The sequence below is a fragment of the Necator americanus genome, chromosome II (assembly GCF_031761385.1).
Source record: "Necator americanus strain Aroian chromosome II, whole genome shotgun sequence".
NCBI lineage: Eukaryota > Metazoa > Nematoda > Chromadorea > Rhabditida > Ancylostomatidae > Necator > Necator americanus.
In genome coordinates, this window is record NC_087372.1 from 35554967 (window position 1) to 35695485 (window position 140519).

General features: G+C 41.8%; 9 protein-coding genes across 15 annotated transcripts in view; 4 read left to right on the top strand and 5 right to left on the bottom strand.

Annotated features, from left to right (window-relative positions):
* Window positions 1-4005: 4005 nt before the first annotated feature.
* RB195_020489 (uncharacterized protein) lies at window positions 4006-22152 on the top strand (the record flags this gene model as incomplete). Of its 2 annotated transcripts, XM_064188804.1 has the most annotated exons (16): window positions 4006-4104; window positions 4173-4219; window positions 14990-15112; window positions 16347-16415; window positions 17582-17737; window positions 17809-17948; window positions 18280-18359; window positions 18473-18562; window positions 18874-18971; window positions 19182-19254; window positions 19419-19532; window positions 19612-19706; window positions 20756-20882; window positions 21021-21095; window positions 21781-21876; window positions 22102-22152. In XM_064188804.1, the coding sequence occupies 16 exons, from the start codon at window positions 4006-4008 to the stop codon at window positions 22150-22152; spliced, it is 1533 nt and encodes a 510-aa protein (XP_064044685.1). The 2 variants fall into 2 exon arrangements, with proteins under 2 accessions (XP_064044685.1, XP_064044686.1); XM_064188805.1 differs by lacking the exons at window positions 4006-4104; window positions 4173-4219 and adding an exon at window positions 7904-7971.
* A 2484-nt stretch (window positions 22153-24636) lies between these two features.
* RB195_020490 (uncharacterized protein) lies at window positions 24637-65457 on the bottom strand (the record flags this gene model as incomplete). Of its 3 annotated transcripts, XM_064188808.1 has the most annotated exons (27): window positions 24637-24761; window positions 24828-24960; window positions 25557-25583; window positions 25656-25699; window positions 25801-25874; window positions 28072-28143; window positions 30749-30960; window positions 31233-34934; window positions 34988-36511; window positions 36570-39083; window positions 39181-40522; window positions 40581-43200; window positions 43278-43939; window positions 43998-44749; window positions 44944-45740; window positions 45882-47227; window positions 47424-49255; window positions 49314-51753; window positions 51816-53183; window positions 53240-54917; window positions 55156-55340; window positions 55794-55874; window positions 56074-56246; window positions 57630-57742; window positions 58613-58730; window positions 64499-64545; window positions 65346-65457. In XM_064188808.1, the coding sequence occupies 27 exons, from the start codon at window positions 65455-65457 to the stop codon at window positions 24637-24639; spliced, it is 24093 nt and encodes an 8030-aa protein (XP_064044687.1). The 3 variants fall into 3 exon arrangements, with proteins under 3 accessions (XP_064044687.1, XP_064044688.1, XP_064044689.1); XM_064188807.1 differs by lacking the exons at window positions 24637-24761; window positions 24828-24960; window positions 25557-25583; window positions 64499-64545; window positions 65346-65457 and having other exon boundaries at window positions 25584-25699; window positions 39181-40413; window positions 40484-43200; ... (1 more) ...; window positions 51861-53183; window positions 58613-58724; XM_064188806.1 differs by lacking the exons at window positions 25557-25583; window positions 25656-25699; window positions 25801-25874; ... (20 more) ...; window positions 64499-64545; window positions 65346-65457 and adding an exon at window positions 25037-25099.
* Window positions 51763-54764, top strand: RB195_020491 (uncharacterized protein; the record flags this gene model as incomplete). Its single annotated transcript, XM_064188809.1, has 4 exons — window positions 51763-51776; window positions 51854-53040; window positions 53115-54685; window positions 54735-54764. The coding sequence occupies 4 exons, from the start codon at window positions 51763-51765 to the stop codon at window positions 54762-54764; spliced, it is 2802 nt and encodes a 933-aa protein (XP_064044690.1).
* A 7238-nt stretch (window positions 65458-72695) lies between the features above and the next one.
* Window positions 72696-72973, top strand: RB195_020492 (uncharacterized protein; the record flags this gene model as incomplete). The annotated part of the gene is made up of 2 exons (XM_064188810.1): window positions 72696-72788; window positions 72860-72973. The coding sequence occupies 2 exons, from the start codon at window positions 72696-72698 to the stop codon at window positions 72971-72973; spliced, it is 207 nt and encodes a 68-aa protein (XP_064044691.1).
* Window positions 72974-74053: 1080 nt separating this feature from the next.
* On the bottom strand, window positions 74054-89439 carry RB195_020493 (uncharacterized protein; the record flags this gene model as incomplete). The annotated part of the gene is made up of 29 exons (XM_064188811.1): window positions 74054-74172; window positions 74260-74345; window positions 74423-74494; window positions 74879-75090; window positions 76151-76230; window positions 77181-77386; window positions 77814-77922; window positions 77979-78061; window positions 78238-78309; window positions 78426-78631; window positions 78796-78878; window positions 80908-81083; window positions 81199-81304; window positions 81447-81523; window positions 81620-81691; window positions 81833-82041; window positions 83675-83757; window positions 84247-84353; window positions 84641-84749; window positions 84803-84885; window positions 85058-85129; window positions 85236-85441; window positions 85599-85681; window positions 86310-86717; window positions 86822-87003; window positions 88010-88087; window positions 88189-88370; window positions 88560-88672; window positions 89331-89439. The coding sequence occupies 29 exons, from the start codon at window positions 89437-89439 to the stop codon at window positions 74054-74056; spliced, it is 3783 nt and encodes a 1260-aa protein (XP_064044692.1).
* A 6715-nt stretch (window positions 89440-96154) lies between these two features.
* RB195_020494 (uncharacterized protein) lies at window positions 96155-101841 on the bottom strand (the record flags this gene model as incomplete). Of its 2 annotated transcripts, XM_064188813.1 has the most annotated exons (13): window positions 96155-96264; window positions 96875-96951; window positions 97037-97108; window positions 97226-97434; window positions 97830-97912; window positions 98307-98410; window positions 99102-99210; window positions 99264-99346; window positions 99463-99534; window positions 99646-99847; window positions 99931-100017; window positions 100877-100980; window positions 101807-101841. In XM_064188813.1, 13 exons carry the CDS (start codon window positions 101839-101841, stop codon window positions 96155-96157), a joined length of 1347 nt encoding a protein of 448 aa, XP_064044693.1. The 2 variants fall into 2 exon arrangements, with proteins under 2 accessions (XP_064044693.1, XP_064044694.1); XM_064188812.1 differs by lacking the exon at window positions 101807-101841 and having other exon boundaries at window positions 100877-100976.
* A 6703-nt stretch (window positions 101842-108544) lies between these two features.
* Window positions 108545-129806, top strand: RB195_020495 (uncharacterized protein; the record flags this gene model as incomplete). Of its 2 annotated transcripts, XM_064188814.1 has the most annotated exons (15): window positions 108545-108592; window positions 117222-117290; window positions 119492-119569; window positions 120814-120981; window positions 121050-121382; window positions 121443-122924; window positions 123823-123888; window positions 124689-124817; window positions 124881-124979; window positions 125078-125164; window positions 125803-125895; window positions 126555-126792; window positions 126990-127112; window positions 128239-128327; window positions 129705-129806. In XM_064188814.1, 15 exons carry the CDS (start codon window positions 108545-108547, stop codon window positions 129804-129806), a joined length of 3204 nt encoding a protein of 1067 aa, XP_064044695.1. The 2 variants fall into 2 exon arrangements, with proteins under 2 accessions (XP_064044695.1, XP_064044696.1); XM_064188815.1 differs by lacking the exon at window positions 108545-108592 and adding an exon at window positions 117106-117108 and having other exon boundaries at window positions 121050-122924.
* Window positions 129807-130864: 1058 nt separating this feature from the next.
* Window positions 130865-133693, bottom strand: RB195_020496 (uncharacterized protein; the record flags this gene model as incomplete). Its single annotated transcript, XM_064188816.1, has 8 exons — window positions 130865-131026; window positions 131135-131252; window positions 131327-131399; window positions 132108-132189; window positions 132249-132377; window positions 132473-132574; window positions 133309-133429; window positions 133494-133693. The coding sequence occupies 8 exons, from the start codon at window positions 133691-133693 to the stop codon at window positions 130865-130867; spliced, it is 987 nt and encodes a 328-aa protein (XP_064044697.1).
* Window positions 133694-137759: 4066 nt separating this feature from the next.
* RB195_020497 (uncharacterized protein) overlaps window positions 137760-140519 on the bottom strand; it is a gene marked incomplete at both ends in the record, with an annotated part of 11980 nt that continues 9220 nt past the window's right edge. For both annotated transcript variants that reach the window (XM_064188818.1, XM_064188817.1), the window contains 5 exons: window positions 137760-137875; window positions 137958-138105; window positions 138188-138287; window positions 139843-139913; window positions 140396-140458. In XM_064188818.1, coding sequence (XP_064044698.1) covers window positions 137760-137875; window positions 137958-138105; window positions 138188-138287; window positions 139843-139913; window positions 140396-140458 — 498 coding nt within the window. The remainder of the gene's footprint in view (window positions 137876-137957; window positions 138106-138187; window positions 138288-139842; window positions 139914-140395; window positions 140459-140519) is intronic.

Here is a 140519-nt window from a genome sequence, read left to right on the forward strand (position 1 = left end):
GTCCAGCTCTTCTTGAATATATGTTTTCTATACGTGTTCTAAAATCCCAAGAAGCTTTATAGTCAGTGGAAAAGAAGTAAGGATAGTCATGGAAGCCGCATGCGAACCATTTCAATTTATTTAATTCGTTATCCAGAAAAAAGAAGACTGCTAATTCACGATTCACTAATTTGAGTGTTTTAGGGACAATAAGGTTAGAGTCTTGAGGCCAAAAACGCTAATATGATAACGGACCCAGAATAATTATTTTAGTTCAGAACCCGTGCCCATATATTGAGCTGGACAGAAAGTCTTCTCACCATTTGTCCTTTTTCTGCTTTATTTTTTTACTCAGCGTAAAATAAAAATTAGTCGATAATATAATCACCATTAATAACTACAACCGTGTCCCACCTAATGGGCAGGTCAGCGATCCCTTTCTCCCAGAACTGGGGAACCTGGAAGTCGAAGAATTCGCTGACCGCCCTTTCGACTTCTTCAAGTTTGAAGAAGTTGGACGGGCGGTCAGCGAATTCTTCGAAAATTTTCCTAGCTAGAAAAGCCTTAAGGGGCCGGAATAGGTGGTAGTCTGACGGGGCAAGGTGGAGAGAATAGGGGGATGGGGGGGGGCCGTATCCCAGCCGAGCTCTTTCAGTTTTTTATGGGTCTCTTTAGCTACACGGGGCCTAGCATATCGTGGAGGAGGCGCACCGAAGCTCGTCTCGGCAGTTTTTCTCGAAAGAAAGCCGATGGAAGCTTCTGGAGCTGACTAGGGTATATGGAACCAGTGACGGTGTGGCCTTGTGGGAGCAGCTCATAAAACAGCATTCCCCACGAATCCCAGAAGCAACAGAGGAAACACCATTCTTGGGGTGGAAGTCTTTTGGGTCTTCTCCTCGATGGAGCCATTCGGCAGGGTACGCGTTATAGTCGTAGAGAACCCAACCCTCTCTCCAGTAATAAGATCTTCAAGAAACTAATTTCGATGCGGGCGGAGAATGAGAGGTTGACATATGGATACCCGGGTAAACCGAGCGCCATCTGTCAAGGTGTGAAGGAGCACATTTCTGTGGCCGAGGCCTGCAGGCGACTGACAACTGTTGGATGGTTACACCAATGTGTTCGCATTTGGGAGGATAAATACGGTGCCAACGAGTACTATCAGCTATTTCATCTTCCAATGGTGTTGTCCAATACTTTTTGGTTATTTCCGCTGACGCAGCCTCGGTGCAGCGGCACTTCGCTGCGGGACCTAGCTGTTTCTTGGAGAAAAAATTCCGGTGCTAAAACGAGCGGAAACGTATTTCCGCTGCGTCATGCGCAGCAATTTATCCAACCAAGGTACACGTTTGCGCTGGAGCGCGCTTATCCACCTGAAGAGTTTCAGTGAATCTGCTGGACGGGTTAAGGACGGTTGTGAAATCCAGTGAATCAGTTGCGAAATGAATCATAGCGTGGTGGATGGCGAATTTGACCGCTTCATTCCCATTGATTGGTTCCTTTGGCTTTAGGATTCTTCCGATTTATCTTTACCTTCTTTTTTCCCGACCTCAACGTTCAGTAAGAGATTAGTAATTAGAAAGGTGCCAAATAAAAAAAAAATCGCCTTTGAGATTCCTTCAAGGTTGACCAATTTTTTAATTCATACTCGCCTGAAATCTGGGCATTTGAAAATGATCAACAATCCACCCAATCGATGGAATTGCCTAAATGGAATTGTCTTGTCCTGATGTGGAATTGTTGATGACTATCTTGATAATAACAATGTTGACTGCTGGAATATCTTTGTTTTTTGATTTAAAAATAAATTACAGCAGAAATGGTAAAAAAAAAGAGGGGGAAGAAACTTATGGGATAACTTAGTAGAACTGAATAATAACTGAACTGAAATGAGGTTGTTCGGAGAAAAAAAAGTGCGGGAAACATAACGGCTTCTTTTCCGTACAACTATCAATTCGAAATCGAAATCCTTTTCCATATGATATCATCATTTGCATTCATTATGGCAATTTAGATTTTTGTTTTGAATGTCTGAGTGAAATTAACGCTTCGATATTATTCATCAACATGGTTTTTGTGAGCAGCTGCAGCAGCTGCTTAACGCCAGTACTTTTCGAGTTTTGTCTTCAGAATTACACTTCTACACGATGTTTTCATTTCCTTTTCGCTTTCATTTCACCAAAATATCTGACTCTATAATTTAATCTGACTTTCCACAAAAATTTTCCACAAAATCAATACAATAATCAATCGAAGACGCTTCCAATCGTCCATTATTAAGGTATAGTTTAAATTAACCTATTAGTTACTAATTAATTAAGATAGCTGAGTTTCCAGGGAAAATTTTATAGACGATGGAGTAAGAATTAGAACATTTAAGCATGAAAAAAAGAAATAGAAATTGTAGCTCCTCGCCTCAAGAAAAACTCAAATTAATCGCAGTTACCATATAAGAATTCAATGTCTTCCTATTTCTTACCATTTCTTACTGCGCCTACGATTTTTGATCTACCTAATGTTAATTTCAAATGTGATCTTGTGTCAGGAATAATTTAAAACGCAGTTCTATTCAATCTTATTCGGTCCTCATATTTTTTCTATGAAAATTGTTAATCCTGTGCGATCACTTTAAACCAACCCAATCTAAATACTTCATCTTTGGAAATACTCTAGGGTTTTGTATTAGTTCCTTCTCATCCTTTTTCTTTAAAAAAAAATTAACGTCCTCTTCAGTATTTTTTGTGTAGGAATAATCTTCTTTTCTAAGTTAATAAAAATTTTATCGATTATCATATTCACATTCGCTATAGTATGCTCGGCCACGTCGGGAATGGCTAGAATGCAGCACAATCATTTCACAATCTCAACAAACTAATAATTAATCATTAAAAAAAAAACTCCGCTTCTGTTCCACCACACACATCACACTGTCTCCTTAAAGTGGATGCCGGATCCCTTTTGTTATTCCTTTGAGTGAAACGTCCGGCAGGAAGTAAACTTTCTTTTTATTTTTGTCGTTTTTAGAGGGAAGACATGATTCATCTCCAATGACGACATTCTTCAGGAATGGAGTCAGCTAATCTAATTGCAACAAATCGCTAAGAATTCAAACACGTTTAGTTTTTTGTTGAAACATTTTTAAGAACTCCTAGGGGGATCCCATACAGTCAATTTTCATACTTTCCCAAGCTTTTCGGGATGATGAACTATGGTCGAAGGTCCACATTGAATTCTTCGGCAAAAAGTGCCTGGCCGTCGAAATTCTATGATTGATCCCTCCCTTCTTCATCTGCGAGGTTTGCATCGACCGATTTGAACTTCTCGAATCATTTTTCAACTTGGCTTTTGCTGATTTTTCCTTCGCCAAAAATTTCTCTGAAATCGCGAAATGATTTTGCTGGTAGCTAACTTCTCTCAAAGTGGTATATAGCGAATGTGGATATGATTTTCCATAGAATTATCATTAATTGAGAAGAGAAGATCACTTTTTGTACAAGAGCAATAAATAAAATGCCAATATATAAAGGCATCATCCCACGAATCTGGGACGGTGCAGGTTTCAGGTGGGTTGTGTCTGTGCGGGCGAATCTCGGACGATGCGGGGTCGTGGATTATGCTGAGGGTGATTCCGTCCATTTCTTCCTAATTGCCGTAAAAAACAGTTTTGGAATATGCGGCGCGTGCTCAAGGTTGACGCGCTCCAATCGAACTCGTTGCAGAAAATAGCGCCCCGGAACGCTTAAAGCCGCATCTTCAGGGCCGTTTTTTACGGCAATTAGGAAGAAATGAACGGAATCATCTTTCACCCCATAATCTACAACCCCAAATAAGGCATAACCCACCTGAAACCTGCACCTCCCCAGATTCGTGGAGTGATGCCTTTAAGGGAAAAAATTTAGCGAAAAAAAAGCTAAACTAATTATGCGGCGACCAAATTGCAAATCAAGTCGATAACTGCAAGAGATCAAAAGTTTGAAACTGATAAAACTAAGAATTTAGTATTGAACTAGCAGATTCCAAAGTAAGATGTCAAGACAGTCGGAAAACAATTCCAAGACAGTGAAAACTGTAGCATTCGATCACTGTTCGGTTACCAAAGACTGTATATGCTGCGCTTCCGATTTAGTAAGTTGGTTGTATAACTGTTTTTTAATCTGAGGAAAACACAATCTAACAGTAACTCTTCTCTGCAGGGCCTCAGCGGTGCAAATAATGCGGATGCGACGGATGCCAGTAAGAGGTGAGCTTATTTCCGTCAATTATTTACATATGTGTCATTTTTTCTGGCTGGATTAGAGTGTATTTACAGTACAAACTCTATTTAAACCAGTATTATAATTAAACAAAAGTGACGTAATAATACAAACAAGGATTTTCTGTTGTTTTTCTTATTTTTCTTTCGCTTTTCTATCCGCTTTTGTGCAATTTATGTGAAAGAAAAAAAAAATAGAAATAAAAATATAGTATAAGATCTAGGAAGATTTTATTTCTTTAAAGAAAAGTCTTAACTGTTGGACAAAGATTGGGGGTTGATCATAGTAAATCATACATGGGACAGTCGAACCCGGTGCTCCGACCCCCTTCACTTTTGCTCGGTTGGGAAAAAGACTCTCTTCACTTTTGGACGGTTGGTGAAGGACGCGGACTGCACCTCATGAGCTAGACCCCCTTCACCTGAGGAAGGTCCGACTCCTCCCTATCGCACCTACGTAGTAAATGAAGTAGTAATCGGCGAGAAAATCACAACCATTATGAGTTCATTCCTCTCTATTACACTTATTTTTCTTAAGCTTGAGTTATACGAGCTTGATGTAACCATTGAATTTGTTCTTTCCCTAATTTTTTTCTGTTCGTTTCTACTTGATTGTGTTGCTTCTTATCTTTCTTCGAACTTTGTTCCTCTTCCGCTACTTTTTATGGTCAATTTCCAGCCTTATCTAATGAATAATGCTATTAAGCGCGCTTGAAATCGCGTATCACGCCATTTTTCAACGGAATTCCCGTGATTGTACCAGAATAATAGTGCTGACTGTTAGTCCTATCGTTTTAAATGCTTACACTAATAAAAATATGGCCGTACGGCTTCAATTTCATAAGTTCCAAAAGTAGGAATAGGAGAAGTTTCGATGACGATAATAGGTAATAGGTTGTTGATGAAAGCGATAGCGCTCTTCATTCATCCGCTCATTCATCATTCATTCACTAATTCATTCATTCATTCATTCATTCAACCAAGCATTCATCCATCTCTCCATCTATCCATTCATTGATTCATTCATCCGTCCATTCACTTGCCGATTTACTCATTCATTTACTTATTCATTCATTCACCTGCTCATTTATTCACTCATCCGTTCATTCCCACATTCACTCATTCATCCATTCCATCGTCTGTTTATTCATTTATTCATTCGTTTGTTCACTCATTCGCTCATTCACCCATTCATTCATCCGCTCATTCATTCGTTCCTTCATTCAACCATTCATGCATCTCTCCATCAATCTATTCACTGATTCAATCATCTGTTCGTTCAATAATCCATTCACTCATTTATTCACTCGCTTTTTCACCCAATCATCCATACGCTCATACAGCGTTCATCCATTAACTCATTCATTCATTCATTCATTCATTCATTTAGTTGTTCGTTCATGGTTAGAATTGTTTTTCATCCCAGTTGCTACGTTTATTACTCCATGACTTTAGATCCAGTCATCACACATCCTTTTCCATTAATCGATGTTTTCCTGAGATTTTCCATGAGAAGACAGTCGTTTAATTTCGATATTCTACGGAAGATTACTGTATTACAGTCTATAATGTGTGGATGTTTTGAACAAGAGAGAATGTGAACGGAATGAAATCCCACGAATCGTGAATAATCGTGAATTTTTAATGAATTTTATTGATTGAATTTTATCACGAGAGAATTTCCATTCTTTTCATATTTTTTTCTCACATTTTTTTCTCTTCTGTTTTGACTTGTTCAAACGAACCTTAACACGTTCTGTTAGAAACGGCTACTTCAACGGTCCATTCATTTGTAGTTGATTTTTTATTGTGCCTGGTCGAACTCCTTACTCTTATCCTCTATGCTAAAAAAAAGTAAGATCTCTTATATCTGAGTAAATATTCTTGAATACGTGGTACGTATTCTCGAGTACGTAGTAAATATTCTCGAATATTCGGTCTGATCTCAGCTGTTAAATTGAAGTGGTTTTTTTTTCCTTCGGGAAATTTTTTCCCACCTTGTCACACATTGTACGTACGATCTCTTTCATTGCGTCGTTAATGATTAACGCCGTCACCTATCATCAGACGTTTTATTCGCTGGTCGCACTGATATCGTTAAATATTCACTGTGATCTTTGCCTAGCGAAGAACATAAGCATTTACTGAAAATTATTTATTTTTTTAATTAGTATTACGCAGTAACAGCACTGAAAATTGCTACTTACTAAATTAACATATTTATTACTGCTTTTTCATATCTTTTCCTCTTGAAATGTTCCCTATAGTTCATGATGTCAAAAGTGCATACATGTTGTAGCATATTTAAGATTTCCCTGCTTTCATTCAGTGACAATGTAAATTTACTTTATTTATTTATCTATTTATTTATTCGCATACACAGATAGTGGACCAAAAAGAAAAAAAAACACATTTGTCTATGTCAGGATAGTCAAGAAAAAGTCGGCAAACTCATTGTCAGTGGGGCCTGACGCAGTCCTTTTCGTGGCGGAAATGCATCAACATGTTTACAAATTTAGTTAAAAAGTGAAAATTGAGCTGAATTGGAAGAAAAATAAAAGAAATTGAAAAAAAAACTCAGATATTTGGGGCGAATTTTGCGTTTTAGGTCGTTTTTTTTTCGTTGTTTGTCGGAGCTTTTTTGCTTGAGGGAGAAAAATAGTACAAATAATATGTATCTATATATGTAATAATAATACAAAATAGTACAGTTCTTCTACAGTATTTTAAATAGTATTTTAAACTTTTAGTATTTTAAATCAATCTTAAAATGTGTCTAGAGTATTTTTTGAAGTCCTATGATTGGATAAGTGGAGAAATGAAATAAAAATTCATTTTTTCCTCTCTCTCTCTTGCGATGAGTACTGATTATTTGCTGTTGGGACCGGGATCTGACGCAATACGTTGTATTTGTGAAGTCAGCTGCTTAGTCACGCTTGTATGTGCACACGTTTGATCTTTGTAATCTTTCATCCCTTTTTTTCGGATCTTTTTTTTATTTTCCATTATTTATTTATTTATTTATTTGAAAACACCCGTAGGTGTCCCACAAAACAGAATATAGAAACACCAGAGCTCACTAGAATTTCGCCAAAAATTTCTGTTCAATACAGAAACGTTGACGCCTTCATTGCTCATATTACATTTTTATGTAAGCTTACGAATTGTTTTGGAAGAAAATCTCCTGCATTTTGTTTTTCGTTATTATCGTTCTTCGTTATTTTCTTTAGTAGTTCAGTGATAAACAGTGTTATTCTTCGATAAGCACCTATTAAAATGCTTCTCCATGCCAAAGATCACCATAAAGGGTTGTCCCTTACTGACAACCCAAGGCAAAACAACAACGCCAGCCAAGGAACGAATTTATATTTTCACGTATTTTGAATCTGATGTAGTCTTGGTGGTTTTCCCCTTTTTATGTATGTAATCGTTTTTATTGTTATCTTATTTTTATTAATTCTTAGGTGATAGGTGATTTTTTTATTCATTATTTATTTCTATTTTCTATTTTCATTTTTACTTCCGGTCAAATCTAAACATAATTTGCTCTCCTAATCTTTTTTCTAATTAGTTAAATCAAAAAATATGGTGTATGAATGATGTGTAGTATGAACCACAAAAATATTGTTATTTTCAAATCTTTCCACCAGATCATTAGGGGTTATCCCTTCAATGCATCGGTTGTTGTATGGTCGATTTATTCGAAGATGCTTTAGTGTAAGAACTGTCAGAGAATATCGGTAACTTCACTAATTTGTCGTTGTTTTGTTTTCATATTACTGAATCGATATTGATAAACAAAGCTCCCAATTAACCCAAAGATTTTCATTTGTCAACATTTTTTCGCATTAGCATTCACTTTTCTTCTTACTAAGAATAGAAGAAATCCAAGGAGGTTTCTATTCTTTGCGGATATTTCTTCCCTGTTAATGTTCAAATGTTCCATGAGTTGATCTGTTGGATATAATGGATGAAAGGATAAATGATCGGATGGAATGTTCGTATCCTAAAATCATATGCAAACTGAAATTCTGAGATTTCGCGCTCTTTCGTTGACATCAGTCAGTCAGTTGAACGAAAACATGTTTTCCGTAGAGGATTTCGGCGAGCAAGCAGTTCACTCAACTATTTATCCCGCCCGGTTTGTTCTGCACAGCTGTTACGACAAGGTATTTAGCAAATATTCGAAGATCATAGTTCAAAAAAGTGTGTAGGAAACTCAACATTCCTTAAATTCCACTATTTCCTAGTTTTCATCATTTTCATTCTCCATATCCGATTTTCTTTACGGAATTGTCGGAGATTCCTGGGTATACAAAAAGAAGGAAAACCCCGTATTTTGTTATTTTCTATCCTTTTTTCTTGTTTTCATGATCCAATTCCACTCTTTCACTAAATTTTGCAGATCCTTAAATTCTCACATTTCAATTCTTTTCTTCCGGTGGCGTGTTTTCCCGGACTAACTGCCGTAAACAGGGTGCTAACCCAGTGCATACTACAAATTTGTAGTCAACACTACTGTAATAGTTAATTACTCTTTAGCCTTGCACAGTTCGTGTCGTAGCCCATCGCGTTGCGATTGCGATGTACAGCGTTTGAATTGAAATCCCACGTGGCAAGAAAGACGTAAGTCCAAGAAATCGAAGATCCAAACATTCAACAAGGTTATGGAGAGCGTCTTCTCTGATATTAAGAAAAGGATAAAGTGCTTGGTCCGCTTGGGACCGCGTTCATGTCAATTCAGAATCGCCCGATGTTTACGAATGCGAGTTGTTACAGTACAATTATATAGAGTACTATACCGTTACTTACGGGGGCTAGTTGACATATCAATTCACTCAGAGAATTCTGATATCATTTTATCGACCCCAGAGGGATGAAAGGTTCGGTTGGCACAAGGACGGTTTCGAACCATCGATCGATCGTGGAGTGGGAAAATTTGACATCTACATAGGTGGCTTTCTTCTTAGTTGTCCTTTCCAGAAAATTTGCGGTCTTGATCAATACTCATCTGTTTGTGTTTCTTTTTTTTTGCAACTAAACACTACAATGGTTCGTTTAGCCCATTTTCGCGTTTGTCGTTTAAAACGAGACTGTAAGAATGTGAGAATGTGTGAAAAAATCCACGAAGGGGTTCTCGGAGTTTTTTTTATTGGTTCAAAATTCACAACTTTGTGTTCCCGTCGCAAAGTTGTCCTCGCAAGTTACGACGAAGACGGCTGTTGCGTTGCGTTGCAGTGTAATTACCGAATAAAGAAGCGTTGGCTACAGTTCCGTCGATTCCCACTTGAGTCATTTCGGGGCGAGAAGCGTCCGATAGCGTGCTTATTTTTTTTAACTGTAGACTATAACACTATTTAAGTCCTCTCCTTCGTGGATTCTAGAATAGTTAGTTTAGTTTTCTAAATTTATTCACGCCATTAGCTGACGAATGTCCTCTTTGCCGAAAACCACCAATAATTCCCTCAGAGGGCAAGAACGTAGTGATTTTTGTGGCAGATGTGCCATTCATTGGGCGTGGTCAGTCGAATTTGCACTTTTTCTCACCTACGATCATGTGTTCTGCAGATGAGAAAACACGATTTTGATTTTAACGGGGGACGTAATACACAGATCCACCTACTGATGTCTTCCTGAATTATTGCCTAATTGGGAACACGTGAAAATCATAAGATAACTGCAACAATTGCAACGAAAAAACGGAAAACTGTTCTGTTCGCATTTTCCGCGATTTTTCCTTCACAGTCTATGTTGGTAATGTGACATTATTGAACCTTTAAATTGTTGACTCTATTTTTGCAATGATATCTAAGCATTCCTTAAAAAAATCCTGAACTTTGGCAGATTTTTGAAAAAAACATCAAAGATTGATTAAGTACATCATTTATCTGCTAATATTTTTATTTCAAATGTTCTGAATCAGACAAAGTGTGTTTTCCTTTTTTTCTCCTTCTTCTTCTTTTGATGCACCTTTTCTTTGAATTTTGGTGCATTGATGTATATGACGAATAAATTGATGTATAAATCATTGATGTATAAATAAATAACTAAATAATTCATTGACGTATAAATAAATAACTAGTATCTGTTAATCATCAATTCGTTTTAGAACCGGATTTCTCAGTACACAAAGCGCTGTGCACTGGAAGCTTAAAATAAATCCTAGGAATTTCTCGGCTCGATTTTTCACGCTCTATCGTTTATTGTTACATACAGAATTCGCCGTATTAGTCATTTCATGAAACATTTTAATTTTCTATTCATTTTTTTTTCTTTGTGCGCAAAATCGATGAATCAATTTCCCTCTCTATGACGTTAACTTATCCAAATTTCCTCGGAAACCTCTTTTTATGTGTTATTTCGTGGATTTATCGCAAAAGTGCATTCGTTGAAGGCTTCCAGCATTTACATGACGATGCTGCACATATTGATTTGCGCTCTACACCCGTATACATTTGTTTGTTTACTTGTTTTCTTCGTAATAATTTCTCCATACATAAACTCGTCTAAACAAACTGCTTGCCAGAAAAATATGGTTAGAATCGATTCAAGTGCTTGGATTTTCGTGGAGCTTTTTGCTAAATGGCAGTATTCGGACATATAAACATAAACTATCGATTATTTGGGGCGATACCTACAAATACTCTACTTGTATTGAGTAACTTATTTATGTACCCTGTGTTTTTTACCCTCTATCCATTTTTTTATTTGTATATTTGTATTATTATTATTATTATTATTATTATTATTATTATTATTATTATTTTATTTGTATTTGTGTCTTGTATATTCCGTTCGTATACACATAGATAAGCATGTAATGACTAAATATAAAAAAATAATAAGAAATAAAACTGTTAAATAAAACCAAAAAATAAAATGAAAAAATGGAAAAAATAGTAACAAAAATACCAATACCAAATAATGACAAATAAACACATATAGTTTCAAATTGATTCTTGAATGCATTGAGACAGCATTTTTTTCCCACGGTTAACCATGGAAACATTTTAACCACGAGACCGGTAACCGTGTAGTAGTAACACTATGATATCATCGGTTCCCACCTACCGCGCTCTGGATGCTGACCAGCACTATTCGTCAAACACTTTGCTGTGTACGTTGAGAACCAGTTCGATTAGTAGTGATTTCTCACATGTGAAAGTGATCCTAAGAAGAATATATACAGTGTATTTAGATGTTGTTGTTTTCGAGTCGAGGTCTAGGTGATAAGCTTCTCGATAAGGACTGTCTATCAACGCTTTTTTTCTCTCCTGAAAGACGTTTTTCCCCCATGAAATCAAAATTAGGGTTTTGGGTTTTGAATGTAAACTTTTAAAAAAAAAGTGAAAAAATTGTACTGCATAGCTTTGATGCAGTACTGGCGTCTTATATTAATCTTTATCTTTTTAGTTGGAAATATTGAGCCCAGATTAATCCATATCTTTATCTATATCTTTATATTAAACGTATATGTATATTGTTGTAGGGTACGATTACATTTACGTCAAGGTCATCCTTAGAATTAATTAGAATCAAAATTTCGTTCTGTATTTGTGTTGATGGATTTATTTATTGTTCTGTGTATTTATGTGTTGTATTTGTATTTGAATTATTGCATGCTGCCAAAACTTTGAGGATGGTCCACCTTCGTGTCGAGAACTCTCTTGTCTTTCTTTCCCCTCTGTCTTCATATCTCTTTTTTTCCTCCTCCTTTTTTCCTCTCTCCTTCTTCAGATTATTATATCTATCATGTCAGGGGAAATCCGACGATATGTCGAGATAACATTGTCTTTTCTATGTATTTTATGGATTATGATTTCTATGTATCTTTCTATTTATTTATTTCTATGTATTATCGGGAAAAATCCGACGATATGACAGGAAAAATTACTTTCATTGTTCACAAAAAGCTGAAACCAATTTCTGACGATTTCTCCTACACTTCTTATCGTCAATTCCTCACCATCAATTCCCTACGATCAGTAATTTCGCTTGTTTCTAATTGATAACATTCTTTACTTCTTGCCCTGCCTTTTCAACTTAGATCACGTGAATATTCTTGCCACATGACTGCTAAAACTATTCGGATCACGCCACTAGTTTTCAGCATCAAAAGAAAGTGCAGAGCTCTTCACTTCGTAAATGCAGAACGTATCAAAATCGACGACATGTGGGGACCTGATAGATAACATGAAGTTCGAGGTGTAGAATATGAGCGCATGCCCGCTTAATTTCCCTTAATCATCCTAAAAAACCTTGTGGGAGCCGTCTTAGTTCCAGCGAGGTACGAGGTGCGTTAGAACATGCCTCCAACATGTACATGTTCCGCTTCCCTCAGCATCCTATTCATTGGTTCTACTTGAGAAAGTTAGTGAGGGAACCTCATCGATTTTCGCCGCTCGCTCGTGGACGAAGCGCGTGCACAAGGGTGGCGCGTTCCAACCTACCTCGCATTAAAGATCCCCGTTCCCGCGCATTTTTTAAACACAATTTGGGGATCTGAGCGGAACCACACCTATTTTTCACCTTTCTAAACTTACTTTATGGATCTTTTATAAAACTTATGTCAAACGATTGCAACAAAAAATAGTTGAGTCAAAACGACCTGAACCTTAACGCAATTATGCCAACGGCTACGGTCGAAGCGGCGCAATAGATCGTGGGTGTTGAGATCAGGTGGGACGCCACCGGCTTCTTCCGACAAACACTGCCCTTGGAGTGGAGCTAGCTGGGGTCCCACCTCGATTGTAACCGCTGCCTCTAGCGTTTTTGTTAGATCGCAACCGTTGGATCCACCGTGGCGGTTCGAGTGCGGCCGCTTACACAACCTCAGCGATTTCAATTCGTTTTGGATCGACTAAACCGTAACGAATAATATCCAGGAACCTTTGTTTTCTATTCTGCCAGGTACAAATTTCCTACCATTCCACACCTACGTCCTTCATGTACAGGGACAAATCAAGCCTCTCTACATGAATTATGTAGATGTGCGAGTGGCAGCAAATTTTATTGCAGTCCTATGGTTTTCTGAGTGTCATTTTCTTTTTGCTTCGTGAACAAAGTCGATTGGGCTGCACTTAACAAGTGTTTGGTTTGGACTCTCAGAGTTTGGAAAATCAAATCCAATCTTGGCTACAGCTGAAGCAAATCAATCAAAATTACGTTTTCAACAATACCTTCAATCTCTTAGTGGAGCAAATTACCTGGTTTCCATTCGAAGAAATCGTCTATGCAGAGCTTCAATTCCTTCATTATTGAGCATTGAGAATTATTCATTATTGAGCAAAACCTCACGACATACACATCGCAAATTTCTGGTTGCTTGTGTGACTGTGGGACCTCGATTGAGCGCAAAAAGCGGGTGTCGAAAATGTTGTTTTTTTATCGACTTAACAGTCCATCTTAACGACAGAAAGAACATGTGAAGAACAGAAAGCAAACACATTATTGTAGAAAAAAAAACTAACCGCACTACTTTCTGGAGCATGTAATTCTCTATCGAACGATATAGAACGCTTACCAAAGAATTTTATTTTTCACGCAAAGTTTTCACTTTAGAAAAAAACGCCATGTTTTAGGGACCAACCTAATAACTCTTATTTTCTATTTTCTTCCCCGCTATTTTTGAAGATTTGTGTCATATCATAGTATTTATTATATGTTATATTTGCAAAGGTGCGAGTACATATACACTGACTACACTATATTTACTAATTTTTAATGTTTTTTAAAATTTAATTCTAATCTATTTTTTTTTATAAATTAAATTTTTAATTTTAAATTTTAATTTTTTAAAATAGTACTTTTAATGTAATTTTTTAATGTTCCATTCTTATCTTTTTTCCGAATCCTGTTGTTTGTTGCGGGGGTAGGCGAATATAGTTCAACACGTGGACTTTTTTTAGTTGTATTCACCTTATTTATCGCAATATTAGATGCACCTTCACCTTTCTCTCGTTTTTTCTTATCACAAAGGAATGAACAAGTATAATTTTCCCTACTCGCAACGATATTATTGTCACAGCGTAAATTTCTCATCAGCAATTCAGGTGGTGCTGAATTTTATTTAGAAACGACATCGGACAGCGGTCTGCATAACATTCGTTATGATTCACTGTGTATATGGATTCGTGATTCACCTCCTCACTTTTACATAGCATGAATACACTTAACATATATAACAGTTCTTTCTAGAACAATTTGAGGAAAGTATTTATTTTTAAAGGCAGCATAACACGAATCTGAGGTGGTGCGGATTTCAGGTGGAGTATCCGTATACGGGTAGTAGATTATGGAGACGAGGGTGGTTCCGCTCATCTCTCCCTGCATCACCGGAAACAGCCGCCTCCACAATGCTGTTCTGTACGACACCATCTATTGCAACGCCCCACCCCTTGCGCCGCCTCCGCCCGGCGATTCGTCGAAAATCAATTCGGACTGCCCCGATAGGCAGTAAGGGACGCTACGCGTGCAAAGGTGGCGCGCTGCAATAGAAGGCATTGTACAAAACAGCATTCTGGAGGCGGTTGTTTGCAGTGATTCAGGGAGAGATGAACGGAACCACCCGGTCTCCATAATCTACGAACCCGTATACGGATACTCCACCTGAAATCCATACCACCTCAGATTCGTCGAATGCTGCCTTTAAAAACCAGTAACAATTAATTGTTGTTCCCCATCCCATCTTTTCTGTTTATTCGCTGTTTCACCTAGTTGTGCTGCGAAGTTACTGTATATATCTCTGTACGCTTTCAGCACGATGACTGCCGATGTACGACGGGATCTATTCAAAACGTTTTGGGACAAATACTCGGATAAACCTGACACTAACTCAATGATGCTTAATCAAACTGCTAACGATCTCGAAGCAAGTGACAGGTCCGTTTTTTTTCTGATCATACATATCTCACTAGAAGACCAAAAATGTAAATAAAAATAAATAAAATAAACGGAATAAAAGCGGTGCAAAAATTGCACTTCAGGTGGTTGCGCACAAAAATCTTAAAATTCCCACAAATGTTCGTTTGGTTTGTAATTTTTTTTTTGGCTAAAGTGTGATTGGATGAGCGGGATAAATTCAATATTGCTCTAAGTGAACACCATTTTTAAGCGCAAAACGCCCATAAGGCACAAAAGGCTCGTAGAGAACAAAAACTATCCCTAAGTGGCGAATGGCTTCTTCATTTGAGAAGCGTTTGAAGAGGTGATAATTCTTCTTCGATCGTTAGATCGCCACTGAAAGTGAATAGCTGAATCAGTCGGGGTCCTAAAACCTAAGCATTAGTCTTAAAGGACGAACTTTTACCTAAAGGTAGAACAAAGAAGGGAAGATGGAGCTGGAACTACTCATCCTTTAATTTTACCAAACTCTCCAAAGTTCAGGATTACTAAAAATGAATAGCTGAGTCATATCGTATAGTACTTTTAACCAGAGCGAAGTGGACTGAGAAATGATTTCTGCGTAGTCCGCGTTTGAAGTACGACTTTTGCGCTCCAGGAATGATTCTTTGCCCTCCAGTTGCAGGTTCAGTACAGTTAGATTGGAGCAGTGTTGAGTGTCCCCTCCCCCACAACCACTTTCTACTGTGTTATCTGGTCAAAACGACCTTAACCGTAGTGCTGCGACTCGTACTGCGGAGATGAATGAAAGTAGCTAATGGTCCCACTTCGATCGCAACCGTAAGGTCAGTCGGGTTGCTTTGAGTGCAGCCGCCTACGCAACTGCACCAGGCTTCAGGTCGTTTTGATCCGACTATCTGTACTGCTCAGGAATGCACTCATTGCTAGATCTTTGATACTTCTACGATTGCATTGAAATGTAAAGAAAAAAAGATACCTGATGTTGAAGTTAGTGCGGATTTGGCGCTAGTTGCGCTAACAAAAAAGAAGGGAAGTTTATCAAACAGTCAAAGATAGGGAATTGAAGTGCTCTACTGTTGTATTTGCTTTTTCGGGATTACTCTTTGATAACTGCATCTAAACTCAACATTTGCTATTAGATAGATAGCTCATGGAAACATTATTCTTCCTGGCTTATTGGTGACGAAGCGAACACCTCAACAGCAGCTACGAGGATATTTCTTGTGATTGTTATAAGTGTGTTTTTTTTCAGAGCAGAAATACTCTCCAGCTTACCTCTTCTCACAAACAAGGATGTTGTCGATATTGGAGCAGGGATCGGGTGATTTTTTTAAGTTCTTCTTTTTCTTTTTTCTTCTTCTTTCTTTCTTTCGTTTTTTGCACATTTCGCACAAAATGCGCCAATATTCCGGATCTTCATGAATCTTGATTGCAAAGAGTTTTAGGTGGCGGTGAACCTTCTCCTTCTCTTATCACTGTCCCAGTTCCCGTTTATGTACTGACTTGATGTCCTTAAGACCTTTTTAAGCTCCATCAGCGTAATTAAAATGATAAGACTTCAAGTAAGGGGCGCCGTCGCTTTTTCCTGATGTCAGAATAACCATCTAACTTGGAAGATATCCAAGTTCAGGATCCTCAGATTCGAACGTATTCTCATGGGAGAATTCAAGTTATCTTTGATAAATGCGTAGGAGCCTTTCAATCCCTAAAATCAAACCTGCCTAGTATATAGTGTTTGCGAGTTGATAAATAATAGAGAAGCAAAGTTGTAGAGATTACCGTAACCTGATGTATTGTGAAAAATGTTTCCTTATCCCTTCCAACAAAAATGATTGCGGAATGACTGAAAATCTATGTTCCCACTTAGTAAGACCACTTTAAAATAAATTCAGAGGGAGAGATATTGCGCGAGAGTTCCGGTTTGACCTTAAGAAGGACTTTTCTTTGTTCAAAAGTTTCTACGCTTTGCTAACGAATCGAAAACTCTCATCGAAAACACGTTGAAATTCGCTGCACCACAAATTAAGTGGTAAACACCACTGTAAACACTTACAGACACTGATAAACAGGTGAAAATCATCTGACTTACGGCGCAATTGCGTAAGCGATTGCGCTGGAAGTGTTGCAATGGGATCCACCCTCAGCTCTACGGTCTGATTGGAGCTAGCGTGAGTCTCACAGTGAATACAACTGTTCTGCATAGTTGAAACACAAGTCTGGTCGTTTTGACCTGATTGTATGCAAAGCTTCCAACCAAAGTTGAAGACACATCAGTTGAGATGTTATCTGTTTCATTTCGTTGGCCTAGGACTTTGCATGATCACTTCCCACAATTTTTGCACCATGTTCGGATGTGTTTTCTAGCGGATTGATTCTTTTTAGCAAATTTTCTTCTCTAAACAAAAATCCACGATTTTTCTGTGAAGGTGTTTGTGGCGACAAAATATATAGTGAATGAATTGAAAATGATTGAATTGCTCTATTCAGGCGTTTCACAACCGTGCTAGCAGAAACCGCGCGTTGGGTGCTTTCGACAGACTTCATTGAGTCGTTCATCGCTAAGAATCAGGAACGAAACGCTCATTTGGGTAATATCAGCTACCAAATAGGTGATGCTGTTCATTTGGAAATGGAGGAAAAAAGGTGAGCCAATTACCGAATAGAAATCCTACATTGACTGAAAATTACCGTAGCTACATTGAAATATTTCTCAGTGTTGATTTGGTATTCACTAATTGGCTAATGATGTACCTCTGCGACAAAGAGGTGATTGAGTTTCTTTTCAACGCTATGAGATGGCTTCGAGCTGACGGTTACCTTCATCTTAGGGAGAGTTGCTCTGAGCCCAGTACTGGTACGCTATTTTTTTGTACAGTTCTATATATTTGATATAATCGGGTCAAAGGACATGAAGTTCGCAGTCGCGTAAAGCGGCGCAGTCGGAGTAGCGGATGGAATTGAGGAGGGACCGCAGCGATGACAGGGGCTAGGAAAGGTCCTCCGTCGATTTTAACCGCTAAGCACCGTTTTGAGCGCAACTGGACCGAACCTCGTTTTGTTTTTACCCAACAATGATAGATTGTAAATTAGTACAATAATTAATAGACAGAATTTCTCAATAGATTGGAATTCCGTGTTATTATTGTTATTAAAATTATTATTGTTATTTGTTGGTAACCTTTTAGGTCGTTCAAAACAGAGCACTATGCATTCAACTGTTGAGACAAATCCTACTCACTACCGATTCTCTTCGCTCTATATCAAGGTATGTGCTCTCCCTGCTGATTATTATATGCTTGGGAATCTGCTACAGTAATAAATAAGTAAATAAATTTACTACTGTAATTATGGAGTTGCAGACAGCTCTATTTTGTTAAGCTTCTCCGCGCCATTCGGTATCGCGACTCGGATGGGAAAGTATGGCGATTCGATGTGCAATGGAGTTGTTCCGTACCGACTTACATCAGGGTATGAATTTTTTAAACTCATTTCATAGCTTTAGTAACAACAGAATATATAGGTAAAGAACATGCTTTTCATTCAAACTTGACGTTTTTACAACAAGTCTTCAAATTTCATTACATAGCTTTAGTAACAACAGAATATATAGGTAAAGAACATGCTTTTCATTCAAACTTGACGTTTTTACAACAAGTCTTCAAATTTCATTTGTTTTCTATATGACACTGTTATTTAACAAATTATTGCTTTGCGGGAAGGATAAATAGTAATTAGGTATCAGGTATTGCAAGTAGGAAAAGGCCTCACTTCTTTTTCAGCGATCCAATAATTGGCGTCAAGTTCATTGGTTGACAAAGAAAGTGCCAGCTGACGGAGACGAAGAAACTACTGTTAACGATTTGCTCAAGTTGTTCAGGTTTGTTAGAAAGTTTTAGTTTCCCCAGCTTATCTTTTCCGGCTTCTATGGATACTGTATAAGCGGAAAATAGAGTTATTGCATCGTAAGGAACGTAACCCTTCTGATAACCTGAACATTAGAGTTTCTTTAACTTTGTGAAAATTCGACCATTGAAACAGTTCTTCGTTCTTGAATTGTTTATTGTTCTTTGAAGTATAATTAATTTAGCGAAGCCTGGCATGCCGAACAACTGGCGTGGGACGCGAAACTCGATAGTGAGAAATACGTATGGACTGACAAGGTGGGTTCTAATTTGTGAATTCCCTGCACAGTTCACCTGAGAGAGGCACGGTACTGCATCAGCCAATAAACAATTGTACAGTAGTTAAAATTTCTTCTGCTTCATGATTTATGACAAAAATCAAAGTAAACAATCAAAGTGTTAACACAATTATAAATGTTCAGATTTTTTCAAACGCCATTGACGATGAAATAGTGCCGAAAAATGGTACTGCTTATGTGTTCACACCTAGACAGATCTCACCTTATCTGCACATTAACTCACACCTTTTGGCTGAGGTTTGTGTTTTTTTTTTTTTTTTTTTTTTTTAGAACTTACCATTCTCTGACATTCTCTTAAATAATGACAGTTTTCCAGAAGTTCACATGTAACGTTTGGAATGTTGAAACGAAAGAGTATTTATACAGGACCTCGCTAACGAGGGCGAACAATCAGAAAGATCAGCGAGTAAGGTATGAAAGTTCCTTTATCGTTTGAAATATCGAGGAAATATTTACTGTCAATACAGGAAAATCGAGAGAAATGGAGTGAATAAGAAGGTTAGCAGAGAGCCACTTCGACCCTAACTTCTTAGAATAAAGTTCCTGTAATTGTTAATCAGCAGAGATAGGTGGAAGTTAGAATTGTTGTTTGTTGCTGTGCACCTCTGGCGTAAACCGCTTTCGTACGGGAGGCTATCCACGAAACTCCATAGGTAAATCTCAAAATACGTCTTACACTTCGGAAGAGAAACGTTGAATAACCCCATCTAACAATAATAAACATCGACAGCTGCATCGCGTCTCTTAGGAACTTTGCTCTATTTGAAACATCCTGTCTTATCTCCTTTCGCTAGTGTATCCATGGAAAACTGCAAACAACTCCTCTTTCAATTACTACCAAGATACCCTCGTCCGTAACCCCGCTCGGTTTGGTTGATATTCTTGAGCTATAGTTGGGTCAAAACGAGCTGACGCTCTGCACAGTTGCGTAAGCGGCTGCGCTCGAAGAAGCGCGGTTGATCTAGCTGCTGGGACCGAGGCGAGACCATCGCTAACTTCAATCGAGCTGCATCGATGAGTGATGCCAGCGAGAGTCCCCGCTCGATCCCAACCGCTGAGCTCCACTGTACTGCTTCGAGCACAACCGCGTACGCAACTACACCGAAGTTCAGGTCGTTTTGACCGGACTACAAGTGCGTGCGCGTTTTAAATGCATCGGTCTATCTTTGCGCTCATCCTGAAGTCTTTTTCGTTGTTCCTTTTCGATCAAGATTGAAGCGTCTTGCAAAACTGTTTTAACTCGAAATGATCTATTGGATTATTATGTCAAATTCTGAGGGAGCAGATGTGCACCGTGTACAACATCCTTTATTTCTTTGTTTTCACTCAAATATTAACACAGACTTAATACTTTGCCTAGATAGGCTGTAGATGAAGTTAACAAGTTCTTAAATTTTGAGTTGTGCCACTTATTTGTTGGTGCGGAATGTATGAGGGTGGTATAAAAAAATTTGATTCAGGTTCGGCTGGAACGAAACGTTAGCGTCATCAATTGATTACTGGACCCAACGCGATGCCTCATTTGACTGTCTCATTGCCACCGAGCTTCTCTCAACCAGTGACGATGAGGGTGTGAAGAGGATAGCAGTAGGTTTCACTATTATAGTTCGTTTACAAAGTGTAATTGGCTGTGCTATGTTAAGGTAGGACTGAGCCCGTTTTTTTTGTTAGCTCTGATCCTTATATAATGTTCTCACTATTTCGTCTATGATGCACTTCTTTTAGAATATTATGAAGCCTGAAGCTAAACTGGTCTTGCTCGAACCTGTGCACGATGTGGATGAGGAATCTATTAGGAAGGTAGGATTATGGCATTTTGTCGCTCTTAGATCAACTACAACATATTATTAAATCTGTTGATGATGTTTACATAAAAAGTACTTGTGGAAGATCCTTTGAAAGAGGAACAGTTATGCTAAGAAGTTGTGTTCTTCTTGTTCCACGAGAAAAAAAAAACTTATTGAGCTGGCTAAAACACCTGTATCGGCTGTGCTCCCGTTGTTCATTGATTTGCTGGAGCGGGTTCCACTAATACTTCCATTTGTCCGTATTTTTCTTCGAAGGATTTTATAAAGAGGTCTGACCATCGGATCGACAGTGCCTTTGATGTCGCATGGAGCCCATTCGCTCACCGTTCTGGTCCAACGATTGAAGCGCATCACGCATCCGCTCCACTTAATTTTACTTCCCTAGGCAACGTTTCTGATCCACGTAGAATAGACTAGGATTTTACGAAATCCGAAATTCTGTAAACGTCATGGGCTGCTCCCTTTGATAGCTTTTAAAAACTTTGACCACTATAATTTAAGGTTAGAAAGCTTCAAAGTGTCTAACATTACTTCTTTGAGATAACTCCGTTTTGAATCCTTCATTCGACGAACTATAAACAACTCGTTGTTTAGTACAATTCTGTCAAGTTTTTTTTCTGTCCCTTTCTTCATCCAATCTCATCCACTTGCACACTTTAAGAGCTCACTGATTGCAGCGAATGACTTCTTGTGGCTTTAAAAATATCTCAATCTTGGACGTCACGGATGAATGCAAAGCTGCCGAAACCACCTATGCCAGCGATCATAAATTGGTACGCTTCCTATTTTTAGGCTTAGTTTTTTCAGATAGAAAATATAATATCAACAGTATAGTGTCAGAATGAACTTTTCAAAAACGTTGGAGCATTCTCGGCGTTTTTGAAGCATTCTCTCACTAGAGTAGGAGTTGAACAAAGCCTTTGTTCTGTTCTGTTTTTCTCGAAGTGATTTCTCCAATCTTTTGTTTCCATGTGGTCCGAAACACCCAATAATTTCAGCAAGTCGAATCTTGCGACTGTAATTACCTTCTCATCAAAGCCTCACTCTGACCGTATGCATGGAGGTAAAGTGCTGTTTTGTTCGATCTATATTCATTTACATTCTACTCACTATGAAGGGCCTTTGTAAAATTACAGTAATTGAGAATTCTGTGTTCACTTCTATCTTTTTGAACTTCAATGTTTGTCTAGATTTCTTACAATTGTATAAATTACAACGACATTTTGACAATGATTATTTTTCCTGTTCAGTTGTATGTTATACCGGTGACTTAATAAAGCAGGGCGGTTCAAGTACGGGAGAATTAGTTGAATTACCAACGAGATACTTGTTGTTTCTCTTGTAATGTAGTTAATGGAATTGGAATTGATTAATGCTTGATGATCGGCATTTGTATTGGATTTGGCAACAGCGCAACTTGCGGTGATACCCCGTGGAGAAGAGGTACAGAAGAATACTGGCGATTTACACTCCGAATTGTTTGATAGGGAGAGTTTCCAGAAAAGAGGAACAATAACTGGTTTGAAGAGTTTTTTTTTGTTTTGGATATAGTTAGGTTTTTTAACCCGATATTCAGTTGCAATCCCTTCAAAACTTCACTGAGGACTCAACTAACTAACTTCGTTGTTCGTTAACCTGTACGTGACACTAATTGCTGCATCTGCTTTGCTTAGTGTCCTGAAAAAAGGTTAAAGAGGGGTCTTACATAAACTTCTTTGCGAATTTGAATATGATGGTCGAATTGAAAGTGGAAATAAATGTAAGTTCGTAAATATCACCGCAAACAGTCAAGCCTACTTTTACATTTTAAGATTTTGGATTTATCTTCTGCTTCATCTGTTTCTGTCCTTTCTGGATAATTCTATTGTAACGCGCGTGAAGATATTGCAATTATTATGATTAAGTATCTTATTTTCTCATCCGAATTCCATTTAACGATTTGATAATTGTGTCATGGTCATGGCTGATTAATCGCAAATACACAATCGTCGTAAGGTTATACTGCTAGTTTTTCACTAACATTTCGTTTATTGGAATCACGATGTTTTTCTTATCCTGAAAAAATGGGGAGGTTTACCACAATTTTTCCTTCTGCAGATTGCACATTTTCCGTAGAAGTACTAGCAAGAATACATTCGTTTTGCCATTATCCAGTAATCTGTGATTTCGGAAGCTTTTGATGCTTCTTAATTCCTGTATTGCAAAGTAGATCATATTTGTTCCTGACACAGGAACATTCTTTGAAGCTAATTCCAAGCTTACGTTCTGTGATGATTTTTTTTTCAAACAGAAACGCGTGATTGGTGTAAAACTGCTAAAACTGCTCGAGTTGTGGTCAACCTTCATTTCAGCATTTACCCTAAAGTCAAAGTTAGCTGTCTTAATCATTTCACTCTACATCCTTGAAATCTTAAAAAATTTTAATGCTGTTTGTCGGATGCAGTTTGCCGTAGGAAGGAGAGTTTTTCTTCCCAATCCTATCCTGGAGGATCATGACAGAAGTGTCACAAATAGGGCATAATCGTTACAGATCACTCTTATTGAAATTGTTCAACGTGGAGATTTTGAGCATAGCGCCGTTTTGCTCGCCAACGAAACTTTAGTGGCATTCAAAGTAAACAGTGGAACTTAAACGGTACAACTGCTATTACATTACAAATATGTATGGTATTAAGAATCAGAGACGCGAACAACTTCAAATTCAGTCCTACTAACTAGTTCACAACTTTGAAATAAATCTTAGTAAAAGTAACTTCAAGAAATTTATGTTCCAACTAGGAATTTTCCCAATGTTAGCGCACACTTGTATTGTATAATGCCGTGTTTTTTGAAAACATACAGGCTGGCCAAAAGAACCTGAAATCTGGCGCAATTGCGTACATTGCTTTTGTCAAGTCATCACTGGAGTCTTATTCATAGTAGCAAGGTCCCACCCCGGGCATAACGGATTATGGTTATTGATCTTGATTGTACTCACATCAGTAAGCTCTTGCAACAGCTTATTGATGTGAATACAAAATCTTGTTTGCGTAAAGAAGGTGAAAACAGATTGAAAGAACGTGTTGATATAAGAATGTGTGGGAACAGGCTTTAAGCAATATTGGGATCGTCAGAATTTTATGTGGTGTTTTATTTTACCGACAGATTTGTGTTTTGTCAGAAACTTTCTTAACTATGTTAACCTTCAATGTGAAGGTAAAAATATAAGAATGAAAAGAAAAGTGATTTAGTTGTTTTCTCTATCGCACCCTTTGGGTCCCATATTCTTATTTTCTCCAATCGTGATGCAAATCGCTGTCAAGTGACCAATGCCGATCGCAAAGTCTTTCTACAACATGTAAATAGTCTTTATTCTCAGTGAAAATACGTGCAATGCAAGTACGAATAATATTCTCAAAAAATATGTTCCCAGAAAAGAAACAAATCACGAGAAGCATACCACATCAGAGGACCTGTTGCAAATATTCACATATACCACATTCAAATAATTCCTTAACGTTATGAGAAGTTCCTACAAATATTTTGTAGGCTTTTTATGATTCTTTTAAGATAAATCGCTTGTCGAATCCGACAATTACTGATACGACTATGCAGAAAGTGCTTGTGGACATTGTGATTCGTGGAGAACACTGTCCAAATTCATGGGAAGAGTAGAATTCTGAAAACCGTTTCCAATATCATTCTGCTTTTTTTCACTTGATCATGATTTAAAGTCGGTTCTCACCACATGTGTATTTATAAATGCAAGGACTGTAATACATATGTATAAATGCATACAACACATTTGGATAGCACTGTACAATTGAAGATCGGTTAGGCAGGAAAGCAAACGTCGTCGTTGAACGACACTTCGTAATCTGAAATATTACTTGGTAGATATTACGATAACAAAATGACAAATATTGTAGGGTCGAAGCGACATGATGCACGTACGCAATTGCGTATGCGACTTCTCTCGATGGGTTCCGGTGAAGCGTAGCGACTACATAGGAGCATGGTGAAACCCTTGCTGGTACTATCCATCGCTGCAGTTTGTGACAGTCCCACCTCGGTCCCAACTGCTGCCTCCACCGTGCAGTTTCGAACGCGTACGCAAATGCACCGCAACTACGCTAGTGGTTCACGTCGTTTTGACCCGACTATAGCTGTATCAGTACTGTAAGGAAGTAGGATGTCTTCTTTTCCAGAATTTTGACGGTAATTCTTGCAGCAGAGCAGGAAATAGATCTCATTCGAATTGTAAAACGACTTGAAGCTCTGTGCAGTTGCGTAAACGGCTGCACTCGAAACGGTAGGTGGACGTGGCGGTCGTGCTCAGGGTTGGATCATCGTGAACTGAAGCGCAGGGTGATGCTAGCACCGAGCTTCATGTCGCTCTCACCCGACTATTCCCTTTTGGAAGAAAGGAATCATAATAGAGTAAGAATAAAAGTTCTTAAAGGACTCCTCATACCTTTAAAGAGTCTGCTTTGCAAACAGACTAAAATGCTTCTAAAACGGCTTCAACAACTTCTTCAACATTTTCCTTTTTGAACCAATATGGAACGCTAACTGCAACTCCACGTGGCGGTTCGACCACATTTGTTAGATTGGTGTCTGAAGAAGAAGAAAAAACGCTTAGAATAAATCAGAGATGCTCAGCTGTCTCTTAATTCCAAAAAGTCACTACGAATTTAACTCCGGAAATAATATCGCACCATCAAATCCAACCGCAACAATTCTCTTCCAGTCCTTCGGTGGTTTCAGAGGAGGCAAATCTTTTGTATTGTTTCTGAAATTTATTCCTGATTAGATCAGTCTATGCTTGTCGAAGAAGAATTGAAGACTTATTCAATATTAAATGGAAAACAATGAATTGTTCCTCGCAGCCAAGCTTTTATGTTCTTTTATGTTTTGCACATCCATATTATTTTTCAAAGTTTTCATGTTAATTGTACTTATAAGTGAATCAAGCATATCCTTGTTAGCTCGATCAAATGTCTATTCCGGAACTGTTAGAACAAATGTCGTAGCTGTGAGGTTGATGACGGGTTCATTCTGCAAACAACTGCAGAGAGCTGCATTTGAAAGTCCCCAGCTACTAGCTAGCAGATACTAAGAGATTCCAGAGAATTGTGAGTGCTTAGATTTCGTTCTTACATACTTAAAAGTAAAAAAAAGATAAAGTCACTGGCGTATCATTCCACTTGGGATGCGTCAACGCGTTGGCGCATCTTACATAATTATCCTAACATAATTGGCCAAACAATTAACACGGCAATAGTAATCAGCGATGCTCAAACGATAACACTTGCTCGACGATCGAGATCGAAACGCAACGATCGACCGCGGCTGGAGATCGTCGGTTTTACCGGCGTATTGCTTTCTTCATATCTTATGGTCATGCAGTTTGGATAATCTACACACCTCTAAATATACAGGTTAGTTAGTTTCCGTTCCTACTCCTTCTAATTCATAGCTGCAGATCGTTTTTGTTTACGGTAGTTGCATCGCACGTAGTGCTTTCTATGACAGATGTTTGGTAACTGTTCGATGTTCGCATGTTTTATACAGAGGTCTAACTTAATGAGTCCAAAAAACATCTAGTCGTTTTGTTTGGTAACTGTTTTCTTTCTGTTTTGCTTGTTTTCGTTTGGATCGTTGTCTTCTTCTATGGTCATCTACTTGTTTTTTTTATGTCAGGACTTCTGTGTGTATTTTTCCCTCGGCATATTCGGCGTCAGTCTCTTGCGGTGAAATCTAACGACCATCTAACAGTCTAGGAAAATTCCACAGATGCAAGAATCCGCCAATCCTATAATTGTTCGCATTAATTTAAGTCATAAGCGTGCTGGTGTCGCAACGCGCATTCATCAAACTATAGGTTCATAGTTTCTTACAGTTTCTGTAATGGCAGTAATCCTGAATGTTTGCGATAAAGTGCTCCTCTGTGGTAATTGAGAGGGGCCACTCCACCGCGCTATCTCTTTGGTTTGTACTTCGGGGCGCCAAAAACGTCCCGTACCGCACAAAGATCGTTCTTAAAGGATCACCCCACGAGTCTCTAATTGCCATAAAAACGGCCCGGAAGGAACGGCGCCTACACAATGCTGGCCCCCTCCAATCGAACTCGTAGAAAATAGAGCCCCGGAACGCTCGAAGCCGCATCTTCCGTGCCGTTTTTCACGGCAATTAGGAAAAATGAACGGAATCACCTTCTTCCAAATAATCTACGATCCCGTATAGGCATAACCCAACTGAAACCCGCACCACCCCAAATTTGTGGGGTGATGCCTTTAAGTGACTAACGCCCTTATTTCTCGAAGTAAGTGATTGAATGAATCGGGCTCTAAGGCATATGCATTGGTCTTTGAGGATCTATGTCATGTAAGATAAAGTTGCTAAGAGAAAAAAGTAAGTTAGAGCGTCGAGAAGCAAGAGCACCACTGAGTGGCCCCCAACTACATTTTCCCTGGAGGCTAAGGCTGTGTACTAACAAGAAAAAGAAAGGTAGAACTGGAACTATTAATGTTTTAGCCTTACCAACCCTTCAGAAAGGCTTACTAGAAGTTAAAAGCTAAGTGAAGGTCTAAGTTTAAGTATTCATGTAGTGTTTTCAACGAAAGAAAGAACAGAAAAACCTTTATGAAGGCTGTTGTGTTAAAAAAAAATTCCAGAAAAAAGATAAATGGTGTTGTTAGAGGCTCTATCTACCTTTTTTCTCTCAGTAGCTTTAACCTACATGTCGTGAATCCTCGAGGACTAATCCTTGGCCTTGGGGCCCCGAGTGACTTAGCTATTCACTTCCAGTGATGAACTGTTGATTGATGAAGTATCACCTTCTCAAAAGCTTCTCGAACGAGGAATATAGAAAGACATTTGAGAGTTAAGAATGATCTCTATTGGCTATCGACATTATTTTGCGCGCCGAAGTACTAGCTAAAGAGAACACAGTTGATTGGCTTTGCTAAAGGAATCTTTTGACTTACTGTGCTGAGAAGAAGATCAAGCAGTTGGCACGTCCTCGAACATGCTTGAAGTCGTTGATTTCATTGATGGCCCTGTAGAAATTTTATGTAGTTCAACTACAAGTCCTTTTGTTGCAAAGAAAAAAAAACAGTTTAAAGTAATATGTTCTAAGGACTCGAAACGTTACAAGATTTTCTGGGAGAATGGTATGAAAGTGACTTTCTACATCTGTAATTACTGTATCATTGCACCATACATGATCACTTCAGGGAGTGATGACGTTCGTATGCCTCAAGTAGTCGCTTTTCTTCGTTTGTTTGCTGTGGAGTCAAAGGCATCACGCCACGAATCTGCGGTGGTACGGATTTCAGGTGGAGTATTCGTATACGGGATGGTAGATTATGGAGAGAAGGGTGATTCTATCCATTTCTTTCTAAGCGCCGTTAAAAAAAAACGGCTCGGAAGATACTGCTGCGAGCGATTTTCCACAACGAGTTAGATTGGAGCGCGCCAGCCGTGTGCATACGCCGCATCTTTCGTGCCGTTTTTTACGCTAATTAGCAAGAAATAGACGGAATCACCCAACTCTCTATAATCTACGATCCCGTATACCAATACTCTACCTGATATCTTCACCATTACAGTAGTCTTTCATCACCTCAGATTCATGGGGTGATGCCTTTAACTGCGACCTGTTGATTATTGAATTTCCCTGTCTGAGATAGTTTTGGTACGTCTCAAGTTTTTCTCTAACTGGAGATCGGATGCTTCGACATCGAAAAGTAAGATAAAGAACTAGTTCAAAAAATTCAACGAGGATGTATAAGCCCAATCCTTTTTTGAATACCCATCTTCGTATTTGTAGTAGATTTTATTTTCTGACTGTTACTCTCACTGGAAAACGTTACGTTTTCACCATTACGGTAGTCTTTCTCGACGAAAATGGAGATTCAGAAAAGATAGTTTTTTTTTTCAGACTTCTCTATAGAAGAAGTGCGCATTTGCCAACATGTTAACCTTATTCGTCAAGCATGTAGAGGGTAAGAATTTACCACTGTCTTTATAACATTTTATCTGACTGCGTAGATAGCAAATACATTCGGCGTAAAGCGTTCTTTGTGGGAGTAATGAACTGCGTCCTTCAAGAACGCTCCGTTAAGTATTTGCAGAGCGCAATAAGCCCTTAGGAACATTATTCTTTTTGTTTTTCGAAGTTCTTTTTCTTCTTGTTTAACATTCCATGAACCATTAGATTTATCGTTTGATTTCTGTTAAAGAGCCTTTAAGACTTAAGCGTTTAGGTATTGAATTTTGTCTCCATTTTTTCGTGTAATTATGCAGAATTACCAATTTTTTGTAGTCGTGGTAATGAAAGAACATCATTCAGCCTTTAACATCATTCACTATGCATAATTACACGAAACGTAGACCCTAGAATCCGTACAGATGGAAATCTCTGGCGAGCTGCTACGGCACCAGAAAAAAAATCTTCTAAACCAGCGGAAAAGAATTTTTCCTAGTAAAACTTTCATGAATGTGTCTAATCGTGCACATATATACAAGAAATAGCACATAGCCTAATTCCTCACAAACTATTGTAGTAGGGTCGACAACGACATGACGCATGGTGTAATCGCGTAAGGTGCAACTTGAAGAGGCGAGGTGGAGTTAGCGGTTGAGTTCCCATTGCGAACTACAGCGATGAATGGTGTCACCAAAATTCCTCCCTCGATCCTTACCGCACCAATCGAGCGCACTGCATCGAGCGCAGTCGCTTACTCAACTGCACCCTGCTCCATGTCGTTTCGAACCGACTATATCTTACATGCGTTCAAGAAGCAAAACAAATGTAGAAATTAATGGAGGTCTGTGCTAAGGCTACGTAATCGTCCTTACGGTAGAAAATTATTACACAATAAAATTGAACTTTCAAAACAAGAAGAAGAGGAATTGAGATTATTTTCGTTCCCTCTGGGGCTGAACAAGAGCGACCCTTCAAAATAAGACCCAACGGTACCTCGATGCTACTTGTATTATGGCGGCGGTACGCGTCCCATTTTTTCCTCACACATCACGAGTTTCCTTCCTGCATCCAAAAATTTGCGCTGAAGAATTGAAGCGGAAGAAAGATTGAGAAGTTCATTGGTTGAATCACAATAAGACTTGACCCTTCTCGGGGTTGTACACGTCATTGTGACGCCGAGGTGACTTAGGCATAGGGCTACAGCAGCTTAATGTGTTTTTTTTTTCTGCCCTTTTAGTAAATTCTCGACATATTGTAAGAAAGCATTAATGGTAACCCCATGCTGCTGTAAAGATCGTGAGCAAGGAAAATCTGCTCTCAAAAAAGGAACGCGCCTGTCCCACGGGCAATGAAATTAGAAAAGCGATTTGTCGTCAATGTGTTAAGCTACACTAGAATATTGCTTATGATAGCCACCAAAATCGAATGTTCTTTGGAGACTAGTTTTGAGGATTTTATTTTAAACTAACAAATACCATGGGAAAGCGCCTACATGTTTGGTGCAACTGTCTGATCGAAAGAAAACTGGAGTAAGAAAAAACCTGCCTGAATTTTTGCCCTCTGGTTTGCTTTCAACACCTACCTACTTTATACGTATCTGTGCTCATCTTTTTGAGAAGCCCATAAGATGTCACCGTATTTGATATCTTTGGAATAATGATTTTCACACTTACTCTCTAGTGGTAGAAGCCGTTTCAGCATCGCGAAGGCGGGTTTGTAATTTCACATGTTTCGCAAAGTCTTCGTTGTCCTGTTTCATCCCATTTAATGCAGGTATAAGATTCAAAGGCTGGACAGGTACAAATCCGTATGTGGTTATCCCAACAGTGGAGTTTTCTGTCTTCCTGTACAAATCCGCACCAACCTCTTTGATGAACACCTTCTCCTTAAAACAGACTCGATTTTATTTACGAGACATCAAGCTGCTAGAGCTTCCGATTGTGAGCAGCAAATAGCAGTAAAGTAAGATTAACTGCTGGTTACGAAACAAAATGTACGCAGAAAATCCTTTGAATTTGAAAATCAGCATTACTTTGAGTTGAACCGAGCTCGGTGTTTTGATAAAATAAAAGCATCAATTTTAAAGTCAAAAAATGGCATAGACAGATGAACGAGAACGTTGCTAAAAGAACGAGAGTAAGTGCGAAAATTGCTCACCCGGTCGTATCTATAGGCATCCTTTCCGAAACTGAAGAGATCCCCCACAAACAAACATCGAATATTCCTTTTCAACGTCTCCACTGATGTTCCGGTTTTAAGATATTTAGGGTGGGACGTGTTAGCGTCGGTTGACGCCGGGCCAACTGTCGTTTTCGTGAAGTTGTAGTTGCCTCGGTCGTGATACTCCACTATCCGCTTGGCTGTTTTCGACGCTGCACTTAGTTTTGGAGAGGTAGTCGCCGATTCCATTGCGGATAGAAGGAATGCTGTCAGTTCTGCTGATGACGTGTTATTAGGCTCTGCTGTGGTAGTCGTCGGTTCCACGGTCGAGGTTGTTGTAGGCTCTGCCGTGGTAGTCGTCGGCTCTATAGTGGACGTTGTTGTAGGCTCTGCCGTGGTAGTCGTCGGTTCCACGGTCGAGGTTGTTGTAGGCTCTGCCGTGGTTGTCGTCGGCTCTATAGTGGACGTTGTTGTAGGCTCTGCCGTCGTAGTTGTCGGTTCCACGGTTGATGTTGTTGTAGGCTCTGCCGTGGTTGTCGTCGGCTCTATAGTGGACGTTGTTGTAGGTTCTGCCGTGGTAGTCGTCGGCTCTATAGTGGACGTTGTTGTAGGTTCTGCCGTGGTTGTCGTCGGCTCAAGAGTGGACGTTGTTGTAGGTTCTGCCGTGGTAGTCGTCGGCTCAAGAGTGGACGTTGTTGTAGGCTCTGCCGTCGTAGTCGTCGGTTCCACTGTCGAGGTTGTTGTAGGCTCTGCCGTGGTAGTCGTCGGCTCTATAGTGGACGTTGTTGTAGGTTCTGCCGTGGTTGTCGTCGGCTCAAGAGTGGACGTTGTTGTAGGTTCTGCCGTGGTAGTCGTCGGTTGCACGGTCGAGGTTGTTGTAGGCTCTGCCGTGGTTGTCGTCGGCTCTATAGTGGACGTTGTTGTAGGTTCTGCCGTGGTAGTCGTCGGCTCTATAGTGGACGTTGTTGTAGGTTCTGCCGTGGTTGTCGTCGGCTCAAGAGAGGACGTTGTTGTAGGTTCTGCCGTGGTAGTCGTCGGTTGCACGGTCGAGGTTGTTGTAGGTTCTGCCGTGGTAGTCGTCGGTTGCACGGTCGAGGTTGTTGTAGGCTCTGCCGTGGTTGTCGTCGGTTGCACGGTCGAGGTTGTTGTAGGTTCTGCCGTGGTAGTCGTCGGCTCTATAGTGGACGTTGTTGTAGGTTCTGCCGTGGTTGTCGTCGGCTCAAGAGTGGACGTTGTTGTAGGTTCTGCCGTGGTAGTCGTCGGTTCCACGGTCGAGGTTGTTGTAGGCTCTGCCGTGGTCGTCGTCGGCTCAAGAGTGGACGTTGTTGTAGGTTCTGCCGTGGTAGTCGTCGGTTGCACGGTCGAGGTTGTTGTAGGCTCTGCCGTGGTTGTCGTCGGCTCTATAGTGGACGTTGTTGTAGGCTCTGCCGTGGTTGTCGTCGGCTCAAGAGTGGACGTTGTTGTAGGTTCTGCCGTGGTTGTCGTCGGCTCAAGAGTGGACGTTGTTGTAGGTTCTGCCGTGGTAGTCGTAGGCTCTATAGTGGACGTTGTTGTAGGTTCTGCCGTGGTTGTCGTCGGCTCAAGAGAGGACGTTGTTGTAGGTTCTGCCGTGGTTGTCGTCGGCTCAAGAGAGGACGTTGTTGTAGGTTCAGCCGTGGTAGTCGTCGGTTGCACGGTCGAGGTTGTTGTAGGCTCTGCCGTGGTTGTCGTCGGCTCAAGAGTGGACGTTGTTGTAGGCTCTGCCGTGGTTGTCGTCGGTTGCACGGTCGAGGTTGTTGTAGGCTCTGCCGTGGTTGTCGTCGGCTCAAGAGTGGACGTTGTTGTAGGTTCTGCCGTGGTAGTCGTCGGTTGCACGGTCGAGGTTGTTGTAGGTTCTGCCGTGGTAGTCGTCGGCTCTATAGTGGACGTTGTTGTAGGTTCTGCCGTGGTTGTCGTCGGCTCAAGAGAGGACGTTGTTGTAGGTTCTGCCGTGGTTGTCGTCGGCTCAAGAGAGGACGTTGTTGTAGGTTCAGCCGTGGTAGTCGTCGGTTGCACGGTCGAGGTTGTTGTAGGCTCTGCCGTGGTTGTCGTCGGCTCAAGAGTGGACGTTGTTGTAGGCTCTGCCGTGGTAGTCGTCGGGTTGTCTCGGTCGTGAGGTTGTTGTAGGCTCTGCCGTGGTTGTCGTCGGCTCAAGAGTGGACGTTGTTGTAGGTTCTGCCGTGGTAGTCGTCGGTTGCACGGTCGAGGTTGTTGTAGGTTCTGCCGTGGTAGTCGTCGGTCTAACGGTGGAGGTTGTTGTAGGTTCTGCCGTGGTTGTCGTCGGCTCAAGAGTGGACGTTGTTGTAGGTTCTGCCGTGGTTGTCGTCGGCTCAAGAGTGGACGTTGTTGTAGGTTCTGCCGTGGTAGTCGTCGGTTCCACGGTCGAGGTTGTTGTAGGCTCTGCCGTGGTTTTGTCGTCGGCTCAAGAGTGGACGTTGTTGTAGGTTCTGCCGTGGTAGTCGTCGGTTGCACGGTCGAGGTTGTTGTAGGCTCTGCCGTGGTTGTCGTCGGCTCAAGAGTGGACGTTGTTGTAGGTTCTGCCGTGGTTGTCGTCGGCTCAAGAGTGGACGTTGTTGTAGGTTCTGCCGTGGTTGTCGTCGGCTCAAGAGTGGACGTTGTTGTAGGTTCTGCCGTGGTTGTCGTCGGATCAAGAGTGGACGTTGTTGTAGGCTCTGCCGTGGTTGTCGTCGGCTCAAGAGTGGACGTTGTTGTAGGTTCTGCCGTGGTAGTCGTCGGTTGCACGGTCGAGGTTGTTGTAGGCTCTGCCGTGGTTGTCGTCGGCTCAAGAGTGGACGTTGTTGTAGGTTCTGCCGTGGTTGTCGTCGGTTGCACGAGTCGACGTTGTTGTAGGCTCTGCCGTGGTTGTCGTCGGCTCAAGAGTGGACGTTGTTGTAGGTTCTGCCGTGGTTGTCGTCGGTTGCACGGTCGAGGTTGTTGTAGGTTCTGCCGTGGTAGTCGTCGGCTCAAGAGTGGACGTTGTTGTAGGTTCTGCCGTGGTTGTCGTCGGCTCAAGAGTGGACGTTGTTGTAGGTTCTGCCGTGGTTGTCGTCGGTTAGTGCACTGGGTTGTTGTAGGTTCTGCCGTGGTAGTCGTCGGCTGCACGGTCGACGTTGTTGTAGGCTCTGCCGTGGTTGTCGTCGGCTCAAGAGTGGACGTTGTTGTAGGCTCTGCCGTGGTTGTCGTCGGTTGCACCGTCGAGGTTGTTGTAGGCTCTGCCGTGGTTGTCGTCGGCTCAAGAGTGGACGTTGTTGTAGGTTCTGCCGTGGTAGTCGTCGGTTGCACGGTCGAGGTTGTTGTAGGTTCTGCCGTGGTTGTCGTCGGCTCTATAGTGGACGTTGTTGTAGGTTCTGCCGTGGTTGTCGTCGGCTCAAGAGTGGACGTTGTTGTAGGTTCTGCCGTGGTAGTCGTCGGTTGCACGGTCGAGGTTGTTGTAGGCTCTGCCGTGGTTGTCGTCGGCTCAAGAGTGGACGTTGTTGTAGGCTCTGCCGTGGTTGTCGTCGGTTGCACGGTCGAGGTTGTTGTAGGCTCTGCCGTGGTTGTCGTCGGCTCAAGAGTGGACGTTGTTGTAGGTTCTGCCGTGGTTGTCGTCGGCTCAAGAGTGGACGTTGTTGTAGGTTCTGCCGTGGTTGTCGTCGGCTCAAGAGTGGACGTTGTTGTAGGTTCTGCCGTGGTTGTCGTCGGCTCAAGAGTGGACGTTGTTGTAGGTTCTGCCGTGGTAGTCGTCGGCTCTGCACGGTGGACGTTGTTGTAGGTTCTGCCGTGGTTGTCGTCGGCTCAAGAGTGGACGTTGTTGTAGGTTCTGCCGTGGTTGTCGTCGGCTCAAGAGTGGACGTTGTTGTAGGTTCTGCCGTGGTTGTCGTCGGCTCAAGAGTGGACGTTGTTGTAGGTTCTGCCGTGGTTGTCGTCGGCTCAAGAGAGGACGTTGTTGTAGGTTCTGCCGTGGTAGTCGTCGGTTGCACGGTCGAGGTTGTTGTAGGCTCTGCCGTGGTTGTCGTCGGCTCACGAGTGGACGTTGTTGTAGGCTCTGCCGTGGTTGTCGTCGGCTCAAGAGTGGACGTTGTTGTAGGTTCTGCCGTGGTAGTCGTCGGCTCAAGAGTGGACGTTGTTGTAGGTTCTGCCGTGGTTGTCGTCGGCTCAAGAGTGGACGTTGTTGTAGGTTCTGCCGTGGTAGTCGTCGGTTCCACGGTCGAGGTTGTTGTAGGCTCTGCCGTGGTTGTCGTCGGCTCAAGAGTGGACGTTGTTGTAGGTTCTGCCGTGGTAGTCGTCGGTTGCACGGTCGAGGTTGTTGTAGGCTCTGCCGTGGTTGTCGTCGGCTCTATAGTGGACGTTGTTGTAGGCTCTGCCGTGGTTGTCGTCGGCTCAAGAGTGGACGTTGTTGTAGGTTCTGCCGTGGTAGTCGTCGGTTGCACGGTCGAGGTTGTTGTAGGCTCTGCCGTGGTTGTCGTCGGCTCAAGAGTGGACGTTGTTGTAGGTTCTGCCGTGGTAGTCGTCGGTTGCACGGTCGAGGTTGTTGTAGGCTCTGCCGTGGTTGTCGTCGGCTCAAGAGTGGACGTTGTTGTAGGCTCTGCCGTGGTTGTCGTCGGTTGCACGGTCGACGTTGTTGTAGGTTCTGCCGTGGTTGTCGTCGGCTCAAGAGTGGACGTTGTTGTAGGTTCTGCCGTGGTTGTCGTCGGCTCAAGAGAGGACGTTGTTGTAGGTTCTGCCGTGGTTGTCGTCGGTTGCACGGTCGAGGTTGTTGTAGGTTCTGCCGTGGTAGTCGTCGGTTGCACGGTCGAGGTTGTTGTAGGCTCTGCCGTGGTTGTCGTCGGCTCAAGAGTGGACGTTGTTGTAGGCTCTGCCGTGGTTGTCGTCGGTTGCACGGTCGAGGTTGTTGTAGGCTCTGCCGTGGTTGTCGTCGGCTCAAGAGTGGACGTTGTTGTAGGTTCTGCCGTGGTTGTCGTCGGCTCAAGAGTGGACGTTGTTGTAGGTTCTGCCGTGGTTGTCGTCGGCTCAAGAGTGGACGTTGTTGTAGGTTCTGCCGTGGTAGTCGTCGGTTGCACGGTCGAGGTTGTTGTAGGTTCTGCCGTGGTAGTCGTCGGTTGCACGGTCGAGGTTGTTGTAGGTTCTGCCGTGGTTGTCGTCGGCTCAAGAGAGGACGTTGTTGTAGGTTCTGCCGTGGTTGTCGTCGGCTCAAGAGAGGACGTTGTTGTAGGTTCTGCCGTGGTTGTCGTCGGCTCAAGAGTGGACGTTGTTGTAGGCTCTGCCGTGGTAGTCGTCGGCTCAAGAGTGGACGTTGTTGTAGGTTCTGCCGTGGTTGTCGTCGGCTCAAGAGTGGACGTTGTTGTAGGTTCTGCCGTGGTAGTCGTCGGCTGCAAGAGTGGACGTTGTTGTAGGCTCTGCCGTGGTTGTCGTCGGCTCAAGAGTGGACGTTGTTGTAGGTTCTGCCGTGGTAGTCGTCGGTTCCACGGTCGAGGTTGTTGTAGGCTCTGCCGTGGTCGTCGTCGGCTCAAGAGAGGACGTTGTTGTAGGTTCTGCCGTGGTAGTCGTCGGTTGCACGGTCGAGGTTGTTGTAGGCTCTGCCGTGGTTGTCGTCGGCTCTATAGTGGACGTTGTTGTAGGCTCTGCCGTGGTTGTCGTCGGCTCAAGAGTGGACGTTGTTGTATGTTCTGCCGTGGTTGTCGTCGGCTCAAGAGTGGACGTTGTTGTAGGTTCTGCCGTGGTAGTCGTCGGCTCAAGAGTGGACGTTGTTGTAGGTTCTGCCGTGGTTGTCGTCGGCTCAAGAGTGGACGTTGTTGTAGGTTCTGCCGTGGTAGTCGTCGGTTGCACGGTCGAGGTTGTTGTAGGCTCTGCCGTGGTTGTCGTCGGCTCAAGAGTGGACGTTGTTGTAGGTTCTGCCGTGGTAGTCGTCGGTTGCACGGTCGAGGTTGTTGTAGGCTCTGCCGTGGTTGTCGTCGGCTCAAGAGTGGACGTTGTTGTAGGCTCTGCCGTGGTTGTCGTCGGTTGCACGGTCGAGGTTGTTGTAGGCTCTGCCGTGGTTGTCGTCGGCTCAAGAGTGGACGTTGTTGTAGGTTCTGCCGTGGTAGTCGTCGGTTGCACGGTCGAGGTTGTTGTAGGTTCTGCCGTGGTAGTCGTCGGCTCTATAGTGGACGTTGTTGTAGGTTCTGCCGTGGTTGTCGTCGGCTCAAGAGAGGACGTTGTTGTAGGTTCTGCCGTGGTTGTCGTCGGCTCAAGAGAGGACGTTGTTGTAGGTTCAGCCGTGGTAGTCGTCGGTTGCACGGTCGAGGTTGTTGTAGGCTCTGCCGTGGTTGTCGTCGGCTCAAGAGTGGACGTTGTTGTAGGCTCTGCCGTGGTTGTCGTCGGTTGCACCGTCGAGGTTGTTGTAGGCTCTGCCGTGGTTGTCGTCGGCTCAAGAGTGGACGTTGTTGTAGGTTCTGCCGTGGTAGTCGTCGGTTGCACGGTCGAGGTTGTTGTAGGTTCTGCCGTGGTAGTCGTCGGCTCAAGAGTGGACGTTGTTGTAGGTTCTGCCGTGGTTGTCGTCGGCTCAAGAGAGGACGTTGTTGTAGGTTCTGCCGTGGTTGTCGTCGGCTCAAGAGTGGACGTTGTTGTAGGTTCTGCCGTGGTAGTCGTCGGTTGCACGGTCGAGGTTGTTGTAGGCTCTGCCGTGGTTGTCGTCGGTTGCACGGTCGAGGTTGTTGTAGGTTCTGCCGTGGTTGTCGTCGGCTCAAGAGTGGACGTTGTTGTAGGTTCTGCCGTGGTAGTCGTCGGCTCAAGAGTGGACGTTGTTGTAGGTTCTGCCGTGGTTGTCGTCGGCTCAAGAGAGGACGTTGTTGTAGGTTCTGCCGTGGTAGTCGTCGGTTGCACGGTCGAGGTTGTTGTAGGCTCTGCCGTGGTTGTCGTCGGCTCAAGAGTGGACGTTGTTGTAGGTTCTGCCGTGGTGGTAGTCGTCGGTTGCACGGTCGAGGTTGTTGTAGGCTCTGCCGTGGTTGTCGTCGGTTGCACGGTGGACGTTGTTGTAGGTTCTGCCGTGGTTGTCGTCGGCTCTATAGTGGACGTTGTTGTAGGTTCTGCCGTGGTTGTCGTCGGCTCAAGAGTGGACGTTGTTGTAGGTTCTGCCGTGGTAGTCGTCGGTTGCACGGTCGAGGTTGTTGTAGGCTCTGCCGTGGTTGTCGTCGGCTCAAGAGTGGACGTTGTTGTAGGTTCTGCCGTGGTAGTCGTCGGTTGCACGGTCGAGGTTGTTGTAGGCTCTGCCGTGGTTGTCGTCGGCTCAAGAGTGGACGTTGTTGTAGGTTCTGCCGTGGTTGTCGTCGGTTGCACGGTCGAGGTTGTTGTAGGCTCTGCCGTGGTTGTCGTCGGCTCAAGAGTGGACGTTGTTGTAGGTTCTGCCGTGGTTGTCGTCGGCTCAAGAGTGGACGTTGTTGTAGGTTCTGCCGTGGTAGTCGTCGGCTCAAGAGTGGACGTTGTTGTAGGTTCTGCCGTGGTTGTCGTCGGCTCAAGAGTGGACGTTGTTGTAGGCTCTGCCGTGGTTGTCGTCGGCTTTAAGACGGTGGACGTTGTTGTAGGCTCTGCCGTGGTTGTCGTCGGCTCAAGAGTGGACGTTGTTGTAGGTTCTGCCGTGGTTGTCGTCGGCTCAAGAGTGGACGTTGTTGTATGTTCTGCCGTGGTTGTCGTCGGCTCAAGAGTGGACGTTGTTGTAGGCTCTGCCGTGGTTGTCGTCGGCTCAAGAGTGGACGTTGTTGTATGTTCTGCCGTGGTAGTCGTCGGTTGCACGGTCGAGGTTGTTGTAGGCTCTGCCGTGGTTGTCGTCGGCTCAAGAGTGGACGTTGTTGTAGGTTCTGCCGTGGTTGTCGTCGGCTGCAAGAGTGGACGTTGTTGTATGTTCTGCCGTGGTTGTCGTCGGCTCAAGAGTGGACGTTGTTGTAGGTTCTGCCGTGGTAGTCGTCGGTTGCACGGTCGAGGTTGTTGTAGGCTCTGCCGTGGTTGTCGTCGGCTCAAGAGTGGACGTTGTTGTATGTTCTGCCGTGGTTGTCGTCGGCTCAAGAGTGGACGTTGTTGTAGGTTCTGCCGTGGTAGTCGTCGGCTCTATAGTGGACGTTGTTGTAGGTTCTGCCGTGGTTGTCGTCGGCTCAAGAGTGGACGTTGTTGTAGGTTCTGCCGTGGTAGTCGTCGGTTGCACGGTCGAGGTTGTTGTAGGCTCTGCCGTGGTTGTCGTCGGCTCAAGAGTGGACGTTGTTGTAGGTTCTGCCGTGGTAGTCGTCGGTTGCACGGTCGAGGTTGTTGTAGGCTCTGCCGTGGTTGTCGTCGGCTCAAGAGTGGACGTTGTTGTAGGCTCTGCCGTGGTTGTCGTCGGCTCAAGAGTGGACGTTGTTGTAGGTTCTGCCGTGGTTGTCGTCGGCTCAAGAGTGGACGTTGTTGTAGGTTCTGCCGTGGTAGTCGTCGGCTGCAGAGTGGACGTTGTTGTAGGTTCTGCCGTGGTTGTCGTCGGCTCAAGAGTGGACGTTGTTGTAGGTTCTGCCGTGGTAGTCGTCGGTTGCACGGTCGAGGTTGTTGTAGGCTCTGCCGTGGTTGTCGTCGGCTCAAGAGTGGACGTTGTTGTAGGTTCTGCCGTGGTAGTCGTCGGTTGCACGGTCGAGGTTGTTGTAGGCTCTGCCGTGGTTGTCGTCGGCTCAAGAGTGGACGTTGTTGTAGGTTCTGCCGTGGTTGTCGTCGGCTCAAGAGTGGACGTTGTTGTAGGTTCTGCCGTGGTTGTCGTCGGCTCAAGAGTGGACGTTGTTGTAGGCTCTGCCGTGGTTGTCGTCGGCTCAAGAGTGGACGTTGTTGTAGGTTCTGCCGTGGTTGTCGTCGGCTCAAGAGTGGACGTTGTTGTAGGTTCTGCCGTGGTTGTCGTCGGCTCAAGAGAGGACGTTGTTGTAGGTTCAGCCGTGGTAGTCGTCGGTTGCACGGTCGAGGTTGTTGTAGGCTCTGCCGTGGTTGTCGTCGGCTCAAGAGTGGACGTTGTTGTAGGCTCTGCCGTGGTTGTCGTCGGCTGCAGAGTGGACGTTGTTGTAGGTTCTGCCGTGGTTGTCGTCGGCTCAAGAGTGGACGTTGTTGTAGGTTCTGCCGTGGTTGTCGTCGGCTCAAGAGTGGACGTTGTTGTAGGTTCTGCCGTGGTAGTCGTCGGCTCAGTGGGACGTTGTTGTAGGCTCTGCCGTGGTTGTCGTCGGCTCAAGAGTGGACGTTGTTGTAGGTTCTGCCGTGGTAGTCGTCGGTTGCACGGTCGAGGTTGTTGTAGGCTCTGCCGTGGTTGTCGTCGGCTCAAGAGTGGACGTTGTTGTAGGTTCTGCCGTGGTTGTCGTCGGCTCAAGAGTGGACGTTGTTGTAGGTTCTGCCGTGGTTGTCGTCGGCTCAAGAGTGGACGTTGTTGTAGGTTCTGCCGTGGTTGTCGTCGGCTCAAGAGAGGACGTTGTTGTAGGTTCTGCCGTGGTTGTCGTCGGCTCAAGAGAGGACGTTGTTGTAGGTTCTGCCGTGGTAGTCGTCGGTTGCACGGTCGAGGTTGTTGTAGGCTCTGCCGTGGTTGTCGTCGGCTCAAGAGTGGACGTTGTTGTAGGTTCTGCCGTGGTTGTCGTCGGCTCAAGAGTGGACGTTGTTGTAGGTTCTGCCGTGGTAGTCGTCGGCTCAAGAGTGGACGTTGTTGTAGGTTCTGCCGTGGTTGTCGTCGGCTCAAGAGTGGACGTTGTTGTAGGTTCTGCCGTGGTTGTCGTCGGCTCAAGAGTGGACGTTGTTGTAGGTTCTGCCGTGGTTGTCGTCGGCTCAAGAGAGGACGTTGTTGTAGGTTCTGCCGTGGTTGTCGTCGGCTCAAGAGAGGACGTTGTTGTAGGTTCAGCCGTGGTAGTCGTCGGTTGCACGGTCGAGGTTGTTGTAGGCTCTGCCGTGGTTGTCGTCGGCTCAAGAGTGGACGTTGTTGTAGGTTCTGCCGTGGTTGTCGTCGGCTCAAGAGTGGACGTTGTTGTAGGTTCTGCCGTGGTTGTCGTCGGCTCAAGAGTGGACGTTGTTGTAGGTTCTGCCGTGGTTGTCGTCGGCTCAAGAGTGGACGTTGTTGTAGGTTCTGCCGTGGTAGTCGTCGGCTCTATAGTGGACGTTGTTGTAGGCTCTGCCGTGGTTGTCGTCGGCTCAAGAGTGGACGTTGTTGTAGGTTCTGCCGTGGTAGTCGTCGGTTGCACGGTCGACGTTGTTGTAGGCTCTGCCGTGGTTGTCGTCGGCTCAAGAGTGGACGTTGTTGTAGGTTCTGCCGTGGTTGTCGTCGGCTCAAGAGTGGACGTTGTTGTAGGTTCTGCCGTGGTTGTCGTCGGCTCAAGAGTGGACGTTGTTGTATGTTCTGCCGTGGTTGTCGTCGGCTCAAGAGTGGACGTTGTTGTAGGCTCTGCCGTGGTTGTCGTCGGCTCAAGAGTGGACGTTGTTGTATGTTCTGCCGTGGTTGTCGGTTGCACGGTCGAGGTTGTTGTAGGCTCTGCCGTGGTTGTCGTCGGCTCAAGAGTGGACGTTGTTGTAGGTTCTGCCGTGGTAGTCGTCGGTTGCACGGTCGAGGTTGTTGTAGGCTCTGCCGTGGTTGTCGTCGGCTCAAGAGTGGACGTTGTTGTATGTTCTGCCGTGGTTGTCGTCGGCTCAAGAGTGGACGTTGTTGTAGGCTCTGCCGTGGTTGTCGTCGGCTCAAGAGTGGACGTTGTTGTATGTTCTGCCGTGGTAGTCGTCGGTTGCACGGTCGAGGTTGTTGTAGGCTCTGCCGTGGTTGTCGTCGGCTCAAGAGTGGACGTTGTTGTAGGTTCTGCCGTGGTTGTCGTCGGCTCAAGAGTGGACGTTGTTGTAGGTTCTGCCGTGGTAGTCGTCGGCTCAAGAGTGGACGTTGTTGTAGGCTCTGCCGTGGTCGTCGTCGGCTCAAGAGTGGACGTTGTTGTAGGTTCTGCTGTGGTAGTCGTCGGCTCTATAGATGACGTTGTTGTAGGCTCTGCCGTGGTTGTCGTCGGCTCAAGAGTGGACGTTGTTGTAGGTTCTGCCGTGGTAGTCGTCGGTTGCACGGTCGAGGTTGTTGTAGGCTCTGCCGTGGTTGTCGTCGGCTCAAGAGTGGACGTTGTTGTAGGTTCTGCCGTGGTTGTCGTCGGCTCAAGAGTCGACGTTGTTGTAGGTTCTGCCGTGGTTGTCGTCGGCTCAAGAGTGGACGTTGTTGTAGGCTCTGCCGTGGTTGTCGTCGGCTCAAGAGTGGACGTTGTTGTAGGTTCTGCCGTGGTAGTCGTCGGCTCAAGAGTGGACGTTGTTGTAGGCTCTGCCGTGGTTGTCGTCGGCTCAAGAGTGGACGTTGTTGTAGGTTCTGCCGTGGTAGTCGTCGGTTGCACGGTCGAGGTTGTTGTAGGCTCTGCCGTGGTTGTCGTCGGCTCAAGAGTGGACGTTGTTGTATGTTCTGCCGTGGTTGTCGTCGGCTCAAGAGTGGACGTTGTTGTAGGTTCTGCCGTGGTAGTCGTCGGCTCAAGAGTGGACGTTGTTGTAGGTTCTGCCGTGGTTGTCGTCGGCTCAAGAGTGGACGTTGTTGTAGGTTCTGCCGTGGTAGTCGTCGGTTGCACGGTCGAGGTTGTTGTAGGCTCTGCCGTGGTTGTCGTCGGCTCAAGAGTGGACGTTGTTGTAGGTTCTGCCGTGGTAGTCGTCGGCTCAATAGTGGACGTTGTTGTAGGTTCTGCCGTGGTTGTCGTCGGCTCAAGAGTGGACGTTGTTGTATGTTCTGCCGTGGTTGTCGTCGGCTCAAGAGTGGACGTTGTTGTAGGTTCTGCCGTGGTTGTCGTCGGCTCAAGAGTGGACGTTGTTGTAGGTTCTGCCGTGGTTGTCGTCGGCTCAAGAGTGGACGTTGTTGTAGGTTCTGCCGTGGTTGTCGTCGGTTGCACGGTCGAGGTTGTTGTAGGCTCTGCCGTGGTTGTCGTCGGCTCAAGAGTGGACGTTGTTGTAGGTTCTGCCGTGGTAGTCGTCGGTTGCACGGTCGACGTTGTTGTAGGCTCTGCCGTGGTTGTCGTCGGCTCAAGAGTGGACGTTGTTGTAGGCTCTGCCGTGGTTGTCGTCGGTCAAGAGTGGACGTTGTTGTAGGTTCTGCCGTGGTTGTCGTCGGCTCAAGAGTGGACGTTGTTGTAGGTTCTGCCGTGGTTGTCGTCGGCTCAAGAGTGGACGTTGTTGTAGGTTCTGCCGTGGTTGTCGTCGGCTCAAGAGTGGACGTTGTTGTAGGTTCTGCCGTGGTAGTCGTCGGCTCAAGAGTGGACGTTGTTGTAGGCTCTGCCGTGGTTGTCGTCGGCTCAAGAGTGGACGTTGTTGTAGGTTCTGCCGTGGTAGTCGTCGGTTGCACGGTCGAGGTTGTTGTAGGCTCTGCCGTGGTTGTCGTCGGCTCAAGAGTGGACGTTGTTGTAGGCTCTGCCGTGGTTGTCGTCGGTTGCACGGTGGACGTTGTTGTAGGTTCTGCCGTGGTAGTCGTCGGCTCTATAGTGGACGTTGTTGTAGGTTCTGCCGTGGTTGTCGTCGGCTCAAGAGAGGACGTTGTTGTAGGTTCTGCCGTGGTAGTCGTCGGTTGCACGGTCGAGGTTGTTGTAGGCTCTGCCGTGGTTGTCGTCGGCTCAAGAGTGGACGTTGTTGTAGGTTCTGCCGTGGTAGTCGTCGGCTGCACGAGTCGACGTTGTTGTATGTTCTGCCGTGGTTGTCGTCGGCTCAAGAGTGGACGTTGTTGTAGGCTCTGCCGTGGTTGTCGTCGGCTCAAGAGTGGACGTTGTTGTATGTTCTGCCGTGGTTGTCGTCGGCTCAAGAGTGGACGTTGTTGTAGGCTCTGCCGTGGTTGTCGTCGGCTCAAGAGTGGACGTTGTTGTAGGTTCTGCCGTGGTAGTCGTCGGTTGCACGGTCGAGGTTGTTGTAGGCTCTGCCGTGGTTGTCGTCGGCTCAAGAGTGGACGTTGTTGTAGGCTCTGCCGTGGTTGTCGTCGGTTGCACGGTCGAGGTTGTTGTAGGCTCTGCCGTGGTTGTCGTCGGCTCAAGAGTGGACGTTGTTGTAGGTTCTGCCGTGGTTGTCGTCGGCTCAAGAGTGGACGTTGTTGTAGGTTCTGCCGTGGTAGTCGTCGGCTCTATAGTGGACGTTGTTGTAGGTTCTGCCGTGGTTGTCGTCGGCTCAAGAGTGGACGTTGTTGTAGGTTCTGCCGTGGTAGTCGTCGGTTGCACGGTCGAGGTTGTTGTAGGCTCTGCCGTGGTTGTCGTCGGCTCAAGAGTGGACGTTGTTGTAGGTTCTGCCGTGGTAGTCGTCGGTTGCACGGTCGAGGTTGTTGTAGGTTCTGCCGTGGTTGTCGTCGGCTCAAGAGTGGACGTTGTTGTAGGCTCTGCCGTGGTTGTCGTCGGCTCAAGAGTCGACGTTGTTGTAGGTTCTGCCGTGGTTGTCGTCGGCTCAAGAGTGGACGTTGTTGTATGTTCTGCCGTGGTTGTCGTCGGCTCAAGAGTGGACGTTGTTGTAGGCTCTGCCGTGGTTGTCGTCGGCTGCAAGAGTGGACGTTGTTGTAGGTTCTGCCGTGGTAGTCGTCGGCTTCACGGTCGACGTTGTTGTAGGCTCTGCCGTGGTTGTCGTCGGCTCAAGAGTGGACGTTGTTGTAGGCTCTGCCGTGGTTGTCGTCGGTTGCACGGTCGAGGTTGTTGTAGGCTCTGCCGTGGTTGTCGTCGGCTCAAGAGTGGACGTTGTTGTAGGTTCTGCCGTGGTTGTCGTCGGCTGCAAGAGTTGACGTTGTTGTAGGTTCTGCCGTGGTTGTCGTCGGCTCAAGAGTGGACGTTGTTGTAGGTTCTGCCGTGGTTGTCGTCGGTTGCACGGTCGAGGTTGTTGTAGGCTCTGCCGTGGTTGTCGTCGGCTCAAGAGTGGACGTTGTTGTAGGTTCTGCCGTGGTAGTCGTCGGTTGCACGGTCGAGGTTGTTGTAGGCTCTGCCGTGGTTGTCGTCGGCTCAAGAGTGGACGTTGTTGTAGGTTCTGCCGTGGTTGTCGTCGGTTGCACGGTCGAGGTTGTTGTAGGTTCTGCCGTGGTTGTCGTCGGCTCAAGAGTGGACGTTGTTGTAGGTTCTGCCGTGGTAGTCGTCGGTTGCACGGTCGAGGTTGTTGTAGGCTCTGCCGTGGTTGTCGTCGGCTCAAGAGTGGACGTTGTTGTAGGCTCTGCCGTGGTAGTCGTCGGTTGCACGGTCGAGGTTGTTGTAGGTTCTGCCGTGGTAGTCGTCGGCTCTATAGTGGACGTTGTTGTAGGTTCTGCCGTGGTTGTCGTCGGCTCAAGAGTGGACGTTGTTGTAGGTTCTGCCGTGGTTGTCGTCGGCTCAAGAGTGGACGTTGTTGTAGGTTCTGCCGTGGTAGTCGTCGGCTCTATAGTGGACGTTGTTGTAGGTTCTGCCGTGGTTGTCGTCGGCTCAAGAGTGGACGTTGTTGTAGGTTCTGCCGTGGTAGTCGTCGGCTCACGGTCGACGTTGTTGTAGGCTCTGCCGTGGTTGTCGTCGGCTCAAGAGTGGACGTTGTTGTAGGTTCTGCCGTGGTAGTCGTCGGTTGCACGGTCGAGGTTGTTGTAGGCTCTGCCGTGGTTGTCGTCGGCTCAAGAGTGGACGTTGTTGTAGGTTCTGCCGTGGTTGTCGTCGGCTGCACGAGTGGACGTTGTTGTAGGTTCTGCCGTGGTTGTCGTCGGCTCAAGAGTGGACGTTGTTGTAGGTTCTGCCGTGGTTGTCGTCGGCTCAAGAGTGGACGTTGTTGTATGTTCTGCCGTGGTTGTCGTCGGCTCAAGAGTGGACGTTGTTGTAGGCTCTGCCGTGGTAGTCGTCGGTTGCACGGTCGAGGTTGTTGTAGGCTCTGCCGTGGTTGTCGTCGGCTCAAGAGTGGACGTTGTTGTAGGCTCTGCCGTGGTTGTCGTCGGCTCAAGAGTCGACGTTGTTGTAGGCTCTGCCGTGGTTGTCGTCGGCTCAAGAGTCGACGTTGTTGTAGGTTCTGCCGTGGTTGTCGTCGGCTCAAGAGTGGACGTTGTTGTAGGTTCTGCCGTGGTTGTCGTCGGCTCAAGAGTGGACGTTGTTGTAGGTTCTGCCGTGGTAGTCGTCGGCTCAAGAGTGGACGTTGTTGTAGGCTCTGCCGTGGTTGTCGTCGGCTCAAGAGTGGACGTTGTTGTAGGTTCTGCCGTGGTAGTCGTCGGTTGCACGGTCGAGGTTGTTGTAGGCTCTGCCGTGGTTGTCGTCGGCTCAAGAGTGGACGTTGTTGTAGGCTCTGCCGTGGTTGTCGTCGGTTGCACGGTCGAGGTTGTTGTAGGTTCTGCCGTGGTAGTCGTCGGCTCTATAGTGGACGTTGTTGTAGGTTCTGCCGTGGTTGTCGTCGGCTCAAGAGTGGACGTTGTTGTAGGTTCTGCCGTGGTAGTCGTCGGTTCCACGGTCGAGGTTGTTGTAGGCTCTGCCGTGGTTGTCGTCGGCTCAAGAGTGGACGTTGTTGTAGGTTCTGCCGTGGTAGTCGTCGGTTGCACGGTCGAGGTTGTTGTAGGCTCTGCCGTGTGTGTCGTCGGCTCAAGAGTGGACGTTGTTGTAGGTTCTGCCGTGGTTGTCGTCGGCTCAAGAGTGGACGTTGTTGTATGTTCTGCCGTGGTTGTCGTCGGCTCAAGAGTGGACGTTGTTGTAGGCTCTGCCGTGGTTGTCGTCGGCTCAAGAGTGGACGTTGTTGTATGTTCTGCCGTGGTAGTCGTCGGTTGCACGGTCGAGGTTGTTGTAGGCTCTGCCGTGGTTGTCGTCGGCTCAAGAGTGGACGTTGTTGTAGGTTCTGCCGTGGTTGTCGTCGGCTCAATAGTGGACGTTGTTGTATGTTCTGCCGTGGTTGTCGTCGGCTTCAAGAGTGGACGTTGTTGTAGGCTCTGCCGTGGTTGTCGTCGGCTCAAGAGTGGACGTTGTTGTAGGTTCTGCCGTGGTTGTCGTCGGCTCAAGAGTGGACGTTGTTGTAGGTTCTGCCGTGGTAGTCGTCGGCTGCAAGAGTGGACGTTGTTGTAGGCTCTGCCGTGGTTGTCGTCGGCTCAAGAGTGGACGTTGTTGTAGGTTCTGCCGTGGTTGTCGTCGGCTTCAAGAGTGGACGTTGTTGTAGGCTCTGCCGTGGTTGTCGTCGGCTCAAGAGTGGACGTTGTTGTAGGCTCTGCCGTGGTTTGTCGTCGGCTCAAGAGTGGACGTTGTTGTAGGTTCTGCCGTGGTAGTCGTCGGTTGCACGGTCGAGGTTGTTGTAGGCTCTGCCGTGGTTGTCGTCGGCTCAAGAGTGGACGTTGTTGTAGGCTCTGCCGTGGTTGTCGTCGGCTCAAGAGTGGACGTTGTTGTATGTTCTGCCGTGGTTGTCGTCGGCTCAAGAGTGGACGTTGTTGTAGGCTCTGCCGTGGTTGTCGTCGGCTCAAGAGTGGACGTTGTTGTAGGCTCTGCCGTGGTTGTCGTCGGCTCAAGAGTGGACGTTGTTGTAGGCTCTGCCGTGGTTGTCGTCGGCTCAAGAGTGGACGTTGTTGTAGGTTCTGCCGTGGTTGTCGTCGGCTCAAGAGTGGACGTTGTTGTAGGTTCTGCCGTGGTTGTCGTCGGCTCAAGAGTGGACGTTGTTGTAGGTTCTGCCGTGGTAGTCGTCGGTTCCACGGTCGAGGTTGTTGTAGGCTCTGCCGTGGTTGTCGTCGGCTCAAGAGTGGACGTTGTTGTAGGTTCTGCCGTGGTAGTCGTCGGTTGCACGGTCGAGGTTGTTGTAGGCTCTGCCGTGGTTGTCGTCGGCTCAAGAGTGGACGTTGTTGTAGGCTCTGCCGTGGTAGTCGTCGGTTGCACGGTCGAGGTTGTTGTAGGCTCTGCCGTGGTTGTCGTCGGCTCAAGAGTGGACGTTGTTGTAGGTTCTGCCGTGGTAGTCGTCGGCTCAATAGTGGACGTTGTTGTATGTTCTGCCGTGGTAGTCGTCGGCTCAAGAGTGGACGTTGTTGTAGGTTCTGCCGTGGTTGTCGTCGGCTCAAGAGTGGACGTTGTTGTAGGTTCTGCCGTGGTAGTCGTCGGCTCAATAGTGGAGGTTGTTGTAGGCTCTGCCGTGGTTGTCGTCGGTTGCACGGTCGAGGTTGTTGTAGGTTCTGCCGTGGTAGTCGTCGGTTCCACGGTCGAGGTTGTTGTAGGCTCTGCCGTGGTTGTCGTCGGCTCAAGAGTGGACGTTGTTGTAGGTTCTGCCGTGGTAGTCGTCGGTTGCACGGTCGAGGTTGTTGTAGGCTCTGCCGTGGTTGTCGTCGGCTCAAGAGTGGACGTTGTTGTAGGCTCTGCCGTGGTTGTCGTCGGTTGCACGGTCGAGGTTGTTGTAGGCTCTGCCGTGGTTGTCGTCGGCTCAAGAGTGGACGTTGTTGTAGGTTCTGCCGTGGTAGTCGTCGGCTCTATAGTGGACGTTGTTGTAGGTTCTGCCGTGGTTGTCGTCGGCTCAAGAGTGGACGTTGTTGTATGTTCTGCCGTGGTTGTCGTCGGCTCAAGAGTGGACGTTGTTGTAGGCTCTGCCGTGGTTGTCGTCGGCTCAAGAGTGGACGTTGTTGTAGGCTCTGCCGTGGTTGTCGTCGGCTCAAGAGTGGACGTTGTTGTAGGCTCTGCCGTGGTAGTCGTCGGCTCAAATTTGGACGTTGTTGTAGGCTGTGCCGTGGTAGTCGTCGGCTCAAATGTGGACGTTGTTGTAGGTTCTGCCGTGGTCGTCGTCGGCTCAAGAGTGGACGTTGTTGTAGGTTCTGCCGTGGTAGTCGTCGGCTCTATAGTGGACGTTGTTGTAGGCTCTGCCGTGGTTGTCGTCGGCTCAAGAGTGGACGTTGTTGTAGGTTCTGCCGTGGTAGTCGTCGGTTCCACGGTCGAGGTTGTTGTAGGCTCTGCCGTGGTTGTCGTCGGCTCAAGAGTGGACGTTGTTGTAGGTTCTGCCGTGGTAGTCGTCGGTTGCACGGTCGAGGTTGTTGTAGGCTCTGCCGTGGTTGTCGTCGGCTCAATAGTGGACGTTGTTGTAGGCTCTGCCGTGGTTGTCGTCGGCTCAAGAGTGGACGTTGTTGTAGGTTCTGCCGTGGTTGTCGTCGGCTCAAGAGTGGACGTTGTTGTAGGTTGTTGTTGTAGGCTCTGCCGTGGTAGTCGTCGGCTCAAGAGTGGACGTTGTTGTAGGTTCTGCCGTGGTTGTCGTCGGCTCAAGAGTGGACGTTGTTGTAGGTTCTGCCGTGGTAGTCGTCGGCTCAATAGTGGACGTTGTTGTATGTTCTGCCGTGGTTGTCGTCGGCTCAAGAGTGGACGTTGTTGTAGGTTCTGCCGTGGTAGTCGTCGGTTCCACGGTCGACGTTGTTGTAGGCTCTGCCGTGGTTGTCGTCGGCTCAAGAGTGGACGTTGTTGTAGGTTCTGCCGTGGTAGTCGTCGGTTGCACGGTCGAGGTTGTTGTAGGTTCTGCCGTGGTAGTCGTCGGCTCTATAGTGGACGTTGTTGTAGGTTCTGCCGTGGTAGTCGTCGGCTCAAGAGTGGACGTTGTTGTAGGTTCTGCCGTGGTTGTCGTCGGCTCAAGAGTGGACGTTGTTGTAGGTTCTGCCGTGGTAGTCGTCGGTTCCACGGTCGAGGTTGTTGTAGGCTCTGCCGTGGTTGTCGTCGGCTCAAGAGTGGACGTTGTTGTAGGTTCTGCCGTGGTAGTCGTCGGTTGCACGGTCGAGGTTGTTGTAGGCTCTGCCGTGGTTGTCGTCGGCTCAAGAGTGGACGTTGTTGTAGGTTCTGCCGTGGTTGTCGTCGGCTCAAGAGTGGACGTTGTTGTAGGTTCTGCCGTGGTAGTCGTCGGCTCAAGAGTGGACGTTGTTGTAGGCTCTGCCGTGGTTGTCGTCGGCTCAAGAGTGGACGTTGTTGTAGGCTCTGCCGTGGTTGTCGTCGGCTCCAGAGTGGACGTTGTTGTAGGTTCTGCCGTGGTAGTCGTCGGTTGCACGGTCGAGGTTGTTGTAGGCTCTGCCGTGGTTGTCGTCGGCTCAAGAGTGGACGTTGTTGTAGGCTCTGCCGTGGTAGTCGTCGGTTGCACGGTCGAGGTTGTTGTAGGCTCTGCCGTGGTTGTCGTCGGCTCAAGAGTGGACGTTGTTGTAGGCTCTGCCGTGGTTGTCGTCGGTTGCACGGTCGAGGTTGTTGTAGGCTCTGCCGTGGTTGTCGTCGGCTCAAGAGTGGACGTTGTTGTAGGTTCTGCCGTGGTAGTCGTCGGCTCAAGAGTCGACGTTGTTGTAGGTTCTGCCGTGGTTGTCGTCGGCTCAAGAGTGGACGTTGTTGTAGGTTCTGCCGTGGTAGTCGTCGGCTCAAGAGTGGACGTTGTTGTAGGCTCTGCCGTGGTTGTCGTCGGCTCAAGAGTGGACGTTGTTGTAGGTTCTGCCGTGGTAGTCGTCGGTTGCACGGTCGAGGTTGTTGTAGGCTCTGCCGTGGTTGTCGTCGGCTCAAGAGTGGACGTTGTTGTAGGTTCTGCCGTGGTTGTCGTCGGCTCAAGAGTGGACGTTGTTGTAGGTTCTGCCGTGGTAGTCGTCGGTTGCACGGTCGAGGTTGTTGTAGGCTCTGCCGTGGTTGTCGTCGGCTCAAGAGTGGACGTTGTTGTAGGTTCTGCCGTGGTAGTCGTCGGTTGCACGGTCGAGGTTGTTGTAGGCTCTGCCGTGGTTGTCGTCGGTTGCACGGTCGAGGTTGTTGTAGGCTCTGCCGTGGTAGTCGTCGGTTCCACGGTCGAGGTTGTTGTAGGCTCTGCCGTGGTTGTCGTCGGCTCAAGAGTGGACGTTGTTGTAGGCTCTGCCGTGGTAGTCGTCGGCTCTACAGTGGACGTTGTTGTAGGCTCTGCCGTGGTTGTCGTCGGCTCAAGAGTGGACGTTGTTGTAGGTTCTGCCGTGGTAGTCGTCGGTTCCACGGTCGAGGTTGTTGTAGGCTCTGCCGTGGTCGTCGTCGGCTCAAGAGTGGACGTTGTTGTAGGTTCTGCCGTGGTAGTCGTCGGTTGCACGGTCGAGGTTGTTGTAGGCTCTGCCGTGGTTGTCGTCGGCTCTATAGTGGACGTTGTTGTAGGCTCTGCCGTGGTTGTCGTCGGCTCAAGAGTGGACGTTGTTGTATGTTCTGCCGTGGTTGTCGTCGGCTCAAGAGTGGACGTTGTTGTAGGTTCTGCCGTGGTAGTGGACGTTGTTGTAGGCTCTGCCGTGGTTGTCGTCGGCTCAAGAGTGGACGTTGTTGTATGTTCTGCCGTGGTTGTCGTCGGCTCAAGAGTGGACGTTGTTGTAGGTTCTGCCGTGGTAGTCGTCGGCTCTATAGTGGACGTTGTTGTAGGCTCTGCCGTGGTTGTCGTCGGCTCAAGAGTGGACGTTGTTGTAGGTTCTGCCGTGGTAGTCGTCGGCTCTATAGTGGACGTTGTTGTAGGCTCTGCCGTGGTTGTCGTCGGCTCAAGAGTGGACGTTGTTGTAGGCTCTGCCGTGGTAGTCGTCGGCTCAAGAGTGGACGTTGTTGTAGGTTCTGCCGTGGTTGTCGTCGGCTCATAGTGGACGTTGTTGTAGGTTCTTTTTTCTATGTGGACGTTGTTGTAGGCTCTGCCGTGGTAGTCGTCGGCTCAAGAGTGGACGTTGTTGTAGGCTCTGCCGTGGTTGTCGTCGGCTCAAGAGTGGACGTTGTTGTAGGCTCTGCCGTGGTTGTCGTCGGCTCAAGAGTGGACGTTGTTGTAGGCTCTGCCGTGGTTGTCGTCGGCTCAAGAGTGGACGTTGTTGTAGGTTCTGCCGTGGTAGTCGTCGGCTCAAGAGTGGACGTTGTTGTAGGTTCTGCCGTGGTTGTCGTCGGCTCAAGAGTGGACGTTGTTGTAGGCTCTGCCGTGGTTGTCGTCGGCTCAAGAGTGGACGTTGTTGTAGGTTCTGCCGTGGTAGTCGTCGGTTCCACGGTCGAGGTTGTTGTAGGCTCTGCCGTGGTTGTCGTCGGCTCAAGAGTGGACGTTGTTGTAGGTTCTGCCGTGGTAGTCGTCGGTTCCACGGTCGAGGTTGTTGTAGGCTCTGCCGTGGTAGTCGTCGGCTCTATAGTGGACGTTGTTGTAGGTTCTGCCGTGGTTGTCGTCGGCTCAAGAGTGGACGTTGTTGTAGGTTCTGCCGTGGTAGTCGTCGGCTCAAGAGTGGACGTTGTTGTAGGTTCTGCCGTGGTAGTCGTCGGCTCAAGAGTGGACGTTGTTGTAGGTTCTGCCGTGGTAGTCGTCGGCTCAAGAGTGGACGTTGTTGTAGGTTCTGCCGTGGTTGTCGTCGGCTCAAGAGTGGACGTTGTTGTAGGTTCTGCCGTGGTAGTCGTCGGTTGCACGGTCGAGGTTGTTGTAGGCTCTGCCGTGGTTGTCGTCGGCTCAAGAGTGGACGTTGTTGTAGGCTCTGCCGTGGTAGTCGTCGGTTGCACGGTCGAGGTTGTTGTAGGCTCTGCCGTGGTTGTCGTCGGCTCAAGAGTGGACGTTGTTGTAGGTTCTGCCGTGGTAGTCGTCGGTTGCACGGTCGAGGTTGTTGTAGGTTCTGCCGTGGTAGTCGTCGGCTCAATAGTGGACGTTGTTGTAGGTTCTGCCGTGGTTGTCGTCGGCTCAAGAGAGGACGTTGTTGTAGGTTCTGCCGTGGTTGTCGTCGGCTCAAGAGAGGACGTTGTTGTAGGTTCAGCCGTGGTAGTCGTCGGTTGCACGGTCGAGGTTGTTGTAGGCTCTGCCGTGGTTGTCGTCGGCTCAAGAGTGGACGTTGTTGTAGGCTCTGCCGTGGTTGTCGTCGGTTGCACGGTCGAGGTTGTTGTAGGCTCTGCCGTGGTTGTCGTCGGCTCAAGAGTGGACGTTGTTGTAGGTTCTGCCGTGGTAGTCGTCGGCTCAAGGTGGAGGTTGTTGTAGGTTCTGCCGTGGTAGTCGTTGTTGTTGTAGGTTCTGCCGTGGTAGTCGTCGGCTCCAGAGTGGACGTTGTTGTAGGTTCTGCCGTGGTAGTCGTCGGCTCTATAGTGGACGTTGTTGTAGGTTCTGCCGTGGTTGTCGTCGGCTCAAGAGTGGACGTTGTTGTAGGTTCTGCCGTGGTAGTCGTCGGTTGCACGGTCGAGGTTGTTGTAGGTTCTGCCGTGGTTGTCGTCGGCTCTATAGTGGACGTTGTTGTAGGTTCTGCCGTGGTTGTCGTCGGCTCAAGAGTGGACGTTGTTGTAGGTTCTGCCGTGGTTGTCGTCGGCTCAATAGTGGACGTTGTTGTAGGTTCTGCCGTGGTAGTCGTCGGTTGCACGGTCGAGGTTGTTGTAGGTTCTGCCGTGGTAGTCGTCGGCTCTATAGTGGACGTTGTTGTAGGTTCTGCCGTGGTTGTCGTCGGCTCAAGAGTGGACGTTGTTGTAGGTTCTGCCGTGGTAGTCGTCGGCTCTATAGTGGACGTTGTTGTAGGCTCTGCCGTGGTTGTCGTCGGCTCTATAGTGGACGTTGTTGTAGGTTCTGCCGTGGTAGTCGTCGGCTCTATAGTGGACGTTGTTGTAGGCTCTGCCGTGGTTGTCGTCGGCTCAAGAGTGGACGTTGTTGTAGGCTCTGCCGTGGTCGTCGTCGGCTCTATAGTGGACGTTGTTGTAGGTTCTGCCGTGGTAGTCGTCGGTTCCACGGTCGAGGTTGTTGTAGGCTCTGCCGTGGTTGTCGTCGGCTCAAGAGTGGACGTTGTTGTAGGCTCTGCCGTGGTTGTCGTCGGTTCCACGGTCGAGGTTGTTGTAGGCTCTGCCGTGGTTGTCGTCGGCTCAAGAGTGGACGTTGTTGTAGGTTCTGCCGTGGTAGTCGTCGGTTCCACGGTCGAGGTTGTTGTAGGCTCTGCCGTGGTCGTCGTCGGCTCAAGAGTGGACGTTGTTGTAGGCTCTGCCGTGGTAGTCGTCGGCTCTATAGTGGACGTTGTTGTAGGCTCTGCCGTGGTTGTCGTCGGCTCAAGAGTGGACGTTGTTGTAGGCTCTGTCGTGGTCGTCGTCGGCTCTATAGTGGACGTTGTTGTAGGTTCTGCCGTGGTAGTCGTCGGCTCAAGTGTGGACGTTGTTGTAGGCTCTGCCGTGGTTGTCGTCGGCTCTATAGTGGACGTTGTTGTAGGCTCTGCCGTGGTTGTCGTCGGCTCTATAGTGGACGTTGTTGTAGGCTCTGCCGTGGTTGTCGTCGGTTCCACGGTCGAGGTTGTTGTAGGCTCTGCCGTGGTTGTCGTCGGCTCTATAGTGGACGTTGTTGTAGGCTCTGCCGTGGTAGTCGTCGGCTCAAGTGTGGACGTTGTTGTAGGCTCTGCCGTGGTTGTCGTCGGCTCTATAGTGGACGTTGTTGTAGGCTCTGCCGTGGTTGTCGTCGGCTCTATAGTGGACGTTGTTGTAGGTTCTGCCGTGGTAGTCGTCGGCTCAAGTGTGGACGTTGTTGTAGGCTCTGCCGTGGTTGTCGTCGGCTCTATAGTGGACGTTGTTGTAGGCTCTGCCGTGGTTGTCGTCGGCTCTATAGTGGACGTTGTTGTAGGCTCTGCCGTGGTAGTCGTCGGTTCCACGGTCGAGGTTGTTGTAGGCTCTGCCGTGGTTGTCGTCGGCTCTATAGTGGACGTTGTTGTAGGTTCTGCCGTGGTAGTCGTCGGCGCAAGAGTGGACGTTGTTGTTGGTTCTGCTGTGGTTGTGGTCACTTCTTTTGAAGTTGTTGTTGGTTCGATTGTTTTTGTCGTAATTGGCTTTTCCGTGGATGTAGTACTTGTTCCTAAGAAGTGTTTTTACGATCTAGATATCAGTGCTGCTACTGCAGATGTTTGCGAGACCTGGTTTTTTTTGTGTTTTCTTGGTTGTGTTTCTGAAATTTATTTTTCTGGTGATTTTTTACTCTGCTTACGCGACTATCTTTTTATTTTGCTCTTTTTTTCGGCGTAATATGGCAACTGTTTTTTCCTACCTTTCAAAGATTTATTTTTTGCAAATATTTTTTTCTTGTGTTTACTCACCGAACTCCGCTATCCTTTCAGCTACATTTACTTTCTCATTTTTCCCAACGACGTACTCGTGGCTTTTGTTGAATTTCTTGGTCAAAACGTCTTCTGTTTCCGTGTTCGAAACTACAAAGATCTTCGATTCCATTCCGTTTTTGTTCATTGCAGCAATGAAGGTTTTCGTGTCGTTGTCCACCTTGCTTCAATTTATTGATTCTTGTTGTGCTATTCTTTCCTACACTTCATTTTAACGATGCTGGGGTTTGTGGGAAAATATTGAGTTCGGGGTATAGAATACCAATACGAGTGTAGCTACTCTCAATTCATCCTAATCGTACTGTGAAAGATTTTGACTTGCTCCCGCGGCTTCTCTCAGAGGCTAATTCATTGTTTCTACTGGAGTATTCAGGTGAAAAGGCTCAGCGATTGTCGACGCTATGGTCGACGTGGTTGGATCCGGTGCAGAACGGTGGGTCTCTCCTACGTACATCAATGAACTAATGCCTTTTCCCACGCCGTTTTTCGGGACAGTTAGGAGAGGTTTGACTGGATCGCTCTAATGCTCGTTATCTACACTCCGAACCATATATTTGCCTACGGAGGCTCCAACATCGTCAGTTCTGCGATATGCTGCATTTAACTTATTTTTTTACCTGTAGTTGAACTTGCATGGGATATAGTGCACCATAAGATCGTTCGGCCGTTTGCTATGTTTCGCAAACTGTTCTATCGCTCTAAAAATAATCCATTTTGTTCATATTTTTTCGAAAAAACAATTTTATAAACCTTTCAGAACAAGGAAGGATTTTGTTGTGACAGAATTCTCGAGACAAGAAAACATAAATTTCCGGATCCCACAAAATTCATGTTGGTCACTTATTTCATCTATTCATCACATAGTCCACAGCCACCAAGCCTTTTGAGTAAACTTACGCGGTTTGATTGGCTATTCCATTTTCCTTTGATCGGATCTTGTCCAATTCGCTCACTGCGTCCAGAGCTTTCAAAGGAGGACTTGTTTGTGCATGATTTGTATAAAGAATGAAGCTGTATCTTTGCTTCTCATCTTTCATCAGCAGGATAGATTCTCGAGTGTTGTTGATATTCTGGAAAGGAATAAAACGGGCTATACGAAGCTCTGAGAACAACAGATATATGATATATTTCTGAAGCTGTTTTCTTGTTTCTTCTCGTGTTTTCTTCGAACATCAGCATGATCATCATATTGATGCACAAAGTAATTGTAGGTAATTTTTATTGTATCTCTGTAATTACTGTTCTGAAGGAGCAGATGTAATATAAATTGAATCTGTTTAGTGGGAGGGGGGAGGAAAGGAAGCAGGAGCAAAAAAGATGAACAGTCCCAATTAACATTTTCTGAAATCTGGTTATAAAATTTGGAATAAAACAGGTGTAACACTGCAAAATAACAAAAAAGAATTAATTACGTATTGTCGGAGTGTTTTTCATTTTTGTTCCTCTACCTTTCTCTTTTCCTCCTACTCCTTCATCTTCCTCTTCGCAAAACAAGATTCAATCATGCATGCTTAGCTTTAAAGGCATCACCCCACGAATCTGAGGTGGTACGGATTTCAGGTGGAGCATTCGTACACGGGACCGTAGAAAAGTGGAGAGAAAGGTGATTCCGTCCATTTCTTCCTAATTGCCGTAAAAAAAAACGGCTCGGAAGATACGGTTCCGAGCGCTCCGGTGTGCTATTTTCTGCAGCGGAGCGCGCCGGCCTTGTGCACGCGCCGCATCTTCCGGACCCTTTTTTATGGCAAATAGGAAGAAATGGGCAGAATTAGCCCCTCTCCATAATTCACTATCCCGTGTAAGAATACTCTACTTGAAATCCGTACCACCTCAAATTCGTGGGGTGATGCCTTTAAAGGCTTATTTATTGTCCTGCTGAATGCTACATGGGTATAGTGCATTCGGTAAGAGGTTTGGCTGCGACTACACGGTCGATCGTTCGAGAGTGCTCTGAAGCGTACTAAGCCTTTCGTCCTCCCGAGATCGGTAAATTTTTAGCAGTTTCCTCTGGGAGGATAAGAACACTAACTTAAAGGCATCACTCCACGAATCTGAGGTGGTGCACATTTCAGGTGGAGTATTCGTATACGGGATGGGAGACTATGGAGAGGGGGTGATTCCGTCCATTTCTTCCTAATTGCCGTAAAAAAGGAAATTAGCAAGAAATGGACGGAATTACACCCTTAATACTTCGCCTAAAATCCGTACCACCTCAGATTCGTGGAGTGATGCCTTTAATAGATTATCTGGTCCCATCTCGGCAATACATGTGCCGCAGACGCGTTCATAAATATCAACCTATTCTAAAGTAAGGCGTTGACGCGATCCTAAAAGGAATGATCACCGTGCAATTTGTCAGCTTACATCAGCTGAAAACTTCATGGGAAACAGGAATATAAATAACCATTTGATCAAGCAGTTACCCAAGAAAGAGACATTACTTTTGCACTTACCAAGTCAATACTGCAATCACCATCATCATTAGTTGGTAATAGGCGTAGAAATCTGGGAACTGGCGTTTGCTGGGGATCTCCGAGATACATCGAATAGTACACTACTCTGATATCTGAATAAGTTATATGTTTTATAAATTCGGGCAGAAATGTTTCCATCTCTAACTAGCAGAAGCGGCGAAGATAAAAATGAACAAAATTTCACTCAAAAACTATTTTACGCGTAATGTGTGTAGTTTTTGCCGCATCACTTCTGTAATTCGGTTGTGCATTGGGCGAAAAGGGCATATTTAGACTGCAAATCGATGGAATACGTTCTTCATCATAAAAATTGTGATAGTCATGAGTTGCTAACAGAAAGACTATAAGAAGGATAATTTCAGATTATTTACCCAGAGTGGAATCCTCTCAAGACATCACTGAAGTAGTAACTCTACGGTTTTACCGCATTTTGTACGGACAATAGTCCAATAGGGCTCTAGGTTGCAAACATATCAGATATTTTTGATGTTATTTGAACTCCCAGCCATTCAAATAATACTGTTTTTTAAAAATAGTTGAATATTCGGGACCATCTCATCAAATATATAACCGGGTCAAAACGATATGAAGCACTGCGTAGTCACGTAGGCGGTTGCGCTCGAAGCGGCGCGACGGAGAGAGCGGTTGGATGATGATGATCGTGATGGGACCATCGCGGACGGTGGTAGCAAGGGTCCTCACTCGATCCCAACTGCTGCGCTCCACCGCACCACTCCGAGCGCAACCGCTTACGCAACTGCACCATGCTTTACGTCGTTTTATTCTACTATACATGATTCCTTCGCCGAAATCCTAAATATCGCAGATCACCGCCTGCATTTTTCAAGATTGTCAATGCTTTGCTTATAATAATTTGTATTAAACGACGATAATTTCGGAATAAAATGATAAGAACCATAGGAGAAAAATGAATATGCGCCCCTTTAAACATTTAACTTGACCTGATTCGCTGTTGTTCGACGATTTCGATGTGAGAAGAACGGTTAATAAGACAGCTAACACAGCTCCAACAATGACAACCATCAGAAAAACTACATTCATTTTTGGCGCCATTTTTTCCTGAATAAATAGGTTAGTACGATTCTCCAAACAAAATGTTACCGAAATATTTTCTTTCAAAAGGCAGTTCCCAGAGATCATTTGTAGATGATTTTTTGTTATCTATCCATTGTAGTTCATCTTACCACCTTATTCCCTGCCGGAATCCATTCGAAGTCGAACTTACACGTTCCGAGGTTTCCGAATACGTTGTGCTTGATACAACATAATTGGTCTCCCTGGTCTCTTTGGCTCTTCTTGGAATGCCTTTCTTCAATCCCTCTCTTTATTTTTCCTTTTGTGGTCTATTTGATTCAGAGTGGGTTTACAAACTACACTTACTGTGCTTCTAACAGAATATGTTCTCATTCCGGTCTTCCTGTTTCTGTTGTGCATTCAGAAGTGTAGTAAAACTGTCTGACAAGATTAAGTCGACAAGGAGATTATATTGAAATTTTCGGACTTTTCTACTTTACTCACAAGAATTGTGACTTATTCGTGAGCAGCTCTACCGCAGAGGTTTGTTCATACATATCAGCAATGATTATGTTAAAGGCATCACCCCACGAAACTGGAGTGGTACGGATTTCAGGTGGAGAGTTCCTATGCTGGGTCGTGGATTGTGGAAAAGAAGGTGATTCCGTTCCTTTTTTTCTAATTGCCGTGGAAAACGATCCGAACGATGTGGACGTGCACAAGGCTGGCATGCTCTAATACAACACTTCGCAGAGAACAGCGACCCGGCACGCTCAAAGCTTCATCTTTCGGGCCGTTTTTTACAGCGATTAGGAATTGATAAACGGAATCACCCGCTTCCCCACAATCTACGACCCCTAGTATAAGAATTACCCACCTGAAATCCGTAGCATCCCAGATTCGTGGTACGCTGCATTTAACGGCGATTACGGTATCATTCACTGCGTTGCTGTTAGACTTCAAACAGCTCCAGACGTTTCTGCAACAAACATTCAACTGCCTGCGTGCTTTTTTTAAAGCAATTTCAGTGCACTCAAAGCGTATAGACAGTACATCGTTGTGTTGTGTTTTTTTCAGTTCATATCAGTGTTCCTATATTGAGCTTTAGTGGTCGATAAAAGTTTCAATCGATAGTTTTATTCATATCACTACGGGCTTTCGTTGATAAGAATAGCGCTTTCAAGGCTGCCGAAAAAATCTCCTTATACAGCAAATTCAATTGTGATACAATGTGCCGTAAGCAGTTCATGATCTTTACTATGGAGTCTTTCAAACCTAAATAAAGAGCTTGCTTTGATTTTTATTTCATTTCATTGTTGTAGCTCAACTTTTAAAGGTCATTCTCTCCGTTAGGCAACTGCAGCCGGAAGACTTATCTTGTATTAAATAAACCCTTTGTTTTTGTTCGTTTCCCTGATCATCTAATTTCAGCTTTCAGTTTCTCATTTTATGCACTCTTAATATCAGTTTTTTGATAATCTTTGCTTCAATGACAACAGTAGATGACTGATACACACTGTGAATGGAACATTGTGCAATAGGTCGTAAACTCTGGTGTTTCTTCTTTGAAGGAATGACTGGGTGCGAAGTAGTATCACGCCAGCAAACCTCGTGAGCCTCAGTAGAGACTCTTTCAAATCACACAAAGCTAGTCTATAGAACGATCGATTGGTTGGAGAATAGAATAAATACTATTCTTGCCGTCCAAGAAGATGCTATTTTTCTGTACAGTTTCATCGTAAAGAGAGGTACGTACGTACTTGTTGCCTCCCTTGAACGGTTCTACATAATACCTTAGTTTTACAGCACAAAATTTTCTGAAAGTAGCACTTTTTGCTGCAACGCAGCCTAACTGATAAAGAGTTCTCTTAATGCTCCGCTAAAAATTCTACGCGCCTCAACCGCGATGAGCGTTCGTTATTCTCCAAGGTTTGCATCACAGAGATAAACTGTGCATAGTTGATAAGGTCGCGATATACTGAAGTTTAGTCATAGTTTAGCTACATTACAATCTCTTTGTGCAATCTACGTTCGACGTGGACGAATAAGTAGTATATCAAGTCTCAAATCTTCTACCATTTACACCTTATTATCCACCTAAAGCTGCAGACATAGCCAGCATTCATTGTTCCGTTCACCTGTACGCCTTACGATGCCTGTACACTTCGTCTTGCGCATTACTATGACCAAGGGTGCAGGGTATACGAGTCTGATTGCTATCTGCTCGTGGTGGTCCTGCTTGTACGAAGTGCAGTCAGACGTTTACACGCTATGCGCTTTGGCGACATATGAGGTATACATAGCTTGCACATTTATATGACAGAAGTTACCCAGGTGCTGCCAGTACGCTTCCATTGCTCAACCAAAACACTCAATCAAACACCTGGAATGAGCGGGGAATTTCTGGTGACAAAACTCTCGCTTTCGTTTCGCTAAACTGACGAACACTGTCGATACGGGAGTAATCAGGTCGCTCGGTGTCGGTAGGCAGTTGATGAGGTGGGCCAAGCCTTGCAAGCTATGGAACAATAACACGCCTACGCGAAGATGCGGGTAACCACATCAGGTGATAACACCAGCCAAGAGAAAAAACATTACCAAAGTACGGCATGATCCTCTTACGGTTTTTTTTTCAGTTTTTGCTGACCTGTGAATCTTGCTGCTTTCAGCAAATTATTTGAGCTATTACCACATATTGGTGACCCATCAGGTACACAATTCACATACATGGAAGGATGATGTTGTTGAGGGACCGAAGAAGAAACATTTGAAAGGAATAATCTTCTTGTTATCGGCATCTCCACACTTCGTGATGACATGTAGCACATTTGAAACGTCCACAACAATTCTATAAATTAGTGTCCGCTTGGTTCTTCGAGAGGGAGAAAAAAATGTGCAAAAAGAGGGAATAGTACACTTTTCTGCAAAAATAAGTTGAAACATAAAAAATTGTAACTACATAGTTATGATAGTATGAAAACAGTATTGACAATTTCTAACATTTTCTTTTCTATATTACCATAGAAAAATACTAAGGAGTTACCCTTCATCAATATTCCCGCTATGAAAGCTTGGCATAGATCACGGATTCATTGGAACCTCGTTGTTCGAGACGAATTCTCAAAGATTCGTGAATAGAACAGACTTGGTAAAAGGAAGTATAGAAAGTTATGTTTCGTCGCAGCTAACAGTGGAAAAATCAAAAAAAAATGCAAACATAGCGTATAAGAATTAAAAGTCCAGTTTCCTGTCCAATTTTCTTGCTTTTCACTTTTCTTGTTCCGTTTTATTTTATACTAGCCATAAGATATTTTAGCGTACTATATCGCCCCTAGGGTTACGGTACGGTTAGAAAATATATCTGTCTGAACTTCATCCTTTGCAGTCCCTCCTAACAAAACCAAGATTCTCAATTCTCATGTTCTAGAAGATTCACGAAAATTGCGCGGTACAGCTTCCTATTCTTTACCTGTAGATTTTTTTTGTTTTTTGTGAGTAAGTGGATGCTGGCAGAATAGATTTGAATACTATCTATCTAAAACGGACGTTAGGGTGAACAACATATGAAGAAAATGTCTGCAGACCCAATTTACTTTCCAGGAAAAAAATTGGATCTTTGCGATCATAATAATTGTTAAGTTATTTCTTTAACCTCAAAATGCAGATTGGAGTTCAGGAACTTGATTTCATGAGGAAATATTGCTTTGTTTATAAACAATACGCCTAATGAAAGATTAAGAGCGCGGGACCCGAATGCTAATGGCGGCAGTTTGTCCCAGACTGGAATCTGTCGCTTAACCGACTGCGATATCCATTTATACGCCGACCAAACATTGAAAAGCGCAATGCATGATGACTGCATGATGACCGCTTGCTGATAATTAAAGCATCATCTCACGAATCTGGGATGGTACGGGTTTCAGCCGGGTAATAAAACCCATACGGGGTTGTAGATTGTGGGGAAGAGGGTGATTCCGTTTATCTCTTCCTGTATCAGTGTAAACGGACGACCCTGGAACGCTATTTCTTACGAAGGCTTCTGTTACAGTCCGTCTTCTGCCCCGCCATCGCCTGCGATTTGTTCGAATGGGTTTCCGACTTTGGAATCACCCTCTTCCCCACAATCTACGACCCCGTATAGGCACAGATTCGTGGGGTGATCCCAGTAACCCTCGTGAAGGGGATTTATTATCTGCTTTTGGACGTATGCGAAGAAAAATTCTGATAGCTTAGCGGCTAAGAACCATGGAACTCGAACTCATATTTCATTACCCCTTCCTAGGTCCTTGACTTAAATTGTTACATTTGTGATCATGTGCGATGAGGTAGCGCCGTCTCGGCCTTTATCATTAGTTCCTTTGCAATGAATCTTGAAAGTTCTCGAATGTAGCACGTTCTCAGATCAAAGTAAAAAGTCTCCAAAGTTGAGTGATGACAGCGTGACTTTACCATGTTTACATCTAATGAAATAAATTCGATATAAAATGAAAAAAAAAGACGACAAATTGAGATAATGGGTACACACACACAAAACGACGAAGGACAATAAAGAAGACCTTTAACGTTTGTTTTGAAGCGGCTACATAACAGCGATTTCACTGCCATGCACTTCAAAAAAGATGATATTGGGACTATTCCGTAGTATGCAGCTTGTTATTGATTTCTACAGTATTTTTCTTATGAATTCAGCGCAAAAACGCAAAACCACGAATAGAGAGGCTATGCCTAGAATAACTTCTATGTCCATTGCATCTATGCAAATGGGGTATTTTTGTCAAACAAAGTGAAATACTATTTGTTCACTTCAATTGGCGAGCTTGTGTTATGGTCTGATGCGGTTCCTCGCATTTTTTCGGAGGCGTATCGTCCTTGAATATAGCTCTCTCCCAACTTTCTACAGTTCGCACAGTATCCATTCCACACAGTTCTATAGCCTCAGAGACTTGGTGTCTTGCATAGTTTGCTTACCGACACCGAGTTATCTGAGTAAATTCGAGTCGACAATGTCCGACAGTTCAGCGTAACGAAGCGGAGAGTTGTTACCGAAAAATCCACGCTCTCTCTACGTAGTTGACCTCTTTGCGTTCGACATTAGCGATGTGCTGTACGATAGCATCTTTTTTGGAATATCTGGATAATTTCCGCCATGCATGGAATATCTGGTTAGCTTCTGCCATGTAACCGTGCAAGTTATTGAGCTCGGGCGTGCTCAGGGCGTTCACTTCTGGTTGGACGTCTGATTGGGCTCGCTACCAGCAACGCCACTGTGAGCAGGTAGCAATCAGTGTATGCGGTCTCAAAACGAAAGTGATGCAAGAAAAGGCTGTACGGTTACTAACATTTCCTATAAAGGAGGTTGTGTTCCTCAGTAGTGCTCGGGTGGCTGCAATTCTGCAGGAGAATCTCATTCTTAGCATGGCTTTTTCAGTTTTTAAGAAAAAGATACATGTAAATAGTAAATCATGAGGAATGAAGAAAATAGAAAATAAATGGAGCGTGAAGGATAAAGGACAACCTGGTATCTTCTTTGTTGTTAAGCCGATCGATAGTTAGGAAAAACAACGAATACTTTGAAAGTCAGCGAACTTATTGGATTCATGTACTGGATATGCTCGAAGCAACAACTTAACTCCTCTTTCAGTTCTTAGAAAAGAAAGAAGCAGAACTAGAAGGACCTACAAGGAAATATCAATCGAACATTTCTGGGATACGATCTTTAAGGAAAAAGTTTGGTATGACCTAATCACAAACAAAACTGAAACAAATCAAGCCCCACTGAAGTACAAGAGAAATATTGAGCTTGATAAACACACCTGACGTTGTTCATTTGGTGGTGCAAGCCAGTCTCGGAGTGTTCTTTCTACAAAACATACCTAAGTTCTTGAGCTAAGAGATTTCAGAATATGAGAGAAGTTACACAGATGTACGTTGATTTTATTTTCGTGAAGACTCAAACATTGGGAGGAAGGAAGTTGATACGCTTAAAAGGAAGAATGATTGAAATGAAAAGCAAGAGGAAAGTACATATTATCTGCAAATATCATTGGAGAGATGCCCAAGCAGTCTAAGGCGTGGCTTAAGGTCAACATTATCAAGAAATAAAGTTCCTTTTTGATATAGTCCTTACGTGACATTGCCGCTAACGTCATAACGTCATTATACCGTACTTTAGTCATATGAATCGCATTACTTTATTGATAAAACTGCCACATATTGATGGATTTTTCTTCCGATTAGATCAATGGAAACTTTCTTTTGCGTAAAATCTTTCGTTTGCAGCGATTTTAACCGAACTTCATTTTAGTACTGTAGCGTACAGGAAGGACCTTCCATTACTACTCCATACTGTAGTCTCACACTGTCACGCCACTTGAGCAAAAAAAAAAAAGACAAAGAGGCAAAGGTGAACCAGAACAAATAGCAAGTTAAAAACGTCTACTCATGTACCGGAACTAAATTACAAAATATAAGACTATTTATGAGTGGGACATGCCAAGTCACTTCAACAATGTCGTTAGCATGAAATTTTTGAACTGGCGAGAAAAAAAACGACGAAAAATTAACGCGTGGGCGATCCTACCCCTACTCATTTTTGGATATTCTGGAACTGGTGCATTGAAGAAGGAAAGGAAGTTATTTCTGAAGTTCTTTCTGCTGTACTAGCAAACCGGTTCCTCCACAACTGTTTAGCCCTTCGTAATACTGTTGAGGTGACTCTAGGAGTCAAATTGCGATACACAGTGGGGATACGTGGTTTGGCATCGTCTGCCATGCTGACCTGCTATTCGACAACTTCAACACTTTTCCTACTTCACGAAATAGGAGTCCTAGCTGAGAGTAAACCACTGCTAAGATACACTGACGTCTTGGAAAAATTTTGCAGTGTAGCTCCGTGATCCATATGGGTGGTGAATCTTAGTATTTTGACCTTTAGTGAAAGCAGAACTCACCATAGAGGGAGTGCCAGGTTTTGGGGACAAGTCCCCTGCCACTCAAGCATTACTGCACATTGTCTCAGTACATTGGCACTGGTCTTTACCGTCCTAGACCTTGAATGGTGAGAGGGCATCAAACTGCTTAGGTTTCTTAGGATGTCTTTTTTTTAGACTTCTATGATTCTAGACCAACGGCAACACGTGCATGTGGAGCTCTCCCGTAAAGTATTTGGGTAGGTGAACAAAACCATTCGCTACTAAAGCCTCCTATTTGAGAATGGAAAATCCTGAATATTTTGGAGCTCATGGGAGTCTATAAAATTCAAGGACTTGTGAACAGCCATGCAATTTGAACTTACTCATCTGATACTATATAAGTACTTCAACGTAGTATGGGTTCGCTATCTTATCTCTTCAGCTTTTAGTTCGTGTTAGTGTAAATTTGTAGTTAGTCGGCCGAGTTGGTACTAAAATCATCCTGGATCTTCTCTACGGTGTAGATCACCCTAATCACCTTGAATCCCGTTGGTATTCGAACTGGTCGAGCGGGCGCCAGTAATTTTTCAACTAGTCCCGATCGCGTGCCAAAGTCGCCCAGTGGTTCCTCCTTTCGCGGGGGACACAAAGAGGGTCATAATTTTCTTTGAAGGACTTAATGAAGAAATCTGACGGTCGGCGGTTTCCTTTGGTGCGCTTAATATCGCTGGCAACCTAATCGCTTACGACTCTGGTCCTACGATGTCCGACCCACCTTATTTTACTTTCCTTAGCAAACGCGGTGTCGACTCTAATCTTCGATCGCTGACATAAGAGAGAACTTTGAATCCCGTCTCTCACTTGCGTTAAAGGCATCACCCCACGAATCTGAGGTGGTGCAGATTTCAGGTGGAGTATTCGTATACAGGATGGGAGACTACGGAGAGGGGGGTGATTCCGTCCATTTCTTCCTAATTGCCGTAAAAAACAGCCCGAAAGATACGGCTTCATTCGTTTTGGCGCACCATTTTGTACAAGAGCTTCGATTGGAGCGCGCCAGTCTTGTGCGGCGCCGCATCTTCCGGGCCGTTTTTTACGGCAATTAGCAAGAAATGGACGGAATCACCTCCCTCTCCGTAGTCTCCCATCCCGTATACGAATACTCCACCTGAAATCTGCACCACCTCAGATTCGTGGTGTGATACCTTTAAGTGGGATACTCCTAGCATCACTCTTTCGCGTTCAATGACGCTCACCGCGTTTTCTTCCTGCTTGCGAAAGGCCCGGGTTTTCGAAGCATAGGTCAAGGCAGGAAGTGCGGTGGTGCTGAAGAGGTGAACATCTAACTGGGTGTTCTTGGTCTTCTTCACTACATCCTCGATGCTCTTATACGTTCTCCAAGCCGCTCGTCCCCTCTTGCCCAGCTGGGGGTCAGGTCATTCATCATGTTCATTTCTCGACACAGATAAACGTAGGCGTAGATAATCAACCTATAATCGTAATTATTCATTTATTCTAGTCAAATCGTGGCGGATCGTTATTCAAGTGTAGCTCTTTTTATATGTTGTAGAGTTCCATGACTGACTACAACGCAACTACTGCACTGACATACTTTTGTTGACTCCAGTTCTCTTCTCTCTAGCTATTCGCATCATTAGCTAATCGAATACCTATCGCTGTTATCTGATTAAAAAATTTTTTACATCGATCATAGATAAAGTACGTTCTTGTGCTGTTGCAAATATTGCTTTCGGAGCAATCGACTTGTTACAATGGACAAATCCTTGTAGATTTCGTTAGTAAGATCGGAGAGTTTAAGGGTGGGATAATATGGGAGGGAAATAGTGTAGTTAGCGTTAACTACCATAATTCTTGGCCAACGCGATTAATACCTCGTTTCAGGTTGTGAGGCTTTTAAAAACTCCTATGTATTTTCTCACAAAGCAAAGTGAACCTTTCGCGGGTTTGCTACTTGTTAGTAGGAGATCTTCAAAAATAACAGTGTCACGAGACTTAGACTGCTCCAAATAAGGTGTAAGGTGTTTACATATTATTTTCCAGGTTCGAAGCAAAATTTTTCCTTTGCGGGTAATACAGCGATGCAGGTTTTCACAATTCCTGCGTACTATAGAAAAGCGATTCGGCAAAGAATTGCAATGTAGTTTTATTTTGACCTGAAGTTATGGATGTTCATGCTTTGGAATTTTTCCTTCCTGTTCTGTTTCAAATTCGGTACCTAACTTGAAGAAAAATCTCCAGTCAAGGCTGCACGTAATCCCAATCTCTCTAGGCATCGGATAACTTCCCAATGGGACACAGTTTCGTTGAAAATCACTAGCATATCTCTATTCCGTTAATTTTTTCCATCTATTTCTGCTCAAAATACTGCAACGCTAGATGTTGAAGTAAAAAACGCGGCAAACTATAGTTTTATATATCATAATCGTTCAGTGTAACCATCTACTCTGCCGACGAGGACAGAGCAAATCGTATGAGCTCGTGGAGAAGGAAAAACAGTGCAAAAGATTCTCTTTTCTATATTGGGATTAAAGAAATGTTTCAGCGACAAACAAAAACTACATTGTAAGAGGATTCAGGAGTGAGGTGATCAATTTTAATACGATTTTTTTCTATTTTTCTTCCGTGACACACTGATAGCTTCTCCAAATTCCGTAACTACCTATTGCCCTAATCTTCAGCTGAAACAACGATTGTTGACCGTGAAGTGTAGTTTAGGTTGGGCACTAGATACTAAAAGTTAGTATAGTGTTCAAAAAGAGAAGAAAACGCTTCAAAAATAAAAAATACCCTACTTTAAGTGTTTATTCTCAACAGGGACGAAAGTTGATGACTCCAAGCCAAATATTAAATGTTTTTTTGTTATTCCGTATCTCCAAACACCCAGTATATTGTTTACTTTTAGGAAATGTACGACCTTAGGTAAATTCTCTTCAAAGCGTTTGAATTTTTGAATGATTTGTCATTCGAAGCGTTTGATAAGTCGCAATGTTCCAAAATAAATTAAGTTGCATACTTTGGTTAGTTTAAGTTGATCCACGATTTTTCTAATCTATGAATTCACTACCTTCCTAGATGGATTAGGCTGCGTGAGGAAGTTGGCAGGAGTGCAGAAGTAACCTTCTTTGAGTCTTGGCATTTTAGTTGTGAATGGTGCACTATTTTGTTGGGAGGGGGGAGAACGAAGATTGTTATTGTTCCTCATCTAAGATTCCGGAATGCAACCGTTATGTTAGCGGACAACCGGTTGTTACAGTTGCATCGCTATCAGTAACTAATAACGAGGCCCCTTGCACATGACCCCATAGGGATCAGAAGAAGATCGTTAGAGGCCTTCATACGGCGCCAACTTGTTGGTCGTAGCGATTACTGTTCCTCTTTACTGTTCGGTACGGACCTTCGGATGTTATGATAAACGATGGTCCGCTAACATCTTCGGTTTTATGGCTATTAAACGCGTCACCCCACGAATCTGAGGTGGTACGGATTTCAGGTGGAGTATACGGGATAGTAGATTATGGAAAGAAGGGTGTTCTGTTCATTTCTTCCTGATTGCCGCGAAAAACGGTTTGGAAGACGCGGCGCGTGCACAAGGCTGGCGCGCTCCAACTGAACTCGTTGTGGAAAATGGCGCGAAGGAACGCGCGAAGCCGTATCTTTCGGGCCGTTTTTTTTCGCGTTTTTTTCGTTGTTCACTGTCCTTTCTGATATATCATTATACGGCTCTTTGAGTCGCTTGCGCAGTAACGCATTCTAACTTGGTTACGTTGCTCTAAGACCGAGTTAGAGTTCTCCCCTCCAGTTGAGGAAGAAATGGACGCAATCACTCTTCTCCCCATAATCTACGATCTCGTATACGAATACTCCACATGAAATCCGTACCACCCCAGATTCGTGGGGTGATGCCTTTAAGCTGAGAGCTGTTGTGATCTGCTTCTTTCCTGACATCTCTCTGCTTCATCAAATCTTGTGGTGATGATGAGACGTGTGATGGATTACACATGTTTTCGATTTTCTAGGCTCTAAAGAAACTAACGACTTCGACGCGTTAGTCAGAATAAATATCAATAACAATATAGATGTCATGTTGTTTGTAAATTTTCGGTTGCATCCTTCCGATTGACGTACAATGTATTTGTCGGTATATTTGATGTGTTGAACGCTTATATAAATTGATGAGCGCATTTGACAACTGACATTTACAAGCGCACTTACGTCAAAAGGGAAAAGTCCATTGCGTCATGGTTTTTTAAAGTCAGATTATGAAAAATATGATTAATATAACTATTTTTGTTGTTTTCAATGACTTATTGCTTTCGAGGATAAATAAATGATCAACAAAGTTTATTCTTCGGAAAAAATCAAAAGGATCCAGTATTAATTTGCTGCTTTCCGTTCTGGTCGTTACAGCGTTTGTAACAATACGAAGATAGCCATTGAAGAAATTAGTGAGCTTCTCCAAGGAAACTAACATGTTTTTTTTTCACAGTTTGGGTCACATTGGTAATTTTTGAGTACAGTATTTTCGTGCGTGCCCTCGGCCCTTAACTGTTAAATAGGATAAGATTTTCTGCTTAATGAGAGCTTTTCTCTTTGGGAGATGTTTACGGTAGCATAGGAGAGATGGAAACTGTTTGAGCTTCTCGTTGTCGAAGTCACAAAACGGAAGAAAACGGACCAGACTATTATCTTTTATTTTATTCGAATATTAATTAATTAATTCAATCAATTCACTTATTCTATTTTATTCAATTCCTTGATATTATGGAAGTTTTGTTATAGTTCATTTGTATCAACTTCTAATCACTTGAAGTTTTAAAGAAATTTTTACTTTTTTCACTGTTAAATGATTCTTCCATCAATCAATACTCTTACTTTAACTCTTTATCCTCTTTTATTTTCACTTAGTACCTTCTGAACACAGAAAATTCCGTTGCAATGCCTGGTTGAAGTCCTGATTCGTGTTTGATCTAACATCGTTTGGTCTATTGATCGCTTCACGTCGTTCAATCGGTGATTGGTTGTTAGAGCATCCGTATCGTTTATGCAATACGGAACTATAGCGTCGCTGAAGATTGTCCATAGCGTTTATGGAACGAAGGCCGTTGAATAAGTTTGGGAAATTGCATTCTAGTATAGAATTTTGCTGTTCTAGAAAGATTCTGGCCTTATTGTGTTTATTTTTTGTTTATTTTCGGGTTTCGTTTTGGTTCCACGCAACTTTGAACTACTTACAATGTTTTAGACCAATGTTTCAAGAACTTTCAATGAAGCAAACTTCAAGGACCTTCTAGAAACAATTAATTAACTAATTTCTTCACGATCATTTGACGAGGAATTCTTCAACTTCATATTACTTTATCAGAAATTTAGCAATAATGAACATTTCCGTAAAAGAAGTCTAACAACCTTTTGGAATATTTTGACCACGTACTATGCGCGTTTTTCGTTCTCGCTAGCAACACAGTAGCACGGAGGCAAAAAATATGGTCGATAGTGGCAGCGTGTTTCGCGATCGCGTTGCCATATCGCAGTTAGCTATTTCGAGGTATCAGCGAAAAAAGTTCCTCCTTCTGAAAAAAAAGTCCCCGCTTTTTACCGGCGGTGGATCACGTCCTGGCTAACAGAATTGTGAAAGTGTTCATAGAGGACTCAAGCTATTTGGAATCTTTGAAAGCAAAATAGAAAAATCGAGAAGGTATGTAGGTAGAATGTTTACATTTAAAAATATGAAGCTGTGCTCAGCAGCATATAATCAGCATCTGTTTTCGTGGATATATGTCTGACATAATTTCCATTCTGCTCTTGGAGATAGGCAAAGCTTCTACTACAGGGGCAAAGGTTGTTCGTTGTGTCATCACACTTCGCAAATTGAAGTAATTCTGATTTTGCTACTGCGCATAACATTTTTCTCAACTTTTATTTGAATGCGTTCACGGCAATGCAGGCGTTCAACTAAAAGTTCAGGCAGGCGCATAATTCGCGCTAAACTAGTTCCTCAGGAAAGAAATGAGTTATTGTTGTTAGGATTTAAATTTCTTCCTCAATTCTTCAAAGAAGCCTAAAAACACGCATTCTGGAATGAAAGAAACTTAGAAGGTTCAGATCACACTTCTTAGCCTTAGAATCGGTTAATGATCTCATAAATTAATATGGATCCTCGTTTCGCAATTTTCAAATTTAGGAAATATCTTAGAGTGAAATCCTCATGTTTCTGTGAAGTGTATTTTAAGGTTCAAAAAACTTTTTGAAAAAATTGTTGCAATGATAATGATAATCGATGTAACGGACTAAAGTATTTTTACTGTAATAAAGCTAAACTTAACTAAAGTAAAGTAAAACTGAACTAAAATGAATATATAATATGGGAATTCTTTTGGAGCACACTTTTGGGTTATTCTGGTTTTGATGTGACAGTAATGGTGAGTACTTGAATGAGAGCTGCCACGGCGGCTTTCTATAGGGATGCGTCCGCGCGCTCAACCTTAGTTCAGAACCGTTTGAGATTCGTGAACGCGCGGACAGTTTCGCACGGAATCTGGTTGGCTGTAGCCGATGTATCAAGTCAGTGTTCTTCACTTCCCAGACAAATATGTCATTAATTTATTGACTCCGAAGGGGGTGGAAGGACTTGGTTTAATCCTAGGACGGTTTCGAATCATTGTTCGTGCAGTCACAGCGGAACCTCTTACCGACTGCCCTACACTCGCCCTTTTGGTATGATATCATGACGTTATGAAGCTGTTTTTCGTGATGCTGTTGTAATTTTATTTTATATCTACAAATCTCACATTTTAATGACAATAATAATTTGGCAGCCAAGTGTCTGTCGGAAATACAAATCTTATCACTTTACCAAAAAGACAAAGGATAAAGGATAAAGTTTCTGGCGTTAATCAATCCGCTTGGGATGCACCACCATGTTCACTTCAATTCAAAAACGTTTGAGGTTTTTACGAATGTGTAACTGGGTGGCCCATACAATGATTTGCGGTGGCCAGCCGATGTGTCAAGTCAGCGTTTTTATCCTCCCAGATAAGTCTGGCGCCAATTTATCGACCCCGGAGGAATGAAAGGCTTGATGAGCACTAGGGCGGATTCGAACCTCCGATCGATCGTGCACGAAGCGGAACCTCTAACCGCTACACTACACACACCACACCAAAAAGATATGGTAAAAATATTATAAAATGTATATAAAAATATTATTAATATAGAATATTTTTTCCAGAATTTTTTTTATAGGTAACGGAATACAAATTCATGACTGAAAGACGGAATGTTGTGTTTACGGATCTTTTTGTGGTCTTGTTCTCTTGTGAGATTAAACCATGTCGCTCAATATTTCTTCTTTTGTAAATTCACGTTAGATTTTTGTAAACTCACATTTTCGTTGATAACGTAGTTTGCTGATGAAAACTACGCGATGTAAAATCGAGAGGGACGTTTTCGACACTTGTGATCACTGAGTTTATTTCAGATGGCATTGTTGTCCGGAATTTTATCTTCAGTTTTATCTTGGGTTTCTAAACGGTGATCTATGTATTAAACTCTAACCTCTACACTTTTATGATTTTTTACCCTATACAAAATTTTCATTACATGAAAATACGTTAACGATAATGTTTTCTTTTTTGAGGTAGAAGAATAGTCGTTGTTGGAGACATTCTTTCTTTTCCTCTTGAAATTGCTGAAGTAGATCCCTTGTCTGGTTTTAGGTCTTATCGGTTTTCTATTTATGTCCATTAGATTTGAACTGGTAGAATGGAAGATTCTACTTGCTTAGGCAATTGCTACGTACGATTATTATGTGGATTAAAGGCGCTATAGACACCCCACGAATCTGTGGTGGTACAGGTTTCAGTGTCGAAATGGGTTCTCGACGAATTGCAGGTGGGGGCGGGGCGCAATAGTTGCGCATTGCAACAGAAACCGTCGTAAGAAACAGCGTTCCGGGGTCTTCCGTTTACACTGATACAGGGAGAGACGAACGGAATCACCCTCTTCCTCACAATCTACGATCCCGTGTAGGCATTATCCGGCTGATACGCGTACCACCCCAGATTCGTGCGGTGATGCCTCTAATTCATTACTATGTGCGTTTGTTATGCGCTAATCGAATACGAATGACGTCTCCATTTAAAACACAGTTCCAGGAAGCATCACGGGAAGTTTGTCTGTGTTCCTGTTCTATTTGTGATTAGCAAACTGAGCCATTTGCGCTTTGAAGTTTTGAATGTTCACTCCTCGTATTCGGTTTTTTTTTCTCTTCCGAATTTTAGCTCCAACTTTTGATTAACGAAAACACACTCTCACTCCGTCATTAGCCGTGCACAATACCGTAACCGTACGTAATTAAAGAAATATTTTATAAACACATTAAGATAAATATCATAAATCCCTAATGAACGAAGTAAAAATAATTTCATCGATCGAGTTCTAGTAGTTGGCATCCAAAATCTTCTCCATTACGTTTCTAACGTCTTCTTCAGAGAATTTTCTGCTAACGGTAACTGCTGCTCCTCTTGGTGGATCGATAATTGTGCGTAAGTCAGCCCCTTAAAAAAAAGAGATTGCAATCCACAATGAAGAAAATTCGCGTCCTCCTACGCAAAATTTCCAATCATCCTGAACTTGGGACTCACCACTTAAACTGACCACAACAACTTTCTTAAATTCATTGTTTCCCTTTTTTCCAGGATCTAATTTGCTCACACCTTTAGCTTTTGTCCTGAAAAAAAAAAACATTTTGTGGACGAGCAGAAAATACTAGAAACAGGAGTAGAGCAAATTTCCAAATGAACTAACAGTCCTGAGAAGAACACCAAACAGTTTGCATTTTTGTTCCTGTCACTGGCATCATTGAGATTGTTTATCGCTCTGTAAATAGCCTTCTTTCGAAAATTCTCATTTTGTAGAGACGCTAATTTCGTTCTTTTTTTTTTTGCCAAATCATCAACTAAGCACGTGTGTTGCGGTGATAACAAATTTTTTTTTCGAAAAAAAAGTGATCCAAATTTATTTTTAATTCATTCAATTTCAAATTTCCTTGGTCAAATTTTCCTACTATCGTACCTCTTCAGATATTTCCCTCTAATCATTTGTTTCCACCCTTTGTTTTATTTGTTTTTTTTTTCACAAAGTTGAACATTTTTTAAAATACTTCGTCATTATTTTCCTGTGAAATAACTTTGATTTGTAGACATTTCTGTCTTTTTCTTTTACCGTAACAGAATCAGAAATTTGCGTTAGTCTAGAACTCACGCAGCATTATTAAGATTCGGTTTCTCTATCGCTTCATATTTCATCTTCGTGTCAACATCGTTTTTGAAATCGACAAAGTTGTCCTTCATTGCAGTGAACGTAGTCTTTAATCCTGCTGGCCCTGTCGTGTAGCCGTAGGCCCAAACCACACCGGTAGCATTTGCTGTTGTTTCGAATAGTTTTTTGCCAATGTTAGTGATCAGCTCTTTTTCCTGGAAATGAAACATCACGTGCTGGAAATTACTGGTTTCGAATCAGATGGTGAATAACATTTTACAACGTAAAGAAAAGCATTAAAAAAAGTTTTAATTTTTTTTAACCAGATTTATGGCGTTTTACCCATCTCTGGACACTTTCTAGACCCTGACGAGAGACATGGGAATCTAGATAGGTGGGTTTTAAGAGCTTGACACCACCTTACTCCCTCACAGGATGTTGGTGATGGAGGAACTGCTTTTCCTTGTCTTACGATTCATTCCAGTGAGATGTACAATTTCTTTGTGGTCATATTTTGTCTAATAATTTCCTGCTACCTTTGTTTGTTTTGCTTGAATGTTCCCACTAAAAAGGACGTTACTAGAATTTGCTACTCTTTTTAACTGTACCCATTCAAAGAGCTTCCTAGAATCAGTGATATGAATATATGAATACGTCTATAAAATATGGAGCTGGTGTGGCGCAGTCGGTTAGAGGTCCGCTGTGCCCACACGGTCGATGTTTCGAAACCGCCCTACTTCAAACCAAACCTTTCATCCCTCCGGCGTACCTATAAAGTGGTGCCGGACTTGTCTGAAAGGATAAAAACGGTGACGTGACACATCGGCTAGCCCCCGCAAGCCATTTTATAGGCCAGTTACACGTTCATAAACCTCAAACGATTCTGAATTGAAGTGAACGTGGTGGCGGGTCCCAAGCGGATTCAATTAACGCCAGTGACATTATCCTTTACTTTTATATGAAATATGAGCAGAATTTTTCACGTCGTAAGTTTCTTTTGAGTAAAATTTGTCTTACAATATACCAGAGAGAACGTTTTGAATCTGTTTGGATTTAGATTTTTTCTTTCAAGAATTCTTCCACTTTTCTTCCCCATTTGTTTGTTGAACCCCCTAAAAATTATTTCGACTCGAATGTATCACTAGGAAGCTGAAAACCCAAACGAGGAGTTTGTACCGTAATCTGGGCGGAAAAAAACGTATGGGGAATGTATAGAAAAAAGTTTTCGATTATACAAAATTTTTTGCATGTTTATTTATAGGAGAAAAATCGTACCCTTTCGTAAGCAGTGGTATTCCGATCAAAATTAAGGAGATCTCCAGCGAAGAGACAATGAACGTTCGACTTCATGGGAACTGAAAATATCGTATTGATTCGTTCAAAAATAGGAAATAATTCAAAAAACTGGGTAATTTCACTTTTTTTTTTGCTAGGATTCGCTTAGTTGTTTTGCTTCTGATTCCATGCCTGATTTATTCAATCCAAATGGTCACATTTGTGGGGAAAAAATAAGTCCAGCATCCAGTTACTAAATTACTGCTATCGTAAAACCACAGAAAGATGTAGAAGCAGAATGCACTAAAACGCATAGAAATCCGGGAGGGAACACCGCTGCATTCATTTTCACCCAAGATCTGGCCATGCAGGAATAAAAACCTAACCCAAACCCTGGCCAAACCTCACGACAAAACTCATGCAAACCTTCGTATTAAAAAGTGTGACGATTTCCATGTCATTTCGATATTTTGAATTTTTTTATTCTCGATGAATTCATTTTAGTACTATGAAAAATTGTTGTCTTACCCTACCTTTTAAAACTTTAAAAAAGTCGAGGATACGGATAGTATTGATCTTGTGATCCTTATTAGATTATTCCCAAATACAATCGCAAATTCTCAAAAGTGTACACGGGCGCTTTAGCAAGCGGATCTTCAAAATACATCATAAGTTGGAATCCTTCAAATTGGGAACTCTGCGTCTTCTCGAATGGAAATTTTCTGCACAACTAGGAAGATTTCAATTTCAATTTTGAAGGAAAAATCGTGTAAAGCGTACGATATTTTCTTCAAAATACGAACACTGGAGCTGTTTTTTTCTCAAGCGACAAGCCTCATTGCTTGTTTTTGGTGTAGCGGAAGCGTTCGCAGCTGAGAATGACTAGAATCTTCTACTAAAAGTAGGAATAAAATGATTTCATAAGCATTCGTTGAAATAGTAACGATATTAGGTTTTGCTAGGACGCACTAGTTTCAGTTAGAATGAAATCCTTAAGTTAAATACTATTTTCGAAGTACTACGGTAGTACCTGGAGATTCTGTGGATGCTATAGATGACGTCGTCTCGAGTGATTCAGTATTAACTTCTGGAGAAGTCTTAGAGACTGGCAACTCGCTTGTGGTAACCTTAGGATCCTGTGTAGTCGTAGGCACTTCTGATGTCGTGACTTTGGAAGTTTCCGTTGAAGCGGATACTTTAGTGGTGGGAATTTCTGGCGTTGTGCTGGATGGTTCTCTGTAAGTAGTTGGTTGTTTTGAAAAGTTTCGTGTCCTACGTTTGACTGTCAATTTCGGAATATTTTAGAACTTTTTCACAGAGATAAAGAGTAGCTCATCCTTTAACTCAATGCCTATTTTTTTCGTGCAGCATTCGAATTTTTATTGTTTCCACAAGAGAGCCGGTTCTCACTTATTTTCTTTCCTTAGCTTTCTCCTGCACGTTTCCAGTTCTCTGTTTTTGCTTCTATTCATTTTTATTTTACTGTTTTACGTCTAATTTTTTAATTATCGTCTTTACTTCTATTTATTTTTTATTATTTTTCGCGGAGCTACACTCTTCGATTTCTTGCTTTCTTTCGGGAAGAATTTTTGCTACTTCTACGGATAATTAAAGTATTCTGATGCGTTCCGTATATGTCCTTATAGTTTCAAAGAAAACATACCTTCCGAGAACAGCATCGACCACTTCAGCAACGTTGTTCTCTGTGTAGTTGTAAGAAACGCTCAGAGCAACTCCTCGTGGAGGGACGACTATTTTTGTGAGGTTAGTTTCTTGAAAAAAAGTACATTCTTTATTCAAGAATGAGCCTAACGTAGCACAGACTTACCGCTGAGACCGACGGCAACAATTCGATTGATTGACGAGTTACTGCGTTCGAGATCAAAAGACGGAAGATCGGTCGTGTTTTCCCTAAATGCTAGGAGTTCCGTTTTCCGTATCAGCAACGAATGTGCTCAGCTCTGAGATCTTCAAAATGTGGTACGATGGAAAGGGAATAGAAATTTTCACTGTAGGTGGTCTCTGGAGGATTTGTTAGATTCATCCAAAGCCAATCATAAATCCTTGATCATCAACCACCAACTTACTGTGCCGAGAGGAAGATCAAGCAGTTCACACGGTTCCTCTCATCCACCAAATTGTTCAGTTCTTCGATAGCTCTAAAAGGATTCCGTGCTTAGGAATATTTTCTGGGAACTTCGTGCCCCTTTATAAAGGGATTCGTATGGGCCAAATTCTATTTATAAGTTCTAAATTCTGGGAAAATCCCACTCACTCAGCGGTTGACAGATGCTTCTCCACCGCAGCATATTTTATTTCCCACAGATCTTCCAGGAAATCATCTATCGAAGTCTTCATATTGTTGAGAGATTTCTCAAGAGATGAGTATAATTCTGTATGTCCATATAACCACAGACCAAGACTTGCAAAGCGTTCAGCTTTGAAAAGATCGTAACTGACATCAGCGATGAAATCCACCTCCTAGAATACCTCGAATTTTTTCCTTACTTTTTCCGACAAACCACAATTCCTGGCTAAAGTTTTCATATAATTTCCATTGCTTATTATTATTCGTGATAGGAGGAGTGAAGTAGAATTTTTTCAGCTTTTTAAAGATGGCGATTAAAAAAAAATTGAGTACTTACGTTCATGTATGCAGTTTCGTTTGCTCCATAATTGTACAGATCTCCTACCAAGAGGCAATGTAAACTCTTATTCAGAGGCGGTGCTGAAATAAATTCCTGTGCTATCGACAAATGTAAATTTATGAAGGATTAGTTTTTGACCATAAACAGTGGTTTTTTATACATATATATTTAAAATAATTTTAACTATACCTTAAGATATTTGAATTTTGATGAAATAGAAATCAACACCAATTAAGGCAGTCTTTTTTTTTCTTTAAAAACCGACGGAGAGAGAGAATGAAAAGAAATTCGGATGGTGCTGAAATAATTCCCGTGCTGTCGACAAATGTAAATTTATGAAGGATTGGTTTTTGACCATAAACAATGGTTTATATATATATATATATATATATATATATATATATATATATTTAAAATAATTTTAACTATACCTTAAGATATTTGAATTTTGAAGAAATAGAAATTAACACCAATTAAGGCAGTCTTTTTTTTTCTTTAAAAACCGACGGAGAGAGAGAGAGTGAAAAGAAATTCAGATTTCAAATTCAGAAAAGAAATTCAGATTAAAGCACTTGAAGAAGAAGTTGAAGATGCAACCAAGGACTTTATTATTTCTTTATCTGTTTATTAATCTATATATTTATTTATTTATTTATTTATTTACTCTTTCCAGGACAATACATGTCTTTATGAGTAAACAAATAGAACAAATTACATCAGCGTGTTTACGAATGGGGTATACAACAAACAAATAGCACTAGCAAAGGAACTAGGAATAGTAATGAGCAATTATATACGTTACTGAACACAAATAAAGAAACCTCTAATTACTTACTTGCTTAAGGAATCTGTTAACAGCTTCCTTAAAAATTGAAAACTTAGTGGGAATAAGTACATACTTGCACATAATTGAGCAGTCCGTCCCGGGTCTGTTAACGAAAAAGTGTTGTCTCACTGAAGGCCCGGGAATTTTGAAATTAATCTTAAATGTAGGACCACTATTATCGATTTAGAGGAGAAGAAATTAGGGATTTTCAGATTAGTGTAACCATAGAGGATTTTATCAACCATGATAAGATCACTTCCGCTTTTTCTTTAATGAAAGAGGTTCTAAATCAAAGAGTGTATTTCTGGATGATGCACTAGGTATGTAGGTAGGGATTATAACTAATTCCATAGGATCTGATCCTAAGTTTTCTAGTAACGTTATTCTGAACTCTTTCAAATTTGCCTATGGCTCCTAGGTTATGAGAATTAAAAACAACGGTAAAACCATACTCAAGAATAGACCGACCGAACATACCTAGGTCTTATAGGCTTTTAATAGAGTATGTGAATCGTTTGTGATGAGACATCTAAATAAATTAAAAGCATCACCCCACAAATCTGAGGTGGTACGGATTTCAGGTGGAGTATTCGTATACGGGATTGTAGATTATGGAGAGAAGGGTGATTCCGTCCATTTCTTCCTAATTGACGTAAAAAACTACCCGGACGATATGGGCTTCGAGCGATCCGGCGCGCCATTTTCTAAAATGAGTTCGATTGGAGCGCGCCAACCTTGTGCACACGCCGCACCTTCCGAACCGTTTTTTACGGCAATAAGCAAGAAATGAACGGAATCACCCAACTCTCTATAATCTACGATCCCGTATACGAATACTTCACCTGAAATCCGTACCACCTCAGATTCGTGGGGTGATGCCCTTAACTAATTTGCATGGTTCCTTGTGAAGCGATCATGTTACGTTGTGGGTTGAAGGTAAGGTCAGATGATTATCAGGAAACCTTAATCTTCAATTTCGTTAAAGTTTTGTAAAAGAGTTGAGACTATTGTATAATGTTTGTCTTTTGGATGAAAATCGATGCTCAAAAATTTGTTTTTTCTCATCTGGTACCGGTAGACACCACCACCGGACTGACCATTCATTCAGCATATCAATGATTTTTAATTGATTAACATTAATATTATTAATGTATACTGTGGATGTTATGCGACTTTCTGGCTTCTTGAAAAATTCACGTTGATATCAAAATTCCAAGAAACATAACTTTTTTTGAAGGAAGTCCTTCAAATATTTGTGTCGAGTGAAAATACCAATGTATTACCTGTAGTTTCTGTTGATGCGACAGATAAGGTCGTCGTGGGTTTCTCAGTGATAACTTCTGGTGAAGTTGTTGTTACAGGCGCTTCAGTGTCAGTAACGTCAGCATTCTTCGTTGTAGCAGACTCTTTTGTTGTGGGTACTGTAGTAGTTGAACTTTCTGGTTTTTCTGTATGTTTCCTATAAGCGGATCGTTTCAAAGAAGGTTCTGACCAGTAGTATCGGGAAATGGCTATAGAGCTTTTTTTTTTTGAAAATTAATTTGGCAGATGTAACGTATTCTGAGCGCTCCTACCCTCCCAGAATTGCATCCACAACTGCTTTCACGTCTTTATTCTCATAATCGTAACGTACGCTGATGGCAACACCTTGCTGCGGAATTATCCTAGTTAGATCCGTATCTAAAGAGCACATGTTAAGGAAAAACCCAGAAAATTTTCACATAAATTACTGTTGGAGGCTATGGTTATGATTGGCCTCACCGATCTTTATCATTACTTCTAAAACCTCCTCTTCTGAACCACCGAGTAAAAAAAAACTCACTGTTCAAGCCAACAGCCACGATACGGTCCAGGCTCATGTAGGGAGGGCTCAACTGCGGTAAATCCGAAGTGTTCTGCCTAGATTTCACGTTTTCTACAAAATTATCCTCTTTACTCTTTTCTTACATATTTTTCTTTTTTTTTTTTTTTGAAAAAAAAAAACCTATAACTCACTGTGCTGAGAAAAAGACCAAGCAATTTGCTCGTTTATTATTGTCCTTAGTCTCGTTGATCCTCTCGATTGCCCTATGAAACATAGAGTTGATTTATTATAGGAATTTTTTTATTCGTTCATCATTAGTTTTTTTTTAACTGCCTGCTTTTCTGTCGTGAGGTAGGCAATAAACTCTTTTTTTTTACTAGAAAATTAAATAAAATGTTCCTTACTGTTCTGTAGACAGTGGATCACCATTTGTGTCGTCGTAATCCAGCTCAGCCAATCCCACATTGAAATAATGAAAAATGGAATGCATTTCATTCAAAGCATCGTCGGGAGTTTTATCGATAGAAGTATGACCATAGGCCCAAAGTCCAGCGGCCAAATTCGCTGTCGTGGTGAAAAGACCTTCTCCAATGTCAGCCACAAATGCGTTTTCCTGAACCATATCGTGAAATATGCAGTCCTGAGTGAAATGAGTGAAGTTAGCCGCCGCAGCGGTAGGTAGTGAAAAATAGGAAAAAAATTTACTACAATGGTCATCAGCTCACATATGTACAGAACTGTCAGGATGAAAAACTACTCATGAGCTCAGAATCCATGATTTTACCGTTCTCTCTCGCTAAGGAAAGTTGTTGTTTACATGTTTCATGGATTCATTCAATGGTTTTTAGTAACACGACCACTTTTCTGGTGCTATTCAGAGAAAATAAAAGGAAAAAAGACTAAAAGACCAGAGTTTCCTCTCCCGGCCTCCTCCTTTTTCCTGCCTATCTCATCTTTTGTAGAAGATTATTTGCGCTGAATGCAAAAGTCTCACATTTAAATGTAGACGACCACAAAACGTGAGGAAAAAGCACTGTTTACCTTGTCGTATGCATACAGACTGTTTTACTAACTTCTTTCCTTGCAACAAACGTTCAAAGTAAGCACGAATCGCTATTTTACACAACAATTAAAATCGCACAATCGCAAATCGCAAATTACTTTTAGGAAAAAATAGCGAATCAACCATTTCAAGCGCATGCCTAGAACAACTTCTTGCTGTTCTGACCAAATGTGAAAGAGTCTCCGAAGTCTCCGAACACTTCATCAACTATAATCTTGGGATGTTGGGCTCCAATTATTGCTTTTCTGGTGCATATTTGGGGTCATTTTGCTTCTTTCCCAACGATACGTCAGTTTTTGTATAGATCTCAAAGAGAGGAATCTACTGATATATGAGTTGTCCTGAAGTTTCCATTTTATGACAAGTTATGAGCTGGCGACGGTGCCGCACCGTCACTCACCGTCGATTTTTCAATGTTCATGCATAGGATTGTAGTCCCGAGTGAAAAGTGAGTAAAGTTAGCCACCGCAGCGGTAGGTAGTGGAGAATGGAAAACAATTTACTACTATGGTCATTATTTCACATACGTACAGAACTGCCAGGATGAAAAAGTATGCAAAATATCAACGATATCACAGTGAATAACTGATGCCTTCAGTGTTGACCTCAAAACTCCTCAAAATCATCTCCGAACTTCATAACTACGTTGGAATCTGGGATTTTACCCTTCTATCTGGCTCCGGAAAACTGTTGGTTACCCACGCTTCACAGATTCATTCGAAGGTTTGCAGTAACACGAGCTCTTGAGGCCATTTGGGGGAAAGAAAATGAAAAAAAATGAAGTTTTTCCTGTCCCCTAGCCTTCCCTTCACCTCACCCGCCTATTGTTTATTTATACGAATTAGATTATTTATGCTGAAATCCATAGCCTTGAATCTAAATCCATGTACTACAAAATTTGAGGGAAAAAGACTTTGAGTCAAACCCTACAGACATATAGAAAATATCGAACAAGACGGACTTTTTTCTGCTCATATTTCAAGATAAAGGACGGGAAAAATCAGAATGTTCGTTCCCAATTTTTTTGTCTACCTTATAAAAAATAGATTATTTGTGAATATTTGTTCTATTACGTAGATGAATTGGCATATGGATTTGTAAATTCTGTGAGCTTAATTCTAAATGTTCGGGGAATGTTGTTGTGGGGGAGAAATTTGATTTTCAGGAAAATTTTCCAATTTACCTTGTCGTATGCTTCCTCATCGTTGCCAAAATTGTACAGATCATAAACAAAAAGGCAACGAATTCCTCTTGGTATCGGTGACTCTGCAAATTCCAGTACAATACGAGCTTTTACTTTTTATGACGAATAAAATCAAATATTGACTTTGAAAAAATAGACAAACAATTAAAATAGAAATTATTTTTAATATTTGAATTGCAAGTAGATATATTCCTCGTACTTATGTTTGTCTACGTGACCGCAACGCAACCGCAACAAAGGTTGCACCTTCGCCGCTTGAGACGTACTCCGTCTATCCGCTCAGACGGATATGTACGTATTGCGATCGCTCGAGCAAACATTAGTATCGGCGACCACATCTGTCACTCACAGTAAGATAATAATAATAATAAAACAATAAATAAATAAAAATAAAATTAATAGATCAATAATATAAGGCTCAGATAAACTTCATTACCTTTCTTTGAATTAGAAAGAGACATATTTATATTTACTATACATCACCTCTACTATGCATGTATTTTTAGAATTTCTACTTTTATATACATGAATATTTTTACGCTGATTTATACCTCTTGTAACTGTCGTTGCAGGACCATCAGCAGTCACTGTGGAGGTTTTCCGCTCAAGAATCGTCGTCGATTTTATTGGGACGGTTGTGGTAGAATTATGTTCAATCCTATAAGCTTCATATTTGAATCGAATGCTTTTTGACTACTTGCTGTTCCATTTTCCCGCTAATGTTTTCCGGCGGTCGGCTTCGTTTTGAATTATTTCCCATTATTTTTTTCAGCTATAATCCCATTTCCTAATCAGCTTTCTGGCCAAGAAAATTTCAAGTTACCGCCGTGAATGTTCGAATCGAATTTTGAAGTGTTTCTTTTCTTGGATATCTCGATCTTAATGCATCTACACATGGCAAATTGTCAGATTTGGTGAATCTCCTCGATGCGGAAGGAAATGTACCTTCCCATCACAGCAGCGACTACTTCATCAACGTTTTTTGGTGTGTAACTGTAGGGAACTTGGACGGCAATTCCTCGTGGAGGGACGACAACTCGGTGGAGGTTTGTGTCTTGAATGGAAGCATTTTTTCCTTAGAAAATGATGAACCATGAAGTAACTCACCGCTTAGGCCGACGGCCACAATTCTATTGATTCCGGACTTATTGTGATCGGGATCCAAAAGCGGTAGATTGGCCGTTTTCTCCCTGAAGTGTAGTAGTTTTGCATTCTATATTGGGAATCAAGGACCTCAAAACTTCAAAAATGGGAAGCGACACAAAAAAAAAACAGAAAATTGTGTTCTATTTTATCTTCGAGTGATTCAATAAATGGTAAAATCCCGTCCAAAAATGGTAACTTCGGTGATAATCAACTTACTGGGCAGAGAAAAAGATTAAGCAGTTCACACGATCCTTGTCATCCGTCAAATTGTTCAGATTTTCAATGGCTCTGAAAAGTTCCTGATTTCAAAGCCTCATTTGAGAATCTTCCGTTCGTATTTACAGTGGTATTATGTGGAAATTCTAGGAAATTAAAAAAAATACACATGACCCACCCAGCAGTTGATAACGGTTGGTCCACGGGACTGTAGGATATTTCCTGTAGATCCGCCATAAACTCAATGGGTGAAGTTCTCATGTACGTAAGAGCTTCGTCAAGGGACGTGAACAACTCTGTGTGTCCATATATCCAGAGACCCAAGCTGGAGAAACCTTCGGCTTCGAAGAGGCCGACGTTGATCTCATTCATAAGGCCCACTTCCTAGAAGGAAAATCTAGATAGCCATTTTTTCCCCTTTTACTTTTTTTTACTGGGCATCATTTGTGTTTGAAAGCACATGCAAAATTACTTTTTCCTTATTGTCATATGGATTTTTAGTTCTTTGATGTATTCCATCCAAAAAAATAACTATAATTACCTTTTCGTAAGCGGTTCTGTTGGCGTCATAGTTGTACAGGTCCCCTACCATAAGACAGTGTATATTCTCCTTTGGAGGAGGTGCTGAAATACTTTTTTTTTCTACTGTTGGCCTTAGTATACTCTTAGAAAACGTTACATTTTTTCCGGGGGTTTTTTTTTCTCTTTTGCAAATATGCATCTGATAAGTATAGAAGAAATTAGGAAACTTATAAGAAAGAGAGGAGTGATGTTTGGAATATTTTTACTTTCAGACTCTTTTAGAAGCGCTTATTCAATTTCTACTTCCCAGAACACCACTGAAATCTCTAAACTCATGACGAATGAGGAAAGGAGGAGTGGAGGAAGCTGATGTGCACATCTCCTCCACAAAAGTTGATTTGAGCAATGAAGTCTTTTCGTTGCTTTTGTGGTCCTTATCCATGAACAGTAAGCTTCCACGAGTTAGCCAACATTTTCAAATCCACTACCTCCTTTATCCCGCCCGCGAAGGATATGTACACGGTTAAGCGCAAGATTTTCGGATTATTCAACAATAAAAAAAGTAAGGATGAGCTCGGTCAGACAAGAACACCGCGGTTATTTCAGGAGTGATGTATTTTTTTTTCAAAATTTCTATGGTGCACTTTTCTTGAGTGACTAATGCGTTTATGGCCTTCTCCTTTCGTCCTTATATGTTTGTATCACTTTCAATATTGACGTTTCTACCCACCTGTGGATGGCGGAAATGGTTTGGCAGTGGTTTCTGTTGAAGCTGTATACGTTGTAGACGACAACGGCACCTCTGTCACTTTCATTGTAGTTGTGGTTTCGGATTCAGGTTTCTGAGTAGGTGAAGTGGTCGTCTCCCTCTCCGGCACTGTAGGTGTGTCTGTACTTTCAGTAAGAACAGGGATTGTTGTTGTTGAGGTGGGAATATTTTTTGTGACTTTCGTTGAGGTTGTGGGTTTTTGTTCCCGGGTGGAAGTAATGGTTGTTGTAGGTACAAGTTTTGTTGTCGGTGTCGGAGTGGACGTTGTTCCGTTACCGGTGGTGTGTTCGACAGGAACATCCGTTACTTTTGGCGGTAGATCGGTGAAGAATGGTGGCGTCAAAGTGGTAAAATTGTACATGATGTGACCTAAAAATCATTTATAGAAGTATGGTTGTGGGCAAAAAGTCTTTCGTTGATCAGCTTCCGAGCTCCTTTTCTTTTTCAATGTTTATAAGCAACATAAAGCTCACCGAATTCGGAAATTCTTCTGGGAATGTCTTTGCTGTCGTAACCTACAACGTTTTCGCTTCCCATCACGTACAGTTCTCGTAGAATTTGCTCTGATTGCGTATTAGAAACGATCAACGTTCTCTTCGATACATCCGCTTTGTTCATTTCGTTCACAAAATCCTTCAGATCATTGTCATCCTTGCTTAAAATCCTTACTTATCCTTCGTTACTATTCAATCCTGATTGGAAATATAGAATATTAGGTTGAGAAGTAAGTTCATGGAGTTTTATTTATATTTTATTTTATTATGATTTACTTGCTCTTTGGCAAAATGTTTATATTATTTGAAAGAGCTCTTTTCTCTCTGTGTAACCGTGTTAATTGTTTTTTTCTTGAATAACTTAATTTTTTTTTAATTATTTTACATTCTTAGGATGGAATATCTAGGAGGGAAGATCATTACTTTCCACACCCATTTTTCATTGATGTCAAAAAGCTGCCGCCTCCGCTCGGGACATTTTCGGAGAAATGTACGGAGAAGATTTCATATACCGTGCAGAAATGGTTTGCGCTGGAATTCAAAAACGGCGACGTTGACCTCGTTGAGACGCATCGCACCGGAAGCCTTTCTGAATTCGAAAAGTAGGGTGGTTTCAGCGGGGTTGGGATGATCTACTGCACTAGGAGATCCTTGGGGAAAACAACACGGACAACAAGGAACTGTAAATTGCCCAGCGCTGCACCGTTGCGTAAATTAGGCTATTCGGCCGAAACGACACGATCGACAAGGCCAGATGGTGCTGTTTCACGATAATGTTAAGGTCTAAGCTGCACAAGTCATCGTCAAAACCGTCCCCAAGAAGCTCGAATAGGATGTGTTTTAGCATCCGCCTTATCCCCCGCCGTTTGAGTTTCACCTCTTCCGGCTGCGGCAACTTTTTAACCTCAATGAAAATCGAAGAGAAAATAGAGAGCTGATTTTTGCCTTCTGGATATTCCACTTCTATTGCTGAAAATTAATTTAATAAATTAGGTTACTGAAGAGGCAATTATCAAAGTTTTGTCACGTCACGTTTTTAAGCCTCTACAAACTTGTTCCCGAATCTAATATAAAATAATAATAAATTTAAATAATAAAGGAAGTTAAGGAAAAAACCGCAACAACTAGTTTTAGCCAAATAGTTTAGGAACTATCATTACTGCTAACCTGTAGCTAAACTTGCACGGAATGTAGTAGACAAGAAGATCTTCATTTCGTCTTTCTTCTATAAACTTCTTCATAACCCTGAAATTTTCGATACAGTTCCAAGGAATTCCTCATAGAAAAAATTGCTATAAGTATAGCTAGAATAGGAGAAATATGACTCATTCAAAGAAATGACTCACAATTTCTGATTGAAATCATCCGGTCCTCGAGCTTCCGGACCGATTTCCCCCAATTTTATTATCGCTTTATCTTTGTCCACAGGTGCGGTGGTTTCTACTATATAATCAGTGAAAAGTATAAAACTGTACCGCTGCTCCAAATCATTCATTGCCAAAATCGAATCACGAGTATGATCCAGATTCTAAAAACGATCGAATATAGAAATTCGGTGGATTGAAAAGGTGTTTGAAAGGAACTTTGGCACGTTTTGAAGGCTGAAGAGGGGAAAAAATTGGTGAAAGTTTAGACAATGCCTACAGTCCTTAAAATGGGCGGAATTTAATAGGGAGTTAGTTTTTAAAGTGTAGTTTTTGGTAAGAAATACACTCACCAGTTCTAAGCTACAATGATTCTGATGATCTGAGGATGGCATAAAAGCTCGTCGTGCCATCGGTGGCCAATCTCCGAGATACATTGCATAGTACATAACCCGATCATTTGTTTCTGGAATATTTTTTAATTTCATATCTACTTGAAAAGTTGAGGGAAAAGTTTTTCTCATAGGATTTTCGTTCCCTCTGAACTGTAGCTTTCCACTGGGAAGATTTGTTGAATAGCAATTTATGCAGACCATTCGCCTAATTTCCGATTTTCCTCTTGCAGGACTGGTAACCTTTAAAGGCAACGTATCACGATCCTGACGTATTGTGGGGAACGCACCGATCCTAATGTTTGGGTTCCAAGTTGCGGAAACCAGCGTTGTTCCACATCTCTTCCTAATCGTCGTTGAAAAAAAAAACCGCGTGGGAATCGTTTTAATTGCTACGAGGCACGTGAGAACGCGCACTCTTGTACAAATTCCGGCACACTTAGCAGCCCTTCATTGATTTTACTTGATTAGGCTGGTGAAGTGACCTCATTGATCTTCGACCGCCCGCTCGTGGGCGCGGCGCGTGCGCAAGAATGAATTCGTAGGAAAGAACGGGGTCTTTCACTCGGTTTTCTACGACGATTAAGGAAAGATGAGCGGAACTTTGCTTCGGTTTCCGCAAACTGCAACCCAAATTCTAGCTCTTCGCCGTGGTCTCCGCACCACGTCAAAATCATGATACGTTCTCTTTAGAAGGGGTAATGCATAAGGAAAAGAAGAAAGAATTCTTACCTGTGCCATTCTTTTTACCAGTTAAAGTAACAATAAGAATAACCGCAATAGCGACGATTATCCCAACAATCACCAAGGCGAACAATGCACATTTAGTAGCCTTATTCATATCCTCAGCAATTTATTCGACTTTATTCCAGAATAAAACGATGGTGATGACACGAAGCCGAATAGAGTACACTAAAAAATGTGAATGTATCGTTATGTGGCGATACAACCAGATACGGGGAATTTTTTTTTTCCCGAAATCAGAAGGTGTCATCACCTTTATCAAAGCACTTTTAGTTCCAAAAAAATCCTTTGATAACAGTATTGACGCAGCGCTATTTCACTTAGCAATACTCGATACATTTGACATTTGCATCGGTTAAAGATATAGGGAAAAAATGTATTTTATTGGTGAACTGAATTGTATAGTGATGAGTAATGCAATAGGGTTTTTTTTCTTCGATGAGGGTTGGTTGAGTCACTGAATCAAAACGTTCAGCCTCAAGCACCACTCTGAGATAAGAAGTTATAACTTCTATGCTCTTTTTGATTATTTCGAAAGAATATGAAAATTTTTGCATTTATTACAATATTATTTATTTATTTATTGAAAACACCTACAGGTGTGCCATAAAACAAAAAAAAAACAAGATGGAACAGAATTTCGCCTGAATTTTACACAACAAGACTGGCCCTTCAAAGCATGAGGAGTGGTGGGTTGGCAGGTCCTTCTCCTACTACAAAAGGTGAGAAATCCTCACGCGAGATTCTTTTCCCAGACCCAGAACGCTACGGTACATAAACGGATTCCAGGGTTTGGGTGACCAACTTAACCTCGAATGGAGGAATCCGTCAGGGACCCTGGGCGAACGGGTGGGGGAGCCTCAAGCGCAAGCGCTCACCAACTTTGCTATCCTTGAACGGCTTTCCACCACCAGGAGAGAATAAGAACCAACTGTAGGGACAAATTTGAAAAGGAGCATATCAAGGCAGAATAGGAGGCTTTCGTTGAAACAATTGGAGAAAATTTGAAGAAAATAATTTATGAGACGTTTTTGAAGTTTTTAAATTTAAAAAAACTTATAAGGATCGAAATTTTTAATGGTTTTGTACTTGAAAATATATGTGTTATTAAATTTTAAGGTAATCCAAGCAGCTGTCATGTCATAGTGATCTCCTGCTAAACTGTACCAAGGTTCTTTAGAACAAAGCGTTTACAGTACCCGGCGGAAACCGAATTTCCCTAACCGATACGAGGGTGCAGAGGATTTCGGGTTCTTTAGATCTAAGCTCAGTTTACTCATTTCTTTGACGAAAAGCGACTTTTACAGTATTCATGTCGGAAGCGAAAAAAGTCATCTTCACGCGCCTAAAACTATCGATAGTTAGCCGATCGATAGTTAGGAAGACTCATGGAGCTATTGAATGAGTGGCAATATTAAAATACCTCTTGATTACTTATCTAGTTACTTTTTTAAATGTAAATACGTCTTAGTTATTCGAAAAATGCTGAAAAGTGAAACGTTTGACAGTGAAAACCACGTTGAAAATTATCAAGTGCGACACTTACGCGACTATTTTTGCTACGCTAAAGTATAAACATGTATGAATTCAGTGTATAGTCTTCAGAACATTTCAGAAAAGTTGCAGCAGTCCTCAATGAATTTTTACGCACACGCTCCTTCCACGGTGAAAACAGTTATACGAAAATAAATATAAAATATATAATAATAGTTAACATAATATATGATACATATAATAAATGTAATAGAATAACCATACTAGGAGCTGTGTAATTTTATTTACAAAAGAAAAAAATGAAAATGTGATTGTTGGAAATGGACAATTGTAGTAGACATGGCGGATGACTGGCTGAATGCGTTTACACCGACTTAAAACACTCATATTTATATCAGTGATCATTTTCGATTGCTACAAATCTGGAGAAATAAAAAAAAATTGGAAGGCGTGATAAGAAAGAACTACACGTAGTCAATAGCGAAGAAAAGTTATTTGTTGCTTTAAGCGATTAGTTGCGACGGAAGAAATGTCTTTGAAATGAAGCCACGAGCATTTCTTACCAGATGCCATCGGTCATTTGTGCGAAAGAAGATCGAACGACTTTTGATTCCCCTTCGTGGTTTTCGTTTTGTCATCGTGTCCCATGTTTTTGTACTCGTTCACGTCATTCTTTACGACTGTGGAAGTTCTAAGTTTTCTCATATGCGTTCCATTCATTTCATGGATTGAAATCAGCGCTTCCGTTGAACATAAGTGGTTGCTGTTCATGTGTCCCAGTAGTGCTCGATAGGGCTGTTCCTTTTTGTGTCACCACTCATCGTTGTAACCAAACAAATAAAGCAACAATTTTTATGAGCGGAATATTTTTAAAGGATAAAGCGTCTGGCGTTAATCAATCCGCTTGGGATACGCCACCACATTCACTTCAATTCAGAATCGTTTGAAGTTTACGAACGTGTAATTGGCCTATACAATGATCTTCGATGGCTAGCCGATGTGTCAATTCAGTGTTTTTATCCTCACAGGACAAGTCGGGTACCATTTTATCGAGCCCAGGAATGATGAAAGGTTTGGTGAGCACTAGGGCGGATTAGAACCTCCGATCGATCGTGCACGAGGCGAAACCTCTACCCGCTGCGCTACATCCGCCCTATTATTATTCTACTTTATTTTTAAAGGAATATTTTTAAAGGCAGTACATATATCACGAAAGTGACATAGTTGGGAGGCATGTGGGAAAATATGGAGTTCAGGGTGTAGATCACGAGTTGTTCGATTACTTCCCTTTACGTTTTGAACAATTAGAATTATTATAATTTACGTCCTGAAACACGATGCGGGGAATTTGCGTCTGTTCCTATGAAGTGCAAAAGAAACATTCCACCATTGTGCACGCACCGCATCCGCAAGCGAGTGGTCGAAAATCAATCGGATCTCCTCAACAGCCTCGTCAAGTAAAAGCAAAGACTAGAGGAGCGTACCGTGTACAAGCGAGAGCGTTCTAGTGTGTCTTGTAGGAGCAAGCGCCGCTTCTACGCCATTTTTAGGACGATTGGGTGGGACCCACGCTCATACTCGTAATCAACCACCCGAATTCTATAATTTCTCACAAATTTCCCATCTACGTCAGTTTCGTGATCCGCTCCGTTCAAGAATTTTCATGCAATAAAATCGGAATGAAATGGAATGATTTCGCTGCACCACTCCTTTCAGAAAATGAAAATGTCTTAGTGAATGATATTTTAGGGATTAAGGAGCTCTATAATCTTACTGTATTCACGATTGTTTCACTATTTACCATTCACTGTTAAAAATTACTTCCAACCTCTAACCGCTAACCTTAACTGCTTCTTAACTTTGCACAACCGCACTCGTTGTTTACATCTTACAAGAATCTCTGAGAAAATACTAAGTTTTCTTTTGCGCTGGCCTCGATTATGCTATTGGAGCGGTGTGGTTACCGTAACAGTTACTGTAACTTTGTTCCACAACTCAATCTCAGCCTAGCGAACACATACTAGTTCCTCCAGGCCAACACTGCTGTCACTGTCTCCAAAGTCGAATGACAGTTTCGCGCAAGTACCATATCTATGTACAGTATGTACCGTTATCCATATTACATTCTGCAAGAGATTCCATCACTGCCTCATCTTCCCATTTATTTCTGTCCATGAAATCCATCTTAAACCCTTTTCTTTTGCTCTGAAAACTGAGTAATGGTTAATTTATGCTTAGGTTAAAACTGCTTCAAAATCTTCTGCATGGTTCTTTGTTATGATTTTTCTACGCTGTCAGTTTCGGTAAGTCTATGATTACACCGATTAAATAAATAAGAGACATGAAGACACGGAACTGAGGGACATGTGCTGTTAAGCTGATTAGTGTCATGAAGGAACTGCTTCAATCGTTAAGGCTTTAAATTTTTTTCCAAAATCAAAACCTTCCATCAGGTTCGGTAAAAAATCTTCACAAAAAAACATCGAAATGAGTGTCAAGCTAAAGGGGAGAAAGTAAGATTTTGCTTTGAAAAGACTCAATGGAATTTGCTGATTCATAATGTCCCTCCTTGTGACTGATATTTTTCCAGAAAAACTACGGGTGACCCCCTTCTAGGAATGCCACTAAAAATAAATAAAATATTGACTTGACTTGACTTAATCGGCGCGCTGATAACGACGCGATTGCCCTTCGCATCTTCGCCGAGGTGTGTCGCCCTCGAACATAGCTCTGCCCTTCTTGACATTCTGTGAGATTTTGCACAGAAAATCGTATAGCGACGAAAAATAATATTATAATAATAACAATAAATAAAAATAATATGATAATAACAAATCTAAAGCATACTAATGATAAATAATGCAATAATTGTTACTTGTACGCACTTTTTTTAGTGTATCTACTAAGTCTACAGTCCCCTATTGGAACAAAAAGCATTAGAGACGGTATCCGAAGAGCGAGAAAACTCTAAGAACGATGCAAGAATGAGCACTTCCGGTTTGACTCCATTCGACACGTGAACTCGTTACGAAGGGGAACTTGGGGTCTCCAGATCCAGATTCTCCACGAGTGGCACTAATAATATCAGTAGGGTTTTAAACAGCGATATGGGTATAGCAGGGTCAAAACGACATGGAGCACGGTGCAGTTACGTAAATAGTTACGCTGGACGCGGACGTGGATGGAGACGGCGGTTGGAATCGTCGTCGGTCGATTCAGAACTGCAACGACGAGTGGTGCTAGCAGGGGTCCCACCACGATCCTACCCGCTACGCCCCACCGCGCCGCTTCAAGCGCAGCCGCTTGCGCAACTGCACTGTGCTTCATCTCGTTTTGACCGTACTATACATGTAACTCCTTGGAAGGGCACTGGTGACATTTCTGGAGTGATGTTTCAGTTAGTCCTGTTTTTCTAATTATTTCTCTATTATAACATATATAGGGAAACTAAGAACAAGTTCATTGTTTCCTCCACGGCGTCAGTGCTTAAATCCATCACGGAATTGAAGTGATAGGGATTCCGTAAAGAAAACACAGAGCTCGGGTTGCAGATCATGGAAACAGGCATGGTTCCGCTCCTCTCCCCTGAAAAAACGGTGTGGAAGACGGCGCCCTTTCCTACGAAGTCAGTCGCTACGCTCCGCACCCACGAGCAAGCGGTCGACGATCGATGAGGTCTCCTCAGCATCCCATTCAAGTAAAACCAATGAATAGGCTGCTGAGGGGACCGCAGCGTGGTCGAGGCGGCGCGTATTTACGTATCTAGAGGGTAGGAACTAGAGCGGAATTCCACGCCGCTTTCTTACGACGATTAGGAGAAGATGAGCGGGGACACGCTACTTTCCGTAGTCTACAGTCTACATTTTAACTGGGTTTCCGTACTACGTCACATTTCCGATATATTGCCTTTACGTTGAAATTTCGTAGATTTCTGAAGAGAACGGTACAGCTGGAGAACCTTGTACTACTCTTCTCTTTTAAGTTTTTTTTTTTTTAAAGTTTTCTGAGGCAAGGAATTGTGTGAAAAACTAATTAATGGCTGTAGAAAGGAAATTTGCTTTGCACAAATGCTATGCTTCTTTTCTCGTAGAACTACTCCATCCACTTAAATTCAATCTTTTTTACGTGCACTATAAACTGACAAAATCCTAGTGAAGTATTTTAGGGTTTCTTTTTCTGTAATTTTCGAATTTGGCTTTTCATTTCCATCCTCGATCCATCCCACAGAATCCATCCTCGATTGTCTGCTCCGTTGATGTCAATATTTTTATTCTCTTGATCTTTTTGTAGAAATTACTATAACAGGAAGATTTTGAGTTCGTGTCTTCTAAATTGAAATCCTCTTTTGAATAAGGCCCTCTGAGTGTGTGTATGATCGCGTGAAAATACCTAATACTTGTGTCTCTTGCTAAGATGGTGTGAATTATTTCGTCTTAATCATGTCAGTAGTGACCTTACTTCCACTTTTTTGTTACAGGCGTTTGCTAACAAAGCCACGCTGCGAGTTTACCTATCCGCAATTCGTCCTATCATGATGTACGGATCAGGGACGTGGGCAGCGCCGTCGACGGTGGTGGAGAAGCTCGACTGTGTAAGAAAGCTGCTTGAACGGATGCTTGGCTACTTTTGGTTAATAGCGTGTCATAACGAACTACATTAATGAGAAGTGAATATGGTGTACCGGCGGATGACGTGAGGAGAACATCAACATTTTCCCCCGTCCTCTGAAGTAGTCGCAGAAAACAGTCTTCGCTTCCTTCTTTAGTTAGGAGTTATATGGAGAACATCACGTCGCCTTGTCCAAGTTGCCTTCAAGAAACCTGCAGACCTGAAGCGGAAGTGGCCATCTGGACGGACGTAAGAGAAAGTTCTAGACAGAAGTGGTGTAGTAAGATCTAATGTAATCTGGCATCCACAGGCAGTTCAGGCGAGACGTAAAGTTTTGCAGATTATGAAACAGCGACGAATAGACAGAGTCTGTCGCGCGGGATTGAACATGAAGGGCTCGAATATGGTCAAAGACGACCTACCCAACGAAGATGCAGATAAGCCGTAATAAGCCGTAACATCCGCAGGCCACTTAAGTCAGAAGTAAGTAAGTCAAGTTGTAGGCACTTCACTGGCGATCACTTCAGCATTTTCCTTTGAAACAGACAAAATTGTTCTTGATACTGCAGTAATTGTACCTTCTGATCTTTCTGTTTGTGTTACCCATAAATGCGCTTAGTAGAAGATACTGACCAAGTGGTATTTGCAGCAAATACATATTTTCGGAACTTTTATCTTGAAATCAACTTGGAAATCACAATCCATCCTGATTATCCTCCCATAATTGCGTCCACAACTTTTTTCACTTCTTCCTCTCCATAGTCGTTACCTACGCTGACCGCATGTCCTCTCTTTGGAATGATCTTGCTCATATCCGCATCTAAAGGAAACATTTTTAGGAATAGTTAGTATTAGAGTTAGCATTAGAGGCGATAGTTAGTATTAGAGTTAGTATTAGAGGCGGTATGATTAGACTTTCACTGACCTTAACGATAGTATGCCACAAAATTGATGAGTGTCAGTATCTCACCCACTAATATAATGTGCTTTAAAGGTTTAGATCACCAATGTGAGCGCTATCACTGTCAGTTCCTCCTGAAGATCCAGAAAAACGGCCTTGTCGCATTGAATTCCTCAACGAAGCACCTAACAACGTGGCATGTGAATGGGAAAGCACGAGTGCGCGTTGCGTCCACCTGCGAGCGGTTCAGACAGCGTAAGCGATTGTTCTCTCGCACCCGATGCGCATGTGCCTCCTTTCGCACACGTGACACGTTGTTAGGCGCCTCGTAGGAGGATTGGGTGCAACAAGGCAGTTTCTCACGCTATTTTATTGGATAATTAGGGAGAATTGGGCATGATCGCACATATTCTCGTGACCTGAACCCCTAACCTCGCCTGTTAGTGGAGAGATTTGAGCAATTTCAATTTCGTGGTATGTTGCCTTTAGTCATTGCCACATTGATACCTCACACAAACAGAATACTCACTATTCAAGCCAACGGCCACTATCCGTTCAAGATTCATGTGCTGAGGGTTCAAGACTGGCAAACCAGCGGTGTTTTCCCTAAATTTTATGCTTTCGAGCACTTATCCTTTCGACTCCTTTCTTCTCATTTACATATCCTTTAAAAAAAAAACCTATAACCTACTGTGCTGAGAAAAAGACCAAGCAGTTGCCGCGTTTTCTGTTGTCCTTTGTCTCGTTGATCCTCTCTATTGCTCTATGAAGCATAGAATCATTTCAACATGAGTATTTTTCTCACTTATACATTATTAGCAGTTACAAAAAAGGTAAGAAACGGTTTTTTTTGCTGCGAAATTAAATATAAATTTCTCACCCTTTTGTTGACAGTGGATTTTCGTTTGTGTCGTCGTATTCCACTTCAGCCATTTCCACCATAAAACGACCATATTTCTTCTGCATTTCATTCAAAGCAACATCGGGAGTTTTGTCGATAGAAGTATGACCATAGGCCCAAAGTCCAGCAGCCGAATTCGCTGTCGTGGTGAAAAACCTTTCTCCAATATCAGCCACAAATTGGTTTTCCTGAATCATGTCGTGAAATAACCCTGAGTGAAATAAGTAAATTCAGCCGCCGCAGCAGCAGATAGTGAAAAATGGAAAAAAAAGATTTATTACGCTGGTCACCTACGCACAGAGCTGTCAAGAAAAACTACTCATGAACTCGGAATCCATGATTTTACCGTTCTTTCTCGCTAAGGAAAGTTGTTGGTTACATGCCTCATGGGTTCATTCGAAGGTTTTTAGTAACACGACTACTTTTCTGGTGCTATTCAAGGGAGATAACGAGAAAAAAGACCAGGATTTCTTTCTCCGCTCTCCCTCAATCCCCTTTTGTCTACGCAGAAGATTATTTGTGCTAGAATTTATAGCCATACACAAAAATTTACTACAAAACCTGAGAGAGAAAGATTATTTACCTTATCGTATGCTTCCTCATCGTTGCCAAAATTGTACAAATCATAAACAAAAAGGCAGCGAAGCCCTTTTGATATCGGTGATTCTGCAAAATCCATTACGATATGTGGCTCTGACTTATGTGACAAATGAAATAAAATAATGATTGTGAATAAATGAGCAAATAATTAAAATGAAAAATTAATTCAAATATTTGAGTTGTAAGTAGATATAATTGTTGTAACTTATGTTTGTCTATGTGACCGCAACGCACCCGCAGCAAAGGTTGCACCATAGCTGCTTGAGGCATACACCGTCTACCCTCGAACAGAGTATCGACGACCGCCTACCATATTATTTACAGTAGCAAATTACAGAAGGTTTAGATGGATCACATTATTTTTCTAGTTTAAAATTATATATTGTTGTAATATGTATGTTTTGTTGTATTATTGTGTGCAAATTTTTACATAAATATTTTTTTCTACACGGATTTATACCTGTTGTGCCTCTTTTTGCGGGGCGAGGATTCACCACTGAAGTCTTCCGTGCAGGAATCTTTGTTGGTTCCATTGGGAGGGGCTTGGCTGAACTACTCTCAGTCCTGTAATCTTCATATTTCACTCAAGTTTCTCCTTTTTCGAGTTTTTTTTTCTGGTATTGTATTTCCTATCATTTGTTTTTTATTATTTGTTTCGTGCTCTCGTTCTTACAGCTTGTTCAAGAAATGGCTAATTAAATACAATGGGAAAATAAATTAGTCCCAGTCCCAATAATACAGTAGAAGAAATTAGTGTAGGTTATGAAGCATGAGCACGAGAGGCGGATAAACAGACGATTCCCGCAAATTATTCGGAATTATTCTATGCGCCGATGCTCAATCCATTTTTTAGATACATATGTAATAACGAATAACGAATTTTTTAAAGTCTAATTGAAGCAATAAACTAGGAATTTTCCATTTCCTAACATAGGAGGCTGTGATGATTCAAAAGAGACGGACTCAGGATGTTCGGTTCTCTCTCCAGGAACGAATTAGCAACTTTATTTTTTTTCTTTTCTATCACTTTTATCCTCAATCTACCTACTTTCTAATTTTTCATGGTTCCATCTCTCGGGAAATATTTTCTGTCATTTGGCATAGTACTGAATTTTTTTCTCGGTCATCTTTTGCACCACGTACATTCCTTGCTCACTCATCTCTCGCGCCGAGAAAAAATTTAAATCACCGCTATAAAAGAGTGGAATTTTAGTTTTTTTGTTTGTAAATAGCTACATTGCCCAAGGAAATGTACCTTCCCATTACAGCAGCGACCACTTCTTCAACGTTTTTCGATGTGAAACTGTAGGGAACTCGGACGGCAACACCTTGTGGAGGGACAACAACTCGGTGAAGGTTTGTGTCTTGAATAGAGACATTTCTTTCTGACAATAAGAGGAACCATGGGCTAACTCACCGCTAAGCCCAACAGCCACAATTCTATTGATTCCCGACTTACTGCAATCGGGTTCCAAGCGTGGAAGTTCCGCTATTTTTTCCCTGAATGCAAAAATTTGCAAAAAAAAGGAGAAAAAGTTACGTTCTATATGTCCTTTGAGTGTTCGTTGAGTGATAAGATATGTCCAGAACTGATTCCTTCGTAGCAATCAACTTACTGGGCAGAGAAGAAGATTAAGCAGTTCACACGATTCTCCTTATCCACCAATTCATTCAGCTTTTTGATGGCACTGAAAGGCTCGAAATTTTTAACTTTTAAAGGTTCCTTTCAACACCATCCGCTCTGCTACAAAATACGCTTATGTGGGAATCTTAAAAAAATCGAGAAAAGCTGAACTCACCTAGCGGTTGTCACAGGTTTATCCTCTGCACTATAAGATACTTCCTGTAGATCTTCCAAGAATTCGAACGGTGATGTTCGCATGTAGTTGAGAGCATCCTCGAGAGACGTGAACAACTCCGTATGTCCATATAACCACAGACCGAGGCTAGAGAATCCCTCGGCTTCAAACAGACCGTAATTGATTTCAGTCATAAGTTCTACTTCCTGAAGAAAAGTTTGTGTTACACGTTTTCCTCTACCCTTTTCCACTCATTTTGGAACCCATCCAAAAAAGTCTGTATACTTGCCTTTTCGTAAGCGGTTGCGTTGGTTCCATAATTGTACAGGTCTCCTACCATGAGACAATGTATATTCTCTCCTGGAGGTGTTGCTGAAATTTTTCTTTACTTTTTCCGACAACATAAATTTAAAGAAACTTTGGGCAGCTAGCCAACCTTTCGCGCTTTCTTCCACAAATTGCATTAATTAGGTATAGGGAACGTGAAAAAAAATGGAGAAAAAAAAAACGAGAAAAAATGTGTAAAAAAGTAAAATGAGAGTTCCGAATGTATTGTATCATTTAGTTCCACACCTCTTTAAAACTTCCACATCCATACCTCTACTTCCATACGCTTAAATTCTTACTCTTAGCATTCTTAACTTTCGCTTTTCAGTTTCCTATTGAAACACACTCGTAACCTATTTTCTGTGGAATAGGATCCAGCGAATTGTTACGCTGAAGAATCATGCTCATGTATTTCCTCATCTATTTTCTAATACGAGGCGGATATAGGTAAAAGCTGTGACCGTACGATCGGTCGATGGTTCGAATCGGTCCAAGTCCTATCCAAGCCTTAGATGTCCTCTGAGGTCGGTAAGTTAGTTTATTATAGAATATACTAAATAAAAAATGAAATGATAGAATAATAGAATAAAAACTACAAATAATATATGAGTGAATAAGTCCTCTCATCTCTCTAGGGTCCGTACCAGACTTGTCTCTGAGGATAAAGGCACTGATCGGCTAGCAAGCCATTGCATGGGTTAGACAAACCGCTCGTAGACCCCGAACGATACTGAATTAAAGTGAACCCACGGATGCGTAGGAAGCGAATTCATTAACGCCAGACATTTTATCCTTTAATGCTCTCAAATTCCACAGACTTTTTCCTTAATTTACGCTTTTTTTCAAAAAGCTTGACGCCTTTCAAGAGTGCTGATGAGTATTGAATCGGGGGAAAAATTCTTACCGATTCCATCCTTGTTGCCATCAGAATTCAGTGGAATAGCCGCAATAGCGACGACAATCCCAACAGCTACCGTTATCAGCAACCGGGTCAAGTGGTTCATTCCACTAGAAATTTCCCAAAGTTATTACCAGAATGTAATTCTGGTAGCATGAAACCGAGTACGTACGCTAAGCTAACAAACAGGAATATAAAAAATAAACAAATAAACAAATAAATAGTAAAATTATAATAAAGAAATAAATAAGGAGAATTTGATTCCAACCTGTACATAAACGAAATTTGAAATCATGATATGTACATGAAATATTTAAACACAGGTTAGAGAGTGTCCTCTGGCTTATTTTCCAATTTTCGTAACCAATACGGTAGTGTGGACAATTTTGCGTACTATTAATTCAAGCTTAGGATTAGACGCACTGTTTGAAGAGGTATAACTTGAACAGTTGTCTATTCGTATACGAAAAAAGAAAGCGTAATGCGTCGCCTTAGAGTTGTAACGTCCATCGATCGATAGATAGTTAGGAAAAGTCACGGAAATATCGATTGCTCAGCTTTATTGACGTACACATTTCAGTTATTTTAGAGGAGAAGTCTGTAGAAATGGAAATTTTGTTGAAAACTATGAAGCATCCGGTTTTTTCAAACCAGAACCTATGCACCTGGCTGGATATGCTAAAGTATAAACACTCATTTGTTTAGCGTGTAGCATTCAGAAGCAATTTGAAAAAAAAAACTCGTAGTACTCCTTTTTTTTTAGCAATTTTGGCACACACATACGATCCTTTATAAGGACAATTATACATGATAAATTAAGTTTATAAAATATAAATTACATATATAAGATGTCATGTGGCGTTACTTAGAAAAGCAAACGTTACAAGTGTGATTTCCGAAATGAACAGTTAGGAGACGAGCACCTGACTGGCTTACATTGATTTAGTCCACACTTTTATATTAGTGAACATTTTTGCTCCTCCATTGCGTCAAATCCAGAGGTGGAAAAAGATGGGCTTGATAACTGAGCATTAACCACACGTAACCAAGAACGCGACGAGTTTTTTGCTTAGAAACGATTAGTGTCATAGAATTATCGCTGAAATCCGTGGGTTTGTTGACAGTTGTTGACAGAGACCAAGAATACTGTCTGATTACTCAGGCCGAAGAAAGAATCCTAGCGATTACGTTATGTAATACGGTCTCTAGTACGGTAGGCTTCGTTCTCTTACATACAGATGAGTTCCAAATACTTCATTAATTGAAATTACGCTCGGCGTTCATCTTGCTCAGTCAGAGGTCACTCCTACTTTTTAGAAGCAGCGTATCACAATTTTGACGTAGTGCGGAAGCCACTTTGAAAACATAGGGTTTGAGAGCGGGCTTTGTTCGTAGGAAAGACGCTGTTTTTTCCTACGGGGTCCGTTGGAACGCGCCTCCCCTGCACACGCCGCGCGTCCACCAGCAAACGGTCACAATATTAATTGGGTCCTCTTACCAGCCTATTCAAGTGAAAAAAATGAATAGGCTGCTGAGAGGACCTATGCGCGTACAAGACTACGCGTTCTCACGTGTCTCGTAGGAAATAAAGCTGTTCCCATACCGTTTTTTTACGACGATGAGGGAGATATGAACGGAACCACCTTGGTTGTTGCAATCTCTACAACCCTATTTCTAGCTTTTTCCGGGAATTCCCTCACCACGTCAGATTTTATGCTCTGAATTCAAGCTGCTTTACTGTTTACAACAATATCAGCACCTATGAAAGAGATGATCAGCGAAGAAGTTGAGTGCACCATCTCAAAGCAGAACATTATTTCCTTTTCCTCAGTTTCACACCCATTTCAGTGGGGATTCCTTAGCGAATTTTTTGAGAGCCTCGACCACACTGGAGCTTAGTACCTTCTGATTTTCCAGAAAAATGTGAAAGACAGGTGTCTTCGCGACACTAATCGGCTCAATAGCATATCCCTTTCCTTGGTCTCCTGTTGATATGTAATTTTTTTTTTGACTTCATGCGCTTTGTTTATTTACTTGATGGTCTAACGAGACTGACAAGAATCCGAACAAAGAACGATTAAAGAAACAACATTACAAGAACTTTTGTACAAGTGGGATATTTTAAAAAGTTCACCAAGAATAAAGTCCTACCTGAACTCGATAGCTGAGAAAATATCAAGGTTCCTTTCATGCGTGATTCGACATTATTTTGTTAATGTTTTGCAGATAATTGGTTACTGTAATACTTGCTATAATCTCGTTCTACTACACGCATTCTGTCTGACGAATTCTTCCTTAGTCCAACATTGCGGCTACTCTGTCGCAGACGCTGTAGCCGCTCACTGAGTTGTTTCTGTGAATGAAATCCATTCTAAGCTTTTTTTTTTAATTTTTAAAATCAAAATTATGCCTAATCTGTGGAATTTGACACTGCCCCACATTTTCTTAAATCGTTCTTTGTTCGGATTCTTGTCAGTCTCGTTAGATCATCAAGTAAATAAACAAAGCGCATGAAGTCAAAAAAAAAAATTACATATCAACAGGAGACCAAGGAAAGGGATATGTTATTGAGCCGATTAGTGTCGCGAAGACACCTGTCTTTCAAATTTTTCTGGAAAATCAGAAGGTACTAAGCTCCAGTGTGGTCGAGGCTCTAAAAAAATTTGCTAATGAATCCGAACTGAAATCGGTGTGAAACTGAGGAAAAGGAAATAATATTCTGCTTTGATACGATGCACTCAACTTCTTTGTTCATCATCTCCTTCATAGCTGCTGATATTGTTCCCCCACAGATTGGGGTGTCACCTTACGGTAACTACAGTTACCGGAACTTTCTTGAACCTGATCCAAAGAAGAAAAAAGGTCCAGTATATTTCTATTACAGCGTAACGAGACTTGCACCCGCTTTGGTTGCGCATCTACTATGCTCCACTAGTGGTGGAGCTAGGTGCTTCAGAGGCGATATTTGAGGAACACAAAAACTCTAGGAACGGAGCAAAAAAGAACACTTTCCGTCGGTCCAAGAAAGGGGACTTCTGGTTGGCTCCATTTGATACGCGAACCTTCTGCGAAGATGAACGTGACTGGCAGAACTTTTATCCTTCACTGGTGGCAATGGTGATTTTAAGAGGATTTTCTAACAACTAAACCAAGAATGCTTGGAACGGCATTGTTGACATTCATAGAGTGGAGTTTTCGCACACACATTTTCGTTTTCTGTTTCTTTGTTCTTTCCCATGTGGTGGAACTAAGGTGGGTGTAGCGCAATCGGTTGGAGATTCCGCTGTGACTACACGATCGATCGACGGCTCGAAACCACCCTAGTGCCAACCAAACACTTCATCTCTCCCGCGTCGATAAACTGGTACCACACATGTCTGGGAGAATAAAAACACTGACATGATACATTGGCTGGCTCTCTCTACTCATACGGTCGTAAGTGGAAGCCTGGACACGGGTTGGCAAACCCCAAACGATTCTGAACGGGGGTTCCGCTTACCTTTTCCTAGTCGTCCTCAAAAAAAAAAAACGGCGTGGGAACCGCTTTAGCTTCTATGAGAAACGTTAGAACGCTCCTCTATGTACACGTTCTGGTCACTTCAGCAAACTATTCATAGGTTTCACTTGAAGAGGCAGTCGAGGAGTACTCGCTGGTTTTCGATTCCTGCGCAGCTGGATACGGCGCGTGAACAAGTGAGGGAAGCTTGGAAAGGAGTTGCAACTGAAATCGTGGTGGAAACCAAAGTCTTTACGCTATTTTTTTTTACTACGATTAGGGTGAGATGAGCGGAACCATCCCTAATCGCGCAATCTATGACCCCGTTTAGAGTATGGAGTACTGAGTTTGTCCATCGGAAATCCATACCACGTCAGATTCGTAGGATGATGCCTTTAAGTTGATCTCGTGTATCTCGACTTGAAGAAAGCATTTAATCGAATTCACCATGAATGTCGTTTGGTACGTGCCACGGCAAAATACTGTTCCAGAGGAGCTAATCAAATAGGTTCGAGACCTTTTCCTTGACCCCTGAATGACTTGTGGTGGCAAGCCGATGTGTCAAGTCTGTGTTTTTATCGTCCCAGACACGTCTGGTACTAATTTATCGACCCCGGAAGGATGAAAGGCCTGGTGAGCACCAAGGCGGATTCGAACCTCCGATCGATCTTGCAGGAAGCGGAACCTCTAACCACTACGCTACACGCACGCGTTCTTTAGGTGTGACGGAGACCTAAAATACCAACTATCCATCAACGGCCCATTTAGGACTTCTTGATTTCGATCAGGGGAACTTATTTGCTCAAGTACTATCAACTCTAAGTTAAAAAAAAATCGCTTTTTAGAAAAGTTTTTCATTGCAAAAAAAATTCAAAGGGATTTTATTAAGCGAAAAACCTAAGAAGAACATGGAGGATGATATTGGTAAGGGTGATTTAAGGTCAATTTCTTTGATAAAGCATTTCCCTCATTTTCAACGGATCGGCAACCGTATTCGCCTTGGGTGTCGGGAGGAGTGAACGTTTTCTCAACGTTTTTTCTAAGCGTTTTTCAACACCATGCAGACATGACCAGATTTTGTGTATTTATTTAAAAATTGCAATTAGCCTCAGTTTTTTTCTTCAAAATACCCGTTTTGGTTAGTTTTTTTTGTGACCTTTTTTGATTATTTCGCGGATTCGTCAATATGCCGAATATATCCTTTTATTGAATTGCCCCTATGTGGATTTATGTTTACTTAACGACGGTTGCCTTTTTTTCAGAGACGTTCTATATTAATCGACACTTTTTCCATGTGTTTAAGAGGCGAAAAAATTGGAAAAAAAAAAACAAAAAAAAAAATCAAACAATTCAAACAAATCCAAACAACTTTGCTCTTGAGGTCGAGGAGTTACTACAAAAAATGATAAGACAGATAAAATCAAGGTCTTTTTTCCTGTGATGGCTACACTGCTGACATTTTCAACGCTATGTCATTGTTTTCACTGTGACTCAGCGTTTACCTCTAATCAATCGTCGTGAAACGAAACGGGAGAAGGAGGAGGGAGAGGGTCGTTGGGAGGTGCTACAAAAAGGAAATTATCCTGAAAATTCTGGAAGTTCTGGAATTACGGAAGGGGAAGTTTCTGGAACAGTATGAAACTGTGCCATACCACATGCGTACGGTTGCGTTTCGGCGCTATCTCGCGTAGTTCGGATTTCTATCTGACTTAGACTATCGGTAAATCCTAAAGCTTAAAAAAATAAAAATAAAAATAAAATGGAGATGAAAATATTAAATTATCTGGATGATATAATTATTTAAAAAATGATAGTTAACACATATATGTAAATAGTAAGTGATATATATATATATGAATTATTTATTAAGTAGTAGTTTTTTTTTACGAATTTTTATACCTCTTTTGTACGTCGTATTTCTAAAAACTCTCCGAAAACGCAAACTATTTGAAATTAACGGGAAGAAAGTGGAAGAGTGGTGAGATTTTTCTCACCATGCCTGGATGTATCTGTGTACATAAGATCGTTAGACTTGACAATGCGTTCGACTGCCTTACACACGCTATCTGATCGCGTCCGACAAACTAGGCGCATGCCTATCGGAGCGCTTAACGCACGCTAACACATTTTAGATTAAGGTTGTTTCGGTTGCTGGACGTAGTTCCAAGAAAAATTCATGGTAAAGCTATCTGGATGAATACACAGCAATAAGGACCTTTACTATTAATACTTTGCTACTACCACTATATTTAAGAAAATCTAAACGAAATCGTGCAGCTCTTCTGCAGTTTTATCGTTTACATTATTTTTCAAATTTTGCAATATTTTTTCGTTTATATAATTTTTCAAATTGAACGATTAAGGGTCTCAGGACACAAGCCATACCTAATTTCGCTTCTGCAAGCTCATCTGTGTGTCGGAGTGCATCGTGTACGTAGAACTACATTGACTCCCCTGATCCCTACACGATCGAAGTGGGTAAATCCAGAGAGAGAATGGATGAAAGACACATGAGGAGGCGGCCAAAGAGCCCGTAGCTTCTGCGAAAGCGTAGGCAGTCGCAAGAGTGAACGCAAGTCCCGACGATTAGGATTTACTTACTTTCTAGTCGGCTCAAAATAAAATGAAGCTCGCCGCAGTTCCGTAAATGGCTACACTCGGTGTGGTACGGTGGAGCGTAGCGGTTAAGATCAAAGGGGACCCTTGCTGGGACCCGCGCGTCGTTGCATTTAGTCCCACTTTCTATCGCAACCGCTAACTGGAGCGCAACTGCTTGCACATACAACTGCAGCGAGTTTTTTGTCATTTTGCTCTGACTGTATCGCGCCGTTTCCGGCACAGCCTCAGGAAATTGTGATTTATAGGGGCGTGGGTATGGTCATCGTTGCTCATGTGGAAATATTTTAGAGGCGGTGCCGGCATAGAGTGCATTTTTCACTCCAACAAACACTTCTGACACATCCTTAGTAATTTTCCGAATGCTTCTTTTTTGAAATGAAAATATCATTCTTTGTTAATTTCTAGCAATGGGTAGCTCACCAGAACTATACTGTAGTTATGTTCTGGGAATAGCAATAATACATAACTTCCCGCAAGGTATTTACAATTTAACATAACTAAGTGGATTTATATAAAATATATTTCAAGTAAAAGAGAAACATGGGTAGCTCACCAGAACAAAATGGCCATCTCGGGTAATAAGTGAAAATGGAACATGAGATTTCGAGGGAAAATGGAAAAAAGACGGATTTGAAGAAAAAGTTGTGCTCTAAGCCTCCACCTTTGAAATATGTTCACTTATCCAGAAGTATTCAGTCTTCCCAAGCTATGAATATCCTCAAAAAAAAGCCGAATTTATTTTGTGTTGTAAAAGTGCAATAGTTTTAGAAATTACTCTTAGAAGATTAGGTGTCTTCTTCAGAAAATAAACGAATTACTGTAGAGGGTCTCACTTTTTAATTGACGTTAGCCTTAGACGCCTTGGCATCAGAGCTTCGCTTCGACTCTGTGTACACTACGTCTCAAGAACCAGGAAATTTCAGTTTCTTATCTCAAAATTTTGTCATCTCATTGACATGACGTTTCTGGATGGTTCATAGTTCTGGGGAACCGCTCATGCTGCCTCCTCACTTCGTTGAAGCCACCTCCAAAGTGAGTGGGTATCACCTGAGAGTTAAAGAAGACCGCGTAGGTCTTGGCGATTTTTGACCGCCGCCGGATAGCCAGCGGCTAAGACCCAAATCCGGATATTGCTTTACACACGCACACAAACACATTCATGTGGTCAAAATGGCTTCTCGGCTTCTTGAGCACCGTGGCCGGTTCAGTTCTCGTTCGAAAACAAAGTGGAAGCACTTCAACATCGCATGTTTAACGACGGCGCTGTTCACCACCAGTCAAGCCGTCGTCGTTGCGGTCATCCATCGCGTGTGTGTGAGTGTGAGTGTGTGCGGCCAGCTTTGTCGGGGGAATTTCTCCGGAGCTGTTCCATTGTTTTTGGTGTCCGCCCGCCCCCGCGGGTCGCCGTCGTCCGCGTCTCCGTCGTCGTCAGCGCAACCGCCGCCGCCGCCGTCGCCGCTGTCGTCGCCGCCAAGCCCTGCCTCCGCTACCGCACTTGCGACATCCTCGCCTACTCACCACATACCCTGTGCACACTCACCACATCGGCGGCGGTCACTATGCGAGTGCTCATCTGGCTACTCTTGATATTTACTTTCGCTGCAGCTGTGAGTCGTTGATTCTGTTTCGTATTACTTTCTCCCATCGTTCAATCCATAAAGTAAATAGTACAGTTTCTTTTCTGATCAAAAATCGAAAATCCTACAGTCAGATTCGTTGGCGGAATTCTTGAAATTCCAGTGCATTGTGAAACGCAGATGAGATTCCAATCGCGCGAAAATACATCGAACACCCCTCAAAGGTGCTAAGGATAATTCTTTGGAATATTTCAGTGACTTTTCGCTCAGAAAAAACCCTACGCTCCGTTATTATTCCGTTCCCATTCCCAAATTTACGTTAACTTCCTGTCAAGTCAAGTTTTCATTAACGACAGCCAACTTTTTGACTTGTCCCAAACAAATGAAAAAGAGAGGAATGTTTTTTTTTTCTCGAAAAACCAACGAGAACTTATTAGTGATTCAATCCTTCTCTGGATAGATTTCTTTTTTTTTCTGGTTTCCCAGTGAATCATGAAAGAATTACAGAATTCCATTAGTTATCGATTTTTCAAGGGATATTTTTTTCGGAATATTTTTAGGGGATTTCTGAGGCTCTCACTCAGATTGTTTTCCAATGTAAAGTAATTCGAAGAAAATTTCCATCCAAATTTTTATTAACTGTAGGATTTCCAACGAAATGAAAAGGAGCATACGATAAAACGAGAAAAAATTGAACTTTCAAAATCAATAGAATTGAAATATAATTTTTAAGGACTTTTTAAATTGAAACGTAATTCTTTCGGCAAAGTAAACAAGCAGCAGTCTATAGGTTCTTTTATCGTCACAACATTGATGTTGCAGTTATTTTTTCTACTTGAATTTAATTTTCCGACATTTTTTGTTCTCAATGGTGCGCCCAAATACTCGACGAAAGGTCTGATAACTCTCTGGAAAGTTCTATTGGAATGCTCTAGCACAGTTCCAGCGGATTTAAACGGTCTCACAAAATTAGCGATGTAGAAATGCTTGGTAGTGTAAGGAGGTATTTGTTGTGTGAGAAATCATCTCAGAACTCTTTCGGCTAAATCTCTCCAAAAAAGTCTAGCAATCTAGCTCAATCAGTAGCGCTAAGTCAGTTGGCCCAATATCAACAACTACTGAAAATCCATAAATTTTTCCGTACCCATGTACACCGATTACAGTTGCACTCGATCGTTGTGTTTAAAATTTCCTAAGTTTTTACCTAAGATTCGTCTACGAATTTTCCCGAACAATGACTCGTAAACCCGTTCTGGACCTCTTTTTCATTCTATTCGGTCTCCAAATGTATTCAGTATTACACTGACCGCCGCTTTTTTTTGTATTGTTACCGAGTAGCACCCGAGTTTCTTTGCTTCGTCGCCCTCACGTCACTCGGCTGTTGCTTTGCTCAGCTGTCCACTCTCGACACATACGATCAACGACTTCCCCTCAAATCTCAAACAAATCGCCTCGCATTTTCCGAAATCTGAACCGGAAAGAGCAATGGGACTCTATGTGAGGGTGTGTGTGTGTGTGTGAAGGGCTAGAAAAGTGAATTTTTGATTTCAAAGCAAGAGGAGAGGAGGGAGGGAGGAGGAAAGGGGTTTGTAAGAACTATTCGAAGCGTCTGCGAGGGATATGAATAGAAAAGTTCAACTTCCAGTGAACCTGGGCATAGATGAATGTTGAACTGATTTTGATAAGTTGTACACGAAGTTGTTAAATAATTTTTTTTTGGCTCTCGTTTCGGCAAAATTGCCTTCTTCAGAGCTTGAAATGGCCGATCTAATTTACAATTTAAAGGATCAAAGCTCTCCACAACGTTACGCAATAAAATTTTTCAAAAACCTCGTGTACAAGATATGAATAGAGTCGAAAGACGGGAAAAATTCTTCTTTTTGTTGTTTTATTCATGTTCCCGCGATACATTCCGAATTTTTGGATGGTTTGTGGCGTTTTTTTTTTCGTGTAGTGCTTTGTTTTCCTAGATTTTCGTTATGCTCTAAAGTTTCAGTGCGACATTTAGTCTTTTTCAAAAATATGGTGCCTTAAAGAACTAATTTTTGGCATTATTATGAATTATATTACTAATAACTACTCTACATTATAATTTATTTTAGATATTAGAGCACATTCATCCAAAATTAAGCAGAAAAATTACATTTCTCTCATATCATGTATTTCAGCCAACTTATTTTTCTCCTTTATTAATTTTCTCTTCTGCTCCCATTAATTCTTTCTTTCGTTCGGAGAATGGTGAAATTTCTATTGTTTTTCATTGTTAAATTAAGTATCCTTATCGACGTTATGTTCCTTTTTGTGTCTTTCTTATAGAATTTTTCCGAAAAAAAAATATTTCAAAGTAGATTTTTTCTCTTCGTGAGTCTGTCAATCTTTTTGTTATCTAAGAGCTGCGGACCAGAACAGGGCCTAAATTGACCGTAGTTTTGTCGTCTTGAGAAAAATCCAAATATAATTTGAATGGCATATTACGGATCTCTATGCACCTCAAACGTTTCATAAAACTTCAAATTTCCTTAAAAAAATATGGTCGATCTCCTAAAAAATTCGTTCTTATTTACTTTATTTTATTATCACGATCCTTATAATAGTCCCGAGTATCCACTTTATGCGATATTAATGTATGTGATGTTAATTAGTTAGTTATTTTTTTATATTAACTAAATGTTATCTAATTAATATTTAAAAAAAAACTATACGCTGAAGACGGACTTATTACTGTTTATTTATTTCACGTTTTCAATTGAGCGCTAGAAATTCCACTTCAACTCTCACTATCCAGAAACGGAAAAGCGAAAAGCGAAATATAGAAAATTCTATAAAAAAAATCTAAAATCTGAAAAATATAGGAAAAATCTGTAGGTCTTCTTGTAATACTAAAAATAAATGTTTAAAAAAGCAAAAAATAGAAAAAAAACAGATAACTAAATACATAACCCTAGTCTAGAGTCTAAAGCGTAAACTGGTCTCGATATTAATCAGCCCACACGTTCGACTCGAACTCAGAATTGTTTGAGGTTTATGAGTGTGTTTGTAGGGTATAGAATGACCTGTGTGGGACTCACTCGATATATCAAGTCAGGGTGTCTATCGGTGATCTATCCTCTAAGATACGGTCGGCACTGATTTACCCTGGAAAAATAAAAAACAAAAAAATGAAAGCCTGGCACGTTTTTGAAGCATTCGTCGTTCATTCGCAGTCGAACTTCCTCATCTAAACTCAAATTTTCACAGATTAATAGAACTTTTCTACTTACGCATAGAAGAGTGTGTTGTTCGGCTTTCGCGGCTTACTGTACCGTGATCGGATTAGGGGATGTTCGCCTATCTTAAATCCTGAATCGTGTGTGTGTTTCACATTTTTTTCTTCCAGTGTTCACTGAATTTGTAAATAATTGGTGATGTGAAATTTCAAGGAAGAAAACACCATTCGTCCACAAGGAAATACTTTCACCTTGTGGATTAATGTTATTAGACGACTTAAGCACCATCCAAGCTTTTTTTTTAAGAGTATTTCCCCAAGTTTTCCTAGAGCTTTCCTATTCTCCATATATCATCTTAAACAAGGGCTAAATTTGTATTGGAGGATTTCGGACAAGTTTTTTTTTTCGAGCATTGTCCTTACATCGTCTAGGAGGATTAGCTTTTTTCAAAGTAATTTATTCACTAATTATTACTCTATACATAAAGCTAACTATTTGATACCAAGTGGGGTACAAAGTTTTAAAGCATTTCCATTAGAGGAACAGACACATTTGAAAAGGAACAAAAGAAGAAAAAAAGAAAAAAGAAAAACAGAAGAAAAAGGAACATTTGAACAGTATGCAGAGGAAACAGCTCCTATTTCAATGATTTGTTCTTGAAAGTACACATTTACGGCAGTTTTTTCCCTCTAAGATATCACCTCCTGATCCAGGATATCCAAATCCCTTGACACTTTCGAGAAAAAAGAAATTTGTACCAAAAAAAAACTTGCTGAAATTCCCAGTGATCGCCGCGCAAAAACACTTGTCTGGTGCTGGCGATGAATCCAGTTAGTTGCTTGACTTTGTGCAAGGGAAAAACCTGGATTTTCCCCCTGATTCGTTGGGGTCATCTACGACTGTTCAAGTGTTGCGCAAACACCGCCAACACACTCACTGAACCGCCTAAGTTGTGTATTTTTATAATGTTTTGTTTTGTTCGTTGTTCGCTGTGTTGGTAGTTTGTTTACTGGGTGGTGTAGGCTGAGCATAGGACTACATATGTTGACTTTATTCGATGACTGATCCAGAATCAGGTTGCTCAGATGAACCGCTGAAAAACTGTCATGTAACTCTGGTTGCATCGGCGCCTAATTTCTTTGCGAATATTTACTTTAGTTTTTGAATTTCGAACTTTCCCAAACGATTCTATTTACGAATAAACAAGAAAAACATTTAACACAAAGGATTATTGTGCTTTGAAATCTTCGCAAAAAGAAGTTGGAAGAAAAGATTTTTGGATTCCAAATTCGGATAGATTTCTATAGCTATTTTTCAACGGGGAAAGTGGAAATGGAAGTGAAAAATCGATAAAGGAAAAATAGAAAATAGAATAAGAAAAATAGAAAGGAGAAAAGAGAAAAAAAATGAAGAACCCGCAGTCTCTGATTTTGATAGAAATAAGGCAGAATTCCTCATTGGTTTCCTTATTTTTATCTGGCCAATCATGTATGTGAGATCACTAGAGCTGTTTTTATTGTGTTAAAAATACAATAATAAGTAAATAAATAAATGAAAATGAATAGTAAATAAATAAATAAATAATTAGTACATAGCTCTTAGGTAATTTTCTCTCCAGGACTTCGTCTAAAACGCCGAGATCACTGACCAAAATGTACGCTTTCGTGGTGGGACAGGCTACAGTATTGATCGCTAGTCGCTCTACAGATTTGTTATGGGTGCTGCTTTAATTCGCTAGCATTTAGTCCTTAGCTGTGTATCGAAGACTTTGCAACCTCTATAAAAATTTTCGGGAATATTCTTCCATTCTATCGTTCCTTTTCAAATATTTATCAAATATATAATATTTTCGAACTTCTTTTCTTTTCTTTTTTCTTTCTTCTATTTGTTAATTTCGTGTTTTCCGCAGTGTAAGAAATCGGGAGTACCGGAGCATATATGATAGAGAATGACCTTATTAGAGGATATAAGTATTTGAGAAATCCATTAATATACAGATTCGGGGGGTAAGAAAAGATATTTTAATGAATTCTTTGCTATTCGACGGTGCCCTTATCTTTTCTGGATAAAAATCAATGCTTTTGAGGATGTCTACTCGATATAGGGAGCTATTTTTCCAGATGTATGAGAAGCTTTCGAAGAACTCTAAACGATACAGCGGAGGAACAGTTGAAAAGCGTTTATGATCCGCGAAAACGATCCGTGAAAGGTTTCGTGGTTGCATTTTTCTGTGGAAGGCATCCACTTTACAATTCTTTCCCACTGAATCCCAGAAATTCCCAGTTATTTGTTTTACGCATTTCTTTGACGTGCCCTTTTTCGTAGCGTACCGATCGTTTGTGGGATTTTTTTCGCTCAGCTCGTTTCGCAAACGAAAACGACTACGAATTTAATCTCCCCTAAAGCGTTGTGTTCTCCGTAGTTTGTTTCAATAATCGTATGTGTACAGCCCCATTTTGTTGACCCCACATCCCTCATCTATCAATCAGTGAGTTTTTTTTTTCTCAGCGTTGAAAGCGCCTTTTCTGAAATGTTTGACGAACGCTTTTTTTTTCTCTGGAAAACCGTTGAGTCATTTGTGGACGACGTGACATTGTTCTTACGTCGAGCAGCTTTCATTTCATTCCCCCCCCCCACTGTTTTAGGTCCTCTGACGGAACGTAGAACATAGTTAACGCACATTTATCTATCTTTACCGAGGTTAAAAAATTGATTGTGAGAAGGCACTGAAAAAGGAAAAATAAAGTAGGAGTTCCCGCTGCATCCGGAAGTATCCATATGCTTTCCTCAGAGGTCTAGGTAGATATCTGTCTATTTGGTTAACAAGCTTAACGCTTACGCCAAAAACCGACCACCTCGGAATGGACAACTGTTCCTGAAAATTGCGACAAATGTAACAAATGTGTTACTTCAAATCTACAACAATAATTGGAAGTTAGTATTTTTTGTTCGGGGTTGAACTCGGGAAAAAAATCCGAGAAAGAACGGGACCGAACGAGATAAGCAGGGAAAAAATCCTCATTTTTTCTTTTTTTCTCTCAGAACTTATTGGAAGTAAACTCTAGGATCAAGTAGCCTATTTGTATTCTTACGGATGTCGCTATTGTTTTTTCTTCCGCTTAGACCCGAGCTGACAAACTTATTTTTATTTGTTACTAAAACTTATTCTAAACAAATCTACTTGCTACATGTTATATGTATATTAGAACTATATATTGTATATTTTTTAAAAACCGTATGCATATATTTATATTATAAATTGTAAAACATTTTAAAAAAGAAAGAGATGAGATATACAGGATATACAGGCTACAGATACCATGAAATGTCAACCAGTAGTTATTCAGAACGATGTATGTTATTGTTATTTTTTTAAACTAATAATGTGTTAAACGCTTTTTCCTAAGAAAAAAAAAACCTTCTCCTGCACTCAACTCCAGAAAACAATTTTAATTTAAACGTGTTTAGCGCTTTTTTAGAAAAAAAAAACTTTATCTTATCCCTTAAATTATTCCACTACTCTTTCTCCGAAAAAAAAAATTTAATTCAAACGTGTTTAGTATTTTTTGAAAAGAAAAAACACTATCTTGCCTTTATAAATATATTACTACTCTTTCTCCAGAATTTTTTTTTAAATTTAACAGTGTATAGTGTTCTTTTAAATTTTGTCCTCCCCTTAAAAATACTACTCTTTTCAAAAATAAATAAATAAAAACAAAAAGTAGTACTCTTTTTCCAGGAAAAATGTTCCCGTGTCACTTAGCGTACTGCTCCGATCCTCGCAACGTTAATTGAAGGGCTTAGCACTCTTTGTTTGTTCAGTGTTCGAGCGCGCTCTTTCGAGTGTTGCATCACGCACGAATAGGTGTGGTGACCGACCGACCGACCGACCATTCTTCTCAGGATAGAAATCAGGAGCACATGAGCGATCTGTATTTAGTCGTTCCTGCCATTCCACATGAGAAATGAGGAGTCAAAAGAACGGCAAAAAAACTGCTGGATAGAAAAAACAAAAAAAAAACTCTAGCTCCCATTGTATTTCTTGGATGCTTGACCTTTTGAAGGACCGAAGTGATTTGAATTTTCTCGCAAAAACTGTGCTTTTTTTCCCGAAGTGTTATCAAGTTTCATTTGCATACGAGTGTTCCAAATTTTTCGTCCACTCTGAGTTCAGCATAGAATTTCAGTTCGTTGTTTTGTTGCGAGCAGTGGACGACTTGCGCGTTCTCGAGCGCGTGCCTATTCTTCACAATCCATTCAGGGGGAGGGGAGGAGGGTACAGGGTTTCCATCGTAGCATTCACGCACTCGCCAAACATTGAAACCTTCTAAACTCATCTGAACACGGAGATCACCTGACCAAGACGTTTTGAGGGAGGGGCGGGAGGGGGGGAGGGGGGATCCAATAATTTTTTGCTTCTGCGGCACGTATAAATATTTGTTAAAAGAAGCTATCAAGTAGCTGAAGCTGTGCAGCTAACTGAAATTATTTTCGTTATTAAGGTTATTAAGTAGGAAATTTTTATGCTTCCTGAAAAATAAATTTTTTGATAGGCTATCAAATAAAACTTCTTTATATTATCTAAAAAACTAGAATCAAAATTTTTCATAATTTTCAAAGAGTATTCTTACTCCCGACAAAGTGTGTTCTCTTTTCCTTCTTTTTTTTTAGTACAGGACTGGTATCTTTTTCTTATTCTTTATCTTATTTAATGAAAACGTCGAGTTAAATTTTAGAGAAGGAGAACAGAACAGAAGAAATTGCCGTTGTTCTCATAGTTGTATTTATCTCACGAAAACCATTCGAATTATGTTAACCTGACGAAAAATGTGACGTTTTGAAATCCGATCTGGTGACTCAGAAATATCCAGCAAAAATTTCTATTACCAGATTACTTGCATTAGAATACACAGCTAATAAGATAGAAGGAAGTATATGCGTCATGCACTCTGATAGAAATTTTACTCTGGATGAAATAAAGTTTTCATCGTGAAGTAGTGAGGAAATTTTAATTTCTTATTGATCTTGCAATAAGGAAGTATTCTGGAATGTTCTGAAAATTTAAGAATCTCTTTGTTTTTTTTTGTTGGTCTTACTTCGAAAATGTACACGAGTAGATGAAATTTTCGTTGAATTTTTCTTTAAGAAATATGTACTAATGAAGAAATATAACTTCTGTTTCCTTGTTAAGACAAAAGATTCTCAGCTGCAACGCTTGGTCCAAAATTCTCTTTAGCTATTTTTCAGACTAACCAGATAATCTGAAACTCTCCTAAAAGTCAACAAACAATTATTTTTATTTTGCATTTATCATCCAGCTATTCATTTTTTCGCTCTATGGTTATTCGTTCTTCTATTTTTATTTTTTTTTGTTATTTTTTGTTATTTATTTTTTTCCTTTCTAGAATTTTAAGTTTACCGTCGAAAGAATGTTCTGCTAATTTTCTTTTTAGGCACGCAGAGCAAAACGAAACTGTGGATGTTCGTCATTTTGCAACTGTTTGAGTCCGATCCAGTTCCAGGTGGGTTGAAAATGTTTTCGAGCCCGAATCTGTGTGTCTTGTTGAAACTATACAATATATTCAATTTACCGTAACGTTTATTCATGTTCTAGATGCTCACGTGGTTACGGTAGGTCACAGGTCGTAAGGATAACGAAATATAAAGAATAAAAGTAAAGAAAAACAAGTAAACAAGCAAATAAATGAACAAACAAATAACAAATGTTGTACTATAAGTAGTATAAGTATAAGTATGTTATTCTTTATTCAATGGATAGGGTGTTTATTCAGCATCCATGACCGTAAAGTACCTAACATGAACAAACCGAGGACCTTTTCGAGTAGACTTCGGAGGAAATTCTCTGTTTCTCTGTTTTTTTTTTGTCATCATTTAATTTCTTAGACTTTTGCGTGGCCTGGAAGACCGCAAGGACTGTACGAGTGGAGTACTGTAAGGAGCAGAATGAATGTATGTGTGTATTAAGCTGTCAAAGTAAGCGATTTCTCACGAATTCGTCACGGTCGTCCAAGAATCAGTGCAATGGCGCCTTCGCCACTTACGCTTCACTGCACCCATTGGATGAAAGCGTTTGGAAGCAACTATGACTTCTTCCTTAGTTTTTTTCGGAAAAATATAGAAAATACAACAACATAAAATGAGAAATATAATATATAAAAAATAATTGGCAGCACCTAAAGGCTGGAACTCCAGCCAGCCCTTCAAATACGGCACGGCCCTGACCGTCCACAGTCCATCCGGACGCAATGATAGGCTCTTCTACTGTTCGGAGGGGTCGCGTTGAGTTCAAGATCTCAATCTGACCTCGCATCCTAAAAAATTTTTCCGGGTCAGATAAATGCGCCCTAAAGAAAAAATATGTGCCTTGGTTGGATACATTCCCGCCCAAAAATAAAAATTTGTCCGCGCAGAAACGCATCAGGCAGCGAGAATGCGTCTCCATTCGTTTCTACCGGCACTGGAAATGTTCCTGCAACAAAAGACTACATAGGTCCCGCAACGAAGCGCCACTGCACCGAGTTTCCGTCAACAAAACAACCAGATAATATTGTTTAGCATAATTGGAATAAGAAGTCACCGACGTTTCAGTTTTCATTGTAATTATCCGGTCAAGGACAGATGTATTGGATACAGGCCCTGTACATAGTTATCCAAGCGGATTGCGAGGGTTTATACTGGTGATCAACGAGGACAACTGAAGTTTTTTCCTCCTTCAGCAGCAGCGCCACTGCCTACGATTGCGTTCCATAATCGTCAGGATGTACTCGACAAGAACATTGAGAGGGATCAGTTCTTTTTTAGAAGTACAGAACTTGAAAGGATGGTTCTGGGTCCCGTAGGTTCCGTAGTAAGCTTAAAGGCGTCATCCCACGAATCTGATGTGGTGAAGATTTCAGGTGGAGTACTCGTATACGGGATGGGAGACCATGCAGAGGGGGGATTCCGTCCATTTTTTCCTGATTGCCTGAAAAACGGCCCGGAAGATGCGGCGCCGTACAAGGCTGGCGCGCTCCACTCGAACTCCTTGTAGAAAATAATGCGCCAGAACGCCTCAGGCCGTCTCTTCCGGGTCGTTTTTTACGGCGATTAGGAAGAAATGGACGGAATCACTCTCCTCTCCATAGTCTCCCATCCCTGAAATCCGTACCACCTCAGATTCGTGGAGTGATGCCTTTAAAGTATAGTCGCATCAAAACGCCATGAAGCACGGACAGTTGCGTAAGCGACTGCGCTCAAGGCGATGCGGTGGAGATAGCGGTTGGAATCGAGGGGGGCCATGGCGGACTGCAGAGACGGGTGGCGTTAGCAAGGATCCCCACACGATCCCAACCGTTACGCTCCACCGCGCCGCTTGGGACGCAGCCGCTTGCGCACCTGTCCGTGCCTCATGGCGTTTTGACCCAACTTTATGTCACTGCCTTCTGCTGTAACTCTAGCAGCTTGACCTCGTCTTAATCCGGAATTTTCTTTTCGAAACCATCAAATTCAGATCAATGTCAGTAAAAGTAGATCACATTATAATTTCAAGGGAACTGATCCTCCTATTGTTTTTGCTTTCTTTTTCTTCTTTTTTTTTCAAAATTACACTTTTTTGTAATTGATTCGATCACATTCTTACAGTATCGTTTCCCTACAGTTAAATTATATCTCCATTCTAAGTTAATTCAGCATTTTTGTTTCTGTATTAAGATTTTCTTTTCAGATGTTCGCCCCATTTCAGCCGAGTTGCACTTGTCAACAAGGACCCTCCTGTTTGCCTCAATGCAGCCGATCTGAACTTGTGAGTGCAATGTCCATTTTTGGTTTTTTTTCCTCCTCTTTTCAATTTGAAAAAAAATCACTGCAAGAGAAATATTTAAACACAGGAGAAACATTTATGTATGATTTTTTTTCTCTCTCTTTTATTCCAGAAAGGGATGTTATCTTATTTAGCAACTTAAACGATCCGGACCTTCTCTTAATTTTTCCCACTGATGGCTTTCATCGTAGATCTTAGAGCTTATTTTTGAATTTTAGCAATTTCTTCCCTAATCAACTCAAATGCTAAGCTGTTAAGAAAATAGTAACAATTCTTTTACTCAAATCCAAAAGAGATTAGAAAAATAATAACGACAAAATAATTGTTGAAGTGCTGAATTATTTCTACGACAAAGTAAGCTTGAAAGAGACTGCGTGATTTTAGAAATAAATTTTAAAAAATTAAAGATTCAATCGCTCACGTGATAGTTCACCATAAGCCTAAAATTTTCGAAGTAAATAGGAATCGCACTCATCGGTCATTTCTCGTGGCTATCGAAGAAAAAAATCACCACGGTACATTGACCAAAATAATTTTCATATAAAGCAATGAGAAATTACGAGCTTCTGATAAAAATGCTCTTTTCTCAAGGCACAAGTTGAATCAATTCAGTCTCGCTAACAGAGATTTGTCCGATGAGAGCACTTCAAATGTCAAGTGGTGTAATTGCCAAGGGCGGAAGTGTTCGCAACTAATATTATCCGTCATTATAACTGGCGAAAGCTTGGAATTATCTCAGAAACTATTTCCAATCCCAAAAATCTTCGAATTTTCATTACTACTAGTACTTAAGCTATTGATACAATGTTGTGGAAAAGAAAAAAAGAAATACACTGCTAGAAATCCAGCGAAAAAGTTGAGCGAAAAAATTCAAAAACATTACACTTTTCCGCATTCTACACCACTAAAAGTCTACAATTTATCAAAGGTCCACAAGTTATGAAAAGTCTGCGAGATCGCATCCACCACAGAGATGATTTTCCAGTGAATGATTCCGCTTGGATTTTACTTTCGGTTCAAATTAAATTTGTTAGCGTTGTTGGAAGTTGTTAGGCCTGAAGCGGACCCAGGAGACTCATCGTCTTTCGTTCCTCTGCTTTAGTTTTCCGTTTCCGACTTAACAGCTTTCATGAACGCTAGCAAATTTAATTTGTACCGCAAATAGAACCTGATTTCATATTTTCCTCCCTTAAAAAAACTCTCCTGAATAATCTAGAATTTTTCAGAGGTCTGACTGTGCTGAAACTTGTTTACGTGCATGCGTTCCGTCATGCACGGGTCGAACGGGGAATCAAATGGAATGCACGCAAAAATGCGGTGGCACGTGCAGCGCTGCTTGTCAGCTCTCTGCCACGCATAATGCTCAACAACAACAACAACAACAACAAAAGCAGGTATGTAGGCATATATTCCAGGAAGATAGGAGAGATCACCATAAAATTCTAGATTCTGTATGTTTCAGATCGTCGCCGCACCTCCTAGGCCAGAACAGCAATGCGAGCAGAGATGCCAGGGAGTTTGCGTAGGCGCTTGCGCTGCGAAAGCATCGCTGCCATCCGTTTGCGACACCACTTGCAAAAACGCTTGTAAATTTGGCTGTCAGGACATTGCCACCACTGCGGCTCCTATTCGAATCTCGATCGATATAAGTGACATGTTCTACGACACGAATTGCGATACGAAATGCGGTCAGACCTGCCATTCGCAATGCGTTTCGCAGGGGAATCCGGCGACGACATGCGCCGCTTCTTGCGGTCAGCAATGCGGGACAGCTTGCGCAGGACGCGTACTACAGGTAGATCATGCAGCGGCACTGTCACCAGCACTGTTACCGGCACCGAATCCCTGTGTGCAGCACTGTAGCGAGCAATGTCGACGCGCTTGTGCACCGGAGTTGGAACCGCTTTGCTCAAGTTCTTGCGATGTTGTTTGTCGGTTGCGTTGCGCTGAAAATAAAGCAGTTATTCCAGCAAAATCCGCACTATCATCGCCAGAACAAGCGCAGCAGTCACAACTTCAATGTATCCCGCCATGTATGCCAGCTTGTCTCCCCTCATGCACTAATAACGTAACTGTTGCACCAATGATCACCACAAGCACCACCGCCACCACCACCACCACCAGCACCACCCGAACCTCCACTGAACCACCTGTGGTTGTTGTACGCACTGATTGTATCGCTGTCTGTATGCCTGTATGCGCAGACGATTGCATCCAGGCAGCCACCACCACCACCCGCGCCACGAGCACCACCACCACCAGCACCTCCACAACTGCACCCAGCACATCACCACCATTACAAATTCATATTAATCTTTTTGTATGTCCACCAACATGCCAACCTTCCTGTGAAACATCCTGTATTCAGACATTCACCAATTCGCAAAACGTTCTCGCTCCATCGATGGCTGTTCAATGTATCCCGGCTTGCCGTCCTCAATGTCTGGAATCATGCATTCAAGCACAAATGGTACCTCCATCTGTACAAGTATCCTTACCCACTGCAGCACCTACACAACCTCCACTACCACCACTTACACCTACTCAGATTCCTGGACCACTACCGTCTCCCACAGTTTCTATGCCACGAGTTTTATCCCTACCATGTGGACCAAATTGTCAACCAGCATGCGATTTGAGTTGTATCCGGTCGCAGGGAGGTCAGCCCACTACGGGCCACATAACCGCTCCACGGCCAACATCTGTCCCAATGCAAGTGCTCTGTATAGCCCCTTGCATGCCGGCTTGTGAACCTATGTGCATAATGAAAGCTCAGGGTGCTGTTACACCACCGCCAGCACCGATGGTACCAGCACCATCGTCACAATGTATTACCGTATGTCAACCTGCTTGTGAACCTCAATGTATTCAGACACATTCCCTTGTACAAAATGCACCCGCTTCTGCATCGCCAACCGCGGCCGTTCCCACGGGGTCGATTTGCATGCCAGCCTGTCGACCAGCTTGTGAACCTGCCTGCATCCAGGACGTATTCAAAGTGATCGAAACCTCCATACCACCACATAAACAGTGCGCACATGTATGTATGCCAATGTGTCAACCAAGCTGTACACAGGCACATCCGATGGTAACGTCAGCACCGCAACAACGACCACAAATCGTCCCAGGACCACTACCAGCGACCGCGTCTCCACAGCCCACGTTCCCCACCTCACCACCAATGCAATGCATTTCCGCTTGTCAACCCGCTTGTGAAGATTCCTGTGTTCAGCAAAATACCGTACATATTACCGTAAACGAAAATCAGGTTCAATGCGTTGAACCGTGTCGTCCAGCATGTGAACCGTCATGTATAATGCAACACAATACTCTGCAGGTATGATTCTTCTGGAACTACGTAGAAACTTACGAAGAAATAATTCCTTTTTCCCGTTGCTTTTCACATACGCACATCGAAATGATCTCACAATGCCAAAATATCCGGGCACTGCTTAAAATCACAGGAATTAAAAGCGAGAATTGCCGAAAATTTTCGAACATCGTAGTACACCAGAAATTTGTTGCTTTGCACACATCTGGGAAGGGGAATTTTTTCAAGGAATGAGTAAATCGAAAATCACATGAGTACCTGAACTTTACTCTAAGATGTGAAAAGATCTTTTAACGATTAAAAAATAGCTAGTTACAATCAGCATCGAATTTTTTAATTTTAGTTTTTTAGTTTTAGTTTTTAGTTTTTCTTTTTTAGTTTCTAACTGCGCGCTCTGACGGATGTAATAAAATTTAGTATAATATAATTTTTATATAATTTAAACTCTTTCTTTCTGGCTTTTCCCGGTAGTTTTCGCTTTTTGCCGCTTTCCAATGATATAAAATCTAGAATAAAAAATTAAACAAATAAAATAAAATCTACGCGTCACTCTCTCCAGTTTTTGACTTCTTCTTAACAAATAACAAATGGTGTCCCACCTTACCGGTCCCGTCAACTTTATCCTTCCAGGCTTAGTTTTCAAATCACCGCCGAGTCAACTTTTTTTTTTAAAATTCCTCATTCTAAATTTTCTATTTAAATTTCTCGTTCAAAGATTCCTAGCAACAGTTCTTAGGGTTTTCTTCCTTTTGATTTCCTGATCACATGGCTTTATTTCTATGTTTCGGAACGTTTACCGCTGAATTATTGCTGTACACCTTTTTTTTCATCGCTTCCACACTTCACTCAAACGAAAACGAATTTTCACACATTTTTCTATTTTTTTTTACATTTTTCTCTTCAGCAAACCTCTCCTCAGGCTCAATGCATACCTCAATGCCAACCACAATGCACTCCACAGTGCATTCAGGTATTGAAGCAATTTTTCAAAATTCTAAAGGGAGAATGAGTGAAAAAGGGGAAGGGGTGGGGCGGTGTTGTCACTATTGGCTCATTTGAGCCTCTCCGCCCCGCCCTCATAGACATCAGCTCATCTGTTATGCCGCGCGCCAGTTAGCTTTTATGGGATTTTAAGACAAGATGCGCTTTGTTTCACGAGAAAATGAGGACTTCTACATTTAGACTGCATACCTCATTTCATACTGATTTTAAGGGGGGCGTGCCGAGACCCACCGAAAATGGTAATGGCAGCTTGAACTGTTCTAACGAAGTGATAGTCAAATAAGAGAGCAGGAATTAATGAGAATTGCGTCATTTTACGCTTTAATGTCCCATAATCATTTGTGCAGATTTAGATCTAAGCCAGTTGTAATGCGAAGAAAGGACGAGTTTTCATTGAGGGCGGGGCTAAGGCAACAGAGCCAATCACGAGCACTCTACTCCGCCCATTTTTTAATCACATTTCTGCCGCCCACTCACTGGATATCATCAAGTTTCACAATTGTTCATTTCGTTCTAACTCTTTTCGTTGTCTTTGCTAAACTACGCAAAAACAAAACGTCTGGGACTTTAAATTAGGCAGTCAGAATGTTTTCTTGAAAAATTGTTCGAGAAAAACACTCGAAAAAGTGGAAAAGAAATGCCTAATGAAAATCTTTGTTGGAAATTAATTAATTTACTCTGTAAGTTCGTATGAAATAATCCGTACAAGCTTACGTACTTTGGAAATTTCAAGCTTTCCTCATAACGATTTAATCGCGTCGAATTTAGAGCCAACAAAAACCGAAACAACTCATTATTCAAATCCAGACAGTTCCTTGCCTCTGTGAGCAACAATGTATGAACGGCTGTCAACAGCACAATAAGGACGTCACAATTTGTGGTGGTGTTTGCAAAGAGGTTCATATTTCCCATGCGCTCTCTTCAATTCCGAGGAAAAAATTCAGGGGGAATTTTCTATAGGTCTGCGCCAATGATTGCGCGGTGCGTCAACCGCAAGCGCAGCAACAGCAAGCACTTATCGATTTTTCGGCTCCAGAATGTTTGCCGATATGTGAACAAGTGCGTTTTTTTTTATTTTTTCAGAAATTTCAATTATAAATCTTAGCATTTGGAGGAAACTGTTCAGTTTTTGTTATGATTCCCTTTTTTTTCCTTAGGCTTGCAACGCACAATGCGTTGAACGACTTCCACAAGAACAATGCGGAAATCTATGCCATGGACAGTGTACGGTAGCTTGTACTCAGGTACATAAATATTTCTTCAACTTAGATTTTAACGTAGATTTGTCGACTATGTCCATGTTTCCTTAAAGAAAATTGCACTCTTTGTTTCCGCAAAACACGAAAAATTTTTTAATAAACATGGAAAATATTTTAATAAAACATGCCAGAATTTGCTATGTTCCTTTCATAGCTCTTTCATTTTTTTTTGAGATATTGTCGTGCTCAGGTCATATCTTGGTATTCATGTTACGTTATGAAAAAAAGGAATAATAGCCAAATAGATAGAATAAATGATAACAACATAACAAGGTAGAAATAGTTGATAACAAATAAATAGGAATTAGACGTGACACAAAGAGAAGAAAAATGTGGAATACCACATGGAAATCATAGGAAACGTGAATGTATTATTGGACTATAAATGAAAAGGATCTCGAGCGCATTTTAAAGACCCCTTCTCTTAAAAAACTTTAATACTTTGAATTAAGAAATCCTCGTTCTGAACTACTGATCATTGCTGATTAAATAGTACTATTTTCCTGTTGAAATAATCCACATCTTAATTATTTCAGTTAAGATTTACTAGAAATTCCCTCGAAAGTAAACCACTTTAGGCTTCCTTAAAATTCCAAGGGGAACTGAAAACTAAAACTTTCCAGGCTCCAATCCCAGCATCTGCCGGTCCGTCTTGCATTCCTGCTTGTCAACCTGCTTGTGAACCGAGCTGTGTGTACAATCAAGCGCAACAACAGGTACGTTTTGTTCAATTCTAGAGTCCCTAAAAAACAAGTGGGCTAAAAAAAACAAGTTCCGTAGGAACTACAGTAATATTCCTAGTTATGCACGGTTATCCAGAAAACAAAGCCAGTTAATTATTGAAGACGGGGGGCATCCTCGCTCGATCAGGTCTTTGAATCCAATTTATTGTCCGCAACTTTGCTCTTTATCGTCTTTTTTCACTTTTTTTTTGTTTCTTTCGAACTGTTGCATCATCTCAACGAGCCAATCACAAAGTCTCCACCCCGCCCCTTTTTTTTCCCACATTGTACGGTTATAAGAACTGTGCATTTAGTTTATCTAATGGCTTCATCTTCTGGGTCATCTTCTGGCTCTGATCACGAAGGTCGTTGCCAGCTTGTTCTCCACGTATGGTACCACAAAATTTAGAAAATTCCCGGTCCATCGCGGAATTACCGTCGTCCAACTCCTACTGATTGTCTCAGATTTTTGATGCTGACTGATCGAGAAAATTCAGGCTAACCCCTTTAGGACTTGAATTATCCCGAGGGTGTCCCATTAAATAGTGATGTACTTAAAATGTGTGATGAACTTAAAATGCCCTTAGGGCTGTTACACTGTATAGAGCAGCATTTTCTCGACTTTATGCGTAGTTTTACGCGTTTCGTTCCAGGTCGAACAATGCCAACCAGCATGTGAATCCACCTGCATCCGTGAATGTCGACTGGGGAGTCCGTCATTGGCGGCGAATTGTGCTCCGTCCTGTACAAACATCTGCGCACAGTCATGCGCTGCGTTGGATAAGGCGAAGATTGTGCAACCGATTGCACAACGAGCGGACAGTTGTACACCGAAATGTATGCGAGACTGTCAAAATCTGTGCCCCGGGAAAACCGAGCAATGCACTGCAGGTTGGCTTCTTTGAAGAGATTATAAAAACTGTACCGTGGAGGTAGGATTACTGTAGATGCCCAGTGTCCATACTTGTTACAGTGCTTCTTTGAGTACCGTAACATAACAGACCACCCAACGGGCATTGAAGTGGCCTCAATTTGAGAGTTTTCTTCGGTTTCTCTCCTGAACGCCCCTAAATTGTCAGTGATTCCAGGTTGTGAAGCAAGTTGTACGCAACTTTGTGGACCAGCGCCAACACCTGTGATTCAGTTGTCGCCTCCGTACAACTGTAATCTTCCGTGTGATGTACAATGTACGCAGGAATGTCTGAACAAAGGTAACGTATTGAAGCGAAATTTAAATTCCAGTAACTTTAAACCGAAACTATTATTTTTAGCTATTATTTTTATTATTTTTTATTTTTTGTCAGTAGCACTCCTTTTTCTCTGCACTTCTTTATTTCTACCTTAACTTTATTTTTTTTTTATTTTCTGCTTGCTTAAAGCGAACCGTTCCAGTGCTTCAAGCGAATGAATTCATGAGAAGCACTTGTGCAACGTAGTGCGGAGTTTTCATAAACTCCTAGTATTCAAAAAATTCGTCAACAAAATTTAAAAATTGAATTGAAGTTTAAAAAATTGTTTGAAAGTCTGAAAAAGGCTTTCTCTTATATTCTTCTATGCAAGAAAGTAGAATTTCCAAGTGAAACGCAAAAAAAAAACGAGAAAAATTGAAGCAGAAGGAAAAAAAGACAAAAAGTTAAAAGAACGACGCCTAGATGTGTTTTAGGGAAATCTTACTTCGATATTTTTCATTATGAAATTTATTTGAAAATCATTAAATTCTCAAATTCTGCGAAGTTCATCGATTTCCTTTACAAAATCTTTTATAATTTTCATGTCTGGAAGGTATGTGATTGAAGCTTAAGGTTTTTACTGCGATCCTTCTTGTAATTGTAATAAAATGTAATTAATAAGTTAAAAATAGTGTCAAGTGTAAAAATATTGTTAAAATAATAATAAAAATAATAATAAATAAATGGTAATAAATAACGAAGTGCAGCATATCCGTTTGCAATTCTAAATCGTAATTAATCATAATTTGGAAGTGAAAAAATGGAAATATAAAATATAGGTGAAAAAATGGGAATATAAAATATAATGTATAAATGTAATGTATAAATAAGTGTAATAAAATAATGGAAAATAAAAGTCGAACTGCTCTGACGCTGTGTATTTCCCTAGTTCCTCCTTAACTTAATTTACCGTATGAGCCTTCGAGCTCTGTTTTTTTTTTCAGGGGGTTTTGAAAGTGCAGAAATTGAGAACATTGAATTCCAGGATTATTTCGTTGATTTCGTTTTCCGTCTTTTTTTCGCATTAAGACCTTAGCGATTTAAATCACGATTGGCCCAGGAACTCACCAATTGAATAAAACACAATCTAATAAATTAATTATTTCAGATAGTGGATGTGGATCGAACTGTATGCATAAATGTGAAGTCGCTTGTCCAGTGGTGAGCTGTGAAAATGCATGTGAAACTGTATGCAAGGTAAAAACCGTTTGCTCTCATTGATTCCTCAAATTTAGAACAATTTCTAAAAACACATAGTCGATTAATCAATTAAATTCCAGTTTTAAGATCAAATTCTCAGATTTCTTCTGAAGTATTTTCGTCTTTAAGGGGTATTAGCGGTTTCTTCGAAGCATAATAGAAGTGACAAGTACATAAGCAAAAATAACTACTCAATTTTAATTAGTGCAATTTAACTGTAATTTATATTGTATTTAATAAGGTACTTAAAGGAATCAGCTGACGAATCCGGTAGTGGTACGGGTTCCAACCGGGTAATGCCTATGCGGGGTCGTAGAATGTGGGGAAGAAGGTGATTCCGTTCATCTTTCCCCCTATCAGTGTAAACGGACGACCCCGGAACGCTGTTTCTTACGACGGCTTCTGTCGCAATGCGCAACCATTGCGCCCCGCTCCCGCCCGCAATTCGTCAGAATAGGTTTTCGAATGGGCTCTCGACGAATCGCAGGCGGGGGCGGGGCACAAGGGTTGCGTATGTACAGCGTTCCGGTTCCGTACGTTTACTTCTATACAAAGAGAGATGAACAGAATCACCATCTTCCCCACAATCTACGACCTCGTATAGGCATCAGCCGTCTGAAACCCGTACCACCGCAAGTTCGTGGGATGGTCCGTTTAAAAAAAAAAACTGTATCGCAGTGGCAGGAACGTATTCTCCGCAAAGATTTATCGACGTCTCTCCCGTCAACATTTTACATAATTCCGGTGAAACGGAAAATTTTATCTGCCTGGAAAATTTCTATTTCTTGAAAGCATCTCCCCACGAATCTGACGTGGATTTTCGATCCGGTCAAAGACTATATGGGATCGTGGATTGCAGAAACGGGTGGGATTCCGCACATTTATTCCTAGTTGCCGTAAAAAACAGCCCTGAGATGCAGTTTTGAGCGTTCCGGGGCGTTATTTCCTACAACGTGTTCGATTGGAGCGCGCCAGCCTTGTGCACGCGCCGCATCCTTCGGGCCGTTTTTTTTACGACAATTAGGAAGAAATGGATGGAATTACCGTCCTTCCCATAGTCTGCGACCACGTATGGGCATAACCCACCCACCTGAAACCCGTACCACCCCAGATTCATGGAGTGATGCCCTCAAAGGAAGCATACCATGAAAATGGCGATATTGGACCCTCTCCAGGAGCAGCTAGAATTAGGTGAGTGGGGGGTAGGGGGGCTAATTAGGAGTATGAGCATGTTTACGTTCGGCTGTCACAACTATGAAAACGTCTGAAAAGTAATAGAATCTACTTTAAAAAGGGTGAAAAAACGAAAGCATATGGAGGTACGTGGTTACGACACATCGTATTCTCCGTCAACTCGGTCCCATCCAATTCCAGGGTCAATGCGCATTCTCCGGACAACAATCACGACAATGCGCTCCAGCGTGCACACAATCTTGCGCCGAATTGTGCGCTAAGAAAAGAGTGAAACGAGCCTGACTAAGATCTGAAGAATGATCCTGATACTCCTAGGATAGAGGACCAAAAGCACCATGCACAAAACGAGTAGCAATCTTACTAGTCATACATAATTTTATTCTTTATAAAAAAGATTTTTTTCTTGAGAAAAAATCTCATTTTTCTCTCCCCTTCTTTAACTTTTTTCTCCCCGCATCTATCTATAGAATTTCTTCCAGCATTTATTTTATTTTTGTGTTGTATTCTTCACGTTTTTTTCTTTTCTTCTTAGGAATTTTTTATTTCACACAGTGTAAGTAATGTTTTAGTAAATTTCGATTCGTTACACCTGCTCAAAAATGTGGAATTATAGTCATTTTAATAGAAACTCGTCATATGCGCATTCGTCTTTCAGTCTTTCAGTGAAAATTTCTATGAAAATTTCTCTGCTCTCACATTCTTGTTTGCCAAAGAATGTCGCAGTTATTCCTATTTTTCTTTTTTTTTTTTGTTGCTTGTAAATTGATGATAATAAATTTGTCCATTAAAAATATTTTAGCTAGTTAAATTTTCTTGAATCACACCATAAAAATCCGAAAATAAAATAAAAATCCATAAATATCCATTAAAAAATCTATAAATAATTCATAAGTATCTATGGATCTCCTTGTGAATCTCATAAAACAATTCCTGTCCTTCAATATCAATTCAACGATCCGTTGGATTCAATTTTTTGATCTACCCTGATCGGAGATCAAACGATCGATTCTTCACGTCAACAGCAACCAACACATTACACCAGTCGTGCACCAGTCTGTACTTATGAATTTTTATGTGAAATTTGAAGCGGATCCTAATTCCGACGAAAAAAAAAGGAAAAGATTCCTACGAACTTCCGCAAATTCCGCTAAACTGCATGCAATCGACGCTAATTGAGGCGTTACAATAGTATAATATGTATATTATATTATATTATGAGGAGCTCATCAGAAAGATCATTATGTTCCACATATGACGTGATTATTATTTTTAGAATTTCAAGAAAGAAAGAGACGAAAAAAACACACACACATGTGCATAAATTATATACAGAAAGAGAATTATTGGCAAATATTTCGATCTGCTCGACAATCGGCTCCGTTAGCCGCAAGGAAAACTCGTCCATTATGACATACACAGAGTTGGAGTTGTGGTGCACCACGTCCAGCGCTTCGTGGTTGACCATCCATATAAATATTGGCGGATTCTAGCCGGATTTCACCCTAAACTCATTTTTAACTGAGTTAGAAAAAAATAAAATAATATTAAAAAATAAGGCGCTGGAAAAAGGGAAAATTGTTGAAAAATTCGAGAAAATTTCTCCACCGTACCTGCTTTGACGCGACGGTAACATCCAGTAGGGAGTTTATTCGAACCTCACCAGCAGCGGTGAGTAATTCGATATCTTGCGCTGCATCAACGGAAATGCTTCGCGTTGGTGACTCTAACCTGTATCAAGTCTATTTTTATTTTTATTTTCATTAAAATACTCACAAGTAAACAAAAAAACAAACAACAACCACCTTAACGGAGTGTCCGGTTCTGGTCGAACGAATGCAGTCTGTATTGCGCCCTCAAATACACTTCCACCGTCATCTGAAAATACAAAAAAATACCAAAAGAATACTAATTAATTACTCAATGTAATAATTAAATTAGTTAATTTTAATTGTAATCTAATTACTATTGTAATTAAATGATTAATTAGTATTTATGGGATAATTCTACTCTCGTCGTCTGTACCCTCCATAACGACCAACATCTCACTGGTAATTTTCTTTTGTCATTTTTATTTTTTTATTTTCATGTACCCTTCACTTTTCATTCCTGATCCTAACCCCAAAAATTATTTTTGTTTTCTCTAGAGGATAAATAGAGGGTAGTGCTGATTGTGAATGGTTTTTTCGAATAAGATGAAAATAAAGTAGACGAATATGTGAATGAATGAACGAATGAATGAATTAGCTAATGAATGAATGAATGTGAATGAATGAATGAATGAATGAATGAATGAATGTGAATGAATGAATGAATGAATGAATGAATGAATGAATGAATGAATGAATGAATGAATGAATGAATGTGAATGAATGTGAATGAATGAATGAATGAATAAATGAATGAATGAGTGAGTGAGTGAAGTCTCCAGTTAGGAGCATCCTGATTGAAGCTGTCCTCACAAAAACGGAAAACAATGGAGTCTAGAGGAATTGTTATCCTTTTTTTCCTTTCTTGTCTCTCCATTACAAAAAAAAAAATTATTTTTCCTACTCTATAGTAAAATATCTGAAATGTTATACGTACCAAGAATACGAAGATTTTCCAATTTGAGCCCAATCTCATCCGAATCGGCGAAAAATAACAGCCGATTATCTGGATCAAACACCTAAAAGTGGCCTAAATTCAAGCAGTAGGAAAGAATCAATCAATACTGATCGTCGACACCTCGAATCGATTGCAAACCGCTTGTGTTTTGCCGTCAGCGGTCAACGACATACGAGCGGAAATTTGTCCGGAAGCATTACGCGCCTGCATATGAATACCACGATACGAGTCTATTGTCAAAGCTTCGTCCTAAATAGACGATAGATAGTACGGTATATGGTACGCAATTGCACAATTCCTTCTGGAAGAAAAAAAAACAAGAATCTTCCAGATACGGATCTTACTCGTGCTGTGCTCAAATGTGAAAAAGTGACTGGTTTATCGAATTGTGCTCGTCCTTCAACTCTAATACCATCATCTTGGATCTTCAGCGCTCCCATACCATCCTGCAAAGAAAAAATAAAGCAGATCTCCACATTATTATAAAAAAATTTATTTTCCTCTATTTTATTTTGATTTCTCTACATGGTAACTTAGGGTCATGTCAAAAATCAACGTATGTAATTCATGAACATTCAAAAAGAGCAGCTTAATGTAACAACCCAAAACTTGGAGATGTGAGAGTTACGCGACTCCATGAGGTACAAAATTTCTGCTTTTTTCGCGTTTTTTGCTATATATTCAAAGATTAGAAGAAACCCCGTATAAACCCACAGGTACAGCAACCTTACGACTACATTAATATTTCATATTTGCTCAACTCAAAAACAAAACATGAACTCTAGAGGAACGAAAATGTAAAACTATAATTATTCAGGAAAGAGCAAATGGAAAATAATCAGCGATTTCCATTAATCTAACATAAATATACTTTGATTCCTTATCTCTTTTTTCTGGGTAGAAAGTTTTTAAATACTTCAAATCTTGTAAAAAAAAACTATGGGGGCGATTATTCATATTTGCCCAACGATTTCTTTTTCGAATTTTCGATTTTTTGAAAAACTTGATTTTTTTTTCGAAAAATGATTCGTAGAAATGGCACAGGATTCGTACTCTTCACTCTTTCTTTAAAAAAGACGCAATCCTAGCCATCAAATTTGAACGCGGGTATCAGTTCTCGTCCGTTTGAAAATAAATCAGTAATAATTAAACTGAATAGACATGGATGACGTAGTCGTACCGTTGAGAAGTCCAGCACAGACATTATCCAGGCGGTCAAAGCTAAGTTTAGAACAATTATAATTGTTAGGAGAAGAATAAATATGTAGAGGCATCGCTTCCGCCATCCATAGATGCCAACCCTGAATAAAAAAAAGTTTGAATTCTACCGTACCCCATTTGTAAGTACTGTAGATCAAATCAGACCTGTATATATCCGCGTCTGCTACTGGTTTCAACGAAGAATGTACAATAGTGGTATGAGTGGTTGTTCCCGGATAGGTGGAATAAGGCATACTTGGGTGCAACGGCTGTACGGAGGCGCCACGCGGTGGTTCCGGCATCGAACCACCGCGCGACGTCCACACGGCATCATCGTTGACACCGTACAGCGGATAGCGGCTCATACCTGGATTTCACAACATTAAGGATGAGTTTACGAAAAGTATAAACCGACGGGCAACAATGAGAAGAAAAATCTGGGAAAAGAAAAGAAGAAGAAAAGTGGGAATAGTTCTGGAAAGAAAATAAGGTTGAACGAAAAACGGCTTATCGATCCACGTAGCCTCAATTTGGACGAGTTCTCCGCTGCTTTGAAGGAAATGGTACAAAAAGTATAAACGAACCGCAATTATGACAAAGATTCCCCGTTCGAACTAACTAATCAATATTTTCGGAGGAAAAATCAAGTTTAGCGACAAGGGACTTTACGATCCAAATATCTTCAATCTGGACGAGTTTTCCGTTGCTTTAAAGGAATTTAGTTAAGGTCAAAAATCGCAAAGCACTATACAGCTACAGATAAATAGCGAATAATGGAACCAGAAACATCCACTGAGGGAGAATCCTCTGATGTTAACTCACCAGCCAGCCTAGAGAATGTACTATGCTTGGATTACACTGGAAAGCAATTGTAGATTTTTCTCAAACGTATTGTGCGTGATCATCCCGCGACGTAATGATCAATGTGTAGCGCCGTGGTGTGGGATGTCATGAAGGAAGAAGTCTCCAACGATTTCTGAGAACTTCATACGAGAAATCCAGATCGAGAGCGATAAGTTTTTTTGACACACGATGCAAACGAAGCACTAGCGAATAGCACGCTCTCGACCACGCCCCTTTCCTCTCTGTAAGGAATTACAGTGGATGTTTATTAATTTTATTTATTGTACTCAACTTTCCTTGACGAAGTTTCGTAAAGCAGATCGCTCTGTTTCAAAGTATTTTTCCCCTTTTCAACTCTTTTTATTTTTTCTTCTATTTTTTTTTGTCCTGTCATCTTCAATGGGCGGTGTAGCGCAGTCCATACGAGGTCCGCTGTGGGCGCACGGTTAAGGGTTCGAAAACGCGCTAGTGCCAACTAATCCCTTCAACCTTCAGGGGTCAATAAATTGGTACCAGACTTGTCTAAGAGGATAGAAAGCTGGACACCGCAACTTGTTGCAGAGGCTAAATAGCGTTCCACAACCCCAACGATTATGAATTGCAGTAAAACTCATTGGTGCATCCCAAGCGGAATGACAGTTTATCCGTTATCCTTTTATTTGATTCAAATCTCTTCTTTTCGTAGAAGAAATACGTAATTTTCAGCTGTTTTTAAAGCGGCAGCGGTCGTTGTGGACTGCTATTTGCTAGAAAACCGATATTTGATTGATCGAAGAATTTTGATCATTAGCTTCCGCCCCATTGTTAGCAGCAAAACACAGGATAGGATTCTTTTTTGGATGATTCCCTCTAATTTTCGTTCACTTCCAACCATTCCCGTTCCTTAGTTCTGTTCTTTTTTTTCTTAACTTTTATCTAGAAAAGCTTAGAAAATATGAAGTTGAACGAACGAATTCTGGCATTCAAAATCCTAAAAGCGTCGGTTATCAAAAATTTGATCTTTGTCAAAAATCAAAGTTCAACGTCAAAAACTCAGAGGAACACGGAGAATTTCGATTACAGGCAAAGTTGTGATTATTGCGAAATAAAATGCAAATAAAAATAGAGAAGGGATTTTTTCTAGTAAGGAAAATAATCCTCAGCAGAAAAATTGCAGAAGGAAAATAGGAGTTAGCAATAGAATATGGGTGAGAAGTGGCAGCGAATTCCGAACAGAATAGAAAAATTTGAACTTCGCTCTTTTTCATTGGATGAATAAAACTAATAGGAAAATATCGAAACTATAATAATCAACCCAGCAAATAAACGAATAAGTAGATGAGTAAATGAATAAATAGATAATAAAATCAAAAATAAATAAATCGACGGATCCTGAAAACATTTCCAGGAAAGCAAGGAAGAAAAGTTTCTCTGCCAACTTCTGAATAGCGCTAGAAATTGTGGGGATAGTTCTAAGTGTCGATTTTTCTAATAAAAACTAGAAAATCGATACACGATCAATAATTAAACTATGTATGAACAGCGTTAGGAAGCATTACACTACGTTGAGATGATGGTGGTGGCCAGTGCAGATGTGAACGAGGGGATCCAAGTGAGTGAGTAGTTAGGAACAGCTGTTCGATCACAATCCACGAGGTTATAGGAGCATTTCTCGAGCGGACATTCACATTGGCAAAAATTGACATTTTGTGCATATAAAAAATGAAAAAATAAATAAAAATAAACTGCATTTTTTGCATGCAAAAAATTCAATTAAACGCATCACCCCACGAATCTGAGGTGATACGAATTTCAGGTGGAGCATTCGTATACGGGATCGTAGATTATGGAGAGGGGGTGATTCCGTCCATTTCTTCTTAATTGCCGTAAAAAAAGGCCCAGAAGATGCGGCTTCGGGCGTTCTGGCGCGCTATTTTCCACGACGAGTTCGATTGGGGCGCGCCAGCCTTGTGCACGCGCCGCATCTTCTGGGCTGTTTTTTACGGCAATCAGGAAGAAATGGACAGAATCACCTCCCTCTCCATAATCTACGATCCCACATACGAATATTCCACCTGAAACCCGTACCATCTCAGATTCGTGGAGTGATGCTTTTAATTGACATTCGAGAAAGCAGAATTTGCAGCTGAACAAAAACAAAACGAATTTATTTCATCTGTGTGTGTTGGCCGTAATTGCACAATATGTACAAGATCCTATTTTTGCACATATAATATCCGTTATTGGAATCGGAAAAAGTTTTTTATTATGACGCGCACTTTTTTTTATTATGCGCAAGCTTATTTTTTCTCGAATTTGTTAGTTTTCATGTAATTATTATTGTGTGATCGAATTTGTGATTTTTTTTGCACAAAAACACGTGACATAATGAAATCTGGTCGTGAATTTTCTTGTTTACTTTCTCATTTTTTTTTTCGAAAATATTTCTGCGATTGTTATGTCACCTGATGGCTACCGCTAATAGCGGTCGAAGAACGACACGAATGTTGCATGTTTTCAGTGGAAAATATCTTTTCACAGATATCTCTCTTTTAAGATTTTTTTTTTCAAATGGAAAATCCCATACGTTTCTATTCGCTGCCCTGCATTTTAATCTATTACATTCAAGATCGTCTCTGTATAATTTTTCGTAAGTTTCCAGAATTTTCTTGTCCTCCGGAAGTCAAACACAAAAAAAAAATCTAAGAGAAATCCACCAAAGTAGCAGTACTTAGTCGCTCTACGATAGCATCAATTCAAATTCTTGACGGGATTTTGTTTTAAGAATTCGATGAAACGTAAATTTACACCTTAGCGAAGAAATGTAAAAGAAAAAAAAACGATGTGGAAATGGCAACGTCTCAAATTTATGAGCTTTTAAATTTATTTACCACAGTACAAATATTTGTAGTTACAGCTGCACAGGTCAAGTAAAAATATAGTTTTTTATATAATGTTTGTTTATTTATTTGTTATTATTGATGCATTCTATTATTATTGTTGTGTTACTTACTATTTATTTGTTTATTCATTTATTAGACATGTATTTACTCCATGATGCAAGGACACGACTCAGACATGAAAGAATTAAATCGATTTGATGACAGCAAGAATAAAAACCCTTACGGGACCAAAAAATCACCTATTCAACTATTTATTTCATATGTAAAAGCAAAATAGAAGCAACAGAGAACCACAAATCAATTATTGATCGATTCTTGGATATAGCATTAACAACCCATAATCTATAATTCACGGCAAAATCACAGAGCATTGAGGTAAAGCATTAGTTATACATATATGTAGACATTAGACTAAATTGAATACTGTTCGAACGATGATGATTAGGCTAAGCGCAATGCTTGTTAAGGCTTGTTTATTGATCGTTATCGATCGGGCGGTGAGCGTATTTCGTGACACGACTACGTGATTGAGAAAAACCGTGTTAGATAGGCGGCAGAGGCGGTGAGGTAAGAGGAATGAAGCATTTTGATGCCGTTGGCATGTGAAGGAATGAATACAGTAGCTAGTTGCCGAAATAACGATGCGTTATTCAGAGATTCCGTCTGACTTTAAAGGACATCAAGGTCGTTGTAGGACCCTTATCGATTACAAAAGTAGTAAGAATAATGTTGTGGTGTAGAAGTATGCAGCCATTGAATCCAATTCAGTACTGGACTTCCTTGGACATCCATTCAAATACATATGACAAGGCAGCCGTCGTTCTGAAGAGAAGAATTGGATTAACTACCACTTCCATGCACAAGAATACTGTACTATCGATCAATTATCGATCATATCGCTCACCATTCTTGTCCTCATCTTCCGCCGAACCGTCCCCTCCGGCTGAACCGTCAATAGAGAACCAATCGCTTTCCATTGCTACCTTATTATCCATGTAGGCACGAAGTTTTACTTTATAGTCAATATTTGCTCGAAGAATACCATTACAGTACTGGAAATATTGGATTTTTTTTACTGTGGAATACTGTAATGATCTGAAACGATGCTAAAAATGATCTGAAAATGCTCTGTACCGGTTCATCAAGACTACGACGTTTACAGTCATCACTACCAATAGTGAATGTAGCGTTTCGGGAATTTTTCACGAACGGATTCCAATCGGATGTGGATGCCCTGCAGGTATACACTGTTGACAAATGAAACGAAAGAAAGTATTGATTTTTACATAGTTTTTGAAGCTACTGAGATACTGTACAAGTCAAGATACTGAAGCAAGCAATAAAACACGCAGAAATTGTATTGCACTGTAATTGTAACTGTATTGTAAATTAAAGTAAATAATAGTAAATAAGTAAATAAATAATTAAGTAAATTGTATTGTAATTTTCTGTACGTACAAACCCGATCGTTTCTTGCTTATTCGATTTATTTTGGAATTTACTAGACGTTCAGTTTTTTTTTTTCGGTGGAAAATACAGTAATATCTCGTTAGAAACAATTTAATGAATTATTCTTATATTCTGAAATCCTATACATTTTCAGAAAAAAAAAACTTTGTTAACATATTTTCTCTATTATTTCTAACTGATGCATGAAATAACAAAGTCGAGTAGCAGTAATTCAGTCGAAGCTGGTGATGACGTACAAATCCTGAGTGATATTGATTGAAGTTTTGACCTACCGTATGGCCGCCACACCCGCAACATGTGTTCCCTTTCCCTTAATGGATGAAAAGTGATTGAACTTGAAAACCAACTTTTACTTTGGAACAGCTATTTTTATTTTTACATCTTATTTTATTTATTTTTGTTCTTATTTTTTTAAAACATTTATTTTAGGAGTCATAACATAAAAATATTAACAAGATCTTGTTTAACAACACGAAACCGCATAAATAAAGCGGATTTCCCGAAATTCACATCCGAAAAAGTGAAAATTTCTCACGTGGATTACTGGATGCTTCCGATGTAAACAGGAAGGAGATCGTGTCCGTTTCAAATTCTTTGAAAGCAGTCGAAAAAAAAATAAAAAGTGGCGACGACAGCCTTCACAGCGTTTGACAGTGGGGATCTCCATCAGCTGCTGTGCAGGGATTGATCAGATCAAAGAACTCAAACGGGGTGGGGCCCGAGCGGCCGCATACCACGTGACACTTACGACCGTGAAAAATCAATCAATAATCGATCAAATCAAGAGAAACGACTTTATGAAGCATTTTCTAATGGCCTTATTTACTCTGTGTCTCTAACATTTGCGTGGTATTTCTTATCGTTCAAGTTTTACGATCACGATCAGGTAACCAACAGGTTCGTAGCGCCTAACATTCGCGGCCCTAAGGATCTGATCCGGGACGTGACCTACTGGGCTGGCTAGACCCGGATTTTCATATCCGAACTGAAATATGGACATACTACAGGATTTGAAGCCTCGATAGTAAAATTCCGGTGGTGGACAACAACAAAAATTGGCTCCAGGTGACCTTGTTGAAAAAAAAAAAAAAAAAAAAAACCTGAGCTTCGTACAAATTACTACAACACTGATTTGAGTTTCACCTTGTAATAAAGCAAGCAATTCAGTCCAAATCAATATTTTTTGCTTTTCTGGGGAAATTTGGAGAGCTCTTCACAGTTTCAAATAGTTTTTCCATCCCGTCTCACTCGTTTTCCTCGAATTTTCTCTGATTTTCAGGGCTAAAAGCTATGTATCTAGCAAATATTTGGTGGCATACCTATATGATCCCCATGTGTCCTCATCGCTCACTTCAAACCACGACTTCAGCTCGTAATTGTCGTCGTTCAGCTGAAATTCTCTAGTTGTTCATATTGTTTGAAGAAAAAATAAATAACTTCAACCATTCGAAGACAGCACGGGTCACCAGTGAGCAGCACACTTTTTGACGGTTATTTACCATTATTTCCAATTTTTTGAAAGATTTTTTGTGTTTGGCGGATATATTACTGTTATTAGTATTAATATTATTACTGTTATTACTATTACTATTATTATTTTTTATTATTATTGTTATTATTATTATTATTACTATTTCCTTGATCAAATTAGCTTGTAAAAGTCGATTGGCGTAAGATACCCAAAAAAAAATGCGCTGTCGTCAAGGGGTTTAAAAAATTGAACAAAGGCTGGATATGAAGAGAGAAAGTTAAAATTCTGGAGTAAAAAGTGTGGCTAAAGTTGTAAATTTAGAAAATAATATAGCAGAATTTCCAGTGAAGAAAAAAAAAAAAACAAAAAACCCCTTAATCTGTTATGTTTGTCGTGCTCACCTCGGTATCATCCGATACTATCACAGCGATATTGCTGATTGCACCATTCAACGGCGAAAACACCTGAATTTACGAAATTTTGCACACAACCGACACTAACGTGCAATGCGAGCTTGCTTCAACA